This window comes from Vanellus vanellus, assembly GCF_965231255.1.
Source record: "Vanellus vanellus genome assembly, chromosome: 10".
NCBI classification, from domain to species: Eukaryota; Metazoa; Chordata; class Aves; order Charadriiformes; family Charadriidae; genus Vanellus; species Vanellus vanellus.
In genome coordinates this window covers 3,393,209-3,536,661 of record NC_138915.1, presented here as the reverse complement: position 1 = coordinate 3,536,661, position 143,453 = coordinate 3,393,209, and the positions used below count along the sequence as shown (strand labels likewise).

At 40.5% G+C, this 143,453-nt stretch overlaps 4 protein-coding genes across 6 annotated transcripts; 2 read left to right on the top strand and 2 right to left on the bottom strand.

Annotated features, from left to right (window-relative positions):
• Positions 1-8,490: 8,490 nt before the first annotated feature.
• Positions 8,491-11,007, bottom strand: COX7B (cytochrome c oxidase subunit 7B). The gene is made up of 3 exons (XM_082488220.1): positions 10,899-11,007; positions 9,369-9,493; positions 8,491-8,810 (listed from the first exon to the last, which is right to left on the bottom strand). The coding sequence occupies exons 1-3, from the start codon at positions 10,933-10,935 to the stop codon at positions 8,736-8,738; spliced, it is 237 nt and encodes a 78-aa protein (XP_082344346.1). The 5' UTR covers positions 10,936-11,007; the 3' UTR covers positions 8,491-8,735.
• Positions 11,008-12,714: 1,707 nt separating this feature from the next.
• Positions 12,715-25,777, top strand: MAGT1 (magnesium transporter 1). Its single transcript, XM_082488341.1, has 10 exons — positions 12,715-12,816; positions 13,947-14,116; positions 14,964-15,081; positions 16,428-16,568; positions 16,969-17,109; positions 18,153-18,242; positions 20,310-20,373; positions 22,396-22,470; positions 22,922-23,012; positions 24,188-25,777. Exons 1-10 carry the CDS (start codon positions 12,736-12,738, stop codon positions 24,201-24,203), a joined length of 987 nt encoding a protein of 328 aa, XP_082344467.1. The 5' UTR covers positions 12,715-12,735; the 3' UTR covers positions 24,204-25,777.
• Positions 25,778-30,612: 4,835 nt separating this feature from the next.
• ATRX (ATRX chromatin remodeler) lies at positions 30,613-114,328 on the top strand. 3 transcript variants are annotated; one of them, XR_014269523.1, is made up of 36 exons: positions 30,613-30,752; positions 42,341-42,453; positions 44,554-44,609; positions 45,647-45,699; positions 47,192-47,316; positions 48,585-48,704; positions 52,405-52,514; positions 54,694-54,761; positions 55,697-58,608; positions 61,511-61,589; positions 67,677-67,807; positions 68,301-68,480; positions 70,174-70,267; positions 70,802-70,910; positions 71,557-71,736; positions 72,121-72,262; positions 73,446-73,555; positions 78,252-78,398; positions 78,610-78,787; positions 83,958-84,095; positions 85,047-85,222; positions 87,086-87,203; positions 91,020-91,150; positions 91,445-91,533; positions 91,704-91,876; positions 94,103-94,256; positions 94,554-94,657; positions 96,727-96,835; positions 97,492-97,669; positions 98,856-99,050; positions 107,804-107,953; positions 108,732-108,857; positions 109,757-109,852; positions 110,387-110,515; positions 111,357-112,020; positions 113,026-114,328. XR_014269523.1 is itself a non-coding variant. In XM_082488041.1 (35 exons), the coding sequence occupies exons 1-35, from the start codon at positions 30,733-30,735 to the stop codon at positions 111,633-111,635; spliced, it is 7,272 nt and encodes a 2,423-aa protein (XP_082344167.1). In that variant the 5' UTR covers positions 30,613-30,732; the 3' UTR covers positions 111,636-114,328. The 3 variants fall into 3 exon arrangements, 2 of the variants coding, with proteins under 2 accessions (XP_082344167.1, XP_082344168.1); XM_082488041.1 differs by having other exon boundaries at positions 111,357-114,328; XM_082488042.1 differs by lacking the exon at positions 48,585-48,704 and having other exon boundaries at positions 111,357-114,328.
• A 6,485-nt stretch (positions 114,329-120,813) lies between these two features.
• FGF16 (fibroblast growth factor 16) lies at positions 120,814-132,678 on the bottom strand (the record flags this gene model as incomplete). Its single annotated transcript, XM_082488187.1, has 3 exons — positions 120,814-121,272; positions 125,610-125,713; positions 132,153-132,678. The coding sequence occupies 3 exons, from the start codon at positions 132,676-132,678 to the stop codon at positions 121,027-121,029; spliced, it is 876 nt and encodes a 291-aa protein (XP_082344313.1). The 3' UTR covers positions 120,814-121,026.
• Positions 132,679-143,453: the final 10,775 nt, after the last annotated feature.

Below are 143,453 nucleotides of genomic sequence, written 5' to 3'. Positions count from 1 at the left end.
CATTTAATCACATGAAGAAAGCTGTGATTCACTGGTGCGTGAGATGAAACTATAAGGAGAAGCAAACGAGACAGAGACACGAGCTCTTACAACGCTAGAACAAGAGGACAGCATGTAAGCCACAGTGGCACAGGTGATGGTCATGTTTCCCTCCATTTACATCTCATATATTATCCTATGTTGGCAAAAACAAGTGATACTGAAATTAGCCCCAGGAAGCAAATCAAGCTTTTTCCACATCTCATTCAGAAAAGTCTAATTTCTGCTCCTCTGAAGATTACCATTATCATTTTTGCCCATAAAAACAAGCTCGGAAACAAATAATTGAATCCAAATCAAATTAACTTGTAGAAATAATGGCTAATGCAAAGGACTTCTTTTGTTCAATGCGTAACTGTTAAATAACAGAGAGGAAAAGAGGGCAAAAGAAGTTATTTCCAGATATTGTTTTTAACCTTTTGAAAATCTGCATTACGTTTTTCAATGACAGAGAGGTTAGTGACCAGGAAAATTATCCCAGCCAGCTGTTTAATATTTGGCTGCAGTGGAAGCAACAGCAAATTTTGATGATTAACTGAACAGCTAAAGTTAAACATGTTTGTAACTTGTTTTTTTACCCTGGGGACTTATCTTGGAAAACTAAATTACATTAAGTATTAACAACATTTAATAACATTAATTTGCTTGCTCCTTGGTGACATTTCAGAACTGTTCCCTGTTACAGAAGGTTTGAAAGTTTCTGGTTTCGCTTTGAGACATGCTACAAGCCATCTAATACAAGGATGTTTCATCACAGAAACAGGTTTACCTCACTGATGCACAAAACTAAATGCTGAAGCTTAATCAACAAGAAGAAAAGACAGTATAAACCTCTGGATTAGTGACATTTCCAATAGATAAAATACATATTTTTTTTTCCTTTAACTGCATTTTGTGTGAAGAGCCAGGAACACATCGCAAATTTCTGTCAGCCACTAACCTGTGGGTGAATTTAACTATAATTTCTAGGTCAAAAAAGAAAAAAAAACACAACTATGTAAACAATATGAAAGATAGTCTGAGAAGTTGATTTTAAAGATTTATTTTCCTAATGCATCCCCTAAAATCCTCAAACGACCACCTAATTAATCTAAACTGTGGCACGAACCTTTGTATTCTCAAAGGCAATAAGAGTTTTGTTCAAGAACTATGCAGTAAATGACTAGACAAATGAAGAATTAGCACACATTAATGATAAGCATGGCTCACGGACAGGAATGTTCAGCAAGCCATAAAGGAAACCTCGTAGCCATAAGGACTTTGAACACTTAGGAGAGCTACTTTTATAGCTGTATGCACCAACATCAGAACCTTTTTCACCGACACATGCAGAGCCTGAGCAGCACTCCCACAGCTATTAAAATCTGATCTGAACCTTGCGTAGGCATTGAGTATTTACTCTGACTGTGTTGTAGAGCACTAACGTTTCATCCTTCCATCCCAGTCACGGATGAAGTTAGGAAGCATAAGGGCTGCAAGCACAACTCGAGCCTGTTGGTGGCTGCGGGATGGGAATCACAAGCTCGTCCTGCTAAGAACAGAAAAAAAGACAAGTCTACCTGAAGAGTTATTACTTCTCACCTATTCTTACAAGATCTGAGTTATTAGAAACACACAAATATTTGTATGTAAATATTCACACATTACAGAAATATAGAACTGTCACCTGACACACAAGAGAATTCTGAGTCAGCAAAAGAGTATATTTTAAGCAAACTTCATATGGTAGGTCCTTCCTCAGGCTCATCTGCATGCTCAGGGGTACAAGATATTTTTAAAAACACTATAAAGCTACCCAAGAAAATACATGCTTTCATGTCATCATCCTGAAATACGATCCTTACTGGTTACCTCTTCCATAAGGAATGCTCAGTCTGTACAGAGCAAACAGAGACATAATTGTAACTCCACAGTCAGGGAGCAATGAATATTCCCATGAGGCTGAAGTACACATAAAGTCTCAAAAAGTCCTTTACTTACAGCATTTTTTGTGACCACAACCAGAAACATCCAACTAACTAAAATGACACACAATAGTCTATCACAGACGGAGTCAATCTGTCCTCTAGTAAGGTTTGGATAAAAGTGAATTTCAAAGCGTTTCAGGTACATGATCAACTTGACCTGCCCTGACAACTGCACTATTACTGTATTCTGAAGAAAAAAAAAAAAAAAAAAAAGGTAAGGAAATAATTTGGCTGTGAGCTGCTATCTAAAATAATCAAAGGCTGGTAAGATGTTGCCTTGGATGATAGTTGGGGTACAGCTGTACACCGGGCTGAGGAAGTCTGCTCAGCTCCTGGCTGTCTTGCCTGTTCCTTGGTTTAAGAGATTCAAGCTACGGTTCAGTAACATCCATGATTACAAGAAACAAGGATAGAGCAATAAAGTCTTTAAGTCATACATCAAATGAACAGCAACCACAGATGTAATATGGTGAACCAGCACTATTAAAATGATTATGGTAGTCACCAGCACTGCTATCGGATGCCCACCAATGCATTAAAAAAATTAACTCCTTATATATGTAAAAATAACAGTATTACTTTTTTTTAAACATCTACTATTATTATAGTTTGTTGTGGGCAAAGTATTTCCTCCATTTTCTCGGTTTGTTTCCTTGCTCTTCTGCTGTTCATTTCACGTATAATCACTTCCACCATTTTTTACACAGCCTCATGTTTTCCTACTTCAAAGGTAGAATGTGGAAAGAGGAACAGGAACTATTAGAGTTATTCTGCCTTAGTGGCCTAATTAACTAAATAAAGCTTGTAAAATGACTTTAAATATGATGGACGGTATTTACAGAAGCAGAACAAAATCCTGACTGCAGTAATTCAGGACCACTTAAAAAGCATGTTAGAATCCTATTATGTGAATAGAATGTCCTATTTATGTTTCAAGGGTATGCTTCATACAGGCACAATCTTTCCTTTAAAACAAAACACATCATCTGCTATTTGTGTTTGGATTTAAATAATAAATCAAAAGCAATTAAGCTTCAATAATTCCACTACCCCAAGAAGGTTTTTTTTGTTGGTGATTTTTTTTTTTAAAGACTGCTCTCATAGGACCAACTGATCAGGGCCCCGTGGCATTAGGCACTGTATAAACACAGCAGAGAAAATCCTTTCCTGGAAGAGACTGTAATTCAAAAACACAAAAAGCATAAAGGCATTACAAAAACAGAATTTTATTTTATTTTTTACCCCTCAAGGCCCCAAAGTACTAGGACTGAATCCAGGACTTCCACATAGAATTTATCTGTTGGATCAAACTGTCTCTTCTCTTTGTTCTCTGACTTATAATTAAGAAACACCACTGGATCTGTAAGATATATGCGTCGTTAACAGCTCTCTGTTGGGGGGGAAGACAACAACAAGCATTTTTATTTGCTTTGTTGCAAGTTGCTAATAGTTGTCTAAAAAATAAGATGTGTCCAAATCTAAAGACAGAAAACGAGCCGTTTGTAAGCAATACTGTCTCTTCATAACAGTTACATTATATTATTGGCATTGCATTGAGAAACAGCACACTCACAATCTCAGTTTTCTGTACAGCCTTACTGAAATTCCTGAAGACCAAATTGTCTGCATTTCCAGTGCTCCTGGTACTTTAAAGAGATCTTGTTCTCAAAAGAAAGTATAGGGTTAATACATAGTGACTGTAAGCGTACACACATTCCTCCCCTAACAAAATGCCCAGGACAATGAGTTAAATTCAAAAGCTAATACATGCTTACATCTGAGACAGTATTCTACCTTGTTATATTCTATTTAATTTCTAACGCTCTGCCTCCCTTATGACTGCTTCCTGGTAGAAATACTTTGGCTGAAACTTAAAAGACATATTTTTGTCATAATTTCCTCCTTCTGAGAACTTTAAATTAAGAAAAATTCATGACCAAGCAGCCTGAAAAATATTTTTTACACCAATAAATTATGACTAGATGCACAGAAGAGATGTACAAATATTGACAATTTAATTCCAGTTCTCCTTATATGTCTTAGTATTTTACCAAGTTCACATGAAAATGGATGTAGAAGTCAAAAGATCTGCATGAGGCTGTGTAGCAATCTGTGTAAACTACAGCAATGGCTTGAACTTGAAACACCGTTTCCTCACTCTTGCCATCCATCACTATATATATCTGTTTGTTTTCTCCCCCCATTTTTTAAAATTCTTATATATACATATACATAAAAAATAAAGCATATATGCATGTATGCGTTTATATATGCACTAGCTCAATAGAGACCTTGCTGTACAAGGAACAGTTGTGGTTCTGGCAGGATGCAGCTGAAACAATCAAGAAATCTAAAACTTCTGTAATATCTAAAAACCTTTCTAGGTGACAACATATATTTTATAAGATGACACTGAAGATCTCAATTCTTACCACTGACTGCAAGGCAAATGACTTCTGATAGATAACTTGCAATTCAAAGTTATCATGGACATACTCTTTTAAGTAAGATGCTAATTAAGTTGTGGATCACACATTGGTTTAGAGAAGAATAATCATTTTATTCCTAACCAATGCATTGCTCCATCCAGAAAACACCTTCATCATCAAATAGTAAAGAATTTTAGGATTTGACGATGCAAACAAATAGCAGCCCTCCCCCATTTAATCTAACAGCTATGTATTTAGAATACAAGAAACCAAAAGGCTTCAATTCAACCATCTAAAGTGGCTTCTTCTTACAAAGTGCCTTGAACAAACTTTGTAAAAGTTTATTCTATTCTCTACTGTACTATTTACTGCTTAATACCTTTAGAAACTCCCATTTTCTATTCTCTTGCATTACTTTCACCTGTGTTTTGCAGTACACAATCCAGCAGAACTTCCTTGTTTGTATATTAAGACCATCAGTGAAGCAGCAGAGCCCTGGAAATACTCTGGCTCTGCAATAGCACAGAACGGAACACAGTAGGCCATGTGTGGAGGAGCTATGCTCAGTGAGAGCACAGGAGGTGTACAAAGGATAATTAAAACCAAAAGAATATTTGGGAATAGACATAAGTCCTATTTGGGAATAGACATAAGTCCTATTTGGGAATAGACATAAGTCCTTGTATGTTTTTTTCAGGTACAATTTTAGGCTTAACGCTTGGGTTGCCTGAGTGCAAGTTAAAATCTAAACGTTTAATTTGCTTGAAGAAAGTCAACTAGTGTTTCTATTAAGTGAATGAAGCAACAGAAGGAGAAATAATTTCTGCTGCCAACAGCAATTGCTTCCTATGGAAAGGAAAATTAAACAATGGTCAGGCACAAGGTGACTGAGAAACACAGAGTCATCTCTCTCAACTATTTTTTTTAATGTGTTTAGAGCAGTCTTCGTAAGTAAAATATCTGAAGCAAGATAAGGGTTGATGAAGTCAAAGTTAACTAGTTCACAACCTCACATTATGAAAAAAAAAAAGAGAAAAAGAAAAAAAGAAAAAATGAGCAATCCGAAGAGGAAGTTAGAACACCGGTAAAAACCCAGACTCTTACCTCACACCCCAAAAAGCGCTTTAGTGTTTCTAGTATCCGAGCTAACCCAGGCATCGCAGTGTGACAGAGCATCGTGCACTACAAACACGCTTTGTACCTGCTTTAGGTCCACACAGCTACATAATGGGGAAGCACACAATGTTTCTGGCTGAGCGTACAACTTCAGTTTTCACCAAAGTTTTCTATATATAATTATATTGAATTTATGGCTGCTGAAACTAAAAGAGATCAAAGCTAGGCAAAAATCACACAAACGCCAGAAACATTTAACTACAGCCTTTGGACTTTATTCAATTTCTAAATGGCCGAGTCCTATGTTATAACCTGCTTTATTGATGGCAGCAGAAAGATAAATTACTGATTATTTTAAGTGGAAAAAAAGTACCTGTCCCTAAAACTCTGCAAAGACATATGAAAAAGAGCAAAGGACAGCATGAAAGGAAAAAGCTGTATCATCTCATCCTTGGGCTTACAGCAGTGCTGGAGAATGGATTGCAGGAGATCTGGTCCAATACAAAAGAACGGGGTTTTATTACCCTTATCAGCAAGTTACATTTCAAAGTATGACTAGATACATGAGGCCTAATCATCGAGGGAGAAACTGTACATCTACAATAAATATCTGTCACAGACAGCTATATGATACCCTAAATAGGTTGTAATTCATGTTGCTCAAGATTTTAACAAGTCTTGCTTGGTCAGCAGACCTGAAACTGCTCTGAGGGACTTGATTTCTACAGAAGCTGGATGAAAAAGAAAGCACACCTTGAAAACATTCTACTTCACTTCTAACAAGAGTTTTATAATACTTAAGACAAATTCTTAGCAAATCCTTTTACTTGTTCATGTCCTTCCACTACCTCTTCAAGTCAGATTTTCAGAGAACGTGAATGTTCCCCTGGAAGAATCCAGCAAGTATTAGGACAGAATATAATTTATAAACCCTTGTTATATGAGCATACTAAGGCCAATTAGGGCTCCTCATTTGTGACCTTAGTCACAAAATTCAAGGCAGAACAATGCGGAACACACTATACAAGAGAAAATAAGAAGAATAAACCAGTAAGTGACACGTAATGCTAGCTTTTACTTTCCCAGTTCGCCACCTGCAAAGGAAAAAAGGTTCAGGCTTTTTCTCTACAACAAAATACACTATCATTTTCAATTTCTAATCAAATTGCATTTGTGCTCACACAGTGAGTGCATCGGAATACACACAACTAACTTCCACATTGCCAAACAGAAAAAAAATTATTTCTTGGTCTATTTACATGCACAAATACAATTCAACAAGTTTTTAAGTACAGAAATGCAATCTTTGATGACCACATAGATTTTAAGGAATTTTTCACTAGTAATAATTACAAGCAATATCCAGAGCATGGATATAGAAAGGCAATAGTTAAGCTGAGTTTGCTCTTGCTCATTTTAGGGAGATTTTACCCCAAAGTATTGTAAACAAATATTTGCCCTTTTCTAGAATGTTGACACTATGTTTTTAATGAAAACATTGGAAAAATGTACTTGTGCACACAGTACTGCTGTCACAAGGCAAAACGCTAAGTAAGATGTTTCAGAGGTACCAGTTAAGCAGCTCAGGTTTGAAAAAAAAAGCACCTTGGAGAAGAGGCTCAGTGACTCGCGCATTCAAATTCATCGCAAGCCTTTCTCTGAGGATGGCCAACGCCAGAAGAGGTACTTTTCCAAGCCCATCAGTGAGCGCACACTTACTGTACACCAAGAAGCAACAAGATCTCAAGCGTGGACGTCCATTGATAAGAACAGCCTATCGTGCTTCCTTCCAGCTCCCCGTTTGACGCTACCCAACCTGCTGGCACAGGCTGCGTCCCCAAGAAGCCACAGGAGCGCTGATGCGACTCCCTGCCAGCAGCGTTCGCCCGGCACTGGGACAGAACCCGAAGGCAGGAGCGGCTTGCACAGAGCGAGGCGGCGGAGCAGGAAATACCGTTCTGGGTTCAGAGCCGTGGTTTGGATTCGCGGTTTGGATCCGCAGCCCTCGTCAGGTCGGTCTGTTGCCGAAACGCCGAGTCACCCCCCGCCTCACCCGCCGCTCGCCCCCCCCCCCCCGAGCCCACGCCAGCTCCCCCGGCACGGGCCGCACGCCGCGGGTCCCCTCAGAGCCAGGGGACGGGGGGCCTCACCACACTCCGCCGCCCCTCCGAAGCGACAAACACCAGCGGGGTGCTGGAGAGACCCGCGGCCGAGCCCAAGCTGCTGTTTTCAGGCTTGGACCCCCCGCCGGCCCTGAGGGACTGCGCGTTCCCGCGCTGCGCCTCAGGCAGGGACGCGGCGGGACCTCCCCCCCCCCCCCCCGCCGCGCTGAGGGGACACGTAGCGCGGCGCCGGGTTTGCCCCCACCAGTCCAGGCCGCCATGAGAAGGGCCCGGGCCGCACTCACCAGAGGCTGTGGGCGGCGGAGGCGACCTCTCCCCAGCCCGGGGTCGCGCCTGGCACTTTGCCCCATGCAACCGGGCGGCTCGGCTCGGCTCGGCTCGGCCCCGTCCCGTCCCGTCCCGCCCCGCCCCGCCCGGCCGGGCGCGCGCCGTCACGTGATCAGGGGGCGCTCGTCCCCGCCCGCTCACGTGACACGAGCGGGGGCTGCGCCGCAGGACACGTGACAGCGGTTCCAGGAAACAAAACTTCATTAGCAAAAATCGCATTTTTCTCAGCATTACTGAAGCGCCGCGCTGGGATAGTGCCGGCGCCGAGGGAACGTCTCTGGCTCGAAAACCGATTTAAGCTGTTCACAACTCTCAAAGGCCTCAAGGAGGAGCAACTTATTTGCAAAGTGATTCAATATGTAAAAATACTGCAGAAAAAAAAAAGAGGATCTCATTACATGAGCAGCACAAATCAGGGGTAAGTGACTGGGAATGCACACGAGGTTCATTTAAGCACATATATCTGGCTAAACAGATGATGACACCATGTTTTGGATCCGCAGAGGAACTACTGGGGCTACCTACAACAGGATTTAATTATTTTGAATTTTTACACTTTCTTACACTTCAGCCGACACAGAGCACAGAGGAAACCTAGAAGAGCCAGACAGGTTTCTAGGTATGTTTATTAGACCAGGAATGCCACTGTACAAGTGGTAATCAGGGAACAAATGCCATTAAATGATTATTTTTTTCAGTGAAAGTTTAGACCTGTTTATTATAAACAAAGGCTGTTACTCCCTCCATTCTTTTGGAGTGATTCTGCCAACAGGTGACAAGCCCCACTCCATTCCAGCTTGTGTAAACACCTGTAGGAGGATAAAAATCAAAATTATTAACTCTGAAATCAAAGAAACCTTCCGATAGATGGCCATTTCTATTGCTTTCAGTTTCGATGTCTTGTATTAGAACGTGACATCTCAGTCATCTTCTAATGAAACAAGTGGAATATATTTATATTGAATAATATTTAAATACTTCCATATTCTATTTCAAAATATCTAGCTTCAGAACAAAGAATCTGGAATGTAAAACCCAATCACCATACTGTTATTTTCATCTATAAATTCTTCTGCTAAAACCTCTACCTGTATAGCTTAGAAATCCCAAGTAAGGTAGAGAACACTTGTGTTTCTACTCATTTTAAATTCAAGCAACAGACTTACACAGATATTTGTGTAACAACTCAAAATCAAGATATGAACTAACAAAACTTTCATCTCTATCACATTACTATTTCCCTTATATAAAAAGCTTCTAAATTCTGACCACGTACGTTATTTCAAAGTGAGCCCTTGTGAAACTTAATAGCTTCCAAGTTTACAGCTATAGTCACAACAGAGTGGTGAAAAAAAAGGACAACTTACATATCCCCAGACAGCAGTAAAAGCTGCAGCTCCACCAAGGAGTACCAGGTTTCCATATTTATCATGGAAGTTAGGCTCATGTTTGCGATGAGCTTGTCTTACTGCAGTATGCTGAATGCCACGAGCTAATGAATGTTAAAGAGCATTAGAAGTACAGAAATCAACTAAAATACACATTCAAACCATTCACAATCCTCATCTCCCACCAACAGACAAACAGTAAAAGACTTTATGAAAAGCTTAAAAAATTGGATCTTTTGGACTTAAGAGCTCTGGAATAATTCCAAAACATAGCATATACAGAGAGCCTGGCATTTTGTTTCAGCTCTTCCACTTTCTCTCTAGAAAGTTACTCCTGAAGTCCAATTCCAGTAACAAAATCATCTAAGTTACCTTTTTCATTAATATGTTTTCTTTGAGCCATCAAGTACACTTTATTACTATTTCTCTAATAAAATATTTTGTTTAGTACTTAAAAGTTACAGAGATCTATTTGTAAATATCTATATTGTCAGTATGTGTATGTAATACAAACATTTTCAGGATAAAGTTCACAATCAAATTAAGGGGTCAAAGACAACGGGTAACCCCTTTCTCATTCCTTCAAGATTTTTGAAGGGAGGGGAGGGAGGTGAAGAAGGAAGTGGAAATAACTGTGGGCCTTCACATGAGGTAAGTAATAGAGAATAAAATACAGGAGGATATCTTCAGATGACAGAATGTATGATGTACATTATAAATGTACGCTATAAAAGGTACACTTATTAAGGAGAAAACAGGCTGAAGAATCAAAGCACCAGCTTCAAATCAGTAATTGTTTACTAGTTGTGTACAAAGTATTTAATAAGACAGCAATCTGTGCATAAAGATATACATTACAAAATATAATCTTTTAGTTTCAGGTCAATTGTTCACATTTACCCAAACATGACTAGAAAAGATGACGGCAATACCCATAATGCTACTACTACATCCCTAGCATGTTCTGAGACTGCATTAGTGGGGTTTTTTTAAATAGAAAAAAAGAAGCTTGAATAGCTACCAAGAGAAACACTGCTAAGCACGTTTATTTTAGGTGCACGCACCTCAGGGCAAGCACATCATGAACTAGGACCAGATCTGAGAGGACCAGGTTAAGCACTGGGGAGCCAATCACTGAAAAGGTAACTTCAGCCTTGAGCTTGAAGGCTGGTCATTGACTACACCTTGCCACCTCAGGTTACAAGACTTTAGTTACTATCAAGGATGAAAAGCACCAAGGAAGGGAACCCAAGGTCAGCTCAAGTAAAAGCAACTAGGAAATAAAAGAGGGAAAAAAAAAAAAAAGATAGAAAAAAAACCTCAAACACAAAACCAGCAAAGGACGACGAGAGAGCCGCCCGCAGCCCCTTAGCTGCCCTCACGACTGTTCAGGGACAGTCCTCACGGGGAAGGCACCTCACCGCGGGGAGACCCCCCCTGACGAAACCACCTACTCCCGAGAAACACCCCCAGCACTTCTGTTCTCCAGAGAGCCTCCTCCTTGCTTACCGGTGCGGTTCAGAGCAGCCCTAGCCACAGGGAACATGCTGACAAGCGGTGTACGACCCTGCGGCCGGCGGGACGCTGGTACCCTTGGCGAGCGGTGAAAAACAAAATGGCCGCGCCGGAAGTGGTCGAGGCGCCGCGCTACCGAGCGGGGCCCTGTGGGTAACGGGGACGCGCAGCGGCTGGGGAAAAGCGGTTCCTCGCTACGGCGGAGCCAGAGCGGGGGAAGCTCCGTAGCCGGGAGAGAAGGACAGTGGATCCCCTCCCATTTACAGGCTCGGGAGCACTCCGACGAAGGCTGCGGGGTGCGGGAAGGCGGGCACGGCAGTGAGCAAAGCGCTAAGAAGCTCCAGGCGAGAGTTGTGTTTGCAGTGTCAGGATGGCCGAGTGGTCTAAGGCGCCAGACTCAAGGCGTTCCGCGCCTTCCCGTGGCGGGTTGGGTGTTCTGGTCTCCGTATGGAGGCGTGGGTTCGAATCCCACTTCTGACACCACTTTTTTTTTCTTCCTGTGAGAATTTAAATTCATACAACAGCCGAAGAGCTACAGCCAGAAATTTTATTGCAAATAGAAACTGCAGCAAGGCCCGTGGGAGCAGGAATAACTTCTATAGTGGACTATCCTAGTTTGGTCCTGTAACTATCCCGGAATAGAGAAATAAAAAACACAAAGCACAAGTAAAAACACATTTCTATGGCAATTACACTCGAGAGCCTGTAACCCATTACCCACCAGCTGAGGACACCGATTGCATTTACGATTTTAATAGCCTTTTTAAAACACAACGCACCAATATACTTCCACGTATAAAATCATAAAACAGTTTGGAAGGGACATTAAATGATCATCTTGTTCCAACCCCCCTGCCCTGGGCAGGGACACCTCCCACCAGACCAGGTTGCTCCAAGCCCCGTCCAACCTGGCCTTGAACACCTCCAGGGATGGGGCAGCCACAGCTCCTCCGGGCAACCTGCGCCAGGGGCTCACCGCCCTCAAGAGGGAAAATTTTCTTCCTAATACGTAGTCTAAATCTCCCCTCTTCCAGTTTAAAACCATTCCCCCTCATCCTACGGCTCCCCTCCCTGACCAAGAGTCCCTCCCCAGCTTTCCTGTAGCCCCTTTAGGGACTGGAAGGGGGTCTAAGGTCTCCTCAGAGCGTCCTCTTCTCCAGGCTGAACAACCCCAGCTCTCTCAACCTGTCTCCGCAGCAGAGGAGCTCCAGCCCTCGCAGCATCTTCGCGGCCCTTGCTTCGAATAAAATTAAGCAAGTGTATGCCTTTGGTGGAGCTACCGATTAAGTTCCTTGGAGTTTTACTTCACATCCCCTTTTTGGTTTCTTGGCGCTCACCGACGTGAAGCCTGGGCCCCTGCCCCAGTGCCGCCCCGGGACCCCAGGCACACTGCGGTTGTGCAGCAGTTTGCAATGTTTGAAGAGCCGCAGGCGCTGAGGAAAGCCCGGGTGTATCCTCAAGGTGAGGGGGGGGCTGCGGCAGAGCAGCCACAGCACCCCACCGAGGGCAAGCGGCGAAGAGCCCTCCGCTCGCGCTCGCGCTCGCCCTCCCCCCCCCCCCGCGGTCGGTGCTGCCGCCACCTCCCGGGGGTCCCGGTCCGCCTCAGCGTGACACGCCCCTCCCTCCCTTAGGGCTACGCCAATCGAACGGCTCCAGCTTGCCTCGCTCCTATAGGCTAGAGGCAGCCCGTGCCGGAGGCAGGTTCAACGAATCGGAGGCCGGCGGCTAGTCGCGGGCCGGTGTCGCCGCCAATAGAAAGTGGGCGGGCGGGGCCGCACCGCCGGTGGGTCGGCGTCCGCCAATAGGCGCGAGGGGGCAGAGTGGGGTGGTCATGGCGGCGCTGCCGGTGCTGGCGGTGTTGGTGCTGCTGGCCTGGGGCGGGCTGCCTGCCGCCGGGCAGAAGCGGAAGGAGGTGAGGTGCCGCCGGGAGCCCCGCCGGGCCTGGGGCTCGGCAGATCGTGCGTTGGGCCACCTGGTCCCACCCTGAGTGGCCCGCGGGCCTCCTCAGCCTGAGGCTCGGCCGCCCACGGCGGCACCGGTCAGGCCCTGAGGGGAAGCCCGCGGGCGCGCCGGGGGCCGAGCGGAGCAGTTGTCGTTTTAGATTCATGCAGTTCTAATTTTTCTTTTATTTGCGAGCGTGTTTTAATCCCAGGTTCTTCCGCTCTTGTAAAAAGCACCGTAAGAGTGTTGTCTTCGTGCTGTGTGGGGTGTGGAGGGGGAGGGCGAGTGGACCGGCTGTCTTTGGTTGTAATCACAAAAGTATCACTTATTTCCAGACATTTGACTTCTAGGGCTTGAAAAGATCCCTCTGCATATACTTGTATCTGAAGTCAAAGACGACTAGTTTATTATTTACTCTAATACCTGAAGAAGGGTGTTAACTAATAAGGAGTAGAGAATAGTTTTTGAGAAATGTTACATCTGGGGGTTTGCTGCTTACCTAATACTTCTTTGTATAATGTTATAGATTTGGTTGGCTCATTTTTAAAGAGAGCTTTGTGTTGAGCGCTCCTGAGTTCTCCAAGTATGTACTGAATCAATTTTTTTCCCAGCAACGCTGAAAATTAGATGTTGAGCTCACTTCCATAGTGCTTCCATTGCTACCGTTAGTTCCACTTCCACCAAGTTTTGAAATATGAAACAGAACGTGACACTTAATATTGAATAAATGCTGAGGAGTGATTTGGGGCAGTTTGTATATCTGAAACAAATCTTACAATTAACAACGTGAAAAAGTACTAGTGAGCTGACAGTCTTCACCAGCATGTGTAATGCCAAGTGCTTAAAGGCAAAGTGCTTAAAGCATGTGTATTACTAAGTGGGTAAAGTAAATGAATAATATTAATATGGCTGTCAAAAGGATTTGTGAATGCCTTCAATAATCTTAATGAAGTATCACATCATGTGGCTGGTGTTCTTATGAAATACAGTGCAGCTGTTTATTACATCAAATCTAAAAACCTTCAAGATTGTACTGTGAGATTAGAAAAAAAAAAAAAACAAAACAAAACACCAAACCAGTTTCTCTGACTTTATTTTCAGATGGTGTTATCGGAAAAAGTGAACCAACTAATGGAGTGGGCTAGTAAAAGATCTGTTATTCGAATGAATGGAGACAAATTTCGACGCCTTGTGAAGGCACCACCCAGAAATTACTCGGTGATTGTGATGTTCACTGCTCTTCAGCCTCACAGACAGTGTGTTGTGTGCAAGTACGGGCTTAATTTAGTCCTAAATGAGAAGTTGGAAGTCATTATATGCTTTATAGGAAATTAAATTTAAGAACAGAATAAAACTTTCATATTCATGGGAGGAATATACTAGGGCACATTATAGTAGGATTATCTTTGAAATTAAATGTGTGGGAATATGTGTGTAATATGTATGTGAGAAAACAGCATAGTCCTTAATTATTTATCTCCCTCATAAAATAATCATAGCTTTGTGGAAACAATATTCACACTGATAGGCTTCTGGAGAAAGAGAGAGTGTAAACTCAACTTTCCTGGCATGAGCTGCTGAAGAAATGTTTGTAGAATTACTGCTGGCCATGCAGTCTAAAAGTTGCTGTTAATTTAATATGTTGATTGTCACTTATTTATTCATAATTATAACATGCTGGATCTTTAACCATATCGCAGCTTTATTGTATTAATCTGGAGGTGGCAGAGGTCTGTAAAGGTGATTTTTTTTATCTACTGACTTGGTTGAAATTAGTTGGTTTTCCATCCTCTGACATGGAAAAGAGGGCACACCTGTGCTCATTTTGGTGCTCAGTGGACTAGCAAATCATGAGCTGCTGGGTCCCATTTCAAATTTCAATTAGAATTGACCACTGCTTGTGCTCATGGACTCAACAAAACTTGCCCTTGCGGGTGCCAAATGCTTCACTTGATTTAGATGAGTGTCTGGCATTAAACTTTAACACTAGAAAATGAATGTAGGGGTGTGTGGGGTGCAAGCTATAACGGGGTGGGTGGCTACAGTTCCCTCGGCTGTTTTATAACTTGTGTTCTGGACAAATATATGATACAGCATCTCATTTTGTGTGTTTTACAGGCAAGCTGATGAGGAATACCAGATTCTGGCAAACTCCTGGCGATATTCCAGTGCATTTACCAATAAGATATTTTTTGCTATGGTAGATTTTGATGAAGGCTCAGATGTATTTCAGATGGTAATGTCTGTCTGTTTCTCTTCTAATATTATTTTTAACTCGGGTTTTGGAGACTGAGGGCAAGAAGGCAAAGGTGTGTACAAAATGTAGTGTTACAATGATTAAAGAAATAATTGACAGGTTAAAAGCTGCCAGTCTCAGAAGAAATGAGGAGAAGAGCAGAGGGCAGTAGCATGTTTGCAGTAATATTAACAGAACTGAAAAATCTGGAATAGGCACTAGGAGTGAACTGACTTCTCTGACTGTTTTTTCTGACTTTGTCTCCTATAATAACTTACAGTGTAATTCTTAATGGAAATCTTCTATGATACATGAAGAGGCAAGATAGAAAGCACCAATGTTAGGAACAGCTATTACAATTTTTAGATTACTAGAGAATGATTGATTAGGCTTTCAGTATGGCTTAACTTCTTTTCAAGTACCCAGTCATTTTGCTCTTCTATTAAAATTATGTAACGAGCTTTTGTTAAAATGTATGAGAACATTCCATGTACACTTGCAATTGTAGATAACATTAAAAGTTCGTTACAGTTTTGCAAATCTTAACTTTTTTTTTTTTAATAGGTAGTCATCTCTATTTAAAAGCTACACAATTTAGGCAATGGTATTTTATTAAATGGAAGCCTTTGGACTGGAGAAGTGGAAAAGAATGTCTTTTATTATTCTTAAATTTTCCCGTAGTGTTACATCAAAATTCATTCGTCAAGCTATGGCCTTTATAGATTACTGTATGTATTCCTATTTTGCAGATTTTTCTCCCAAAAGTAGTATTTAGAGAAGAAACAGATTCAAAAAAACTGAAATGCTATGGGAAAAACAGATTAGGAAAAAAAGTAGAACTACATTTTGTGAACGTCTGCATTTATTTGCATATTATAATATCCTCTTAGCTGCTCCGAATCTTTAGAATCGGTAGCTATAGATCTTGAGTGCTAACAAAGAAACATCGATCACTTTAGAAAGCATGCTCAATTGTGCTTCTTTTTTAAAAAAAAAAAAAAAAGAAGCCTACTCATAAGTAACAATTCATTTCTAAGACAGCCAGAACAGCTAGTGACAGAGCTAAAAAAAATTTATTCCTCAATACTAAAAGGAGAAAACAGCATGGAACACAAAGGGTAATTGCAGGAGTATATCAGTTACTTCTATGAAATACAGAAATGCAAACTACTGTGTGCTGTCTTTACTTTTTGGTTTTTAAGTCATTGTCAATGAAATTTATTTATTCAATAGCTACTTTTACTGATTGATTTAGTGACGATGTTGCAAGATACAAATGGAATAGAATTGTGTTACTAAATAGACCTTTCATGGTGCTGTATCTTCTGTGCATTTTCTAAATACAGCTAAACATGAATTCTGCTCCAACCTTCATTAACTTTCCTGCTAAAGGGAAGCCTAAACGGGGTGACACATACGAACTTCAGGTGCGCGGCTTTGCAGCTGAACAGCTTGCTCGTTGGGTGGCTGACAGAACTGATGTCAATGTAAGTATGTACAGACTTTCCCCATCACCACCTCTGTGGCACTCCATCACTATGGAATTCCAGCTGTGAAATGTCAGTTGTGTTCTGTGGCTAACGATCTACTCTCAATACTCTAAATAGTTCTTGTCTACAAAATCTAGTTTGGGCGCATGACTACATCTTTAATTTCCTTACATCCTGTGTTTTAATATTTTGTGTAATTCTGTATTTGATAAGATGGTAAAACTCATCTCCATCCTTCTCCCTCTTCTGTTCCTATGGAAGAAAAACAGTCTTTAAATTATTACGTAGGGTAAAGGTGTATAAAACTGAAGTTACAGTAACGGGAGAAGAAGCAATACTTCCCAAATCAGATTTATAATGCTATTGAGGGAAAATAACTTAAATATCCTCTGTTTAGATCCGTGTGATAAGGCCACCAAACTATGCTGGACCCTTGATGTTAGGACTGCTGCTGGCTGTCGTTGGAGGCCTTGTATATTTGCGTGGAAGCAATCTGGATTTTCTGTATAACAAAACTGGCTGGGCATTTGCTGCTTTGGTGAGTAGTTATAACTCTTGTCTGCCTGTTGTCATGAGTTTTGTAGCAATTCAAATCTTTAAAAGCTTCTGTATTTAAAAATGCTTATTCCTGGTAGAGGGAAATGAGGTACATTTAGTTTTACTTTTTGGTAGTGTAATAATCTGTTGTGGTTTAGGTCGAACTGGCCATTGGGCAAGTGACAGACACTCCCCCCTACCCCTCCTCAAAGAGAGAGGCAGAGGAGGGAAAAAGAGACTTAGGAGTTTAGAAAGAACTAAACCACTTTAGTGAAATATTAGTAATAAAATAAAAAATAAAATAATGAAATATATATACAAAATTGTATCAAGATCCCAGGATGACAGTCACATCACCGGCTGGCACTGGGAAAGTCCCAGACTGGGCTCAGTGAAGGATGGGAACTGGGTTCTGGATCCGGAATCAGGATTGGGTTCAAAGGCAGACGAACAGACAGAGTCCGCTTCGGACGCAGCCCTTGAAGAAAGAGTGCTGACCCTTTGATGCCTCAGCTTTTATACTGACCATGAGGCAGATGGGATGATGGAATACCCTGTTGGTCAGTTTTGGGTCCTCTGTCCTGTCCGCTTCTCCCTCTACACTTTTCCGCTTCCGACCCTCCAATGGGGCAAATAACAAAGTTGGCTGCCCTTGGGTGTTAGAGCAATAGGTATAAGTAAGAGCCTCTCTGCACACCATGCCTGGGCATCAGCTACAAACATGGGTCTTATCGCTCTGAGAGCAAACAGTGTCTGCATAATGTGCTGTTAACTTCAGTACTTAGTAGAAGAGGCCCAGCTAAAAAGTAAAATTAGTGAACAAAATCGGTCCTGTTTTACCTCAAACCAAGACAATAATATTATTTGATCTCGGTCTTTTCAGCTCAGTTAATGCTTTATTAGATGCCTTATATACATATAAAATGTAGGGCAATGGATAGCCTAAGATTGTATTCCAGACTGGTACGTTTTGGTATGAAGTGAAAAGAAATTGGGTAAAAATTAAAATTCCTTATTAAATGGTGTTTATTCTTTCCTTTTCAGTGTTTTGTGTTAGCGATGACATCAGGGCAGATGTGGAACCACATTAGAGGTCCGCCCTACGCTCACAAGAATCCCCATACAGGACAAGTGGTAAGTTTTTTCTTTGTTTTATTTTCTACGTTTCTGTTGTATTTTTACAGAGTGAGGCTGATACTAAAATAGGCAAGTCAGAGTGCAAATTCTACTCTTGGCTTCTTTCTTTGTAAGTCAGTGAGACTAACCTCTCCTGCAGTGAGCAAGGCAAATTAGAGAGCTGTTGATTAGCTCGGAGAGGATATGCCTTGTCTTACAATATGCCTGTAAAAGAGGGGTTTTGTTTTGTGGGAAGCAGGAGTGTTAGAGCTCCAATCAAGATGTAGATTTTCTTCCAATTAGCTTTATCCTCTTCTTGGCTTAAATAGAAGAAACTGTTTGCAAACTTGTACTAAGAAATCACAAAAATACTGATCTTAATCCAAAACAAAGTGCTCTGTTTTGTAATTGCTGTGAGATAACTTCAACCGTTACCTAGAATTCCATTTGGATAGGAAGGTCATTCCTATATGTTCAATGATTCGTTAATTCTATAAGAATGGTAGCATTAGTTCTGAGATGGTCTAAGGGTAAGGACAAATGTTGCGTAGGGGTTTTCTAGGTGTATTGCTTTCTGTGCTCAGTAATAAACTTTTAAGAGGTAGAATAAGAAATGCAAGTAATGTAAATTAATTTACTATCTAGCAACATGTTCAGTTTCTTGTTAGAAACTGCTCAAAGTGCTTTCCATGCAATAAAGCATTAGACAGCAGTTGTAGGGATGGTACTCTGCTGGAGTGGTTCTGAGGGTAGATTATTTTAAATTACCCGATCTCTTCTGTTTATCTGATATCCTATGCATCTTTTAACCCTTCCTATTTGTTTTCATGTTTTCTTTTCAGCATTTATATACCTGTGACACTTGCTTTCCTCTATCTTGTACGTATATTGTATTTCTAGTGATGAGGAGACATGATAGTTCTAGATTGCTAGCAGCAAAATGAAGGCTTTTATGTTGAGTCTTACCTGCTAAACAGTCCTATTGCAGAGGTGGGCATTTCATGTTTAACCTGGTCTTTTTAGCTTATACAGTCATCTAATGACTTCCATATAAAAACATCTTTCTTTGAGATTCTTGAGGTAGATTAATATCTAGTGACCTTAGACTTCTGGAATGTCATTCTTGGGAAAAATCAGTTTTTACATCACTTGAAATACATTGCTCTGTACATAATACAGAATGAGATACACCGTAAATGTAGTCAGAATGTACAGAGAGCATTGCATGTGCTTACACATCACATTGGCTTTTCTCATGTATTGTGTTCAGGAGGGAATTAATTTGGTGAAATGTCCTTTCTTGCCTGCTTAGGTGTTATCGATTTTTTTTTTTTTTTTTTTTTTTTTTCATACTTAGATACAATGTCACAAGCATAGTGATGTAGAGCTTCCCATAAGGGATTAAAAAATTGTATTCTTGCACAAATTTCAAATTTTCTGTTAACTCAGTTGATTACTATTAATGGAAATAAAACTAAGCCAATTTCATGGGAGGAAGTTCTCATATTTTAAATGTTGTCTTGAAAATGCTTCCTTTAGTTTCTTCTATTTACGTCATTCCTAAGTCTTTTTGAGACTGAAGAATAAAGCTTCAATGGTAGTCGTGTTTCTTTTCCTGGTATGCCATGAAAAAGATTTCAAATGCTTGGTTCTGGAGCCAAGTGAGTAGGGTTCCCGCGCAGATTGAAGAGACTGTCCCTAAGCTGAAGAACAACGTATGTAACCTAAGAATCTAAGGGAATGGATCAGACTCGGATAAGTGGGTGCAGGAGGGCGTAATTGTGGTATTTTGTCCTGCTGAACAGGGAATCTGGACCATGAAGGCTGTAGCTGCGCTTGCACTTCTTATAATCTGAATGGTACTTTGGGCTGATTGTGCATGTTAATAGAAGAAGCGTTTTTGATGCTGACACAGCTCCCTCCTCAAATCAATAGTCAACAGATGAAATTGTTTGTGTTCCACCTTCTGTTCTGTCTCCTGAAAGAGACAGTGCAAAACCCAGTTCCACACTCCATAGCTGTTGTTAATCATGTCAAAGTTGACTCCAGTCTTTTCTAAATTCAATTACTCTTTGTCTCTTGCAGAGCTATATCCATGGAAGCAGCCAAGCCCAATTTGTGGCCGAAACACACATTGTTCTTCTGTTTAGTATCCTTCCTTCTGAGAAGCACGTGGTTGGTGGTGATTTTTCTGTTAGCTTATGCTGCTGCCTTTTCTATGAGTACTTTGTCAAGGCTCGTAACTGTCACCCAGTACTGATGCAGAAGCTTGTAGAGCCTTTCTGTGTTGGCAACTATGCTTTTCCTATGCCAGTGATCTTTAAGTTGAACAGAAAGATGTTTACTGCTTTCTCACCACCTCTTTCCGTGTTTAATGACTGAAATGAATACAGTGTCAAAGATGTGTATCTCTGTGGAATTATAAGATTCTTCAGGATCCTCTGTGCATGTCTCTTATCTTTTCAGTCTGACAGACTTAGTTGTTGCTTTGGTGTTGAGTTCCTTTGTCTGTTACTGATCTTTCTTCTTTTATTTCTTTGCTTACCTTCTTTACTTTTAATCTTACTGCTGGTTTATGCTAACTATTCAGGATTTTTCCGTGCCAGTATTTTGCCATCAAGAACAGCAAGTGGAAACTTGTGGGCTGAGAGCTTTTGCCCTTCTCATTTGTATAAAAATGTTCCTTTGGAGTCATAAGAATACTCTAAAATTCAATGTTCTTATGTTCCCACATGTGTTTGATCCATCATCTGCAGCTTTAGTCCTCTCTAACTCAAGCTGTTCTTCCTTGTCTTGTCACCTGTGTCAGTCTGCATTCTTTTATCTTTTATTCAGGATTTTTTATTTTATTTAATAGTGTCTTTTTTCTGGCAGCTTCACAGTCCCAAATTGTTTACATTTTATAGTACACAAGTATACAGAATAGCAGACTTACTACAGGCACGTTATTTCAGAACTTCATTCAAAGTACCTGTCCTCTTCACTGCTTGACAATGATTGACAAGTCTCTTCTGTTGCAACTCCAGTGTTCTTTAGCAGAGTGACTTCTAATTTCCCCCTTTTCTCCTCTTATCTATTCAAAATCCCAATTTCAGCAAGTGATGCATTGGGATTCTGTGATTAAAATATTATAAAGTAAGCAATTGATGTTTAAATATGCTGGTGTTAAAAGAACTTTACTCTCTTGCTGTGTATTCATTATCAAAGATTTTTTTTTAACATAAAACATCCATTTGGAGGGGAACTTCTCTTTTTTTAAATTATTACTGTGCTTCTGATGCGCTCGGTGAAATTCAACCTAGAAACTTTTTGTTGATGTTTATTTGTGTTATTGCAATCCATTACGTTATGGATCCAATCTACCAGTTGCTGGAGATATTTAAAATGGTAGAAATTGGCAAGGTTCCTGTAGGTAAAGTCTCTTTTCACTTGTGCTGAAGGTAGACCGCATCTGAAATGGAAAGATTTCTTAACGGTCCCATTGCAGTCAATGATAAGTATTTCTCATGTCGGGAGGAGAATCGGGACTGAACATCTATAGTGAAATGGAACGAAATCTTTGGGAATTCTGGCTTTTTTTTTTTTTTTATTGGATCCACTCTTTTGCTTAGCTAGGATTCACTCTTTGCAAATGTCAGGCCTTTTAAGTTGTCTGTGCTTCCTTAATTTTATAAGCTTTATTTTTTTTAAATTAAAGAATTAGAAAAGACTGAAATTTTGCTACTTGAAAGAGATCCTGTTAGATTAAATATCATGTGTGTTTTATTCATTCTATAGCCGAGTAAAATGCAAAAATTGAATTCCTTTCGGGATTTTTCAGTGGAGTAGAACAGTAGTAAGAGGGGACTGAGTTCTCTGGGAAGGAATGCTTTCCCGTGACAAGCTGAGATAATAAAAGCATGTTTTCAGTTTTGTGTCAAGACCTACTATACTTTCCAGTTTATATTTTACACTTTGTATTTATTTTCTCTTAAAAGTTGACAGTATGAATGCTTTTCATTTGCTTTTTTTCCCCAACAGTTGCTGGTTTGTCTGGGGAAGTCTTTTAATTTTTCCACTGAGTTTTAATGCCCCAGGTATGGTGTGGGAGCTGAATTTAGCAGATTAGGAATTAACGTATTATATTGATTCTATTGTATTTTGTTGATTTAGCCTTAAACAGCATTCTTAGATGGTGGTGTTACTTTAGGAATGGTACTCCTCCACGAAGCTGCTACTTCTGACATGGACGTGGGGAAAAGAAAAAGTAAGTGCTAACACTTTTCTCTCTAAGAGAAGGCATATTCAGTAAAGATTTTTGATACACTGTTTAATAGAAATGCTTTTGCACTGTTGGTTTCTGTACATTTCCCACCTCTAAGCAGAATTGAATCGCTTGTTTTTTTGGCAGCATTTGGAGTTGCCTAGCAAACTGCAAGATAAACTCAAAGCCCTTTTGGGAAATGGGGAGATGCTTTGCAGCATTCTGCTAGTAAGGGAGAGGAGACTTAATTTCTCTTAAAGCAATGGTATGAAATTGATTTTACAGTAGGAATTTGAAAGAAAAATGGGGTTATTTATGTTTTCTCGGTGACTATTAGAGGTGTCATCTGACCAAATCTGTAAATATTACAGAATGCTTTTGAAAATCCCAGTCACTGTGGTGTTTTCGGGGACAGCTGTCACACTACCTGAATCTTATTCTGCATCTCTTTCAGTCATGTGTATTGCTGGTATTGGCTTGGTGGTGTTGTTCTTCAGCTGGTTGCTGTCAGTCTTCAGATCTAAATACCATGGCTACCCATACAGGTACGTCTTTCGGGCTGATTCAGTCATTGTTTTCCTGTGCATTGCAACACAGCTACAACGCCATAGACTTTTTTTGAAGGGAGTGGGTAAACACGAAGGGGGGCTTAAAGATTGAGAGTGATACTAGAAGGTTTGTGGGTTTTTTTGGTTTTTTTTTTTTTTTTAATCTGGACTGTATGCTTATGAGTGAATCTGTTCATGCTGACTGGTGTTTCCTTGTTAGGTAATATTAATTTAAACCAGAACAGAGAAATGGGAAAAGTGCCTGATTTCTGAAATCTAATTTGGTGGGAAATACTCTTTTAAAAATGCTCTACTCGCTTTTCAATGAGTGGCAATATTGGTCAATATAATCACCAGAAATAATGGTATCTGGTGGATATCACGATTTTTCAGTCTGGCCAAAGGAAAGAGTCTGATACTCTCCTGTTCATGCCATTACACATTATAAAATATTTCTGTTTTCATAGTGACATCTCAGCCAATTTATATATTGCAAACAAGTGTCTCTACTTTTATTTTCCTCCATATTCATACATCTTGATTATTAATCCTTATTTGTGAGAACAAGGAGGATGGCTGATGCTTAAAGCTGCATACGTTTTGGGATTGCTTCTGTAAAGAGTCTTAACGCTATTAATTGACTGCTTTTTATATATATATATGATCAGTATAGATATCTTGTGTGTTTTTACTAGGTTTTACTCATTTTGAAGGAATAAATACATGTTGAGGGACCAGCTTCTAACCATCTCAGCTTCTGCAAAGAGTTGAATTTGTCTGGAAGGCTAATCCCATAGGCAAATATTAGCCCCTTTCTTTGAGATCTCAGTTCGTATTTAAAAATACCTACATAATAAAACTTGTTATTTCATAAAGACTTTTCTCGAGACCAGAAGAGAGCTGTTTAATAACTGGTCAGCTTTTATTCTGGTCTATGCAATGGTCTTATGTACTTCTGCTAACCTGGATGTAGGTAAGATGTGTTTGTTTTGGCTTTTGAGTTAATAGAAGACTTGCTTTTAAGTGACTTCTCCACAGCTGCTTATGTCATAGTTGCATCAGGCCCAGTTTCTCGTTCTGATTTTCTCGGCATATATGAAAGCTAAGTGGAGTGTTGCACACCTCTGTTTCTTATAAAATTAATAAGAATGCTTGTTATTTTGTACCTGCAGTTTCCTAATGAGTTAAAGGATTCCAGAATCTGTAACACCAGAAAGATGGCGACTCTGAAATTGTGTGTGATGGAATGGAAGAGCTAAAGATGTGTGGTTCGTGCTACCTCTCTTTACACTGAATGAGATAGTTAAACACTGAACCAAAGACGACATGTAGTGCCTTAAATATAACAAGCAATTTGCTCTGAAGGACACAGAGTATTAAAATGCAATCTCTTTTTCATAAGCTTTACATCTTCTTAAACAACTCTACTTCTAGTGAAATTCAGAACTTAACAACGCTTAGAACTACATTTCTGTAGACTAATTAGAAACAGTACTTTGAATTCACTTGGATAATCTGTTTTCCATATGTTTCTTTTTCCCTCAAATATTTATCACTTTATTTCCTGTTTGTGCATAGCAGGTGACAATAGCTTCTCTGTCATGCCTTTCCATGGTTGAGAAAAGACCTTCATGTACCTGGAAATCTCTTCCTTCAGTCTGTGTGCAACCCTTGGAGCATACTCCAAATTCCAGTGTGGAATGTGCATGTCATAGAGCTGTTTCTCATTTTTGAGAAGAGTACTTAATGGCTGTATGATGTGAGAGGTTGTTTCACAGATGAAGGGAGAATTTTCAACAGGTAGAACTGAGTTAGTAATTTGGTTATTCATTAAAAACGTTCTTTGCCAAATGCCGAAACTGCAACATTTAAGTTTTAAACGTTTGCTTGGAGCCGAAAAGAATATTCTTATACTGATCAACAGTCACAGTCTCAAAAAATGCAACCCAAACCTACAAAGGCAACTAGCTATCCGTAGCATGAATTAAAGGTTGATAACTGGCTTTCAAGTTACTGCTCAGAGCTCTGATAAATCAGTAGGTATTAGAATTTTGGTCACTATGTAAGTTCTTGCATTCTCCATTTATTTCCTCCCAAGTTTTTATCCTTAGGGAGGATATGGGAGTGGGCAGAGATAACCAATCCCAGGATAAACGTTGTCACCCCAGGAAAGATTTGTTAGCCTTACAATTGAATGCATGTGCCTTTTACTCTCTCCTTTTGTCCTCTCATCTCACAAAGATACTTTGCCTTAAGGGTTCTTGAGTGGAAGACACTGTGCCTCAGCCCAAACTGTTCTGTAGTTCAGCACCTGTACTACAGGAAATCTTTTCAGCCTGATTCAGAAATACTTCCTTCCACAGGCTGTGGTGGCCTTGGAGGTTACTAGTCAGAGGAAAATACGATGAGACCTTTGTCTTCTGCTCCTGCTGTTCCCCTGTCTCAAGGGGTTTCAGAATTTGGATGCTTTTGATTAAATCTCGGAAAGGACTGTATAATTCCAAGTAGAATGTTATTCTTATGCATTTTTGCTAAATTAACACATATCTCAAGTGCCTTAACTTCACTAATTTACTTGTTTGATGTTTCAACTTGTTGAGATTCATTTTTCTATGCCATACAGAATGACAAGCCTTAGGGGAATGGACAAATTGTGTGCCTGACTGGATTTTGGACAAGTTTCAATAAAATTTTTTTAGTCTAATCCCTGCTCCTGTGTCTTTTGAACTTTAATGTCAAACAAAACAAACAAACCTCTTTTCTTCCACTATTGCTTCAATGTGTTAATAAAAATGTCTGTGTATAGTAAATAACCAGAGTATGGCTGAGTGGACTGGATTAGGAGCATATATGTGTTTATGGGGGAAATTACAGCCCAAAATGTCGATACTAGAGATCTTCTTGTGTAGCCAACTAATAGCATAAAGATTGCATGGTTTTTACTTGGCTTTGACAGCTGTCCTGAGGTGAAAGTCTTGGCTTCCTGGAGTCCTAGACAGATCCACTAATGACGTTCCGGGAGGTGGAATGTAGTTAGCACTATAACTTGCCTGGGACAACTCTGGACTGCTGTACCTGTCACTTATTTTCCCGGCCTGTTGGTACAATGCTTCCAATAAACTTTTAGGTTAGTTGTACTTCAGGCATTAGCGATGCAGGTGAAAGTGGCTTACAGTCTCGTTCTAAAGAAGTAATGTTTCTTCTTAAACTTTCAGACTTGTTTCTAATTTTTCTCATATGCATATTTTATTCTATTCTTCTAAAAAGCATCTAATCATATATTGACTAACTGCATAAAGAGTTGCACATCATGCTGGTGGATGGTGGAGACATGTTGGCTTTCCACTTAAGGTGGTATAGATGGTAAGAGTTTCAGATTTTCCTCTTTCCCTGCTGACATATGAAATGAAGATAACGCTTACTTTTTCCAACAGTTTTTTTGCGTTCTAGGCTGAAACTGAAGTGCGTGGAGGAGGGAACAAGTGTGATAGTGGAGTAAAGGAAGATGGAATGCTTGCAAGGACCTGTAGCAGACTTAGAGAGGATGCAATTCTAGAAAGATTTGACTTGCGCAGCAGTTAAGAGGTAATGGCCAGCTGTAATTGGTACCCAAAGTGATTCTTTGGGACCATTGGCGCGTGCATCTCACTAAGTAGTGAGTCCTGGACCAGTAGAACAAAGGTGGAAGAGGCAATGCATTCAAGAACTGGTATGCTAAAACTGGGAGTTTGATGAGGTCATCTCCTTTAGAAAGTGAGTCATTAAACAGCTCGGAAGTACTCTAAAAGCTCACCTTTTAGAGAACACATTATAATAAAAGGAGGAAGTGGTATATTCTGTAACTGAAAATGGACTGTGTGGTGCCGTTAATGTAGCTGGCCTCAAACATTACTGCTTTTTCTGCTTTTGAAAAGGGGCTGTGGTCTATTTAAAAACTTCTGGGATAATAGCTAGAAATAATTCAGGCAGCTTGCTGATGAGCTAAGACCAAAGCAAGATAGTAAATCTAATTGGATTAATCTAGGTAATGATCTGTGTTATCTGCAATTTACTGGAAGCTCTTGTCTTCACACCATTCTAGTGTTCAGCACAGAATGCACTTCTTAATGGTGGTGCCTCGTAGTCGTTCCTGCAGTTAAGCTGTTAACAGAGACACTTCATACGCACGTGCTCTTCAGGGGCAGAACTGCTTTGTCCTCCAACAAGATGGAAAATGGGCTCAGCTCTGCTTCTGCTGTATATGGCTTGGTGCTTGTGCAAATAACCTTAGTCAGTCCCACGGCTGGTGATGTCTGTGTGGCCGAGTGTACGCACACAATCGCGGGATTAAGATACACATTCAGGCATGAGGGTAAGAGCAAGTTAAACCTTCTGGCAGGCAATGGGATAGCCGTCAAGTGCCTGGGAAATGTCATGAGATGATGGCTGCTTAGAGGCTCTACTAGAAAAATGTGGATGCTCTTATGGTCACAACTATTGGGCATCTAACGATATGTACAGCAGGGTTTATTCGGAGCCTTGTTGAAAAAGCGTACAAGCAAGCATAAGGGGGATTTTTTTTTTTTTTTTTTTTTCTTGGTCTATATTCCTGACAAATCAAAGTAGAAGTTTTGGAAGTACTGAAGAAAGTCAATTGCAATACTTGGAACATCCAAAGAAAATCAGATACCCAAGTTGCTTATGCTTGTTTGGATATGCTGCCCATGACATCGGATAATGCTAGATGGTGGCATCTTGTAGCCAGACTGTCGGGAGAAAAGAATGGTCTTTAGTGTTCCTTTATGGCTTACTAGCAATGGCTGCTGATGGTGTGTTTTAAAAATTATCCAGTTTATAACAGAAAATCACTTCTGTTGAAATTTTAACTTCTTTAAAAATCTGATTTCAAAGTGGTTTCATCTACTATGAGAAATTAATTATTCCAAAGGATTTGGAAAAGTACTGGCACTTTGTTTCTTTATTGGACCTTGTTTACTGCTTTCTCATGCTGAAAAGGTTTAATTATCAAATACAATCCACTACTCGACTGATTGCACACCATCGCTTTGAACTTTATTAAGGGCAATAGAATAACAGCAAAACAAAGAGCAAACCCAGGCTCTTGAGTAAGCAGTCATCTGTTTTCAGTTTTTATCACGCTCTTTGTCTGACAAATAGACAATGTGTTTCATTGCACATAATCTATTCCATTTAAAAGCTCAGTTCTTGACTATTCCTATAAAATGAGTTTAAGCGTAGTGTTTTATTGTTCTAGATTAATTGTGCTACTTTTATCACAGGTAATAATCTGAAAAAGATGTATATGTACTTTGTATTTCTAGGTCAGGAGCACATAAAGTTATTAAAATATTCTCTTGTCAGTTGATAACTATACATGTCTTTCAGCCATTTTTCTTAAAAGTAGGCTAATATCTACTTAAGAAAACTAATTGCTATCATTATGAAAAAAAAAAAAATAATCAGTGCGATGAGATTCCACAGTGGCCCTTGGTTTGTCCTGCAAACTAATCTCTGAATCCTCATTCTCTGTGTATATTGGAGCAGCCTGCGGTGTCTGTTAGGAGAGCGCTGGGGGATGGGGTCCCGTGTGCTGGGGAAACTTCACCGTGTAGGTATGTTAGATGTGCAGAATGGTTCTTTACAGGTGCACTCTGTGTCTGTCCATACGCAGATTTCGCTGTGCTTCTACCGTCTGTTTTTTGATAACCTCACGATAGCATCAGGTTTTGTCTGCTGGAGTAACTGTTGGGAGGTGGGAACAATTCCATTCTTCCTTTACCTTGACTTTTCTCACAATAAAATTTGTTTTTTGTGTGCAACTTTACATATAAGCTGTGAATTAGAGGCAATTAAATGTGTTTTTTTTTAAACTGCTTCTTCCATCTTCCATAGAAATAGTAAAAGAAAAAGTATTATAGAGTAGAAGTAATAACTACATAGATATATTTATTCTAAATCAGTAGGATATTAGTCCATAAAGCGGACTAGATCCCTTGAAGAGGAAAATAAATGGTTTTTGTTCTTGTTTTAATCACACAATTGGAATACTAATGCAAAGCTAAGAATAAGTAATGCTTCCGGTTTAATTCATCTGTCTGGTGGCAAAAAAAATGGAGTTCTTTTTTGCAGGTTTTTTAATGGAATTTGTAGCTGTCAGTTAACATGGGTCTATCTTTTTCCTTCTAAAATTTAGCTAGAAGGCAGGTGATCCTTTGGTCTTTTAAAACTGTAGCATTGAGCATGAGATAGCATTTGTTAACAAAGCTGTTATCTACTGTTTGGTTTTACTAAAATTCAGCAAATACAGGATGCAGTTCTTGGGTAAAATGTTAAATTCTAAAGCAAATTCTGTTTAGACCAGTCTGTAGAGTTTCCCTGTGTGTGCCAAAGTGCGGAAATGCTATGTATTCTATTATCATTGCCTTTTAGAATGAAATAGATATCAAGGAGTAGTTAAGACAGCAGGGCTTTCGTGATTTTTTTTTTTTTATCGTATTTTGCACTTTCCTTTATGAACCCAGGTGAGTTAATACTTTTAGTTTCTGCAGGAAAAGATACTAATTTTTGAAACTGGTTGTGTTTATCATAAGTGAATGATACTTGCGCCACCTCTTTCAGATTTGGTGTGGTACTGGACTTGGTGCTGGTGGTCCCTTCTGCTTTGGTCATGTGGGGAGATGGAAGTCAACACGAAACCCCTCGTCGGTGGAGTTCAGTAGCCTTCTCACGGAAGCGTGGGGCTTCTTTCCTTCTGAACAGGGATGTATTCCAGTCCCTTTCGTACAGATTTTAACATCTGACAGGAAAGCAGAAGCTGCTAGTACAGGCAGGGAAAATTGTCTTGGCGTACTTATGCGAAGCTGCCAACGACGTTTCCTTATCTAATGAATTTTCTGTTTAAAAAAAAAACGTTCCAGCCAAGCTGGGCTTAAGTGATGCTCTCGCTAACAGTGTAACTTGGGTGCTGTTCAACAAGTTCAACCTTGATAACTCTCAGTACAGCTTACATTATTCATATCTTGCTGTCTTTTTATGCTGCACGCGGCAAACGCTCTCCACCAGAGCTCCCTTCTCTGCTCGCATCCTGGTCTGCGCTGCCTTGGGTGGTTGGTCCCCAGGGAGGACGAGGGTTGTTCTGCTGCTATCGTAAAGTTTGGCTGGGATGGCAGTGTTACTGATGCATTTAAATGCTACCAGGAGCTTGATGCTGCTGTCTCTGGGTTGCTGCAGTCCTCGGGGGATGGCAGCATCGGCTGGGCCGGGGTGACACGCGACAGACGCGCACTCTCGCTGTGCCTCTGCTCTGCAATGGCCGCGGCCGTCGGGGCAGGCGTTGGCTGGAGCCCCCTGCTGGGCAAAGGCGTCAATACACTTTGTTTTGAAATGATGTCACGGGACTTGGTGCGTGACGTCAGACCGCGGCCGGTGATGTAACCGTCCCCCCAGCCAATCAGGGCGGGGAAGGTTGGGGCGGTGACGTAAGCGACCCTAGCAACAGGCCCCGTCGGAGCCGCCCAATTAGAAAATCGCTGGGGGCGGCAAGGAGCCAATGGGAGTCGGCGAAGGAGGAAGGCGGCAGGAGGCAGGTCTCCCTCAGCCTCCCTCCGCTAAGATGGCGGCGGAGCTTGCGATGGTGGCAATAACGGCTTTGTCTCCTTCTAGCGCCTGAGCCCGGTTCCGGCCCGGCCGGCCGCACCGAGCAGCGGTCAGCGGAGACATGACCGCAGAGCCCGTGAGGTACGGCCCGGAGCCCGCCCCTGCCGGGGGGAGCGCCGGCCGCTGCTGGCGGGCGGGCGGGCGGCCTCCGCTGCTGCACCGCCCGGCCTGGCCCGCGGCCCCGCGGCGGGGGTGGGGCGGGGACGGACGCGGGGCAGCGGGGCCGGCGCAGGTCGGGATGGCGGCGGGAGGCCGGGTGGGCAGCGCGGGGGCGGGGGGGGGGAGGGGGGAGGCTGGTCGACGGGACGGCGGCGGAGGCGGCGGCCGGGCTCTCTCTTCACCGCGGCCCAGCGCTTCACCAGCGGCGGCACGCAGGCCCCTCCTTCCCCGGGCACGGCGGGGTCGGGCCTGGGCCCGGGCCCGGCGGGCGGATAGGGATGTCCTGTCCCGGTGCGTTCCGTGCCGGCGGGAAGGCCCGGAGGGGCGGGGCTGCCATCGCCCGCCGCCATCGCCCGCCGTGCCCCCGCCGCGGGGATGTGCCCTCCGTTTGTCCGCCCCCGCCCCACGTGTTTGTGCTGTAGTAAAAGTCCTTCCTATCCCGCCCGTTCCCCCCGCGAAGGGTCTGTTTTCGTGCTGGTTTACAAACATCGCCCTCTCCCCTCGAAGAGCCGTCTCCTGCCGCGTTAATTGTTACGAACGGCTCCTGTTTTGCTGCGTAAAGTAAGACAGCTGACAAAAACCCCCAAGTAAAGTCAGGAAAGACGCCATGTTCAACTATTAATCAATAGTTGGCTTTGTGTGCTTTCAGTTTATCGGTATCTCAAGGGGTTTGATGAACAGGCCATCACCCACAAATATTCCGGATGCCTGAGGCACTATGTAAACAATAAAGTATTGTCACTTGGCCCTCACGAATATTGCACATATCTTCAAAATCAAACAGCATTAAGAAAGGAAAGCATCACACTGTCTTAAGTACTGAGCCTTGGATAGTTTTTTTCTGTGGTCATATTTGTGTATCTTCACCATCCAGTCTTAGACTTAGTTTGAGTTGTTCATAATTATCATTCAGTCCCAGCCAGAAGTTGCAGGGATGGTAGTTTTCCTCCTCTTGTGTATGGCTTGATCTTTAAAGCCTTAACATTTCTGAGGAAGTAGTGCATATGTAATCTACTTCTAACAAAAAGAGATTTTAAAAAGATTATCACCATTATTGATGTTGATCACATGTTGGATGCAAGTCATGAGTATTGCAAATATATGTTATTTGGTGCATGACTTCCCAGCAGTTAGCAGTTTGTTCTGCATGTTTTCATCCTTATTTTGTAGGATAGGGATTGCCTGTCTCCCCCCCTTCTCATTCCCGCTTTTTCCCTTCTGTGCTCTTAGCTTCCTCCTTTTTCTTCCCCAGTCCCTGAAAATCAAGGGTAGAGTTTGTTAAGATCTGGCTTACTAATATTTGTTGACTGTTTTACAGTCATAATTAGTATCATATATTCTGAAAAATGCTCTTCCCTTTAGACCACTTTTTATTTTACTATGACTGTTGTATTTTGTCCTCTGTTTTCCCATATTCTGCTTTGTCGTTTTTTGAACCGCTTGTTTCTGGTCTACATTATGAAGTTTTCTGTACTTAACTCTTTTCATATTCTTATGCTGTCATTAGTGCAATAATTAGTGTTACTGCTAAGGGACTGCTTTAGTTCGTGCTTCAGTGGAAGAGGATACAGAAGCTCATATATATTTTGCATGCAACATTTCAGATTACCTGCAGGCAGAAAGGTAAATTGGATTATTTCAGATTATTTGTAATCTTGAAGACCAAAAAGTGGACAAAATAGATTTGAGATTGTATGTAGTCTTGTTGGATCTGTTGCACATAATAAGCAGGCCCTGTCACAAACTACTTTTAATCAGGTGGACATAATAATCTTTTTTTTTTGGTGCTCCAAACTTTTCTTCTGTTCATGGACTCAGTTCTCATTCAGGCTGGTTTTTGGGGTTTCTTTTTTTGGTAATTATCATCCTATAGAGAGCTCATCTTGAACAGTTTTTATTTTACAAGAACAGTTCCCTGCCAGGAACTAGGCGTGACGTCGTAGGGTACCATGGTTTCGGGGTTGTAAGATGATGAACACATTGCATGGGCTTTTTCTTATTTTCTGTCAATTCAAGTTCTACTTAAAATTGGAGTTGGAGAGAATGAGAGGGAAAAGAAAAACATACACAGACACACACACTATCTCTCTTTTGTTCCCACTTCCCACAAGTCCTGTTGGCCTGTCAGCTGCTTGCATTTCTGTCACCCTGCGCAGTCACCCTACACATTCATTTCATCTTCTCTTATCTGTAGTTTTGCTCAAGTAAGACCTGTACAGAAATAAAGCCTTGTTGTTGTTAGAATTCTTTGGAAGATACGCAAACAATAGAATTTTGATAGAAAATATTTTTCCAGTGCTTCTGGAATATAGCCTTACAGTGTTTAAAAGGAAAGTTTGTTGTAAGGAATACTTTTATTTAATATTAAGAACCTAGGAGTCTCCCATGCCCAGGATGAGAAGTTTGGAATGCTGGAAAACACCATGAAAACTGGAGCAACTTACTACGAAACTTTAAAAAAAGTGCTGTGTTTGTAAAGGTTTATAAAGATTTCTCTACAAATTTTGCCAAAAAAACTTTTTTTTTTTTTTTTTTTAAGTGGAGAAATCTGTTCCTACCAATCAGTTCATACGTTGTACAAAATAAGTACAACAACAGAAAAAGAAGACAAGTTTGGAATCTTACTCACTTGTACCGTCTGGTAGTCAATGTTGTGATAGTAGATTTTTTAAGTTGGCAAAATAAACTTCAGATTTTTAATGATTCAGACTTCAAATCTCAGTATGATATTTTGGTAACTTGATCTTAACATTTTTGTTAAAATTTATGCATTTTTGAGTCACTTGAATTTCTTTGTTCTGAGTGATATTACAGGGTTATATGAGGCATGTTGTTTAATGCCACAATATCTATTGGAAATAAGTCAATAGCAATCTTCCATATTCTCTGAAGGTACAGTGTAAGTTGGCTGTCTTTTGCACAGTCATGTGGAATGGCTTTAAGCAGATTCTTTGACTCTTCCCCCAGGAAGAGCAAAACTTTAGGCTGGCTGTCATCTTCTGTGCCAGATGTGCCCCAGAGCCGCTAAGTTTGCACTAATTAAATGAAATTCTCTAAGAGAGGAACTTACTGCAGTGACTTCATTATTCCTGTTTTAGTACAATACTGTATCTGTTAGAGTTTTGTAAACTTTGTGTCAGGGTCTCCATAGTGCTTATCTGAAGGTATCTTCGTTTTCTATGAAATAATTTGGTGTGACAAAGGGGTGTATAATACAAATTCTGCAGTAGGGTGACCTTACTGTTGTGGAAACTTGAAATTTCCAGTACAGCTATAGATGAGCACTCACACTCTCTGCTTGAAGGGAGGAAAAGTTAGTGCTTTTTACATGGATATACCTCCGCAAAAGAAAATATCAAAAATAATACTAAAATGTGCTGTGTTCACCATAAAAACAAATGCCTGCAGTCCATGACAAAGTACGTTTTTAGATTGGATCGCTAGATGTGTCTGTTATAAACCGGAAAGCCTAAGGATACTGTGGAACCTCATGAAATCACATTTTGTATCACCGGAGCTCAGCTTGTGCCTGCAGGTGATTTGGAAACATTAATCAGTTCATGGATAGATCAGTGGCAGGTTCTTCCAGTGGCGAGTTAGGAGGAGAAAGAAGAAATTGTAGAAATTCAGTGGCAAATACAACAAAAGGTTTGAAATTGACTTTAATTGACTTTAAAGTTTTGAAATTGACTTGATGGTAGGTAAAGTGGCCCGATTTCCTAAGGGAAGAGTGTAAAGCTTTCCTAATTTGTTATAACATTGAGCCACCAAGCAGTTATCATTCAAGATGGATGATGGATTGATGGATGTTGGGTTTTTTCCTTTAAAAAAGGAGTGAAACCTTGAAAAAGTCAAGACCTCGATTACACAGGTTGTTAACCAGTGTCAACTTTATTGCTCTTTAGGCAGTTTATTTGCAAGTCTGAAAGCTGCACAGTTGTAGAAATTTCTGTCTTAGTAGGTGCAACTGTAGGTCTTAATAGGTTCAACTGTAGAAGCCTGGTTGGGCAAATGCATCTTATCATGTAAAGCAAAAGCAAAAAAAAGTTAGGCAATAAATTCAGGACTGACAGTGGGGCAAACAGATGACTTTTGTCTTGTAAAATAAAAAGCTGTGCTTCAGATCGGCTACAACTCTTACAAGCCTGTGGCAAACCTCGTTGGGATTATCTGGGAGACTTGAAGGGACATGCTTTAATTCTTAGACAGAGTTTGTGATGAATGATGTCTCACTGAGAGTCTGTGGTGACCTCCAGGAAGCAGAAGGCATATGAAGCAAAAGAGAAGGCAGTCCGAGAGTTAGAGGGGCGTGATGCTGTTCAATGTGGAGCCCTTCTTTCCCTTTAAACAAAGCATCTTTAAGCTTTTTAAATACAACTCTGTGTTTTGTGGAGCTTCCTTTCCTGAATTAATATAGTAAGGTATTCACTTTGCCATGTATTTTGTCTCATAAAGGTGAAAATACTGTATTTAGATTTTCAAGTGGTTGACTTCAGTCACTCTTTTGCAGCTTGCAGATTATTTTGCCAGTGAAGTTATAGACTTCAGTGTGGCGTTCAAATCAACCTAACAATGAGATTGTTTGTCGTATTTTTTTCTTTTATCTTTTTTTTTTTTTAATGCTTACATTAAAGAAACAGGTTAAAAAACAAAGAATTTTTCACTTTTTAGTGAAGCATGGTAACTCTCAGCCAAATCCTGATACGGTTGTTTGGATACCATCTCAACAAAAAGAAATTGTGTAATCTTCCTTGAACAGAGTAAAGGGTCTCTTAGTGACTTTTAACCGTTGCTTTTTCATTCCCCTTGTGTGTCTGGAGGAAAATAATTCTGTTTACTTGTCTGAACCTGTTTTGCTGTACTTAAGCTCCAAAGTTACTTCATCCAGTATCTTCACCTGTACTAGGTATCACTTGATTAGGCCCCTGTAGATTTAAAGTCAGTTCTAAACAACGTAAAAGAGTGATTCTGTGTTAACAAAGTCTTAGCCTTAGAATCTGCAAGTCTGAAGAAATGCTAGATGCCTGCATCTCTTTTCAGTCAGAGCTTCGGTATTCAGGTATTTTCTGACTGTATTTGATTTAATCAGTTTAATGTGGTACAGTTCCATCTAAACACGAGAACTTTTTTACTGTGAGAATGATCAAACACTGCAACAGGTCACCCAGAGAGGATGTGGAGCCTCCATCTGTGGAGGTACTCTGAACCTGACTGGACACATTTCTGGGTGACCTCCTGTAGCTGTCTCTGCTTTTGCTGGGGGGTTGGACTAAGTGATCTCCAGAGGTCCATTCCAACCTCAATGATTCTGGGATTCTTGGTGTTGTTTACTTGGCCAACTCTAATTTTGCTGCTGCGTGATAGTTCAAGCTCACATAGCATATTGCTGCCACTGAAGTTACAGTTCCTTCATCCCCAGCTCAGGCTGTCATCACCTCTGCTTGCAGAAATGTTCGTACCAATGAACAGTGGTCTGGATTAGGGAAATAATCTAGATTTGGTAGAATAAATGGCAACTTTTAATATGAATCAGCTTCTGTGCATAGGTTAAAACAGGAAGTGAGAGTGTAGGTGGTATCAGGGGGATGTGTGTTGGGGCATGAGGGTTTGTGTCCTTTGGCAGTAGAGCTAGTTCGTGCCAACTTGAACAGACTGTGTGAATCCTGATTGTAAAGCCTCACTTGTTTTGGCATAATCAGTATGTCAGTATAAATCAGTTACAAAATATTAATCTGATTTGGTCTATACAATATCATGTTGCTTTTTCCTTGGAAAACCATGGTTGAGTTAAAAAACAACCACTAGGAGGTGCTTTGTTTCTAACACTTTTCCTTCTCATCAGGAAAAACTTCTATGAAGATTTGCAGGTGACAGAATACTGACCTGATTATATCAAGGTTTAGCAAGTATGAAACGAAACTGTACTTTTTTTTTTTTTTTTAAAAAAAAGGATGCCTAGTACAAATTTTGAAATTGTATTTTAAATTAAATTACATAAAATTTAGCTTTATTTACTATAAAATAGTAATTGTAAAAGATAATCGTATTTGTAACTCATTAGACATAGAAATGCTTTGGAAAGTTACGTTTCAGTCTCCTTCGGAACTTCGGGTGCATCCATATTAGCATCTGAATTAAGTGCATTTTTGAAAGAAGCCTGCGGTTTGTCCTTGCTTATTCAGTTCTGTTGATAATGCAGGGGGTGCTTGGAGTGCGCAAACTGGATTCCTTCTGGGTGGAGCTAAGCTGAAAGATGTGCTTCAGCATTCTTGATGTGCTCCAACTGCTAGTGTTTGTTCAGTCTGCAGAACCAGACTACACCTAGTTTGAATTACTGAAATGTATGTAGCGTGGATATTGGGTCATCAGCACCAAACCTTCCTCTGTATTCTGACATAGACATAGTCTTTTCCTTTCCCTTCCTCTTCCCACTGTCTTAATTAAAATGCCCAGACTTTTGCTGTGGGTTGTTGGATTTCTGTCATTCACGTAGGCATACAGTCTGAAGCAGAAGATAGTAGTCTACAGACTGGCAGTCTAAAAGCACATCTGGTTTTATTTTTCTTTATTTTTTTTTCTAAGGCTTGTTTAATATTGTCCGCTTAATACTTGATGTTCTGCACTATTTCATTTCAACTTCAAAAGTGAAAAATAATTGGGACTTAACTTGAAGCAACTGTAAAGATGAATTTAAAAAACTTGTGCTCTTGAACCATTTTAAAAGCTTAAACAGAAAAATTTTAGACAAGTGTTGAACTTAAGGAAGGTGAGTACTTAGGAAAAATTTTGCAAAAGCGTATTTGTCAGCATAGACATAGATGAAAAGATGGAAAGCACGCCTGTTTCATCAACTTTCAGGAGCCACTTGAAATTCAGATGAGGGGCACTTATTTAGACTAAAAGTTGGTTAGTATCCTGTGGAAGAATGAGAAATTTGTTTGTTTAAAGAAAATACAGTTTTAAAACTATTCTTCCAAATGTTGACAATAACTGGGACGTTCCCCACCTACATTTTTGAAGTGTTTGAAGAAAGTAGATAGTAACTGAGTGCTCTAACGAAGTTTTTCCAGTGCAGTTCCAAAGTATAATCCAATGTGACACAGGTTTGCTGCTGAAATGGGCAGTCCTGCTCTTCCCCTGCCCTGGCTATGAATTTTCAGCACCTCACCTGCCGGGAGAGGGAGTGATCACGTGAATGTGTGGCAAGTTGGATCCAAATGAAAACTGTTCCTTAAAATTTTATTTGTCCAAGGTCATTTGACTCACTTTGCAGAAGCATGATCATTAGCCAACACAGGTGATGAAGCAATGTGGTGGGATGACCTTGGCTGGATGCCAGATGCCCTCCAAGCTGCCCCATCGCTCCCCTTCTCAGCTGGACAGGGGAGAAAAAATACAACGAAAGGCTCCTGGGTCAAGATAAGGACAGGCATTTAGCATCACAGGCAGAACAGACTCAACTTGGGGAAAATTAATTTAATTTTGTTGCCAACCAAATCGGAGTAGGGTAATGAGAAATAAAAATAAACCTTAAAACACCTTTCCCCCACCCCTCCCTTCTTCCCAGGCTCAACTTTGCTCCCGATTTCTCCACCTCCTCCTGCCGAGCGGTGTGGGGGTCAGGGAATGGGGGTTGTGGTCAGTTCATCACACGTTGTCTCTGCTGCTCCTTCCTCCTCACGCTCTTCCCCTGCTCCACTGTGGAGTCCCTCCCATGGGAGACAGTCCTCCATGAATTGCTCCAACATGGGTCCCTTCCATGGGGACAGACTGGGTCCCACGTGGGGTCACAAGTCCTGCCAGCAAACCTGCTCCAGCGTGGGCTCTCCACAGGGTCACAGCCTCCCTCAGGCATCCACCTGCTCTACCATGGAGTCCCCCACAGGCTGCAGGTGGATATCTGCTCTACCGTGGACCTCCATGGCCTGCCTCACCATGGTGTCTTCACCATGGGCTGCAGGGGAATTTCTGCTCTGGCACCTGGAGCACCTCCTCCCCCTCATTCTCCACGGACCTTGGTGTCTGCAGAGTTGCTATCCCATACTCTCACTCCTCTCTCCGGGCTGCTGTCGCCCAGCAGTTTCCCCCCCCTCCTTCCTGACTATGTTAACCCAGAGGTTCTACCACTGATGGTCATGGGCTCAGCCTTTGCCAGCAGTGGGTCCCTCTTGGAGCCGGCTGGCACTGGCTCCATCAGACATGGGGGAAGCTGCTGGCATCTTCTCACAGAAGCCACCCCTGTAGACGCCCTGTGACCAAAACCTTGCCATGCAAACCCAATAGAGGTAAACACATACAAGGGGACAGCAGTCAACAAGCAGATTGAATTAAGTATGTCTAGATTAGGACACCACCCATCCTTTCATTTTCTTCTTATCTGGTCTATTGCTTTGTAGAATCATTTAGCCTGATAACGTGGTTTCCCTGTTATGTACCTTTTTTATCCTAGTAAGGGCCAGGCATTTACTGTTTAAGATTAAGCACTTGCTCTGAATTTAGGTAAGAAATGGTATCTTATAAGATAGTTTCCCAAGGTCACAAATCAGGTTCATGGCCAAACCAATAATAGGACACCTTTCCTTTCATTCCTGTTTTAATTAGGCTAAACAGTGTTGAAATAGCTCTAGACTGATGGTGAAGCCATTTACTTAGAACATGCAAACCTGAAAACACTGGTAAATAGCATAGGGATTGTTGCTATATAGTAGAGGGAGACTGCTTGCTTCCCTTAAGGCTTCTGAGACGGTTATAAATGTTTAGGCTCCTATGTTGTTTTTTTTTTTTAAAAATAACATTTTATAGGTTGTGATCAATTTAATAGTGGATGAGTCTATTAATATATTACAAAGAATAAGGATTTTTGCAGTAGAAGCTTTAAAAAAGATTGTAGATAACATATTCTCAATTGTAAATGCCTGACATAAAATCACCTTTGTACAAAAACAGGTAAAGCATTGCCCTAAATTAAAATGTCTTTGTGGTGAAGTATAGTAAGTGTAACACCTTTACTTACATTTGACCTGGTATTCCTTAATACAGGCTTATGGTGCAAAATGCTGAATAATCATGACGAAAAGCAAGTTGAGAAGACATTTTAGTATTAGTTTGTAGATATTTTTTTTGACTGTTGTTTGTTGGCATGAACATTTTGCTCTGCAAATGATAATTTTAGGCTAGTTCAGGTAAGGGTTAATAAATGGTAGTAGATAATGTTCCAAGCGTTAGTCACATGCATACCAGTCTGAATTTGTTTTGTATTGCGAACAATAATATTATAACTCATTTATAGTTCCCATTTTCTTTTCTAAAATGTTGTGACCAAAACAAGTTATTTATAAACTAAATGAGCAGAATTCCACATGTGAGGTTTTTTTGGTTTTACTACAAAAAACGTACTTTTTTGCAGTCTTTTGAAAGGTGCATTAGTTCTTCAGACTGCCTGGAATGGATATAAAACTTCTTTGTGTACTTTAACTATCAAATAATTCTGAACAACTTTTTAACTTTTTTTTTTTCATCTAATGTGAATAAATTGTCATTAAATCTCCTTTCTAAAGAAGAGCATGCAATCTGTTAAAACTGAAGTGCAACATTAGCATCTCCTGTAGTTTTCCAAGCATGCCCTCCATCCATGACGAAAAGGCAAGCCCAAGTTTAGGGACTGACACTTTTGTAGCAGCATGAGTCCAGTAATTAGAGGGAAAGACTTTTAAACAGATTGCAATAAAAATTTTAAGATACACTTGAGAGTAAACCAGGCTTTGTTACACTCTCTTTCAAAGTTGCTCAAGTGAGTGATGGTATGTATGTAGTCTCGAAAGAAAAGTGTCCTTTACTCATGCAGAAAATCTTTCCATTACGAAGTGCTGTTTTGTTTTATTTTGAGTACCTCAGAAGATTAAAACAAATTACAGGTTTGTTGTTGTCCTTTTTTTTAAACGGATGTTTTATGCTGGTTTATATGTGGTTATTTTCACTGGTTTAAATAGTCACTTGCATTAATGTGATGATACCTTTTCAGTCATTGCTCAAGAGAGCGCTCACCTGCATGGCTTTTGTATAAAACTGGTGATTTTTTCTTTTTGTTAGCAGTAACAGTTAAATTGAAAGTCAGAAGCTAATAAATTGATGTGTTCAGAGAAATAGTAGAGATGGTAAAGGTGAGTGGATTGAGCTTCTGATAAGTATTCAAAAGTTCCTACAGCCTGTAAAACAGGGACAGAAAACCTTACTACTTCTTGGGATCAGAAGACTATTCTGGAAGTAATGGGGAGCTAAAAAGTGGATGGAAACTCACATCCTTTAACTGGGCTAACTTGGGAAGGGGGTAGTGTAGTTCAGCAGTTTGAAAACCCATCTGTAGTAGCAGATAAGGTAGGATGACTCAGACCTATCAGCTGGCAGATTTCAGAGGACTGATAGTGTCCCAGAGGGAAGCGGTGACAAACAGCTGAGAGTGGCAGCTTTGGGTACAGTGGGGTCTGAAAGTGTGACTGCCCTCCGCCTCAGGCAGTGCGCTTGCAGCTAGGAAAAGGCACTTGTCTCAGGAAACCCGGAGGAGAAAATCTGAAATAAACAATGTACAATGAGAGGGAATAACATGTAGATTATGAAGCAGTAGAGCTTTTCAACAAAAAAACCCCAACCTGGTCTAGTGGGAGATGTTCCTGCCTCTGGCAGGGGGGTTGGAACTTGATCTTCAAGATCCCCTCCAATGTAAACCATTCTATGAAAAGTGTCAGATAAAGGTGTTGCCTTTTTACTGTCATCTGTATATATACAAGACTGACAATTTCTGGTATCTAAAACTACCTAGTGAAAATTCCCAGCGTAGTATTTTTTATAAATTAATTAAGAATACTCATACAAACAGATCAAGGAATGATCTGATTCTACATGTTTGTTCTTTGACAAAATTAATACAGGATACACAGTGCATATGTACACGGCGGATTTAATAGAAACTTTGCATAGTTATGTAGATCTGTCATACTCAGTGGACCTGTTTGTTTCTAAGGTTGTGGGTGAAATTCTGCTATTATTTCTAGTGTTTTATATCCTCAAAGGTTACATTTTTGGTAATAAAATAAAACTTTTATTATTTTTACCTGTTCAGCTTCTGAGAAAGTAGAATCTTAAATTCATTTTTTGCTATCTTCATGTCATAGCAGCATTACCACTCAGACTTTCTTGAATTTTGTAAATAATTTTAAACAGCAAAAACTATTTTAAATCATAAAACTGATTTAAAATAGGCTTTTTATTATTACTGTTGACAGAGTCCTTAGTGCTTTTTTTGTCAGTAAGGCTGCACCTATTATATTACTCAGGGTTTAACAAAATTGTATGGTTTTTAGTTACTTTGTTCTCTTGCAGAAACAAATGTTTACGCAATAACTGAGTTTGTTTTGTAGGTGTTTATTAATTGAGATTAAACATAATTTCTTTCAAGCTTGCTAAACTAGAGCGAGATATATAGGTAACTTCAAGTTTTACTTGTATTTCAACAGTGAAAGCAAGTTGAATACATTGGTGCAGAAACTTCATGACTTCTTGGCTCATTCATCGGAAGAGTCTGAGGACGCAAACTCTCCTCCGGCATTATCTAAAAACAAAACGATAGGTAAAAAGGCATTTTATCCTTTTATTTTCAATGTATATATGATTCTAAAGTCAAGTAACTTTGTGTTGTTATTTCACTATATCACAGTTCACTGGGGCAATGATGCAAAGTCCTAATGTGATTGGTGGTGATATCTTAACTGTATAATGGGCTTTTGTGTCACAGTTTGGGCTGACCCGGCCATCGGGCGAGCGACAGACACTCACCCCTCAAAGAGAGAGGCAGAGGAGGGAAAAAGAGACATAGGTGTTTAGAAGGAACTAAATTATTTAATGAAATATTAATAATAAAATAAAAAGAAAATACTGAAATATATACAAAACCACATTAAGCTCCCAGGATGACAATCACGTCACTGGCTGGCACTGGGGAAGTCCCAGACTGGGCTCAGTGACGGATGGGAACCGGCTTCTGGATCTGGATTCAGGATCGGGGTCAAAGGCAGACGAACAGACAGAGTCCTCCTCAGATGCCGGCCCTTGAAGAAAGAGTGCTGACCCTTTGATGCCTCAGCTTTCATACTGACCATGAGGCAGATGGGATGATGAAATACCCTGTTGGTCAGTTTTGGGTCCCCTGTCCTGTCCGCTCGTCCCTGCAGGTGGAGGAGCTTTTCCGCTACTGACCCTCCAACGGAGCAACGAACAAAGTTGGCTGCCCTTGGGTGTTAGAGCAGTAGGTATAAGCAAGAGCCTCTCTGCACACCATGCCTGGGCATCAGCTACAAACATGGGTCTTATCGCTCTGAGAGCAAACAGTGTCTGCACAATATGCTGTTAATTTCAGTACTTAGAAGAGGCCCAGCTAAAAAATAAAATTAGTGAACAAAATCAGTCCTGTTTTACATCAAAGTATTGATATAATATTGATACAATATTTCTTTTAGTTCTGAATATTTTCTAAATGTGAAAAAAGCTAATCCAACTGGTAATGTACCTTCTATGAAACAGGAGATGGCAAACGTGTATTTGCTGCGCTTGGGGTTCCTTGTTCACTTTTCCTGAGTGTATATGTGCAGTATCTTGTTTCTTCTGCTGAAGGAAAGCTTTTGCAGTCCTTGTAGTTGTGGAAGAAGTTCTGGAGGTTATATTTTCATAATTATTTGAAAAAGATTTCTACGTGTAATTTGGCAACATTTGAAAACAAAATAATACTTCTGAAAAGCCTTGAGTCCTACACAAAGTCAAATTTGGTATTAGAAATTTTTACTTTACTTTTAGTTAGAAATAGGTAATAAATTTTAAACATTTTGTTTTGATTACAGTCATAAAAAGTGAAAATATTTCATAACAGTACTGAATAAAGTTTGTTTCAAAATTTAACTAGATTAAATCGTGCTTCCTGGTTTAACAAGGACTGGATACAGGTGCAAAAGCTTTCAGTCTCTACTGTTTAATGAACTAAAAGTTGTGCTGAAGTGACAGAGTACAGGAGAATGAGAGTGTGTTGGCTGTGTTATGGAGTTTGTTTTCAAACTTCTGTTGTCCTAAGTAGTACACTTACATGGGTTTTATGGTGTGCAGTTACTATCTTTTAATACATTGTCTTGAGAGAGAGTCTGCTGCCATGTGGTGCTAACCTCCTTGTGTCGGCATCAAACTGAAATGTTAACATAGGAAAAGGAAATTATTCACGTGATACTTCAGCAGAAGTTCCCAAGATCAAGAAATGGGGATTCTTTATCATACCCTGTATCAAATGGGATTTTTGTTTGTGGTTCCATGATCCCAGAATTAATACTGTGTTTTTAATGTCAAGATATGTAAAAGAAAATACTTTAAGTAAGCTCTTAGACATTAAAAGATACACTATATTATTTCTGCATATACAGTTACACTTTCATTTCTTCGGTATTTCTTCACTGATGGGAAGGCTGTCTTTCAGCCTATCAGTGACTTAACTGAAAGTAATTTCTAAATGATGTCTGTAAAATGTATGCCATTCAGCGGACTGTGTTTTGTTGCGCAACAGTTCATCTCTGAAAGTCATGCAGTCATCTTTTTTCATGCTGGTGAAACACAAACAGTGCTATGACATACAATGTGAAGAACTTTTAATATTTCTTGCATTTCAGTGGATTTCTTTCATTTCTGTCCATAGGTAAAAGCAGAGAACCTAAAAATAGTCCAGCTGCAATGGAGAACAATAGAGAAGAGGTAGGAATAAAAATGCTTTTGAGTTTTAGTTGCATGACTCGTGCAGAATGGCTAGTATACAAAATGCTGAGTTCACTTTGTTGCTTTTATAATAAATACTTAAAGTCTATTGTCAGAACCATGCAGTAAATGCCGTCATATCTGCTGAATAGAAACATTAGCTGTAAAATATTAGATTTTAAATGATACTGACTTTGATTTAGGCATATGCAAGCAAACCTGTTCCCTCCCCCCCTATTTCTAAATTATTGAAATACACAAATTTACTTGGACAACTTCATTGTCTTTCTGATGCACACTAATTCCTTGGAAAAATGTCTCTTAACACAGTTTAGAGAGTTAGGTTTACTTACCTGAGGTATGCAATTGCATTTTTGTTACGAAATCCAAGTGTTGTTAATTGATTCTGATTGAGTGTATTGCAAAGTGAGTTTTTCTTTTTAAAGAAATTTGGTTAATATTCTTTTATCCTTATTCTGTTCTTTGGCTTATGCGTAAACAGGCTTTTACTTATTTTTGGTTTAGAAGAATTGGTCTCTACCTTGTATTTACACTTACACTCTGTTACTCAGATAACAGTAGGTACTTAGTTGTCCTTTTAGGCAAATATGCTTCCTTTTTAAAAAAGAAAAAAGATGGAGGTACAGCATCTTTGTTAAACATGAACAAATTTCTTCTATATGATGTGTTACATACATCAAAGACATTTTTCATGTGGTGTGTCTGACTAATACCTACTCTCCTGTTGGAAACATTCTGGTATATATTATCTTAGTACGTAAAGGAAGCACAAGTGCCGGTGTCCTGCCTTAGTTTGCCTTTTTTGCAGTAAATTCAGGTGTTTATTTGATACTTCCCAAACCTAGTTATGATATGCGTGCACAAACCCCACTCCCCCCCCCCCCCCCCCTTTTTTTTTTTTTGTAAGAGCGCTGGTGACTTCTGAGAAGTGTTCTAGTTAATGTAAGAAACTATTTTGGTTGACAGGTCACTTGGTCGCAAATGTGTTGACTTTTTATTTTTTTTCTTGGTTTTAGGGCAGTAGTTCTTCAGAAAGAACCAAATCCGTAGGATCATCACGTTCAAAAAGGTTGGTTTGGAAAATAAAAATAAATAAATTACCTTTTTGTCATGTGAAACTGTAGAAAAGTCCGTGCACTATGCCTGACACTTCTAGTATACACCAGTATAAATCTATTAAGTTAGCATAAAAGAAATGCCTCATAGTGCACTTAAAATTCAAACCATCTTTCGGGGTCAAAGGTTAAGATCATAAAACTCGATTTTTATTAATAAAGGCAACAAGATTATCCTGTATCTTCAGGATAAAGGAGTTTATACAATTGTTCCTTCAGTTTTGCTATTTCCACATGCAGGATTCTTCCCAAAATGTAAATTGAGTCATATGGTAAAAGGGCTTTATGTACCTTACTGTTGGGAGATTGTAGAATGAAAATGTTCCTTTAAGTTTTCCTGTGCAGAAACTGCCATTTGCTGTATCTCGGCTTAATCCTTTTCTGCTTTTTGATTTAAAAAAATACGGAGATACCTGATTACCAGCCAGTTTGAACCTACACATTCAACAACTGTCTTCCTACTGCTCCTTAAAAAGTCTTGTACATCTATCTCTTTTCACTCTCCTTTTTGTCCAAGTTTGTTTATTTTATCATGTCTGCTGGAATTAAGTAATATTCTTCATTCTCCCTTTTCCGTTTGTCTTGATTCCATATTTGCAAGTGTGGTTTTATATTTGGTTTTAATTTCTCCCTTATCTTCTGAATCCAATGTCCTCCTGAACTCTTTTCATTTATATAATTTTTACAGTCTTGCTTTCTTGCTTCCTGTCTATCACTAAAGGTATTTTCCTTCGTGCATTTATCATACCGTGCCTGATGCTGACAAAAACAATACCCTGCAGTAGTTCATGTGTTACCTTCAGACTACTGAAAATGGTGCTCAACGTTCTTTTATTTATTTTTTTTTCTTCTCCCTGCCTTGACATAGTAAATTAATTCATTTCAATGGATTCAATTCTAAGTTATGTTTGTGTGAAATTCTGGCAACTGGTCTATTTATTCAACAGTCAACTTTTTCACTTCCTGCATTTCCTTTATTTCCTTGGAAGCATCTTTTCTGCCAAGCTGCATTTTGTCATTTGATAATATCTGTGTGTTCTCTTTGCACTGCCTGTTAAACTTGGAATGATGTATAAAATTTCTGAGCAGTCACTTGTGTTTCATTCAGGCTTTTTTCTTAAAGGTGTGACTTCCTGTATACCTTCTTAAAAACACATCAAACCTTGATTTTACAAAAAAAATAATAATACAGCAAGCCTGTGAAACAAAAGTAGTTTATCAGTGTATGTTTTTATTTCACATAGGAGGGGAGAATTCCTGCTCCTAACACAAAATTACAAGTTATTGTAGTAACTCAGAGCATCCTACCTCATATTGTCATAAATGAATTGTAAAGGAACATAGGTTTCCCCAATTAATATGTTTTTTTGCCCGCAAAGCACCAGGCTTACCTGTATTGCTATATGTAATATTTGTCATGGTATGGTTTTTTTTCTGTCTATGCAGGAAACCTACAGTTGTAACAAAATACGTTGGATCAGATGATGAACAAACCTTAGATGAAACCGTAAATGAAGATATTTCAAATGAAAACTCGGAAAATGATGTTGATATGAAAAGCTTGCCTAAAGGTAGTTCATGTTTGTCTTTGTTTCTGAATTCAGCAAATTAGCCAAGATTTTGATGCAGCATAAATAATTAACTAGAATGCATGTGTATTAGTAAAATGCCTATCTTAGGTCCTGTTGGCTTTTATATATAAACATACACGTTCATGCACAAAAATACCCCACCCTGTGCACACACATTTAAAAGAGGAAATCAAGCCCCTTCAGTTTTGAGCCCAGCATACTTTAATCTGTGGGTACACCAGGATGTGCTGGTGACTTCGTTTCAGATGTCTACTGACATCTGTATAAAGACAACATGAAACGGGAAAAAAATTACTTCTGTGTTTTTAGGAGTCTCAAACTCTGACACTTGCAAGTCTTATTTATTTTATTGTTCTATCTTTGAGGTTATTAATAATGAGATCAAAAGAAGGAGAACTAAATCTGGGGGGGAAATGCCATTATTGGATCTATTTTTAAGCACCCTTTTAAATTAGTTAATACTATAGGCCTGTATCCCGCTCTTCTTAACTATAGTATGAGTTTGATTAATCTCTTCTATTTCTTACCTGTGAAAGTTACAGGAAGAATTGGAGGGACTGCTACTGTTTACTGCATGAGTAGCAGTATTTAAAGCAGTCACTTCAAAATTATTTTTTCAGAATGTTAGATTATTTCCAGTGTCTTCACAACAAAAGTATTAAAACCGAGCTCTTAAGTAGGAAAGATGGTTTTTCGTTCACATGATGTTGATTAGTACTCTTTAAATAAACAAGTGAATTTCTGAATTTTGTTAAAGACAAAACAGGTTTTATTTATTGCTTTTCTGTGAAATAATTTCAGAGGAGGGAAACTGGGTAGAAGGAGAAAAGAAAAAGAAGACAGTAGTTATTGTAAGGCTTTTGATAGATTTAAGTGTCCTAGCCAAAGTTCTTTATTTATAGCATCACACTGCAAGTTCCTGTACTACGCACACCCAGCAGTTTGACAGTCCTGTTCTGCACATGCCACATCAGGGCAGAGAGAGCAGGATTTGCTCCTCGTAGCCTATTCAGTCTTTGGCTTTTGTCCTACAGCTGCAAAACAGATCTAGTTTGAAGTGTGGGATGATGGTTTTTGGTTTTGTTTTTTTCTGTGAACATCTGTGCATTCAAAACTTTGTTGAGTTTTAGTCAACAGATTGCACTTTCTTTTTTTTTAAGGTACTTTGTTGGATTTTATTTAAACAGGACTTTTGCACTTCATTTGGATGTGTAATGGTTTCCAATTTCTAAATAAAATTATTCTAGGTACAGTGGTTGTACAGCCTGAGCCAGTGCTGAATGAAGACAAAGATGATTTTAAAGGGCCTGAATTTAGAAGCAGAAATACCGTTAAAATGAAACCTGAAGCTCCCAAAAAGCGTGGAGGTAAATACAATTTAAAACATTTATTAAAACGGGTTTAAATTGTTGCTTATGACCACATTTGGTACATCTAAAAATTTTTCATATTTCTAATAAATTATCCTAAAAATACCTCCACTCTTCTGGCTTTTTGTTCATTAAGGATTCTAGCTGGCTGAAATTAGCCTCCATTGCTGCCCCTGCAATGCAGCAGTGAAAGCTAAGATTAGTTCTCATTAAATTTCTTATTTTCAGTAGCTATAGGACGCACCATTAGGTACTCCATATGGACCCTTCTTGCTTCGTATTCAGAACAGTTGTTTGGTTGCAATCAGATGTTACTGGTATTCCTTTTTTAAGGAATTATATTGGAATACCATTGATACAGAAACATTCCCTGACTCACTGAGAAAGCAACCATATTTGAACAGGGACATGTACAGGCATATTACCAGTCAGTGAGCCAAGAAGAAACCTAAAACCTCTAACAATTCAAATACTTTTTTGTTTTGTTTTTTTAATCATGGGAAATTCCCTACCAGGGAATCTAAGGATTACCTTTGAAAAGCTGCTGTGCCAGCTGGTTTTCCGTAGCCGCTGCTAAAACTGAGGAGAAGTTAGGTAGATAGCAGTGATAACAGAAATTCATCCCATTTGTTTCCAAAAAGTAAAGGAGACGGAGGATTATGCCAATACAAAGGCAGGTATTTTCGTTACCGCTACTAGCTATATCTTAGTTCACACCCCTCCAGCAGTACCCAGGATATTCAGACAAACAGCTCTTGTACGCACTATTCATTCTTCCTGTTGTATCATTTGAGATCCTTGCTCTCTTTTAAAGTGCTATTATAATTTACTAAGCACTATTTCTCCATCTGTGGTTGAAGGGGAGTAAAGTGGACTGTGTGGAAATGTCCTTGTGCATACATATGGGCTCATGCATGATTTTAATCACCTTTTGAGAATTGATGTTTTCTCTGAATTATTAATCTTTGAAAGTCAGTTCCGCTCTGTTCATGCAAGATGTCCAAAAAGCCTATAGGAATGCTTTTTCCATTTGCGTTTATAACAATTTTACAAGAGGTCCAACAGAAATCTTCAGGGGTATAGTGTTAAAAAGATGGGACTCTTCTGCTTGAGGTTTGTGGCTTTTGTCTGCATCCTCAAGGTAATTCGTATGACCTGCCCTTCCAGCTTTTTTTCTCCATCCCTAGAGAATTTGCAGGTCTTCCTTTGTGTATCAGGACTGATTACTCATGTACTGGTGCCTGACATAAGAGAATTATTTTGGAAGGGACATTAAGAGTTTGTTTAAGCTATACCTTTGTCCAGGGCAAACTCAGCTATATCTGTGATACTGCTGATAATCTTTGACTTGATTTTAAAGCTATTTAGTACATGCGTTAAGCTCTTGTAAGCTTTCAGGGAAATGGAGATAGGTACTGCCTGCAGCTGTATTGTCCCCATTGCCAGAGCAGGAAAGGTAGCCAGGCAAGGGACGTGACTGCAGCCTCCCTCAAGAGGAGCTGGATTAGGAATGTATCAGAACAGTTTTGTTTTGTGACGTGCACAGAAGAGGTGGTTCAGATCTGTTTATTCTACACCTGCATGCAGCAAGTCTAGTTACATGAAGTGGCACTTACCTTTCTTTTGTTACTAGAATGAGGTGCCTGAGCCTGGGCACGTACAAAGTTAAGCGTTACTGGTTTAAGCAGGTACGCATGTAGTTCCAGCTACTTGAGGTCCTGAATTCTATGCACAGTGCAAGTAAATAAATAATAGCAACGAAATAAAAAATGCCATATATTGTTCTTTGCGGAGTGCATCTTCCCTTTTTTATTAGGAGTTACGTGTCCTGTTTATGTTAGAAGTAGTAGTAGTAATAGACCTCTTGCCTTTCTAGCATCCAGATGCTCTTATCCAAGACTGTAAGAGGCATTGTGTCACTCCTTATTTTCAAGATTTGTGTCTGCAGAATGGTTATGGTTGTATTTTTGATAATAAACTCATAGTTTAGTTGGGATTTTTTTTTTTAAGTAAGTATTTTCTCAGTATTAATGAATTAGTAGTTCAGTTTCTTTGGATCATCGTCATTTGTGGTAGTAACATGGTTTACAAAGGTTTGCCTCATAAATTACCCTCTTTTTTTTCTGGTGCCAACTTGCAGATTTTAGGAAGGAAGCAGTGGTGCTTCCCCTTAGAGATGTAGAGAAGGGGGAAGTGGCTTGGGACTTGACAGTGAATAGTGTGTTCTCCCTCAGTTGGGTGTTACCCTCTGTCATTCTTATACCCATTTAAGGACTGTGATGTTTGACAAAGCCTGGGTAGGCTTCTCTGCTGCTTGGAATAATAGAATGTGGTATCCTTTTGCAAGTAGTACAATGTGATGAATGTATGTATTTGAGGTTTACCAGCAGGTGTTTCAGCTCGTTTTGAGGTCATAAGAGCCCTTTGCAAGTCCACGAGCTCTGCAGTACATGCAATCATGCATACATTGAGGTTGAAAACAACAAATCTTGTATTCAACATTTCAGATGTGCTATTTTCACTGAATTGTGAGGGTGTATTAGTTGTTCTTACTGGCCTGTAAGCTATTTGAGATTGTGCTTCAATAGCAAATTGCTAGTAGCTTGTATTTTATCTTGAAAATGTTCATTCAGTTCCTTAACATTGTGGTGTTGGTGCTTGGTTCTAATTCTGTGGTAGTGACTATTTACCAAAAAAAAAAATATAGTCTGTACTCAGGTTGTAACCATTAAATTAACCATTTGAGTTAATTTCCTTATGCTATTTACCGAACATGACAGTAAAGGACAAGTCACAGTTAAGTGGTCCCATACCAAAGATCCCATATCAAACCTCTGTCTGCTTGATCCCAAATTAAGTTTTTGAAAGTGTATGAACTGAGTGTATGAGCTTTCACAAATGATTTTCCTTTTTCTTGAAAGCATCACTGCTGTTGAAAACAAAACAGTCCCATAGTATTAATTAGTCAGTTTAATAGCCTGGCATGTAGCAAGCCTCCCAACCCCAAGTTCACCACCTCTCGAAGGGAATTGGGGGCTTGACATTAAAGAAACACTTTCTTGTCGGAATAGATACAACAGCAGAGTCGTACACAAAGCATGGGAGCAATCAGCAAGATCGTGAGAACATACCTATTATAGCAAAATTGTAGTTTCGGAAAAACCAACAAATCCTACCATCAAGAAGAGAACAAAAAGTGAAAAAAATATTTTTCAGGCACTATTGTAAGGAGTTCATGCATCTTCTGTAACGGTTTCCCATATTTTTCTTTGAGAAACTAAAACTGTATGCAAAAGAAATACCATAATACAAACATGAATTAAAATGGTATTTTGTGAACAAAGATTAAATGAGGAAGGTTGTACAGAATATCAGGGCTGCTTTGAAAGAGTTTTAGTGATGACTTATTTAGGTGTGTTCTCCTGAGGTGACCAATTAATCCAAATTAAATCTCTCAAAGGAAAAAAATTGTGTCTTGGCCCCAAGTGGACTATAGAAATTAGAGGAAAATTCTTTCAGTCTCTAAACAGCGAGTGGTTACAAAAAGATTTCTCTAATACTGGGTGGTAAAGTAATAAAGGCATATGAAAAACCTAACAGGCCAAAATATTGTAAGAAAATGAAATAGGTATATACAGATTTCTTAAAAAAATAAAAATGAAAACAATTAATATGTGGTTTATAATCCTCTCTATAGAGGAAGGACTACATGGAATTGTAAGCTGTACAGCTTGTGGGCAACAGGTGAACCATTTTCAAAAGGATTCAATCTATAGACATCCTACACTGAAAGTTCTTATTTGTAAGGTATGTGGTAAACAGTTCTACAGTTTGTACTGTTTGGTTTTGTTTGAAATGTCATATCGGTGGGATATTTGTGGGAGTACTTCTTGTTTATTAGCCAATAAACTTGTCAGTCATTAACTGTTACAATTAAGGTAACTAAACGCAAAAAACAAAAGGGCAAAGTAAAGCTTACGAATTTATATTACAACTTACAAATTTATATTCCTATTTTCTTATACCCCAGTTAAATGCATTGTGGTTTCTTTGTAATTTATGTTTACAGTTTTAAGGCTATAATTTTAATGAGTTTTTTTACATTAAATGATCTGACTGAAATTTCTGCCGACTAATAATGCATTATAAGAGCAGATTCAGTTCTGGATCTCCTGGTAAAGCGTTGTATGTAAACGAACGTCAGAATAAGAAGCAGAAAAGTAGCTTCAAAGCCATCTCAGTTTCACTTGTGTACAGTTCCTGGACTGTTTTAATTCATGGCAGCCTCTGTAATGATGATCTCGTCCATAACCCAAAACCAGCATCTGGGTCTTCAGCTACATGGTTTCATGGTGGCTCCAGTTAGGCCCTAAGCTGCCTGCAATGGGAAGAGGTGGAGAGCAGGGGAGGAAGGAAACATCCTTGCCTTCTGTTTTGGACACCTCTTAATTTTCAGAGGGATACAGACATACCTCTCTTGCATATCTCTACAGCTGTAGAGATTCTGTATTTATAAAGATAACTCTAAAGATAAAGATCTGTGTTACAATGCAAAATTTGCAATTCCCTTCTCTTCCCTCCTCCTGCTTCTCGCCCAATTCCCAATTAACGTTACCTATTCAGCTGACATACTGTCTCAGGCACGTCCGTCTAATCTGATGTTCTGGCTCATTTCTTCTATTCATTCTGGCTTGTTTCTTTTGTAAAATATGCTTTAGAAAAATCAGTTTACAAGATGACTGTTTTCAGTCTTCATTGGTTTCCTAACTCTTGTTCCTAGACATGAAAATCCTCAACATGTAGTTGTACATGTTCCTGCGATGCATACAAGTTATCTGGTTCATTTTTGAAAATTGTTTAGGGTGTTGGATTCCATAGCAGTTCTTGACTGTGAGCTCTGCTAGATAATTATATCACATGTGGTTTCCCATAAATTTTCTGTATCTGTACTTAATTGAACACGGCCTTATGTTAATGTGAGAGAGAGGAACGGAAGTCCCTGATCTGCGTACTCCATGTCTTCCATGACTTTCTCTGCCTAGTTCTTTCCTTATTTTTCTCCTGCTTAGCTAAATGGTCCCAGACTTGAGAAGCTGTCTTCCTTTGACTAGAAACGTTCCCCCGAGTGTCTAAACATCAGTTTTTACTGTTTTTTTCCCCTATTCATTAGCGTTTGTTTATTTTAGTTGAGCAGATGTATAACTGTTCCAGATAAAGGGGCATCATCATTTTAAATTCAGGTGCTGAAGCCTCTTCTGGATTCTGAGTTCAGTGATTCACTGGGTAAAAGGACAGAATTTAGCTAATAGCTTGTATTAATCCCTATTCAAAGTAGAGCTTCCAAGTCTGAGAGAACTTTCCTTACTAGCAACTGGAAAAAAACTCCACACATTCAAAATTTGTTTAAAGAATTCAGCAACTGAAGCTGCTGCTACTACTAGTTGAGTTGTGTGTATTTTTTCCTTATCATTACCAGTTTTTCAATGAGAATCCTTTGTTTGCATCTGGCAATTGAAGCCTTGGATGTTAACATCAGGCTAAATGCTGAAGACTTTTTTATTTAAAGCCTTACAAGATGGATAGCTAATGTAAGGAGCATACAGCTGAAAATTGTAATTTATGTAGGATTAGTTGTATCAGGGAAGATGTGGTGTTGATTTACGTAGGAAATAGATGGATAGAAAAAACTTACAGATTTGAACAGAAACATTCAGTTGATGTTTTCAAATATGCAAATATGTAGCCATCAAACAAAAGTTTTCAAATAAACCTTGAGCCATCTAAATAAGAAGTCGTGGTTTAGGACCTGTTGTACCTATGGAAGATGTTTTTTAGTTTAAGACAAATGTAAAAGGATTAGAATGCTGGAGACCTTGCAGCTGCTGCTTTTAGTGGCTTGCTTCTAATACATGCTCAAATCATACAAATTACTGAAGTCCAGTTGAGATTTAATAAAAAATTCCTTGTTCTATCTCTTTCTTTACAGACTTGCTACAAGTATTACATGAGCGATGACATTAGCCGTGATTCAGATGGGATGGATGAACAGTGTAGGTAAGTGTACAAAAAGTGAATTAACACCCACAGGTCTTCTGTTTTGGGTGGGTTTTTTTTCCTTGCGATAATGAAAATATTGGCAGATAAAGACCAGTGCATAAGAGCTTAATCAACAATTGTTTCTCATGAAGAAATGCTCAACCCAAAGGTTTTTGTAAATATTTGATTGTTATTTTAGTAATTAACAGGAAAACATTTTATAAAGAAATCCAGTAGTAAACACTTGTAAGACATCACATTTTTAACTAAATAGCATGCCACCTTACAAATACTTTAAAGGTGGGGTTAGAATCTGACATTCTAAACCTTGTGAGCAACAGAAATTTACTTTTCCAGATGGACTTTTGAAATACTAAAGTACTTCTCTGTCCTTATGTCAAATACCTAAATATGTAATCCAGTCAAAATTGTGCAGTCTGTAATGCTTATGAGCTTACTTGTCAGCTACTTTTCAGGTCTTCATCAAAGACTATGCAATCTAGACACAGATCAAAAAACATATATTTCTTTTTTTAATATGTGCCTGCAGTAGTAATATACCAGTTAAAGCTAGAAAGACTTAAGATAATTTATTTTGCTGTGAAATAAAATAAATAACTGGGTTTTTTTTCCTCAGAAGAAGCATGGAAAATCAAATTTAATTATTTTTTCTCTTATTTAAAATCAGTGCTGAAATTGTGTTTGGATATTGCTGACCATTTCAGCTTTGTGAACTGTTAATCTAATACCTTAATTTTTTGTCTTTCCAATTATCAGTTGAGTGCTTCTCAGTCATGCTTTTAATAATGTTTTCAGTTCTGTTTCAATCTGTTTGTCATCTGAATTTTTAAAATGCAAATTCTTTATCAAATAGTGAAAAACATGTAGACTTCTCAAATTTGTCACCTTGTTGATATGCATATAAAACTTATATTTCTTTTGTTTTGTTTCAGGTGGTGTGCTGAAGGTGGAAATTTGATTTGCTGTGACTTTTGCCATAACGCCTTCTGTAAAAAGTGCATTTTGCGCAACCTGGGTCGAAAGGAGCTATCGACTATACTGGATGAAAATAACCAGTGGCACTGCTATATTTGCCATCCAGAGCCTTTGTTGGACTTGGTCACTGCATGCGACAGTGTCTTTGAAAATTTGGAACAGTTACTGCAACAAAACAAAAAAAAGATCAAAGTTGAAAGTGAAAAAAGTAAAATATATGACCACACAGTCAAGTTTTCTCCAAAGAGAAATAATTCAAATTGTAATGGTGAAGAAAAAAAACTAGATGATTCGTATTCAGGTTCACTAACATATTCTTATAAAGCACTAATGGTGCCAAAAGACTTGCTTAAGAAAACAAAAAAGCTGGTTGAAACTACAGCAAATTTGAATTCTAGCTTTGTAAGCTTTTTGAAAAATGCTGCAGAAAATGTAGAAATGAGCCCAACTTTGCAACTTTGTCAGTTAAAAGCTTTTAAATCTGTGTTGAGTGACATGAAAAAAGCTCATCTGGCACTAGAAGAAGGACTGAACCTGGAGATTCAAGCTTTGAATGTTAAAATCAAAGATAAAAATACCAAAGAGAAAAAAACTGATGTTAGATCAGAAAAAAATGAGGTGAAAAAAGATGAAGGAAAGGAACATGTGGCATTGAAAGGGGATGACGCCATAAAGATGCAGAAGAAAGTATCAGAACGGCCTGGCAGTGAGCCCATGGATCAAAGTGTTCCAACAGTGGAACAAGCAGATAACAAGCGTGCTTCTGGTGAAGATAAAAGGTCTGGCAGAAATGAAGAACCTCAGTATGAACCTAATAGTACAGAGGCTTTAGACATGGATATAGTGTCTATTCCCTCATCTGTTCCTGAAGATATTTTTGAGACTCTAGAATCTGCTATGGAGATCCAGATTACGTCTGATGAGACAGACAATGGAAATACGGGAACAGATCACGAGACTCTAAATTCAAATACAAAACCGAACACTCCCATGAAAGATACCAAAGGTGGTACTAAGTTAAAGTCATCAGCTAAAGGAACAAAAGAGTTGATTGTAAAATTGACTCCTGTTTCGCTTTCAGAGTCTACAGTTAAAGCTGAAGATCAAGACAGCAATCTAGAAAAGGGAAATAAGGATGCTGATGTAGTACCTAAAGCGGAAAACTGTGATTCTGTAAAACAAAATCATACTGCTGGCAGTGAACTTCCCGCGGAGAACGAAACTGTCTCACTTGCAGAAGAATCTGATCTCAGGAGATCACCACGTGTGAAGACCACACCTCTGAGGCGCCAAGCAGACATCAGTCCTTTAACATCAAATTCAGAAGAAGATAGCAATGACACGTGTAATGAAAAACGTAAGAGAAAATCATCAAAACAACCAAGGAGGAAAAATGATAAAAGAAATTCATCTGACAGTACTGCTGATGGTCCTAGCCCTAATAAACTTTCTAAATCAAAAAAGCCATATGTATTAGATCATAGCTCAGATTCTGATGAGATGCCAGCTGTTCTTAAAGAAGTAGCCATGATGAGTCACAGTTCTTCAGATATTGATAGCAATAGTGAAGCACCAACAAATGATAAGACGACTTTAAATTTTCTAAAGAATTCACCAGTAAAGGATGAAAATGGAAAACGAAAACGAAAAAGTTCCAGTTCTGGTTCAGATTTAGATGCTAAAAGAGGCAAATCAGCTAAAAATTCTGCTGCTGCTAAAAAGAAACGCCAAAACTATTCAGATTCTTCAAACTATGATTCTGAGTTAGAAAAAGAAATAAAAATTCTGAGTAAAATTGAGTCTGCCAAAAAAGCTAAGAAAAAATACTCACGGAAAGAAGATAGTTACGATTCCTCTGAAGAAGAGCAGAGGAAAAAAGTAAGTAGTAAGAGAAAGAAAGATTTGAGGAAACAGAGAGAGAAGTCTTCTGAAGATGACGATGCTGAAAAGTCTTCCACAGAGAAGGAGATTAATCATTCTTCTAAAGATAAAAAAATCGGTAAGCGGTCAGCTGCTAAGGAAAGGCTAAACAGAGACTTAAAAGAAAAGACTGCAAAGGGAAAGCACAATGAGTCTTCTGATGTTGAGAAGTCTTTACTGGAGAAAGAGGAGAGTTGTCCTAAAGGTGAAAAGCTAGCTAAAGTTAAGAAGAGCAAGGATTTGAGAAAGAAAAAGGCACAGGAAGATTCTTCTTCAGAGAGTAGTGAGAAATCTGCAAAGAAAGAGCATGATTTTGAGTCTTCAAAAGACAGATTCAAGAATAAAAAAGGATCAGAAAGCACAGTGAAGAAATCTGAAAAGTTGAAAAAGAAAAGTTACAAGAAAGAACAAGATGATTCCTCTTCTGATGTTGAAAAGTCATCTCCAGAGAAAGGAAGCAGCAATTCTTCTGAAAATGACAAAACTAAAAATGAACCAGTGTTTAAAGAAAAGCAAAGGAGGAATTTAAGAGAGAGAGTATCAAAAAGAGTACAGCTTGATTTATCCTCTGGTGCTGAGAAATCGCCCCTAAAAGAGGAGAGTTTTTCTGAAGACGCTGTGCGGAGTAAAAAACAAACTGAAACTAAAGAAAAGAAAAAAATAAGTCACAAAAAGAAAATTTCCAAGAAAGAACAGAATGACTCATTGTCCTCTTCTGATGAGGAATCTTATGAAGACAGTAAGAAAAAGATTAAAAGAGGGCCAGTGAAAGAAAGTAAAAAGAGTAAATTAAAAAAGAAGGTGGCTTTCACTTCCTCTTCCTCATCTGATAAGGAAGAAAATTACGAACAGAATTCAACAGGTGATGGAAGCAGTGATGAGCAGAAAATTATGCCAGTGACCGAAAACTTAATGCTGTCTGCTGGTACAGGATTTTGTCAGTCATCAGGTGTGCAAAAGTTGTTCGTCTACACCTATTATTAATATACTAATAGAGGAAGTTTGTAAGATGGGGTAATATTTAATAATCTAGAAGTGAAAATATTCCTATGTAGGTAATTACACATTTGCAACAGGTTGGGTTTTCTGATACTGATTTGGAAGCACCCATTCCAATTTGTGCAGCTTGTCACTTGTGGAACAAAGAGTGTCGCTGTAAATGGAGAGGCTTGAGAATCTTTGGTCTGAAATTCCAGCAGGGATTTCCTTGCAACATGGCTTTCAAAAGCCTGTTCCTCTCTTTTGGCTGCCCAGGTACTGTTTAGCAGCACCTGGTTTTAAGCAGTAGGTATCTAGTGAACACAGATCTGTCAGCTCATGGTTATGCAGTAGACACGATTCTGAAGACTTGTGGCATTGTAGGATACCTTATAAAAATCAAGTAGATGATCTTTGTGCCTCACAAGACCCGTGTAGCCTTAGAGCAACTGCTGGTGTTTCACAGAAATCTCTCACCACTTACTGTGTTCATAGCAGGTTTAATAGTAATTCTTTTTCTTCCCGAGGTAGAACTACTTCATCAGTGTCTTATATCTTTAGGAAATCAGAAAGAAATTCAGAACTGCTGAATTTGAACACTTGGTTTTAAAGAACTTAAAAAGGAAGGGTGGTTTTCACATCACACAGACAGTACACGTGTTTTTAATAAATGAACTTTCGACTAGAAAAAATGAAATCTATTTGCTATGACAGGTAAATTGTTTCCGATTTGTTTGCTTCTAATGGTGTTTCATAGAACGGTCTGTACCTGACTTTACTATAACTGTTGGCTCAGATACAGTAGTTTGCAAAGCTGCAACTAAACAAAAAATGAACAAAACAGCAATATGTTTATGAAGAAGGGACATTTTGGCTTTCCTGAAAAGCCCTTGTAGGCAGACAGTAACTGCAAAATGAGATTATTGTTATTTGTAATTTCTTTGGAAAAAAAACAAACAACACCTACCCCCCCAACACAAACAAAACATAGCGTTCCTCCTTTTTTCTACCAACTTGATGCTGACCCACTTCGTCCTTAAGTTCTCCTGTAGTTTAGTTTCTGGAGAGTTATTAATCTTTGCAGGTGCAAAGGTTCCTTCTCACAGGTGCTGTGCTGCTTTGGATTTAGAGCCCTGTAAGAAACCAAAATTTGATTAATGGTGTTTTGCATCATTGTAGAGTAACAGTGGAAAAGAAGTTTATTATTCTGCATATTATACAGCCCTGTAATGTTTGTTTTTCAAGGTCCTCTGATGAAGTAAGTTTAGTTGCATCTCTGTGCGTGTAATACTGGGACTTTTAGGGCTTTTCCGTGATCACTGCCAAGACAGTGATTTCCTCAGTGATGCCACTGCTGGGGGACATTGCAAATAATGAATAGTTTACATATGAATGGACTAGTGTCTTCCCACGGCTGTTAAAACACTTCTCAGGGACAAATATGCAGTGACAGTAACCCACATGCAGCAATTCTCAGCAGCACTGGGCCATCACAGAAAAATCCTTTAAAATAAATTGCTCATGTACAGTCTATGTTCATAGACTTGGTGGTGAAAAGGCCCAGGAGGAAAAAGTTGGTTGTAATGTATCAAAAGGTGTCTGAGGCAGTCGCAGTGATTGTTTTATTTGCAAGTCACAAGTGGAAAGACTGGATAATTGTTGGGTGGGAGAGATGGATAACAGTGTACAAATTGGAAAAATGTGATGGTGATGTGGGATGATTGACACTAGAGTTAGACTGGGAGAAGTGGGTTGGCTTAGCCTGGAGAGAGAATACTAAAATTGGCGAGTCTTAATTGCTGTCTTCTAATCACCAAGAGTGATGGACTTTGTGTGATCACGTCTTACATAGTCCTGTAAGACATCTGGCCAGTGGTAGTTTCAGGACAAGCGTATGTTGAACCAACTTGAGCAAGCATCTCGCAGCCTGGTTTTAGTCCACTCCCCGCAGGTAGAAAATGGAAGTAGAAATTATGAATGAGGGGATCTTAGTTCATTAGGATTTTGAGGTCTCTTCCGAAGCTTAATTTTATTAACTAGCAGATTGGACTGATTTATATGCGAGTCAGAAGAAGAAGAAAAAAGAAAGGGGAAAGGCCTGGGAGTATGCTAGAAATAATCTGAGTTCCTCTCAGTTCAACCAGGAGAGTGCAGAGGAGCTTTAAAGGCAGGTATCGTACTGTGCTATTCTTTTTGCTGTGTCCCATGCTGTTGGTTTTGATGTGCTTTCCATATGAGGCAGCATCCGTGTGGTGCAGCTGAGTTTGATATTTGCAGTAAGGATAGCACGTGTAGTTTGTAAAACATGTCTTCACACGTACATTACAAATGTACATGCGTTGTATTTTGATACTGTGAAAACAAAAATAGGCAAGGATTATTGTTCTCGAGTACTTCTTAATGGCAGCAGGGTAGCTCCTAAGTTTGGTAAGTGATTCTGTGATATATTTGTTTGGGCCTGCTTTTCAATTTGCACAAATTCGGTAGTGGAGTATTTGAAATGGAGCTAATAACTTAGGAAACTTAATTTCTGAATCCTAGGTGGAATGTTCAGTCTCTGTATATTTTGGTGTAAAAATCCAGATTTCACAGTATGTAATAAGGAAGGAATTGCAAGTTATGTGTAGTAGCGAGCATAATGTGGATAAAAGTGCTGCTAGATACTTTTATTAATAAAAATAATTACTCTTTTATGTTAGAATAGATAACTGTCTTTTTTGTTTACTAGTAGAAAAGTGGTGGTGTTACCAAGCTACTTTTACGTGGAGATTCTTGGTAGAGACAATAGTTCGTGTGCTGTGTTGTTTATTGCTGATTTTACATGTCTTAAGTGTTCATGTTTTCTGGTTTTTTGTTTCCCCTTCCTCCCCCAGGAGATGAGGGAGAGACTAAATCAAGGGCTGTTCCAATGGAGGAGGAGGAAGATGATGATGATGACGATCCTGAGAATAGGTATGATACCATCCGTAAGGACTTAAAAAAGATTATAACACACCCTAGGCGTGGGCGCAAACCGGCACAACGGAAGAGCAAGCAGGTTGTAAAAACCACGACTGCCTGCCTTGTAAAGACTCACTCACGGGCTTCCTGCAAGTTTGAACAAAGGGCCAGAAAACAGAGGCCAAAATCCAGAAAAGCAAAGAAAGTATTCAGTTAGCTAACACACCTTGCATAGGGTGTGTTATAAATGCACTTCAGCACTGTCCATTTTCTGTTCCCATTGAAAGCGTGAGATTTGTGACAAGTATCTCATTCAGGAAGGTAAAAACCTGCTTCTGATAAATGTGAATTTCAGCTAGTTATGTGACTAGAAGGTAAAAATTTGCATCTGTGCAGTATGCAGTGCTAAAATATTTTCCGATCAAACTTGGTTATTACTGTTACGTAATTTGCTTTTTTTAATTGAAACACCTTTTCTCAATAAAGAGAAAACACAAGTGTGGAGAAAACAGTATTAGATGTTTTCAGCTGTTAATTAAACTGAGTTTTAATCCACTAAAGAATACCTGAAGTGACTAATGTGATAGTTAAGGCCCCGATTCTACAAGCGCTGTGCATAGGCTTAACTGGCATTGGAGAGATTAATTATATATATATCTAAATTTTAAGTCTTTGCATAGGTATTTTCAGAATTGTGGCTTATATGTATTGCTTCAGTTTCAAGTTCAATAAAAATGAATCTATGTAAGATATAGTTAGTTAAGACATGTCATATTTTACCAGTACCATTGTAGTTATCAAAAGTAGCCTGGCTAGAAAATGTAAAAGCTTCATTTCCTAATGAGTGAATGCACAACATGAAGTATTGCTCAATTATGAGCCACAGTTTCTTTTCAGAAGTTACTGTAGTTAGGCTAAAGAGTTGTTCAACAAATTTTTATACAGTATTTCAGAAACTGATTTTTTTCTGCCATATAGCATGTATGGGACCAGCTTCGTAGCTTTGCACAGTTGCTGATGGCATCTTTTTCTGCTTCTGAGCCTTACTAGTTTAGAATATGGTGTCTTTGATTCACAGAGTTGTATGTTTTGATCTGTGGCTGAAGTAAATTTAAAAACACTGTTTTATATCCTTTACGGACCTCAGTTTGGCATCAAAATGTTGCTGCTGATGTAGTTCTTGCTTGTTTTGAGAGTCATCAAATTTAATCAAATAATTTAGCTTTTAAAGAAAGATGCTCTGTAGGGACTTGACAGCACAGGGTCATAAGCAGAACACGTAAACATTGGTAATACAAGACTTTTTTTTAAATGATGCTTTAATTTCAGTCCTGTTTTGATTTTTTTTTTCCTTCTTTTTCATTTGTTTCATAAGTGTTTCTGGTTGATAACTAAGCCAATGCACTTTTGTCAAAGTTCAGTGTTTACCATACAAATCTACTGACAGATCTTAATTATTAGTTTAAGAGCTATATTGAGAAATGAGTTAACCCAATTGATAACAAACAAATCAGTAATATGAATTTGGGATTTAAAAATCAGTTTCTGTACTTTGTTTTTAAGCTGAATCTTTGTTGAAGTTTTTATTTAGGGAATATTTTGAATACATATTTATGAGTTGGGGAGGTATTTTGTGAATAAACAGTTTTGTCGACCTTCAGACATGTTAACTGGTAACTGCAGTCTAATTTTACATTCATCACGCGTTGTACTTGGCACCAAAATCGGATATATAAAATGTAAAAAGATGGAACAAATTTCAATAAGTTAAGAGCTTGTTCTTCTGTTTACTCAACACAAAGTGTTTAAATAGTTTACCTACTATTCAGATAAGTTGCCTATTTTCTTCCAGGCCAAAGAGGGTACGTAGTACCTACTGGGTATTTGTAGTGTGGGAACTCTCATGTTTGCAGGTCTCTAGTTTAGATGTTCTGTTATTTGCATACCTTTGGATGTGCATGACATGAATATTAATAGTCTTGAAATCATCTTTGCCAAAATGCAATATCCAATTGGGTCATCATACGACATATAGTGCTGTATTCTTTCATCTTATGTTGTGTAATTATCTATTATTGGTCCTTCTGATCTTTTAAATGGTACTGTTTAATATGTTTGCAGTAGTTTTGTTTATTAAGAAGTCAATAGTGTATTTAATGCAGAATGCCTTTAAGTATTTGATGGTTGCAATAAATTTTTGTAAAACGTTTTTCTTGTCCAAGCATTTAATTTAATACAACTCTGACAGCTTGAAAATCGGACTGTTTCAGCAAAGACAGCACAGTATTTAGAACAAGGTGTTTGGCAGATTTTACAATTTTTTTTTTTAGACATGTATGACATTTCATCCAAATATTCGTCTCTCATAATAGATTTTAAATGGTTCTAAATTTTGTAGTAATCTACTAAAGGCCCGTTTAATTCGGTAGTGCTCTAGCTGAAAGGATGGTGTCTTTTATTAGCCACATAAAAATGTCATCCCCACCCCCAAAGGCTTGTTTCGGGCAACCTTATTTCTACATATAATTAGTAGGTATTTATGAACACTACGTGTGAGTTGATATAATCCAATTGGTAATAATACATCATGATAATTATATTTAAAATTAATGACTTTTAAATAAGAAAAAAATATTTTTACAGTGGTAGAATTGTCTCACCAAGATTTTTGACAATCTATAAATGAGTCCATCGTATTGGCAGTCTAAAATTCATGAACAAGAATGGTGCAAATTATCATGTGGACTTGACTCCACGTCACGAGGGCTGCACCTACTATTCCTTTTGCTGCAATGTCTGAAGGATAATTTAAAGTAGTCCTATTGGATGACTAAGCAACCCAGGGGTAACTTCCAGTTGGCCTATCTCGTTTTAAGAATGTTTTCTTTCAGCATAAGTTAAAAAATACATAGTAACCAGTTCATTATTGATAAATGTATATTGTTGGTGTCTCTCATACAAAGGTGAGATCTATTTAAATCCTCATATAAAATTATACATATATACTGGTATTTTATTCTAGAGTTGGTTTTATATGTCCTGGTTGAGATTACAGCCCCGTTCCGTAAGGCGCTGTGTAAATACGTGTTGGGAAAATGTCCTTTATACAAATCTCACAATGTGTTTAGATAAGATGGAGCGGGGTTAGGCAATGTGACATGCTCAAGGTCACAGCAGCGCAGTGGCAGAAGTGAATGAAATGCAGGGGCCGTTTGTTTGGCTTTTTTTCTCCTACTACCTGCAGTCCTGTGCTGGGGGTCATACTGCAGTACCGGGGTATGTGCTGGGGTCTTACTCTGTGCTTCTTAATTAGATTTGTTTAGAGTCTTCAATTATTGCATCTGCTTGCCCAAGAATATATTTTGTGTCCTTGACCTGAGTAAATATTACGGTATCTTTTGATTTTCATGGGTTTCTCCGGAAGAATGTGAGCGAGGGAGTTTTCACACGATCATAGCTTCTTTTTCTTGGTACTTGCAGTTTGATGTTAATGCAAATATTAAAGTGGTAAAGCTTAGAAACCTGGTCGCTTTAAATGGGTTTATATCTTAAATTGAAATGTGATATGTTATCCTGAGCCACATTTAATTTAATTTAAAACCAGTTTCAAGAGTCCAGTACTTAATTTATTCTAATTCATATAAGCCATTTGTTACATCAGTCATTTGTCAGATGCACTTACAAGGCTTAATCTGGTGGGTTCTGATATTGCTTACACTTTTAATTCCTGTCAGATATGTAGTTACATTAAAAATAGGAATCTTTTTAATTCTGAACATTTCAACAGTGTCTTACATTTTTAGCCTGACATGATACCATTAGAACGCGTTGCAGAGAATGTAGCTTTTTTCACTGAACAAACAGTTCCATCTCAGTTTGATTCAAAGTAGTTGAATCTTTATGCTAGCTAAAAAATGTCTCATTTTCTATCTCGGAGTATAAAAACAATAGCTTATTAATCAATATTATTATAAATAATTGATGAGAAACTAGTGAGTTTACCCAATCTGGGTGGTGGTTATGATGATGATTAGTAGGAAAATAACAGCATCTTCTGTTTATGCGTAGTAGATTTTGTGCACGGTATTTTTATGTGAATGGTACGTTTGCTGGTTTCCCCTCTCTCCCCCCTTAAAAATATTTCCTAAAAGAAAAAACAAAAATATATGTCTTCTTTCGTTAAGAACCAAAGTCAACCTTTGTTTAAAAATACGTAAATGAATTTTTAAAGGTGGCTTGTCTGAAAGGTAAGTATTGTTATCCATGTACAAGTTGTGTTAACTTTGCTAATGCAATTGAGGACAATCCAAAATAAGTCAAAGGCAGTATTATTAGGCAGTACGTTCAGGATTGAATTTCAAAATTTTGCAGTTCTTTTTAGTGTTTCTACTTTTTTTCCTCTTCCAAAGCAAAACTTTGGTGATGATACTGTTATTTTTTTAAACAAGAAAAGTAGCCAAACTGCTGTTGTCTGCATTTTCTGGAGTAGGTTTCAAGGTTAATAATTCATGTTAAAATCTTTTAAAGAGACAAGCAGTTTCATTTTTGAAGAAAAAGTTCTTCTGACCATTAAGAGATTGCCTTAATTTCTTGTATAAGGAGCTATTTATTCTTGTTGCCATTATACATGATGTGGCGGGTTTAAAAAAAAAAACAAACACAAAACAACAACACAAAAAAACTAAGTCCCTTTTTGAAATCCTCTGCAAGGACCTAACGCAAAAACATTTGGAAGAGGATGTTATTTATTTATGGACTTAGTAAAGTTTTCTTTGGGTGCACACCGTGATCTGTTGGTATATATGGAATTGCCACGAGCACTGCATTTTAAAGTTTTAAACAGCTATTTCTTTGCAAGCCATTTCTCAGAAAAGGGGGTTGTTTTGGATGCTGATGGATAGACGTTGACTCTCGGAGCAATCTTAAATATTTACTAAACCACTTAACTTCCATCTTTTAATTATAACTGAATATACATTAGTGTTAGAGTCTTTTTGGAAAATACACTACCACTCAAAAACTAGAAAATATTCTATGAAGTGTTGAGAAAGATGCTGTGGGAAATTTCCCTTTGAAAAGTTCCTTTGTTTTAGGGACACGTTACATTCTGAAAAATGAAACACAGATTCTTTAAAACCTGTTCTGTAGTGCTACATAAAAATTACAATTTTCTGATGTATAAGAAGCTGTACTTAAGAGATCACTGTTTCTTTGCCATTTCCAGGTGAAGCCTAGATTGTGGTTCAGTTTCATGGGGTTTGAACTATTATTGTGACTGGTATGAAAGCTTTCTGTTCTGAACTATGTGCATACAGTATCCGTTAGTTCTCCTGAAAGGCAAGACAGACCAGATTTGACCTAGAAAAAAAAAATTCATTTTAAATTGACGACCATGGAATGAAAACTATGATTTTTCTGATATTTATATGAGGAAGGCCTAGTTTCATTCTTTCAGGATTTTTTTCCCCTGGAAGTACAAGTTCTCAGATAAGTCCACTATTTTCCTATGCTTTTCTCTTACCATTTTATATTTTGCCTTGGATTAAGTGATACATTAAGTGATACACTGTTTTTAAAACTATTACTATTTACATATACACTAGTCACGTAGATCAGTGCCTCAGGAAATTAGTCTCATTGATTTAAATCAAGTAAGCACGATAATAATTTTGGGGGGGAATGATTTGAGTATTAGGATTTGGGCTGCAGCATCTTCACGTTCTTGTTACCATTAGTTCATATAGGCGCCTGTCCCAGAACTGACGAGAGTCCATCCAAATAGACCATTAATAAAATGAAATGTTTAAGTTTGTACATTTGGTAGCTATCTCCAGTCTTGCTGTAACGCATGAAACTTCTTTTTTAAGAAGCATTCTAGAGATTTGCTTTCTTAAAGGCAAGTTAACACATTAACGTTTTAACATGAGAGATTTTTGCTGATATATTATCCTGTCTTACCACAATGACTTTTCATCGTGTCATTTTTTTGTTCAGCTTTCAACCCCTTTTTTGAAGTTCTGAATAGTATAGGATTACACTTATCGTTCATAGATTTACTTGAACAATGGAATAAATACTTTTTTCTGTTTTACTTCAAAGAATTGCCAAGAAAATGCTTTTAGAAGAAATCAAAGCCAATCTTTCCTCTGATGAGGATGCATCTTCAGATGATGAATCGGATGAAGGGAAAAAGAAAACTGGAAAGCAAAATGAAAACACAGCAGATGATGGTGAGCACCAAAAAGCATCTGGGAAAAAGTGGTGCTGTAGCGCCTGTCATAATTTTAAAGGTCACTTGAGAAAATTATAATTATTAAAGTTTCTTCAGTTTTCAACAAAAAAAAGTCAATGATTTTGATAGGTAATTGCCAAATAGAGGCCAGTGTACATGAATGATCATGAGGATTATCATCTCTTTTACTCTTCTGTAAGTGCATTTTTTTGTTCATAGTCTGGTTTTTGTAGCCAATTCAGAAGTCCTAGGGATTTGTGAGGAATAACCTATACAGAACAGTAAGACGTGCAAATGCACGGGAGAGATTTGACTAACATATGCAGTCATTGGAACAGACATTCCAAGTGTTCAGGCAGTGTAGAAAACTTAAAATTTGAGGGAACCAACGCTATATTGGAAAAGCACAGAATTTAGCCTAAATTAATTCAGATTTTAATTCTTAAAAAATGACCAGTGTGAATGTTGTACTCGCCTCTTATCTCTGACAGAAGAGAATGAAAAGGAAGATAATTCTGAATCAGACTCGGAGGAAGAGGAATCAAAGAAGCCCAGATACAGACACAGGCTGCTGAGGCATAAGCTGACAGTGAGTGATGGAGAATCTGGTGAAGAAAAAAAGGTGAAACGGAAAGACAAAAAAGAAGGCAAGCGCAGAAATAGAAGGAAAGGTACATAATCCAAACGTTTTTTGTCACTTGCTTCTATAAAATCAAGTCCAAAGCATGTTGGAGTGGAGATCCGAAACTATGTAATTTTAAAATCTCTGTATAAATTTCCTTGTGTATTAAATCCAGAATTCTCTTACCTGTGTTTGATAAATAGTTTAATTTAAAATGTTGAATACAGCTGCAGCTCTCTCCACTTACTGTATCCTCTGCATTGGATTAATCTTGTTGAGTCTTACATTAATCTTAAATAACAGAGGCAAGCCCAGTATGTCCAGTTTGTGAAAGTCGATCTTGTCCTTTATGCAATTTCTGTCTTTGACTTGGACTGTTAGTTGGCCCTTGTGCATCAGAAATTTCTCCGCCCTAGGATTTAAATGTTGCAAGCTGTAGCTGGACACCAGATGGCACTGTGAAATGAGGCTTGACTTGGATTTTACATTTTCATTGTTGCACGCAAGAACAAAGGATCTGTCAGCCCCTTGCATTTAATCATTTTGTGCAGAGGAGGAGAGCGATAATACTGATAAGTGCTTACTGCCGCCTTGGTCCGTGTGGGTTTTGATGGTGTTTCACGGCCAGTGGTAGTAAGGGTGTGCAGTACTTTCCTCTTCTTAGGGTTGCGCTAATGCCGCTCCTCTGTCATGGTGTTCCCCAGGCTAAAAGATGCAATGCAATTTGTTATCGTTATCCTTCATGAAAAACGCTCATTTTTATCTGAATGTATATTTGCGCTTTTCCTTCCTTATGGAGTTATAACTGCACCAACAACCATTTCTTTCAAGAAAATTAATTGTAAATTACAGGGGTGGTGTGCAAGTAAGATGCAGCCAGGCTAATTCTCAGCGTTCTTCAGCATCTTTTGAGTTCGATAGTCTCAAGTAGAACAATATACTTTATTTCAGCTTGCTGTTTTTCAGCCCTATGTTACTAATATTACATTTCCCTATATACGTAGGGAATACATATACATACATTTCCCTATATGCATATCCTTAAACTTTCCACTGTGTTCAAGGTCAAACTGAAATTATAAGGGTGCTAAATGGCATGCTGGTCTTAACTGCCTGTAAATGCCAGTGATAGCTCCTAAAAGTCCTTACGTAAGTATTACCTAATGCTGCTAGGTTAGGTGGACTTTCAGTTGTCTTTTGAGTCAGTTTTAAACTTGCGTTACCTGAAGAAACCTCAAGGCGTAAATGCAGCAATATAATTGTATGTGTTGTTAGTAAATAAGGGTTGTTTGCACGAATTGTGAAGTATGATTTGTGTAAAAGATTTGCAACAAAAGCTTCTGTTTAACTAAAAATCGTCTTTTGTTTTCTGAAGTTCTGTACTGTTCCTCATTGTGTTCTCTCCTCCTCACCCACTGTCTTTGAAATGTGACTCTTTCTAGTATAACGCTTTCTGTCATTTGCTTATAAACTATACTTAGGTGTATTCTGCATAAAGACCTCAAGTCTTGATGGTATAATGTGCCATCTATCAGGACTCAGTGTTAGTGTTGAGCTTTTCCACTCTGTACCCCTTGTATTCCTGATGCTTCTTATTGGGATGTTTAATGGGTCCCATACTGTCCAAAATGAACTTTTACATTGCTCATTGATCGTAAACAGTTTCTTGTATAATTAGTAGTTGTGTAATGTTGCTAACTTTGCAATAATATTCAACATGAAATCATAATTTATTTTTAAAGTGAGCAGCGATGATTCAAATGACTCCGAGTTTCATGAGTCTGCAGTTAGTGAAGAAGTCAGTGAGTCTGAAGATGACCAACGTCCAAGAACGAGGTATAAATAAAACTTAACTGTGCTTATCCTGTGTTTGGTTTTTGGTTTTTAATAGTGCAGTTTAGGCAGTGAGATGGTAAAAGTTGAAGACTTTGGGTCAGTCCTTAAAACCTTTTCCGAGACTTGTCTATAATTTGGTATCTGCTAATTAACTTCACAGCAAATGTGAGAATTTTGAATCTGTACCACATTATGTGGTACACAGCAATTTGATGACAAAAAAAGAAGAACAAAAAATGAGTATTTTTATGCCAAATGTGTCAGTGTCAATTGAGGAATGGTGGATTGCAGTAGAAAACTAATGCTTAACAATTCTGCAATTCTTCAGGGTTGTCTGGAATAGACTGTTGCTATGTGTGTCCAGTGGGTTGAGGGGGAGGAAGGAATTTGGAAGTAAACCCCTGATGGCACAAAAGGAGTATATGTTCTATTAATTAGCAATGTGGTTCATGTACTTTTTTAATCACTGTTTTCCAGTGAGGCAATGAATTATTATTGTTAGTCAGTAATACTGCCTTTTTTTCTTCTTTATAGGTCTGCCAAGAAAGCTGAGGCAGAAGAAAACCAGCGTAGTTACAAACAGAAAAAGAAACGAAGGCGTATAAAGGTTCAAGAGGATTCTTCAAGTGAGAACAACAATAAGGTACTATATTGTGTTTTGAATTAATAAATGGGAAAAGGAGTTCCTGCCTCTTCTGCCAACTGCTTTGGGACTTCGGTATCTCAAACAGCTCTGTACAAAGTACAGTAAAAAATTATAATTTTTCTCAATGTTAATTCAGTGCTAAAATTTGTAAAATGGCACCATTATGGAGAAACAACATTGCTTTTAACTAAAACCATTTGCTGTCTAGATCTTGATAAAAATGCACGATATCTTTTCAGTAAATGAAATTTTTAAACTAAATGTAGAACACGACACAAATAATAGTTTAAGGCTTTCCTAGTATTATGGTTTCTTTTCCTATGGTGGAGTAGGTGATAGCTGATCTGATCTAGCACCATTAGAACAGAAAAACAGTTCTTTGTTAATAGGCATTAGTTACTATCAAATGATAACAGTCTGCCTTTGCATAACTGGGCTTATCTTTAATATCTCAGAATACGTTATAGTTAACGGGGCGCTTCTTTTGTCATGCTGGCTAACTTGATTTTTTAAAAGTATCTTTTTCCTTATGAGCTGAACTCCACTGTGTATATAAAAATTTTGGGGAGCTTGTCTAAAAATGAAGGCCTTGATGCTCAGTGCCATAATTTTCTTGCTAATACTTAATTTTAATTTGTAATAGAGTAATTCTGAGGATGAGGACAATGATGATTCAAAATCTCCTGGAAAGGGCAGGAAGAAAATAAGGAAGATTATTAAAGATGATAAGCTTAGAACAGAAACACAAAATGCACTTAAAGAGGAAGAAGAAAGAAGAAAACGTATAGCAGAAAGAGAACGGGAGAGAGAGAAATTGAGAGAGGTATGTTCTGTTTTCTTTGCAAAATGCTAGGAAGTTAAATTGTTGATGTTTAAGGTGACATATTTCTACCTCAGTTTAATTTGATAAGTAATTTTAAAACTACCTACATGTAGCCTTGTAAGCCACAAGTTCTATTTGTAGTTTCCTGCAGGTTAACAATGGTAAGTTTTATTTAAGACTACTGAGATCTTTGGAAAGCTGTTTCAATCGCCTGCTGCTTTACTTTCCATGGGGAAAAGCACTCCCCCAAAGTTGTGATGCGTAGTAAAGAATGTAAGGTTTCTCTTTACTAAATAAATTATGACTTCTAAAGGTAGTGTTTTTCAAATGCTTGGTATTATTCTATTGTGAAGTATTCCGATGATGCCCCGTTTCTGCTTATAGGTGATAGAGATAGAAGATGCTTCACCTCTGAAATGTCCCATTACAACTAAGCTGGTTTTAGATGAAGATGAAGAAACCAAAGAACCATTAGTGCAGGTTCACAGGAGTATCGTTACCAGACTGAAACCACACCAAGTAGATGGTAAGGAAGGAGAATTTTAATTATTTTTTTTTTCCCTTCCCCTGTCACAGCACCTTATGCAACCTGAATTAGAATCATAAGAAAAACTCCGTAGCAGGCAAATGCAAGAGTGTCAGGTTTAATGCTTTATTTTTGGGACATGAATAACAGTAAATGAGATCAGCAATACATAGTTTCATTTCACAAGCAAAGAACCTTAAAATGTAAATTTGGAATGATCCTCAGAGTCATCTAATTCTCCACACTGAGGCAGAATCAAATGTAAGTTTACTTATTCTGTTGAGGAATTAGTATATTCACTTTTTGCAGCTTTCAGTGAAGATTTTAAAATCTCCTAGTATTTTCCTGGCTTTCTCAACACAATTTTTTTTTCTAATACCTGACACAATTGCAAATCAAGCCAACTTTTTTCTGTGTTCTGTCTCTAGTGAAGGAGAAAAGGGACAATAACCAATCATAATTTTCTTCACAGCCCATTATGTTATTTTAAATTTTCCTCAAAGTTCATAATCTACAACCTCTCCGTTTTAGTAAGAAACTTCTGGAGTTGCTTTAACTCCTAAAGGGAGGTGCCCTGAACCAGTCACAGCAGTCAAGTTGAAGCCTCATCTGTGCCGAGTAAAGCATAGTAGAATACAAATCCCCAGTAAATGCATTGCAAAGAACAAAAAAATCACCTAGCAGACCCTCACGTTGTTAATGTGCTTCGTTATGTAGCGTGTATTTCCTTGCCCTTTTCAGCTGTCGCAGTTCTTGCTTGATTTTTTTTCCTCTTAAGCATAGAACTTCACATCTGATCTGTCTCAGCAGAATTTCTTCTAGTTGGTTTCAGATAATTTTGCTAGTCTACCAAGATCATTTTACTCTTTTCATGAAGTCCTTGCCGCTTTTTGTTCTGTCTCGTCTTTTCTTCCTGTCCCCGAGATCGCAGTCATCTGCAGTCTGCATAGTAATATTTTCTAACCCAGTTGCCCCATCTTCAGTGAAAACTGTGAATATAATGAAGTTCAAGGCAGAGATCATCCCACCTACAACCCCGCTGGACAGAAATGAATCAATAATTATCCTACGCACTGCTTATCTAAGAGTTACCATGATCTTACAGCAATCACACCTATCTCTTACCAGGTTAACTTTAATAAAATGAATCTTTAATAAGAAAATTTTCACTCATTTTCTTCAGGTGTTCAGTTCATGTGGGATTGCTGTTGTGAATCTGTGAAAAAAACAAAGACATCTCCTGGTTCTGGATGCATTCTCGCTCACTGTATGGGTCTGGGGAAAACGTTACAGGTAAGAAACAAAAGTCGTCTTGTTTTCTGGTCTGTAGCTTGCTCTCAAAAGCTGATACAGCAAAACCCAATTTTAATGACTTTCAGAACATAGTAAAACTGTTTCCTAGGCAGTGGCTCGCTGAGGGTCACTGGAGGAAAACGTTTGGTAAAGAGGTCTTGAGAAAGAAGTTGTGTTTCGTAGTATACAGCTGTGAAAGTTCTGATACACACTTGGGCTTTCTCTGCTTTTAAAATATCTAAAATTAGATTAGATAATCATTGATATTCATGTGAAAAGGTCATATTTAATTCTCAGTGATGTGTAACTCCCTTGCAATTCAGAACAAGAAATACAGCTAGTAGGAGACAGGCTTTTGGAACCTGTCTTTCTAAGACAGTTTAATAATCTTAAGCAAATTGTGGTTTTTACTGTCTTCCTCATTCATGTGTTGCTCCTTAAATTATTTATCTTCCTCAGTGTTTTTTCGGTTTATTTGTCGCACTGATAAAATAGAGGTTTATCAGGGGTTTTTGTTTGTTTTGGGGTTTTATGCCAGACTTTTAGTGTCTAAAGTCAGATGCTTTGTGTTTTAATATAAACAATGTTTTGCTACAATTCAGACTCTTCTGGGTTGAGGGACAGGGAACTTTTGTTTCTTATTTCAGCAATTGCATATGTACGTTCATATTTTTGGGTCGTTGTGCATCACAGACAGTTAAGACCAGCAGCTTTCGTTGCCTTGGCAGTTAGCTATAGGGCATAGTTTCAGCCCCTTTTTCACTTCTTTTTTTCTTGTCTTTGCCTTTACGATTCTTTGCTTCCTGAGATCTTCAGGTTCAAGCCTTCATTGTCACTTCAGCGCATGTTCCTTCTCCTTTACACTGCTGAAGACTGCTTTGTAAAAATCATTAAAACAGAATCTTGTAGCATTTCTTAAAAAAAAACATTTCCCAATTTCTTTGGTCTGATACAAGTGGTTGTTCTGCCATGTTAGAAGTTGCACAGTGAACAACTTACCATTTCTATTAGCCTTTAAAATCTGAAGCTCAATCCCTATCTTAAAATGTTTCTTCTGAAACTGATCACCCAAGCAGTGGCTGTAAAACAGTGCAACAAACTCTTTTTGTTGGGCCTCTTATAATCATTGCAGGCCTTGGGAGAAGCTTATGCCCTTCACCTGCAAGAGGTAGAAGATCAAAAACAGTTTTCTTGAATTCCCTGCATCTCAGTACTCATGCTAGGACCTGTTCAGGGTAGCCGGGAGTGTTGAATTCCTTCTGTGTTTGCTTGTTTCCGAGTATCGATCAGTCTTCATAGATTTTGGGGATTGCGTTTAGCCAGATGTAGCATCTCCACAAATCCTACGAGCAAAGAACTGGGGCGAGTTGTCCATCTAGCTGTGCTGCTGCCCTGTCTGTTCCCAAGAATTCCTTTAGCAGAAGTAATTTGACAGAAGAATCTTTCCCTCTGATTCTGGGAAAGATAAATGGAAATTTTTGAGAACACTGAAGAAGAAGGGATGGTAACAACCTTGTCTGTGCTTGAAAAGGCCCTTGGAAAAGCAGAGCCGCTTTGGTCTCCCTGTCATTGACCTTCATTGGTGCTATGTTTCCTCTTTTCCGAAGGAGGGAGAGATTCCTGTATCTTTATCAGGAGAACTGGCCAGTGAAATGAATTGCTGTGAATTTTTGTGATCTCTGGCTCGAGCTGGGTCATTATAAATCTTAACTTGCAGCTTCTGCAGACGTTGGAATTGATTAGAACTGATCTCAACTTGGGATCAGTCGGGGTCTTCCTGTGCCAGAAGCTGTTCTTAGCTTAGCTATAAGGTCACTTGACAGGAGATCTGCTTAGTACACTGGTGAGTTTGGGACCAGCAAGCTTAGATCACGTTAGCAGCCAGCACTCGTGCAGCACTTCATTCTAAATTCTTTCTTCACAAGCTCCAAATATGGATGCACTTTTCTGATTCCCTGGAGTGCAGTATCTTTAGCGTGGTGATGATGGTTCTCAAAGAGGTTATTTTCTTCCTACAGTGAGGATGGGATCCTCAAAGCGTCTGTGAGGAAATGCCATTTCACCATCCTCTTCCATCTTGGTCTGTTGTGGTAGAAGCTTCCCCATTGGATTGGGAAGCCCTATCACCTGGCCTGAAGGCTCAAGATCTGTTCATGCGTAGAGAGGTCAGTATCTCAACGTCCTGGAATTCCAAGCTCTATGAAAGATGTCTCAACATTTTTCTGCCATAGCTGGACTCATAGTGTTCCAGTGACAAGAGCCAGCTTTATGACCTTGCGAGTCACTTAGCAAAGAAGATGCTGTAAGATCCCGTTGACAAGCAGTTGGTCTTTGACACCTCTATGTTTGGAATGAGGTACTTCTGTAGTGTGTAACTTTGTAGTGGTCACATCTGCCTTGCGAGGTGGTGTTTGGCATAGTCAGCACAGATATAGCAGATGTATCTATACAGATAGAGAGCAGACTTGACTTGGCTTGAAGTCTTTCATTACTATTTTTAGAGATTTGAAATGTGCTCCAAGAGAAGATCTTCAGAGAGAATCCAGCAGGAGGTATCTGTTATTCTTTGCTAGCGTTAGCTATGCCTTACTGGGTCAGATGGCTTCCTTATTCTTGTGTCTTCCCTCTAAACCGTTGCTACCCAGGATTTTTCAGAAAAGGAAGTTACATGAGAAATACCTAATCCTGCTCTCCTCTGACCTGATTCAGACAAGTTTTATTTAGGACTTTCTGATCCTAAGAATCTTCTTTCTTCACCTGTGAATTGCAGGGTATGGTCATGGAGCGCTTAGGCTGGCGTAGCGTCTTCAGGTTCTTTAGATCCCCTGCAAAGAACAGGCTCAAAAGAATCAAGGGAAGCTTGGATTTTGTGTCTGTTTTTTTTTGTTTGGAGGTTTTTGTGGGGTTGCGGGTTTTTTTTTTGAGTAACACAGAGCTGTAGATGATCAGAGGGACTGTGATCATTCGCTGTGTGTACTATGGAGGTAAAGCAACCTGCAGTCTTGGTTGGTTGGGGTGCGCGGCATCTGGACAGTATGCTTTTTAGAACTCCAGCTGCACTGTGTATAGCTTTGCTTGTGTTTATGGAAGTTGGGGTGACACACAGTATTTTGACAATCTACAGTCTTGCAGAAGAGGACTTTCATACGTACTTTGAAAATCACCTTTGAAGAGTATATTTGTTTACATGCGTAATTCTAGCTTAGGTGTTAGGGTTCTTCAGGAGTTAATTACCTCTTTTACTGGAGATGAGCAATGTTTTGCAGAACTGTTGTGCTTTAACGTAGCAGTGCAGTCTAGGTGACTTGTACGCTTCTACTTAACGTACTACATACTTTAGTTTGATGAAATATTTCACAGCAGGTTTTTTTGTATGTGATCCACACGTGTTCATGACATGCGTTTTGGCTGTAACTTCCTGATAATCAAAGAAAGCCATTGTTACAAATATATATCAGGTATTTTTATGGCTAGTGTTTGTAGCTTAGGTAGTTGGGTTTTGCCTTATGTGGTCATTTGCCAGTTCTTCTACTGTGCTCTGTAACGCTGTTTGTGATTTCGCTCTTAGAAGAGCTAAATTAGCAATAAGTTTTAGCAGACTTTGCAGACTGCAGAGAAGAATGTGGGTAAAGGATCAGGGAAATAAGGCAATTAGGGGCTTGCTGCTTGTCCAGGACATAGGACTTTTGTGATTAGTCTTCGTGGGTACTTCCTGCAGATGAGCATGAGATGCTTTTGTCCTGATCACAAAACCACTAGTAATTCATTTTGTATTGCAGCATCTAAAACCAGTTTGTTGCCCAGTGCTCCCAGCATAGTCATGCAGTTTCAAATTGCTTTGAACAATGTATTAAATCAGAGTTGCCAGATACCAAGATTTGATCTGAAAAGAGCTTTCTGGATGTTGTATGGTTATGTGGATTAGAGTGCAGTCTTCAGCGTTAAAAGTCTAGTGAGAGAGCTGGAGCTGCCGTGGGATCGCTGACTCTTCAGCTCCCAGGTTTTTACAGGTTACCTCTAGTCCTATATTTATTTGCTACCGCTCAAAAACAGGTGGCCCAGCAGAAACACTGAGTGACATCAAAAGATCTAAGTTTTTTTCCCAGGCCTCAAGGAGGTGTTACCATCTGCAACATATAGCCAGTCTGGCTAAGGGGGGAATACTTGGAAAGCATTTCAATAACCTGCTTCAGAGCTCTTTTCAGAGAATTTGCCAATATGATGAAAAAATGTGGAAAACATTGATTTAAGACTGAAGTTCACTTTCCAGAAACTTGATAGGTTTATGAAGTCCACAGAGGTGATCTTACTTAATGTTTGGGGCGAGTATTGGGAGAACACTTAAAAATGACCTAATAGAAATGTTTAGATTATGAAAAGGATTGGTGAAATGTCAAGGGAGGGTTCCTTATATTTGAAATCGTTCAGCTATCTGGTGCAATTCAAAACTGCATGTGTATCTCAGTATGTGAAGGACGTATGCAGCCATGTAACACCGAGTAATAAGTGTATGACTTCAAAATACATGTGTATTACATTTTAAGCAGCGAGTTGTTTAACAAACAGAAAAAGAATGTTTTTGAACAAGAATTTGTTGGTAAGTTCTATATGTGAATGTATACTTATGTCTGTCTTTCCTAGTGTTTAATACTCAGTGGTTTATTTGGCATTTTTTGTGTGTTTTTTCCTCTTGTAGGTAGTAAGTTTTCTTCACACAGTCTTGCTGTGTGACAAGCTGGATTTTCGGACGGCTCTGGTAGTGTGTCCACTGAACACTGCCTTGAACTGGTTGAATGAGTTTGAAAAATGGCAAGAAGGTTTAGAAGATGACGAAAAACTAGAGGTATAAGGCTTAAAAAGACTTCTAAAAATGAAATAACTGAATGGTTTACATAATTAGGAAGCTCCACCACTCAAAGTACAGGCTAAGGAATGCAGTTTAAGTATGTGAAAAATCTGCTTGCATTAATACACCTTGGGTATTTAAAAGTTACACTGGTATGTCAGTATTTGAAATGAAATTCAGGCATATTTTTCCCCCTTTTAAATTAAAGGTCTGTGAACTAGCAACTGTGAAACGCCCTCAAGAGAGAAGCTATATGCTCCAGCGTTGGCAAGATGAAGGAGGTGTGATGATAATAGGCTATGAGATGTATCGTAATCTTGCACAAGGCAGGAACGTGAAGAGTAGAAAACTTAAAGAAATATTTAATAAAGCTTTAGTTGATCCAGGTAAGTGAAAATTAATACAAGTACACATTATATATATTGTACTTACTGGTTTATGTATTATGAGCTAAGTAATCTTGCAAATGGAATCTGTTGGGCAAATAATTTTAAACAGTAATGTTAGTAAGATTTATCACATTTTCTTTGGCTTTTTCTGTTAGAGAAATGGTTGTTCAGAAACTATCCCATCTGCTTTTGTAAATAGACTTCTGTAACAGTCTTTTCTATTAGATCGAATACAGAAGTGACTGCAGGAACATATACTTGAAACTTTTCCTAATAGGTACCTTTTCTGCTAGCATTGCTTTCTTTGCAAGGTAATTTGAAGTGACTCTGTTGGGAACTTAAAGTTATTTTAATCTGCTAATTTGTTATAACCACAAGCTGAGTTATCCTTGATAGAAATCTACTGTGAAGGGAGGAACTACACATGAAAAATAGTAGAGAATGTACCTGAGAAGTGTGAACAAACAAGTGTTAATTAAGTGCTAATACACTGATTGCTGGTAAAGCCCTTAAATAATTCATTTTTTCAGTCTAAGAAACAGATGTCTGGTTTAAGCTCAGCTGAACTGAGCAAATTTATGTAAGCACTTGAAAATATTCCAAGTTGATACAACCAATCTATCAGGTGGTCACCAAAAAGAACCAAAAATTTTAGGATTAGCAAGTTTCACCAAAATAGCAAAATTTTCCTACAAATTCTGAACTGACAACTGATATGTGAAAACAACTCATGGTTATGCAGTATGTTTTAAAGATTGTTTTTAAAAGGTAACTTTGATATTTCTCTTCGAATTGAGAATGCTGAAAGAGTAGGTAAATTATGTCTTTGATTCTGGAGATAGGTTTTCTTGGGCTTAGTTATTTGGCTGGACTTCAGGTTTCTTGACAGAGTGTGGTTGATTTTTGTTTGTTGGGGTTTTTTTTTCCCCCCTTCTGATCGATTGGTCTGGTTGATAATTGTACTCGGTGAGCTTGATTTTGTGAAGTTTCAAATAATAGTAGGGCTGTGAATTTTGTTCTAACAGACAAAGGGATTCTTCTAATGGGAAAAAATAACTTTCTGATTATTGGCATTGGCCAGTTGGAATTGGCATCTCCAGCTCTGCAGAAGGCTTGTTTGAGCAGCTAAAACATTAATTAATTTTCTGCCAGTTTGACTCTCTAAATCACATAATTGCTGTGGAGTCAGGGAAACTCCAGTACAGTAGCTTATGAACTATTTTTGTGATTGTGTTAAATCCACACACGTTATTTAAACAATAAAGAAAATACACGTCTTGCCAGTGGGTTTTCTGACTCCTTCTATTAATGCTGCAGTGACTAAAAACAAGTTTAAAAAAAGGGAGGGGTGGGGAACCCTGTGCTGCTGCTCTTACTCTGTATGTGATTTGTTCAGGATATTGCATTTGTTGAGGATGTTGCCAGGGAAGTCACAGCTAGAGAAGAAAAGGTGTGAACTGCCGTCTTGAAGGTAGTGGTGAGGGGACAGCAGCCTGACAGAACAGCTTTGTATTCAGTTGGTCATGTTATGGTGCAATAATGAAATAAAATTTTATACACGCTTACAGGGATTAATTTTTATGTTGGGTTTTTTTTTTTTTCCTTGTGGAACGTGTAAGGGAGGCTAAACATAAGGGTTGTTACCTTGTGTCTTTATGGTAATATTGTCCCTTCCTTCATGGGTTTGTATTTATGTAACTTCAAAAATCGTGGACTTTGGCGTGAGGTGGCATGTTGGGCGTGCAGTTTTATGGAGGAGACACATCACTTGTGTCATGTTCCCTGTCCCATCTCTTGGTTTTTTACATTCTGCTTATAGTTGTGGTTGTGGTCTACTTCCAAACCTCTTTAGACAGCTTAGGACAACATGATAGAGCAGTGTTTGTGATGAGGTCATTGACTTTGGTAGATTTAATCAAGTTCAGAAACTGCAGCCTTGTAGGTTTTGAGTTGTTTCATATGAACATGGAACCCTTGTTTTATTCTCTTCTTGGTCTAGCTGGTTGGTAGGATGGAATCGGACTGTTAGCAAAACTAGCCTTGAAATAACTCCATAATTATTTTTATGTAGCTTCGTCTCTATTTTAACAAAAAGACAGAAGTCTTCATTGTTGTTATCCATTAGTTCTTGGAGACATTTGGATCGGCTGAATTGATGAGAAGTATCTTGCAATGACCATGATTTGTTTCTTGCTGTCTTTGTGAATCACAGCATCGGCAATATAGCGTGCTGCCAGTAAATGAGTTATGAAGCTATGTGCTGGCTTACTGCTGTGACTGTAAATAGGAAAACCTTTGCCTCTGGGAGCGTTTTTAATTTAAAAAGTTGCAAATTTGGTATTTGAGCGATAATTTAATGATACGTGTCTGGTTACAATGAATACTGCTGGGGTAGACGTATTCTATAGTAGACGCTTGTATTGCACTGCATACTACGAAAGAGGGGACCAGAGAGGGAAGGTTTAGCCAAAGTTTATGGGTGGAGAAGTAGTGTGAGAAGTGATTTCACTAATTAACTAGCTCTGCTATGTAAAATAATAGCAGGATTATATATGCATGCAGAGCAACAAATGGTTTCCCATAATGCTTTGTGCAATTGATGAAATGCTGTTTGGGTTATTGATAGCTGTTGTGCTTTGCTTGCAGCATTTCAATAACTTCATATTTTTTTACTTTTTGTTACTAATAAAAATTCCAGTGCTGTTTAACTTGGAAACTGCTCTTTAATTGGCAGTTGTATGAAGCAGACCTAAGTTGTTGTCGACTTTGGAGGAGAACAACTGTGTGTATATCTATATATCTGTCGCTGAGTATGTTTCATGTATATCAATATATTAAAGTGCAAGTACAGCGAAAAGGATAAGAAGATGAAGACGGTGATCTTTGAGGAAAGACTGAAGGAGTAAGGCTTTTTAGCCTAGAAAAAAGACAATTAAACTGACAGATTTCCACTGTGTAAGAACTGATTACTGAAAGGACTGTTATCAGTTATTTTTTACATCAGTTGGGAGAAAGGAGAGGGCAGCATTTATTCTGATTTGTAGCAGAGATCATTTAAATTAGGTATTATTGCACAGTGTTTTAGAAAAGGAGAGAGGTCATGGAGTTTCCTACTTTGATTGGGGAGGATATGTGCCTGTCTCATAACTCTTATCTCAGATGAAGAAAATGGATTAAATGATCCCTTGAGGTCCCTTTAAGTTTTACATTCCTGTGTAATATTTTGAGAAATGTTCTGTCCATAATGAATTACATTCATGGTTTTTAAGAACAAGGAAAAACCCAACAATTTTATGAAAATCCCTGCCTCTGAACTGTAGCCCAGATGTTAGCTTAAGATACCAATGCTCCGTGCCTGCCAAACAAACCACGAATAATTTTACTAAGATACTTTTTTTCATATTTTTACTATCATTCACTTACTCTAAACAACAGCTTTTGAGGTGGGTTTTTTGTTTTGTTTTGTTTTGTTTTTTTAATTAACCACTTCATGTTAATGAGTCACAGTCTTTACTGAAACTGATTTCTGGATTATTTGCACAATTTTGATTGCTATCTGTCATTAAGACTTCATTATCCTTCTTCTCTAATGTAGTGCACGGACAGCTTGCTTTCAAGATCCTTGCTCTTCAGGAAGTAGTAGTGTGAAGACTAGAGAAAGGGTCTGTCACCATTAGGAGATGTTTGCATTGAAGGAAGGCTTTGTGCATAGCCGCTCTGTTTTGCATGCTGTCAAAACTGGGGAAGGTACAAAAGTCGTCAGATAATACGGAGAAATGTTTCTGTGGCAGGTGTGAAAATTCAGAAATAAGAAGGCTTGGACAAGTCTCAGTGTGTTTGGAATTCATACAAAGATTTTCATAACTGTCTTATAGACTTGGTTAAATTGACTTTTTTTCTGTTTGGAAAAAATATCTTCTTGATTCCTTTTCTGTTAGCTTGTGAGATTCATGTCACTTTTTGACACTTAAAATGGCATGATTAAGATGGCACTGACATTAAATCACGCGAGTGGTCAGAGGTGTAATTGATTCTCTGTTGTTGATCACTGTCCTGGAGTTAATTTTCTTCTTTACAAGAGAGCTTAAAGTTAGTCTGAGAAAAACTGTTCTCAGTAAGTTATAAAAGATGAGACTGTCCATGCTGGTAAGTACTCCTTTGCCACCTCAAGTGTCAGCTTTTTAGAGCTGAGTAGATGAACCCAGCTGATGGCTTTGTATAGCATTTTTCAAAGGAGCATAAACTTGACTTCGGCTGACTACGTGGTTGATAGTCCTGGAATTGAGGTCAGGTTTGGATCTGGTAAAACATTCATTCGAAGTTACTAGTTGGATCCTAGAATATCTTCTCCTTTCAAGGAAGGCGCTTCCAGAGATTGCTCCAAATCGGAAAACCGTTAGGGTGTGTAAATTTGTTCTGCCAAGTTTGATATTATTTATTTTAAACCCCAAATTGTAACACTTAATAATTCTATTAGAGTTGCTTTGCATACCATGGAAATGTATTGTGGTGTGGTTATGATATTGCTTGAGCAACGCACCTAAAATAGCAGTCTAGAATCCTCAGATTTATTTCCTGGAAGAAAGCTGAGGATATTTCTGTAGCGACTTTCAGCTACAAGGTGGCAATTCACTTGTCTGTAATTCAAATCAGATTTGATTGTGTCTTATCTTAGATAAAACTTGTGATTGCTCTGTTTACCCGTATTGATACTGACCTGTTGCCTTAATGAGAAATCCCTGGTTATCTGACTTTTGTTTTTCTTTGGAATTGACCGCGCACCAGTAGATGGCAGCCTAAGCTGGATTTAGGGAACGGGTTTATGATGTTTTGACTGGGTGAATGGATACATAGACATGCACACGCAAGCTACATGGATAGATAATTTTTAGAGGAATATATATTGCAAAGCTGTATTTAATGCTTCCCATGAAGACTTTACAAGCAACAGCCTGTAGTTTACCAGAACGGCTACTGGGAATGCTTGTGCAAAAGCTGACAAGAACCTTAACGGTGCTAAAAAAAACCCACCTGTCGTGCACGCACACATACAAACACAAAATTTAAAAATACCTTAATAACATCAGTAGAAATTTTGGATTCTTTAGGCTGCTGGTTTCTTTGTGGTTATAAAAGATGGAAAAGAGCTAATGTTCTTTCTTTCTAGGCCCCGACTTTGTTGTTTGTGATGAAGGGCACATACTGAAAAACGAAGCATCTGCTGTTTCTAAGGCAATGAATTCAATTCGATCTAGGAGAAGAATAATCCTTACAGGAACACCACTGCAAAATAATCTTATAGAATGTGAGTAGTTGTCTGGTTTAATAATTGTTTATTTCCTTGAATATATTTTTGCCTTTCAGTAACATACAGATTTAGTTTGATTAGAAGAAAAGAATGTGATATGGTGAAGCTGTTTGCTAGGTTTCTATACCTAAAAAACCCCTAACAATCTGGTTTTGCGTTTTGCATTTTAAATCATTGTCTCAAGATGTGGCTCCACGATGGCTTAAGCCAAATTTAAATGAAGCTGTGGGGAATCTGGCCTCTCCTCCATCCCTTTTCCTTGGCGTGGCTTTACGTACCTCTGATTCCTGAGGGAGCCTGCATGAGGAGTATCAGAAGATTAACAATGCAGAAGCAAATAGCATTCTGACAGTTCCTTGACCTGGCTAACCAAAGGATCAGATGAGTCTCAGCACGTCAAAAGGGGAAGGGAGAGAATGTTCAGAGGGGAAATGGGTGAACCTGGTCTTGCAGCAGCATCAGTTTAAATTGTTTTAAACCATTGTAGAGCAGTGTTCTTAGGGAACTTACTGAACAGTGATTTATATTGATGTCTTGGAAATTTCATTCTAAACTAGCTTGTAACATTTGCTCCTGTTTGTTAATATGCTGTAATGTTTTTTCCTGTTGATATGTATGCTTTTGAATCTATTTAAAAACCTCTGCAAATATGATTTTGTTATGTGATTGTTTTGGAGTACAGCAGCTTTCAAACTTTGGGTAATAAACACAATGAGGTAGTTTTAAATCTGACATTAAATTTAGAAGTTACCTCTGTGCCAATTTAAATTGACACAAGTATGTGTCAATTTAAGAGTCTCTTTCTCAGAAAATGTGGGGTGGTTTTGGTTTTTTTTGCTCAACAGAAAGTTCATAGTTTTAGATATGACACATTTATTTTCTGTTAGAATTAATCCCAGTACTGTACTTTCCATTTTGAACAACTCAAGTCTGATCTTTTTGTCCTAGATCACTGCATGGTTAACTTTATTAAGGAGAATTTGCTTGGTTCAATTAAGGAATTCCGAAATCGATTTATAAATCCTATTCAGAACGGTCAGTGTGCAGACTCTACTCTGGTAGATGTCAGAGTAATGAAGAAGCGTGCACATATTCTCTATGAGATGTTAGCTGGATGCGTTCAGGTAAGAACAGTTTTACTACGACAAATGACTTGTATTAGCTGCAGGGAGGGGGAGGAATTATTTCATCTCGTCCTGATAAAAGCGCTCAAAGGCCTGTAAATTCACTATTTGAGAGGTCCATTGAATCCAGCTATTACTTTCTGACTTCAATATTTTCGCTAATCTCTTGTTGTGGTTTAACCCCAGCTGGCAACTAAGCACCACACAGCCACTCATCCCCCCTTCCCCCCCCAGCAGGATGGAGGGAAGGTAATTGGAAGGGTGAAAGTGAGAAAACTTGTGGGTTGATGTAAGAAAAGTTTAATAGTTGGAATATAATAATAATGATGATGATAAGGAAAATAACAAAGACAGAAATAAAACCCAAGAAAGACAAGTGATGCAAATGAAAACAATTGCTCACCAGCAGGTCAGCTGTCCTGGCTGTGTCCCCTCCCAACTCCTTGTGCCCCCCCAGCCTACTCGCTGGTGGGGCGGTGTGAGGAGCAGAAAAGGCCCTGACTCTGTGTAAGCGCTGCTCAGCAATAAGGAAAACATCCCTCTGTTATCAACACTGTTTCCAGCACAGATCCAAAACGTAGCCCCATACCAGCTACTGTGGAGAAAATTAACTCTACTCCAGCCAAAGCCAGCGCATCTCTCTGCATTATTTATTGTGACTAGAAAAACTTACAAAAATATCGTAGCTTTTATCTGAATGCCAACGTGTCCTAAGCAGGACATACACATATATTGGAGAATACAGCTGTTTTCCTGCTAAGAGACTAGGAAATTATATGGTAGAGTAGGACATCAGTTGCTTTGAAATATTCCCTTTTAATTCCATATACACATGTAAAGAATATACATTTTGAAAACTGCCTTAAAAACTTCACTGAAAGTTGGTGGTCCATAGTTTGTCACTCGGTTCCGAATTCCTGTTTTTTCTGATTTGTGAGAATCAGAACAATGAGGAAGAGGAGAAAAGGAAGGTTAATCACATCCGGATGAATTTTCTTGCAGCGCCCTGCAGAGAGCAGGTCCTGGCCATAGAGAGCAGCTCTATCCCTTTTGGTCATTCCAGCTGCTACATAATTTCCTTAGAAGAAGACAGCTCTGTTCCTAAGGGATGTTCTCACGAGAGCTTTTTGCTGCACTTCTAGATAAGGGCAAGGACCGTGCAGGTGGGGCAGTTGATGGTAGCGAGTGAGCGGGAGCTGCCTTCAGGCTCCTCCGGTGCCCTGAGCTGGCTGAGGTTATCCTGCAGGCAGGGGGTTGTGCAGCACAGCGCAGGCACGGTAGCTCTGATGAAGGGCACTCAACTCCTAAACATGCGATGGTCTCTCGGACTGTCCACCAGTTAGGTGGAGAGAAGTAGACTAGCGTAAGAGTCAAAAAAAGGAAGTAAATTTTGCATTGCCCCAAGCAAGTGTTCAGAAACTATGTAGTCTAAAACAGAAAACGGTTAACCTGAGTGTGAGTTGAGTTCGTCTGTGATACAAACGTCGTTATTAGCTGCTTGACTTACCCACGCTTTCACAAAAAAGGGGTTTAATATTTAAAAGAAACCCCACAAAAGTAGTTACCAGAGCAGCTACTGAAGTTGCAGTCAACTTTGCAAGGACTTGGAAGTGGGACGTGGGGTTAACGTGTCATATACTTTTGGCTAAACAACTGCATTTACGAGGTAAGATGGGCGTTCGCAGACAGTGCCTGTAATTGGATTGTATTTAGTGGGCTGTGTTTTTCCCTTTGTGGTTGGAAAGCATCTGAATCCTTGTAATTTATGCGTGGTGCGTTGTTGTTTAAGATGCCAGAAGTTCTTAAGCTCTCAGTAGTCGTTTTCATGTTTATATGACTAAAGTACTGCTTGTAAAATTACAGAGGAAAGATTACACGGCATTAACAAAGTTCCTCCCACCAAAATATGAGTATGTTCTAGAAGTTCGAATGACACCTATTCAGTGCAAGCTCTACCAATACTACTTGGATCATTTGACAGGTATGTGCCTGCAGTTCTCTCAGGTAACAAGACTGATGGTCATTTAATAAGGGGCTTTTTACTATAGTTGGTAGATTCGGGGGGGGGGGGTTGTTATATGTATTATTGGCTCTACAGATCTATTTTTCTGCTTCCTGTAAGATTTACCTTAGCTCTGAAACTTGAATTATAGCAAAACATTTGGTTGCACTTAAAAATATTCTTTTAAGGAGTAGTAGTATTTGCACCTCTTAACAGTAGTCCACCTTCAGGTTTTGGCTCATCTCTTCTTCCTTTTCTGATCATAAGACGTAGTTGATTTAATGTCTCACTCGTCCAAGAAACAAGATACTGACTGTAAGACTGGAGGGAGAGAATGCGAAATTGAGATGTACTGGTGTAAGTGCACTGCCAACTTGCAGTTTCCTTGTGCCGTTACGCTAGCTGAAGCTGTTATTTCTCAAATACTGGCTCTTTTGTGGAACTATCTCTTCTTTTGTTCTCAAAGCCCACAAGTCTGGTTTTCACAATGACCGTGCTTTCCATCAGCTTTCAGTGGGGTCTTGACTGGTCTGTCTTGGGGACTTGCATCTTCCTAATAAGACGTAAATTTGTTTAATTGAAAAGGCATATAAGGAAAAAACCAACAAACCTCAAAATAAGTTACTTTGGGCTGGTGTGCTGTTCGCTTATATTAGAGTTAAGCCACTGCAGCTCGTAATTTTAGTATATCAAGGTATTGGAATATCAACACTTCTGACGGATACACGCGCCCACAGCACACGCGCTGCTAGCGTGGTAATCTCAAGTAACTCTCAGTGAGATTTTCTGCACTGCTGTGCTTCGTGCAGCCAGATTCCTCACCAGAAGTTTTTGGGTTCTGGAGCAATTCTGTTTTTTTAAAATACTGTTTATAATAATTGATTTATTGATCAGGGGTTCAGTTCCATAATCAAGAATGTTTAAGGCACTGCTGATAGGATTTTGTCTGAAGCTTGAAGTGTGTATTCACTTTTGCAGCAATTACAAAATGTACTACAGTCTGTTGTGCCACTTTTTTTTTTTTTTTTTTTTTTCCCTTGCTAAGCCATCTCTCTAAAATTGCCTGTTTGTTGCTGATGGATTTTTTTTTTAAACTATATTGTTCTATTCTGGTTACTCTCTGAAGTTTAATTACAAGAAAAAATAATTGTATCTCAAATTAAGCTGTGATTTATAGCAGTATGAAATTCACTGTGTTGTCTTAATGACTTTAGATTCTGGGTAGCGCGGTTTGCCATCTCCTAGATAAACTGCCAGCTAGATTTCATTTCCACGGTTCTGTTGCCTGTTGCCTCGATTTGGTTAAGTTATGGAAAGAAAAAGTTTTGAAGGACCAGTGAAAGTAATTTCACTTCTACTGATACCTCCAGAAATAACTGGATGCGTCAATGCCAACTGCTTCCTTTGTCCTTTTGCTCTAAACAGTAAAAACTTTGTGTTTTATTTTAAAAAATACAAAATAACCGAACCCAAAACAAACAACCCCCTCCTTGTCTTACATTAGTAGTACTTCAAAACATTATATAAACAAGCCCAAACCTTCATGTGTGGTGCTGATCCCTAATTAGTTCTGTACTGCAGTCTGTTCAGTGTTGGCTCTTCTTTATAGAAATGTTCTGAAAAGCAGGTTATTTGTGTTCTCTTTATTCCTGCATCGTGCTAAATGCCTTCCAAAAGCTGGCAGCTTAAAAATTATAAGCATTAGCTATTTACTTTACAGGCGTGCAGCTAAATGATTTAGATTAAATCTTTGTAGCTCTTCATAGGAACTTCTCAATCCCAGCAGTGAGGGTAGTTTGGTAGGTTATCTTTGGCCTGTTTCCAACGCAGAGCGGGGCTGGTTTTGTCATTTCAGACTCTGCCGACGCTGCCTTTGTCATTTCAGACTCTGCCGACGCTGGCTTTGTTGGCCTGCCACGCTTTTAGATGGCGGCATAAATCTTTTACAGATCACTGATTAGCGTAAGGAACTTGTGCCGTGTGTTCACAACTGGTCTTCTCTGACTCTTTACGGAAGTCTTTACGTACAGTGACTTTGAATACTTCCTTGTTTAACACAGCGGGCAGCAGATAAGAGGAATTAGCCCCCAGTCCAGTGTCTGGTGAATTAAGGGAAAGGTTTGCTCTGGCGAAAAGTCTGTTACAGTGAGCTTCAAATTTGCTACATTGTTGGAGCCATTAATTTATATGTCTAACTGTAAGAAAACGCACTGCCTTGGCAGGTCGTTTAATTAGTCTGCCTAGACTTTAAGGGCTCAACAAAATTATTTGAGTTTAGCCGAATTTGCATTTGTCAAAAGGGATTGTGCTGTTTCATGACCTACCAGCCCTTTGTGGGCTGCTTGAACTCCCTGAAGTAGTAGAAGGCGTTATCTACTTTTTCTGTCTTCATCTTGGGTTAGTGTCCTGCCGGCTCGGTCAGCTCAGTCAGTGCCAGAGGTGATACAACAAAGAAGGGAAACAAGAGGAAGGAAAGACAAGTGGCCCTTTTAGAGGGGGAAAAAGCTGTCAAAGCTAACCGTGGCTCATCGTCGGAGTTAATCTCGGTGCTGGTTGCTGATGCCCACATTAATTCTTTGCATTACTTTGTATTTCAAAAGAAGACAATGCGCTTCTGATTTTCATTAAATAAAAAAGAGAGTCTTTGCTACTGAAGATAAATGTAGAAGGCAAATTGCTGCACTCGTCTGCAAATTTTTAAAATTACGTTTTTCTGTGCGCTGTAATGGGCATAAACTAAAATACACATTTTACATGCCATTTTACCAAGTGTTCCCTTAATTTAACGCAAATGATACAGGTTTTCTTTCACTTCTGTAACACAGAAAATTAAAAAGTCTGTAGGACTTGTTAACTTGAAAGGTGTTAACAGCGAGCTTCTCGGTGATGTTAGCTCAGGTTTAGGGAAGTCAAATCTAAGAATTTCTGTCATCCTTAGAATTCCATTTCCCTAAGTTATAGGAGAGCACAAATGGGAAGATACTCGAAGCTATTGTATGATTCAAACCTAGAAAGAACTTGCTCTGTTAAAATATTTATACTCTGTAGATGTTTACTGGGATTGTCTTGTGCATCGTGCAAAAGCACGGAATAAGCTTTGTGCCTGTTTTGCCATAGACATTTGATGATTGTGATGTGGTAAATACTATTTTCTTGCAGGTATACCATACCTTAAATTATGCATATAATAAATGGGAAAAACAATCTGTTTCAAGAACCTAAAGTAATTGTGCTGCTTAATGAGAAATCGAGACTACAAAAAAGAAATTTAGCTCTCTGAAATCACTGTACTGCTTTGCACTAATTTGTGCTTGGACAATGAAAAAACAGTCTGGGCTTTTTTTAGATTCTTTATTGTAACAGAATACTGCGGCATTACAAGCCATTAATAAATAAAGGTAGCTCAAAATAGTAAGCCAAATTAGCTGAAACCTAAATGCAAATTCTGTTTTGTGTTTTCTACCTTGGGTTGCTTTTACAAAACCTAAATAGACATGACTGTCCTTTTAAGAGGATTTGGATGCAATCCTACAGTGGGGAGAAATGTGCTTTTATGTAATAATGTAATCATGTTTCTCATTATCAAGAAGAAGGGGAAAATCTAATTTTGACAACTTTAACTAGGACAAAAATGCCTGTGACTCGGTAATTTGACCTCTTTTACAAGAGATGTTACAATATGATGTGCATCTGGAAAGAACACCCAGTCCTGCGCTAACAGGTTGTTCAAAGGGGGAACAGTACGTGGCAAACTTATTTCAAGGTTTCGTTCTAAAACCTGAACTTTATTGTCAGGTGTAGGTAGTGGCAATGAAGGTGGAAGAGGCAAAGCTGGAGCTAAACTATTCCAGGATTTCCAGATGTTGAGCAGAATCTGGACTCACCCTTGGTGTTTGCAGCTGGACTATATTAGCAAAGAAAATAAGGTAAATTAGATATATCAAAATACTTTCTATTGAGAACTTTCCAAATAAGCCTTGCCAAATGCTAGGTAAAGTTTCGTCAAATTAATGGAAATCTTTGTTGCTGTGGGGTAGTTTGGCTGCTGGTTTTGTCATATTTTTGTTTCTGGGTATGTTGTCATTCTTAAAACATTTTGCAAGGCCAACCCTTTGTAGAACTTACCATTGTTTAAATGAAGAATAAGCAGATGGCTAAAGGTTTAATAAAAGCTTCTAGATGAGCATACTTAATAAAATTTCTGTTTTTTCTCTTTTGAGGGCTATTTTGATGAAGACAGTCTGGATGAGTTCATAGCTTCGGATTCCGATGAAACTTCAATGAGCTTAAGTTCTGATGATTATGCAAAGTAATTGAGCTTTTATTTGTTGTTTTTCATTGGATTTATTTCCCTACTAGAACTTACGTGATTTCTATAAAAGTGAATGTTTATTCTTTTATTTTATATATTTGTTAGAATATGTTCTCTAACAGTAGAATTTTTAAAAAATAATGGAGTATACTATGTTACCTTTCCAGGAAAAAAAAATCCAAGGGAAAAAAAGTGAAGAAAGAGTGTAGCTCAAGTGGAAGTGGCAGTGATAATGATGTTGAAGTCATTAAAGTCTGGAATTCAAGATCTCGTGGAGGTGGAGAAGGAAATGCAGAAGAACTTGTAAACAACCCTCCATCTGTTACAAAATCAGATGAAGGTGAGTGTAATATATAAGGAAAGAAAATACAAGACAGCTTCATTTTGCAAAAGGCGATTTGAGAGGGCTGTCAGGAATTCTGTTTTGTTGCAGAATGGCAAATTCCTTAATTCCATGAACTGCTTCTATGCTTACAGTTCCCACTACTTGTAATAATGTACTCATCCTGGAAAAACAATGGGCATCAATTCAGAACTCAGGGGTCTTGTGGCAGGCCACCTGCACGGTTAATTTTTTTAATTCATAAGTACAAAACAATACAAAGTTAGCAGAGGATCTCTACTGCTTTTCATGTCTTTTAAACATATCAGGGAAAGATTAATGGAAGGATTAAGAAATATGCGTTTCATTCATTGTTGCACCTGCAATTTGAAATGGCTGTTGAGCAAGCAGATAGAATGCAGCAGGAATATCAGACCTTTTTAAAGGTCATTATTCGAACTACTTATATCTGTACGTTTCATTTTTGGATTTTCCTTTACTACTCTAGCTTATGTCTTGTATCTAGTGTCATAGAGCTAATTTTCCGATTGCATCATTTATTGTGTGTCTAATCACTTCCTAATTTATTGTGTGTCTAATCACTGTCTAATCACCTAAATAAATGATTTTTTGGGGACAGTTAAGGTGAGAAATATTTTTTTTGTCCCCATCCCAATGACAAGCATATTGTAAACGTGTAAGGGGAACAGTGCAAGTGTGTGTGTGCAAAAAGTATAACGCATACAGATTAAATGTATTAAAATAATTACTTGCATTATAGGTAGGATGAGCTTCTGTCTCGGTATTGTTTAAATGTTTACCTCTCTCATCAGCCTTGTTCAATTTCAGGTAGGTACCGAATTTCTAAACAAACGTTTGGTGCTGCACCAGATGAGGTTTGTGGGCAGACTGGCTGTCTCATTGCCGCTGTTGGGGACCCTTCTGCAAAGTTTAGGGGTGAAGACAGTAAATAGATAGGTGGTGCGTGTAGGATTTTCGCACAGCACATCTAGGTCTCTTATTTGGTTAACTTGTTCTTTCTTTGTTCCAGTATTGAAAAAATACATTCTTTAAAAGCTTGTATGAAGGAAGGCCTAAATGTGAGTTCTGTCAGTTCTGTCGTGCACCTGAAATTGACTGGTGTGTCAGGATTGATTGGCATTGCATAGTCTGAAAATGTAAATGTTTTGAATTGTTCATGAGATAGAAAGAAATTGAGTAGTGTAAATCAGGATAATTCATGGTTCTTGTCTGCCTTTCTGATTCTAATGCTGAATACGTGCTTTCTCCTGGTTGAATTCAGAATAAACATAAAGGAGTATTGTTAAAGATAGGCATGGTCTGCATCTGACACTTTCGAGTGGAAGATACAGACCCCAACAGACTTGTTTTGCTAAGTGCATAGTTATTGTGGTGTATTTTTCCAATGAATAACTGAATTTCATAATTCGTTCTAACTAACTTGTAAGATAGTGATGTATTAGAAATAGGATTGTTCCCATGTGTGTATTTTACAGGTTTGGTTAGTGTAATAGTGTGTTAGCAGATGAGAAGACAAGAAACTTCCTTAAAGAACTTTGCAAAAAGGCAGAATGTGATGGTGGAAGGGGGGGTGGGGGGTGTTGGCTTTTTTCCTGTATGCTAGTGTTGTCTTCCAGATCAGCTTGGGAGAAAAAGATACTAAATCTAGTTTTTCACACCTAGCAGAAGTGAGGGGAGATGGTTTACCGGTTTTATCTTAAACACCTGTACTATTGTAACATTTGGAAACTTTCTTCCAGAGAGTTCATCTTGATAGATGAACTAGGTAACCCAAAAGACCACTCTTTCTTTTTCTAGCAATTTCAGATGTTTGTTTGGGATTCAAAATAATTTTCTTTATAGAAAGCTTCTTTTCAATGGCTGTTGTGTTTATGGATGAGTTTTCAAAGATGCGTACTCGTTGGAAGCAAAGCTGTCGGTAAATACTCTTACGGAAAAGATGATGATGGTAGAACCATTTGTCCAAATATCCTGCAACACAAAAAGGGGATTTGCAACTCTTACTGATGACTTGTGCTATTGATAACTGCTAATCTGGTAATTGCTAGTAGTGCAAACTTATTTTTTTCTCTGCTTATTTAACTCTTGTCATACAGTTAAGCCTAAGAACAAGGAAACAATTCTGTAGTTCAGACGTTTCAAAGCATTTAAATGGAGACCATGCCTTTATCTTTTAAATTTTTTTTACTTTGTTTTTTATAGGCAAAGCTACATCCTCTTCCAATCCTGGTAGCCCAGCACCAGATTGGTATAAAGATTTTGTCACTGATGCAGATGCTGAAGTGTTGGAACATTCTGGGAAAATGGTGCTTCTCTTTGAAATTCTTAGAATGGCAGAGGAGCTTGGAGACAAAGTGTAAGTCAGTTCTAGAAATATTTTTAATGACCTTATAAATATGTTGGTCTGACGGTGTTCTTCATTCAGTCTTCGTAATGCTGTCGCTCAGTTTTCTGAAGCAAATATGCATGCTACATTCACTTTTATCAGTCAGTTTTCTCCTGCTTGCACGTACTCCACCAGAGTCTTTCTCTGTCTAGAAAGGCTGTTTTTTTCAAAGGTGGTATCAGAGTGAGGAGGGAAGAAAAATAAAGGAGTATAATAATTTAAGTAACCTCAAAAGTGAATTTTGTGTTTCCCTTTTTCTGTTTTCAGCCTAGTGTTTAGCCAGTCCCTCATATCTCTGGATTTAATAGAAGATTTTCTGGAGCTGGCCAACAGGGAGAAAACTGACAAAGAGAAGTCTCCTATTTATAAAGGTGAGTGTCACCTTGAACTATTGCAAAGCTAATAACTCTTTTTGCAAGTCTCTATTCAGTCCAAAGGGAATGGATTTGAAATAATTGTTTTCATTAGAAGTATTGCATGCTCTGTACTATTCCTGAAGTTGGCAGGATTATTGGTCTCCTCTGCAGGTGGTCTCTGCTATCCCATTATGGTCTCCTGCTTCTGATTTCATTCTGTATCATCCATGCTTAATATAGCCTAAGCAGATTAAATGTTCATCATCTGAAAGGAGAGAAGGCATTTTGCTAAATTCTGTACAAAAGCGATGTTACATGCTGATGTGTGGCAAAGTCTGACCCTTCCTACTGGGAGAGAGATAATGAAGGAAAATTAGACTACATTAAAACAGCGTGTAGCACATGCAAAATGTGAATTTAGGCTTTATATGTACTGCAGTAGATTGTTTTGTGGATTTCATAAGGGAGCAAAGTATTGAATCAATCATCTTTGCGATGCTCCAATGGTGAGGAATTTCTTACTAGCCAGACATGTCCTCTGCATAGGATGTTTCTTCTGTTTACTCTCTGAGATCCTCCCAGAGCTCCTGATGGTGCAGTTCACCTTCATGTGAAGTTTCCGTTTCCAGTATATGTTGATTGAAGAATTCCTTTGAATCTGCCATTCCTTTCAAATATCTTATTTCTAAGTGTAAACATGTTGAACAGTTGCATAAGAGAAATGTGGCTTAGTGATACCAACACCATAGTTAGATAAGGATCTCCCATATCTCTCTGTTTTATTGTTTCTGGCTGTTGCTTCCTGAGCTTCCTAACATTTGTCATCTTCAGATGTTACGAGTTGTCTGTATTGTATGGAGTTTGTGCCTTTGGTCTGAGATCATGTTTTAAGGGGTGGGGTTTTTTTCATTTGTGGTAGTTCTTTTGGTAGCAATTAGACTACGTATCATAGCAAGATTCACCATATGGAGACCTTCCTGACATAACTCAACAGTCTGTTTCTCATAATTGATTGTATTGAGCAGTGCTGTTTCCTAAAAATGCTATTTTCATTATAGTTGATGGCACAGTGGGGTTCGTTTTGTGTACATGTACCTTGAAAATGAAAGGTTACTTGTGAATTGGGGAGAGAAGAAACTCTTCTATCAGCTGTAATTATTATTTTTTTCCCCATCTGGCAATAAGTAGCCATAACTCACAAGATAATTAAACTCAGAGATTTTCCTGAATTTCGGTTCCAAAATGACTAGACCTTGACTTTTGAAATCTCCTTTTAAGCATTTACTTATGAATGCTATTTGTATGGGAGAGACTGGCTTACACTAATTGTGTAACTACACAGATCAATTAGAAAAGTACAATTAGTACTATAACGCATAAAGATTAGACATAATTGCTTTTTAAAATCAACCTGGGCTCCAAGTTTAAGGCATACCTCTACAAATGTGTATATACGACTAGAAATAGAGAAAAATAAGAGGAACTACCCCAAAAAAGCTCAGGTCTTTTCAAATAATTCAATTAAAATTTCACCTTGGAACATAATTTGATTATAAATTCATATCTTTAAATTCCAATGTATATAAAAGTGCTTTGAGGAGTTTCATTTAATATCAGTTGATCTTTTTGTAAAAAATACCAAAATCTTGAGAGGAATGGATAGTGATAGATGCTGGATACAAGGTAAAATGTTATTCACAACACTGATTTTATTCTAGTTTTGAATCATCTTAGACAAAATTGTGTTAGGGTTTGTGGAAGCTGTTGCAGGCTTGTGGGTGGGTGATCATTGTCATCACAAATGCAATTGCTATTATTTTCTTTCCTGTTACATATTTTATATTTTGCTGTGTGAGCCTCACTATATAATTTTCAAGGCGTGCCTGTGGCAAGCACCTATATCCTCCAAAAACGTTCTCTGTCTTGAATAACCTATGGTCTTCTCCTATTGTTTTAAAATGTCAGAAAATTATATATTTTATGTTCCATGTTTGTTCTTTTACTATTTAGAGAGTTATGTATATCTAGTATTATCAGTCTCTTACAAAATCAGCATTTTAATAATTTGACTATTACACTTACAGGAGAAGGAAAATGGTTCAGAAACATTGATTACTATCGCTTAGATGGTTCAACTACAGCTCAGTCAAGAAAGAAATGGGCTGAAGAATTTAATGATGAAACTAATGTGAGGTGAGATCTCTTCTGATATATATGCTTCATTTTCCCTCTTCTTTCCTTTGTTACTTATATTAGCTTAATGACTTCTTCAGGCTAGGCAGATAAACACCACAATGTTGTCAGGTGCAGAACTAGCACAAAAAAAATGTGCACCAACAATAGGTTTGTGGCTTCCTGACATTGCTGCCATTTGTACTGATCAATACTTGTTCAGTGTTTCCTTGTTGTTTTCGTTCTCGTTTAGAAAAAAAAAAAATTCTTGTTGGTGAAAAAATGCAGACACGACAAAGCGACAGTGTCATTCTGGAGTTATCCTGAAAGTTTGCTATCTGGGAAACAGTTTAATAGCACGGAATATGCCTGTTTAAAATTATGGTTTAATTTGATATAACTAATTTTATTAGAGTTTGAAAATGCAAATCCAAAAATTTTTTCTTACCCACCAGTTTTTGTTAACAGTGGGTTTGCAGAAGGCCCTGATCTGTATTTCTGGGAGTGTATGTTTTGCTAAAAGTGTTGTCCTTGTAAAATCTGCATCTGGTTTAGGCTTAATACAGTATTTTAATGAAGTTTTTGAGTTATTTCAGTGTGTGAACAACTCCATAGTAACATGGGAACAATAGGTTTTTTCCAAAATACTAAAATTTTGCAACTTTTCTCTGTTCCAGAGGCCGCTTGTTTATTATATCCACTAAAGCAGGTTCCCTCGGAATTAATCTTGTGGCTGCTAATAGAGTAATCATCTTTGATGCTTCTTGGAACCCGTCATATGACATCCAGAGTATTTTCAGGGTTTACCGCTTTGGGCAGAACAAACCTGTGTTTGTGTACAGGTTTTTGGCTCAGGTAGGTTTCTGTCTCATATTTTTGCAATATTCTGGTCCTGCAATCAAATTTGTAAACTGTAACTATTTGGACTTGTGTTGAAGTCTGTAGTGGTCCACGCTGATCGGGTCATCTTCTGGCCCTAATCTCATAGCGGTATTTGGCCACTGGAAAACCTCTCGAAGGAAAGATTGGTAAAATAAATAACAACTGAAATTATTTCCTGTTAAGCCCACCTTGTCTGACACTTTGTGTAACACAAATTCTGGAGTTCCAGCAGCGATTCGCGCATCCGGGCTCAGAAAGTGTTCTCGGCAGAATTTTTTGTAAAAAGGCAGCCAGTCATGATTTGAAAACTTGTATCACACCCTACAGATATTACAGATATGTGTTAAATCTTGATGGTCACCAATCTGGCTTGTTTAAAGTATAATGCCATTATTTCTGTTAGGAAGTATCTTACTTCATCTTCTAGTGCTTCAGGTGTTACAGACTGAAGACCTTTTCCCAGTAAGAGTACTTAACTCTTGATCAAGTCACTATTTACTTGCCAACTTAAATAGATTACTTCTTGTAACACGTTACTGTCAGACATGGGATTTTTCTTCACACTTCAGTCTATTTTTGTACTTTTCTATGTGCAGTTTTGAACTGTTGATATCCTTTTTAAATTACGATGTTCAGAACAGGCTGTGCTGTTCTCATACTTCTCATAGTCATCATCTTTTAAAAAAAAAAATTCCTTTTTTCATTAAGGATCTAATTTTTTCATACACAGCTGTGATGAATTAGACTTGACTGCTTCCCTTCCCCTCTACTCTCCACTCCACGATAGGGTATCTGTTTTCCTTTTCACAGGCTGCTCAAAGCAGCGCAATAAGGTACATACTGTGGAAATTGCCATTTTTTTGTCATAATCCTTCTTTAGGGAATTGAAACAAAAACGCATCTTTTCAAAACACTACTGAAAAAATACATTTCTTACTCTGGTCGATAGCTAGATGACATCTGTCACATACGCAATTCATATTACTTCGTGTTTGCTTCGAGGAGGGTTTTGTTTTGTTTTTTTTTTACGGGCTCAAAGAAACAAGGAAAATAGAGCACTGTTATGTTGTTATTCTAGCTCTTTTATATTTACTAATTGTTTTGCTGTACAACAAGAAGGTCCGGTATTTGTACAGAAGTGAGTGTCTTTGTTTTTTAGGGAACGATGGAAGATAAGATCTATGATCGTCAGGTAACAAAGCAGTCGTTGTCTTTCCGGGTTGTCGACCAACAGCAAGTTGAACGTCATTTTACTATGAATGAACTTACCGAGCTCTACACTTTTGAGCCAGATTTGCTGGATGATCCTAATTCAGAAAAGAAAAAGAAGAGGGATACACCAATGTTGCCAAAAGTAAGTTGATGCACATCACTAGGAACTATATGCTGTAGAAATAATTTACATCTGTTTAAGGACGTGGGGTGTTTGATCTTGGAAGGAGAAGAGCGCTGCGTTTCCACATTAGAGCAATATGTTTCACTTCAAATGGAGGTGAATAGCAGGTAATGCAGTAGAGCATGTAATTAATATAATGGGTGGTGTAATGAGGTAGGTAATGAGTTTTCCTTCGCTGTAATTGACAGTATAAGAAAAGATCTTCAGTTAAAAGACAAAAAATTTAAATCAGAACAAACAAAAATACTTCTTCACACAATTTGAGTGAATAGAAGTTTAACTGCAGGAAACTGTGGAAGCCAGGATTCAAATTCACATCTGAGTGGGTGCTGGTGACACCTGGCATTACCTCCATTTGTGATAACGAATCTGTGAGGTGACACTGTACTTACTCACAGTCTGGTTTGTATCTCCCTAGCTGAGACTTCATTAGAGTCACATGAACCCACGCTCTCCTTTGCCGAGCCTTTTTGGCTGTTAGTTCCTTGTTTAACTCTTCTTGTAGGGACCATTAATATAGGGGAAAAGTTGCACTTCTTTACTGTTTAAGTGAGGAAAGTTGGGCAAGCTAAGAGTTCGTAATCTATTGTTGGTGTTGCCAGTACTAGTAGAGGCCAGTAACATTTTTGTAGACAATCATTTACACCATTTGCACAACTGAGTGAGAATGCTGATATTGTGTACTCTGAGATAATATGAAGTAGTGATGTCAGACCTTTTTCTGACTTGGTGCTAAATGAACTTTTAAGATCCCAATGGTTTGTTTTCACTAAATCTATTTGTAATGGATGTGGCATGTGTAGTGGTGGTCCATTGTCACTGCTCTATGCAGTGGTGGTTCACTGTCCTATGCGATACTCAGGGAACAGAAAAATTTACTAACTGAATTTAGAAATAAAAACTATAACTTTTACAGTGAGGCAGGAGTAAACTTCGGGGGAAAGGATAACTGGTTTAACTGGTTCAGTTATTTAATTCTTTTTTCCGAGTCAGTTTGTATTTAAGACCAGGCTAAGGTTTTGTACTTTGACTAATTTATGTTCTTCGTGTATGTGGTTTGCTGAAGACTAATTCATCGTTAAGCTGTTGTGCAGTTATCTTTGCTCCTTACCAGGTGAATAGCTAGTGAACAGTAACACGCAAATGTGTGGCCCGTGGTTAGTTAACCGGTTAAACTTTTGAGTTACTGCTGTGTTTAGGTCATTACACAGTCTGAGTGTGGGGAGAGAGGTTTTCCAGTTTGTAAATCTATTAATTTCCAAGGAAAAATGGTATGTTTTCCGTTCTGGACTATCTGTAGACCATTGTAATATAATAAATCGTGGTCAGGCATCACAGTGGCATTCTTAATAGTTAAGCCATTCTCTGAAACAGTCTATTAGACCACCTACAGCGTCGGTGCAGCTGCCAGGGGGATTTGGGAAGTGTGAGCCCTGTAAGTGTTAGTCACTGTTACACATGCATTTTAAAACCCTTGAAAACAAACCTTAATGACTGTATCTAAGCTCTTTATTACAGTGTTTCTCGCTGTAAGCAGTAAATTGTAGATAACTGAAAATTTTATTCTACATTTTTACTATGTTGTACGTTTTTATTTTGGCAAATTCTTTTTTTTTGCCTCCTAAATCGTCTTCCTTTAGGTTGTAATTAATAGTATTTATTTTATCTTTTTTACATTCTTAGTTATTTTATGCCATATACATATATGCTTCCACAAACTCATAGCTGATGCATCACCACTTGCTGCTGCTGCTACTTATTTTTTAGAAAAATAAAAACAGGTGAAAAACCTATGAAGCAACTGAGTGTGTTTACTCAAAGACTTCATCAGTCCAGTACAAGAATTATATTCTGAAAGTTACTTGGTTTCTTTTACAATAATAAATCAATTAATGAATGAAGTATAATGTAAAAGAAAAAAGTTTATAAACTCCAAACTTACTTTATCATTCAGTTTTAAATATAAAGTTCCATATTAATTCCTTTCCAACCATCGGTGTAAGGTTCGTGCAAGTCAAGTTGAATACAAGCTTTTAACCAAGGCCCTGCCTATAAGTAGAGCAAATCTACGTACTGGAATTCTCTTTGTTTTTTTTCATGGTTTTAGAAAATGGTATTGAATGGAATTTCGTCCTTTTAAAGATGTGCATCTTAGTATGTACTGTGTGCAAATTTCTAATCCCTTTTTTTAATTTGTTGGTTGAAAAGGCTATAAATAATCAGGTAGATTCATATTATTTTAGCAGTTTCTGTAGTTATTTGTTGAAAGCAGGGCTTTGCATTGCTGATAGCCTCACAGAATGTGGGGAGCAAGCCGTTAACCCCCAAATATGCTTTCCCTTTCTTTGTCCGCCTGAATTAGCCTTGGTAGCGTGGAAGTCGCTGAGTTCCCTCGGCTCCTGTGGAAGTTGGGAGTTGGAAGCCGCAGGTATGAAGTGTCGTAGGGAGCACGTAACTCCGGGGGCACGCGTTCCTCTGGTGGGCAGAGCAGCCTGCGGCATGCACGGTAGCCCGTTCTGTTCATGTGTCCTTGGTACAAGTATTTAAAAGATGGGTAGATGTGGTGCTGAGGGACATGGTTTAATGGTGGTTTTGGTAGTGTTAGGTTGATGGTTGGACTTTATGATCTTAAAGGTCCCTTCCAACCTAGACCATTCTATGATTCTATGAACCTGTTGGAGTGGGTCCAGAGGAGGGCCACAAAAACGATGAGAGGATGGAACATCTCTCCCATGAGGGAGGACAGGCTGAGAGAGTTGAGGTTGTTCAGCCTGGAGAAGAGAAGGCTCCGGGGAGACAAGCCTTATTGTGGCATTTCAGTACTTAAAGGGGGCTTATAAGAAAGATGGGGCCAGACTTTTTAGCAGGACCTGTTGCGACAGGACAAGGGGTGATGGTTTTAAACTGAGGGAGGGTAGATTTAGACTAGATGTAAGGAAGACATTTTTTACGCTGAGGGTGGTGAGATGCTGGCCCAGGCTGCCCAGAGAGGTGGGAGATGCCCCATCCCTGGAGGTGTTCAAGGCCAGGTTGGACGAGGCTCTGAGCAACCTGCTCTAGTGGAAGATGTCTCTGCCTATGGCAGTGGGGTTGGACTAGATGGCCTTCAAACTATTCTATGATTCAAAGCTGTCATATATGCCTGAGTGGCCAGTTGCCGTGATTGAGTCCTGGGTAGTTCAGCCAGGGAAGTGCCCAGCGAATAGTCACCTTTCGGGCGAGTTCTCTGCTGAGCCGGCATTGACCTGCCTTGCCTGGATGAACAGTGCTTTGCGCCAAGCTAGTAAACTGTCACAAAGGAATTTAAATCGGAGAATTTGGTTTCATTTAGTACTTATGTTTACTATTTTGATGATCCTGCTTATTTTTTTTAATTATTTTGGGCTGCATTTGTCTTCCCTGTGAAGCTCAGCTGGTTGGGATGTTTTGCTTTCATTTAATCCACAATCAGGTTCTTGCTTTGCACACAAAACTGAGCTAGTCCCGCAGTTGCAGTGACTCCTTCCTTGATTCCTGTGATCTGTTTAATTGAATTGTGGCTCGTGCCTTATTTATAATATCGTAAGTTTAACTTTTATGTTTTATTTCCTATTCTGTCTCTTTTTGGTCTATCCAATTCTCTGAAATCCTACGTAAACAATCAAAAGCAAGTATCGGCTGTAGGAAACACTGCAGTGGATGTTATTCTCTAAGTTGTGTAAGGTTATTCATTCAGAAGGTTAACTATTCCTTCTTTCAGTGTAATTTTAGCAGAGATGCATGATATAAACTTCGTAACAGTTAAATGAATTTAACAACACACTCATAGCATTTTTTAAAAAAAAGTTGATTACAAAGACTATTGCTATGCTTATGAAAACATTTTATTGTAACATTGACTAATTACGCAGCTTTTGGCGATTAAAATTTTCATTAAGGTGGTGTTGCCTGATGTCCTGATGCTTTGTTCATGGTAAGTTCAGCACACCCAACCTCATCTCTGCAGCTCTTGGAAACAAAGAACACGAAAACTTTACCTGTATCACTCTTCCATCATGGACTGTCTGCCCCTTCCTTCCAAAGACTGAGCTGTTCCCTCGTAATTACCAGCGGAGAAAAATAGGCATTTAGGCTAAAAGAAGGCTTTAGTTCTGCCTTTTACAGGTTTTGTGTGTAATTGTCTCTCTTTGTCTTCAGACCTCTTTTACCTCCTCAAAGCGGAGTAGTCCGTGGAACAATGATCTCCGCGTGTAATTTTACTGTTGTGCAGGCAGTGAGGTAAGGGATTACCTTTGTAATCCTTAGCACTGGTGTGAAATGCACAGTAAAATCATGTAAATATACAAAAAGTGTCCAGCGGAGGTACACTAGGCTCAGAAAGAACGGATTCCTCAGAAGAGGGGTACAAAGACATTTGAAAATACGCATTTTAGAATTGACCCCTTCCGAGCATGCTTTTCAGAGGGAATTCTGAATAGGGATTTGAAACGTTTTCCGTCTTTTTCTCCAGCCATCTAAGTGTGAATGTGGAAAAACCTGGAGGGGTAATAGGTTTTCCACTGGATGTCTGCGAAGTCAGAGAACTTCATGACTGCAGTGACACCCCACCATAGGAGGGGTCTTTAGGTACGCAGCCAGGCGTCGTGTGTGTTGAGGAGGAGTGATTCAGAGCTGAGCTTTAGGGTTCTTCTTCTAACTCCGAGTGTTATCACTCTCTTCAACTTCTTTGATCTAAGAAAAAAATAAGGTTTTTGTAATTCTTTTGCTTTTAATGGGTTAGAAGAATTCATTCTATATTGTTTTAAAAGTCAGGAGGAAGGACGTTATATGAGTGAAGAAACAAATACTACTTGATTTTTTAAAATATATCCTTGAGAATTTTGGTTTTGCAATAATCCAAGTTCCAGTCAAAGACCAGTTTTCTTAGAAAGCGTTGTAGAGGAGGGGGGAAGATGGTGAATGTTGCTATTTTATATAAAAAAATCCCAGAGCAAATGTGCAGTATGTAGTTTTCCTGGACACTTATCAAAGTTTCATGTCAAGTTTTAATTTTTACAGCAGTTTTCTGCCCTTTGTGGTGTGAATGAGACCTTTGGGTTGCCGAGGAGTGCTGAGGAACCAGCGTGTGCGGTTCTCGGGGGAAAACGCATCTCGCGCTAAAACTGTAACTTCATAGTGCCGTTCTTTGCCCTTACCCCTCTGAAACTGCTTCTGTGTCTTGAGCAATGTAAATACGTGGGTTTAGCGGAATATTTTTACTATGAATCTTGTTCACATGAATTATTAAGTTAGTCTTAACTTCCAGTGCTTGGTGTCATTCATCTGCTATCCCTGCAGAGCTGGAAAGGACTACTTTAGAAATTCAGCCCCAAAAAGGTGTAACAGGTGTCTTAAGACTGAGTAATCGGTATAAAGTATAGAAATAATTACTGTATATAGGCCATGAGCTTTATGCAAACATGGTGACTCATTACCTAACACAGACTAAAGGCGTAAGCTGGTTTTGTTGTTATTTCTGTAGAGGAGCAATTCCAAAGGAAAAGTTGGTGTAAAGTGAGAAAATTCTGGTTAATGTATTAGGATTGTATTTCGGGTGTTCCATTTTATTTTGCCCTCAATTTAAGAGTGGATCTGGAGTCTTTTTTTTAAATCAACGTGATTTATGACCGAGCTATTGTTTTGGGTTGGTTTTTTTTTAAAGTAGGTTCTCACAGACTCTTAACGCTCGGCTCCCGAAGGATTGTATACTGGGGTAGACTTGGCTGATGTGTAGCTAACGGGAAAAAGGTTTTTCACCACAAATGCTGATGCCGGACTCGGTGATAAGTGCAGTACTTGTGGCTTTCCTCGGCCAGTGCGGTGTGTGTTTCGGAGCAATCTAAGCAAGGTGGGAGCTGGACAGAGATGAAGGGGGGGACACTGCGTGTCCCTCGGAGCGGGTGCTGTTGCCCCCCCCGTTCCTTGCTCATTCTTCCCCAGATCAGCGTGTGCAGTGGATGGGAGTCGCACTCACATTTTTATGTGAAATGAAAACTTGGCTCAGTCGAGGTCATATAATGCAGATTGGAAAAGCAGATTAAAATAATAGTTCGGATTCAGTTGGATATAGTATATCATTATTTTATACTACCGCAGGACATAGCCAGGGCATGTGTTTTACTGTAGTTCCATACTAGGGGACAATTTGATGAATTTTGGAAGGCTGTTGATCTCAGAATCAGAAGAATTTGCTGCTTATTTAAATTTATTTTTATTTTTAACCTTGGTATTAAATATTCAATTGGTTGAGGAAAAACTTGTTTATGAATTACAACATAACTCGCATTCCTTCATGGAAGATTTCCTTTCTAATACATTTATCTCTCCATAGTGTTTAATTTCCATCAGGATTTTAAAAAGACAAACCTTTTTTTAAAATTCAAAACCTTTTTATTATCTCTTCACTTTTTCATTCATCACCAGGATTTCATCTTAAGGCTTATAAACCAATTGACAATCATCATTTGATCAATAAGCTAAACAAATAAAAAGGAATGCTTATTCTGATGATTTTTTTTGTGTCTGAGGGGATTTTATTATTTTTTTCATTGTAAAATTAAACAAACTAAATATCAGTACGTTCCATATCCCAGATTTCAAGCTCCATCGTTAAAGTTAATGCAAAATAAAGTTTAAACAAAGAAAAGCAAACACACAGTTGGATGTAATTTAAACCACATTTTGAAGACTGCGTTGGCTAAGTGAGTGTGGATTATATTCCAGTATTGTTTTCAATAATAGTGTTACCATGGAAATTAATGCATATGCATGTCCAGGAACCCTCCACACACTGATGTACAGCTACGGTATGCTGAGAGCGCTTTAATTGTGTTAGCTTACTTTTGTAATACCTTCTCGACTTCTTCGCACACTTCCTCTAGATGTTTTCGTCATATCCTATTAGTGCATCCCTCTTCTCCCTCTGCCTTCTCTCCCACCACCCCAAAAATACCATTATTTGTTCTCGCGCCTCATTAGTTATGCAGATATTACATTGAATATTTTGTTGAGGAGCTGGCGAAGAGAGCATTGGTTCGAATTTAGGGAGACCAGATAGCGCAAGGATGAAACGAAGACTAGCTTATATTATAGGTTAACATAATTGAGTTTTAAACACGCTGAAACAAACAACTTTCTGTAGCTGCTGTGACAAAACCACTGGTCAGGACTTCCACATGCGGTTCCCAGTGTTGCAAAAATCTGTTTGCACGTGGGTATGAGCCATTCTTTCCAATCATTGTTCTATCTAGATTGTAAAACGTCAGTTAATCAGGGTTTCTATTCCTGTTTGTGCAAATGCCGCGCAGAATAAGGGCATGATGTGGAGTGGGTCTGTAGGTGCTCTTGTAATTCTACTGCAAAAAGTATATTCAGTATATTCACTGTAATGCATTTCAGGAGTGGTCCAAAAGTTCAGTGAGATAAAGGTTTTGCATTATGAATCTTAGACTGAACGCTGAAGTATGTTGGAGCTTTGTTAAGCCGGCAAGCTCATCAGTGATACAAGTGCATTTAAAAAAACCCACGTTCAACAGTTATCTCCAAACGGGGACTCCTGCGGTGCAGCGTGAGCAGTTTTGAATAGTCTTACAGAGCGTGTTTTTCTTCATCCTTTGCTGCATGACCTTTATTTTAACTAAAGAGAAAAACTGTGGAGACTGGAATGTCATCTCAGGGAGAATGAGAATTGCAAAAACCGTTTCTACCTACCTTGAAATACCCCTTTTTCATTCATTTTCTCTTTTTATATCACTTTTTAATTGAGATAATAATCTATCATAACGTGGCATCTATAGTTCAGATAAGGGCAGCAGCAACTTAATATTTTGGTTAGCAGCTAGTTCACTTTTGCTTTATCTAGGAAATATTCAACGTGCTGGTACCTCGGCATTTCAGAAAACACTACTGGGATTTATGTATAATTTTTTGTATTGGAAATCTTAGACTGAGTGCTGAGGTATATTGGACCCTTCTTTATATATATATATATATATATATAAAAATACAGATAGATGTATATAAAATGTTAGTATGCCTATGAAAAAAACCTTCACAATAGTTTGCCATTGTAAAGGACATTGTAAATATTCTGGTTGAAATTAAAAGTGATTAAGCATTAGGGATATTGTGGAATATAGGGGTCTAAATTGCAACCTGCTGATCAAATCTGGTTCATAGAGTGATTTGACCTTTTGTAGTCCACATGGGTGGGGGACTGTTTATCTCCACGCGTATCTTAACAGCTTTAAGAAAGCAGCCTTTTCTGTTGGATGCTGATGGACAGTTGAAGTGCTACGTAGTGTTTTAAATGCAGTAGAGGTGCTCCTTATATATTCTAGATGGAGGTTATTGATAGGTCCTCTCAGGTGTCCAGCCTGAGCAAAGGCAAAATCACTGAGCACATTCCATTCTTTTTAGGTTCTTAAACTGCATTTGTTGTTGTGGAATCTGAGTGCATTCCTGTGGTTCGTTAAGTGATTGGACTGTCATCTCTGTAACAGATTGTTAGTCCATTACCCTCCTTCTGAGGAAGATGGTACTTTTCAATTACTGTTTAATTTTGTTTCGCTGTGAAGTGCTCTGAGCTGCTGTTTGTGAAGTTGGGTGAACGCATTAAGTTAGGCACACACAAAGAGTAAATATGGTAGAGCTACCGAGTGACTTCTCATTTTATCATCTCTTAATTTGAACAGGATACAATTCTGGCAGAATTGCTTCAAATCAATAAAGAGTATATAGTTGGGTATCACGAACATGATTCACTCCTGGACCATAAGGAGGAAGAGGAACTCACTGAAGAAGAAAGGAAGGCAGCATGGGCAGAATATGAAGCAGAAAAGAAGGTAAAGTTATCTATATCAGGTTTACATATATGAAAATAACTTTTCCAGATTTAACTAGCACTTACCTTTTCAGTTTGTTTTGTGCTTATGCTTGTGCTTTTTTTTGTATTTGCTTGTGCTTTTTTTTGTATTGTTCCCCATGTCTTGTTTATTTGGCATTTAAGCAGCTGGTAGAATGAAGAAAATTGTAAATTGGCTACAGGTTTGGGATTTTTTTTACTGTAAAAAGAATATGATAACTTGGTGTAACTGGAGTCTAATAGCAGAAAATTCCTGGAAAGGCCCAGTTTGGTATTCAGATCTGATCACTAATCTGAAAGTACAAAAAGTGGATGTATAAATTACCACTGGTATCTTGAGCCAACAACTGACAAATGAAACGGAGAAGGTTTTGTGAGGGTGAAGAAATAGGAAGATACAATACAATAAGCACTGAAATTGGCCTATGGGAAATCCATGTTGGAGATGAGCTTTAGATTCCTGCTAATAAATTATGCATTTCACTTCTTCAGAATTTTATTACAGTCAGGTCAAACTCAACATTAAGTAGTGAGCTTGCAATATAAAAAAAGCATCTTAAGCAAGTTAAGATACACTGATAAGCTTTGTTCATTTTTTTCTTAGGATACCAAATAATTACAATTAAGCTAAACTCCCGTATTACTTAAAACTAGAACTTAGGTTCCTCTGTGATTAAAATGTCCTTTGGAATTGACGTTTGGAAAGGATCTTATTATAGAAGAGTTATTCAAATGTAAGTGCATTTTGTGTTTTTAAGGGCTTGACTATGCGTTTCAACATGCCAACTGGGACCAACATGCTTCCCACAAATTTCAACTCTCAAACACCCTATATTCCTTTCAATTTGGGTGCGCTGTCAGCCATGAGTAATCAACAGCTGGAGGTAAGTAGCAATCCAAGTCATGTAACGTGTCTGTGTTGCTGTAAGCATGCATGTATTTTTCTGTCGTAAATAATGGTTAATGTCATTCTTTAATTTATGTCATTGTATCCTATTTTTAATAGTTTTTTTTGTGTGAGTAGCTATATTGAACTCTAACTTGTATGTGTATAAACCTATACCTGTGTAGTATCTCAGGATTCTGGAAGATTAACTGCATTCTTTGCAGGCATTAATGACCACATTTAGCTTTCTACCTCCATCTCTCTTCCTTCCGACAAGGAATGGGAGAGAGGAACGCCTGCTCTGTTCGTCAGTTATCCCAGGTCTTGGTTTGCCATCTTGGCTGAAGGAGCTGAGGGCATTTCTCCCTAATAAGATGCCAGGCTGCAAAGGGCAGGAGTCGAAGCACAGTCGTCTTAACGATACCTACCAGTGTCTGGTGAGGAGCCTGTGCTAAAGAACCTCTAACAAAGTGTGCAAATCAGGGGGACCTGTGTCAAATATACCTGAGGAATATACACCAGTATTATGCGAAAATAGATAATTTAGCATAATTGATAATGTTTTGACCAGGTAGAATGAGTTGAGACTGAAATGTCATCAAAGTCACTATCACAGAAAACTTGCCTGGGTATGATCTGAAAGCCTTTGGGTACAAAACCAGGTCTTTAAATACTGTCCACTGGACCAGTTGGCAGATTTATACATGCTGTCCAGTTGCTCTAGGCTGAAATTCAGTGGTGTGGAAGCTTAGACTCATTGGCTTGTGCGAACTGAGAGAAAAAAGTAATTAAAGTCTAGGTACGCAAGGCAAAGATGAAGAGAACTTATAAAAGGTTGGCAAAGAAATGTATTCTGTGTGTCTGCGCTTTATAATTAATTTTCCGGTGTTTTCTCAGGACCTTATTAATCAAGGAAGAGAGAAGGTTGTGGAAGCCACCAACAGTGTAACTGCAGCAAGAATTCAGCCCCTTGAAGACATCATTTCAACCATAGTGAGTGAAATGGATAACTGTAGGTTTAGATCAGGAGATGGGAAAACGTTAAACGGTCATTCAGCTAATTAATTGCATTATTCAGGAATACAATTTCCAGTTTGTATTCACCTTTATCCCTGCAGCTTGCAGTGACCCTTAATGGTAGCTAGAGGACATAAAGCCTTAGAAGAGTAGCAGTATAGATCCATAGTTCTTTGCCATGCTCTGAAAATGCTGATTTTATGCAAATAAGAATAATTATGCACAAATAAGATATATTTCCTATATCTTGTCCTTATCTATCTATCTAGGGCTGCCACATTTCTCACTTGCTCCTAGTAATCTAGAGGTGTATTACCTTAATTAGCAGTTAGGAGAACTAATAACTCATAGTCCTGATTCTGGTGAAGTGTAATTTTGCACTTAATGGAAATTGGGCTGTGTTTTAACTCTCGATGCAACTCTGAACCTAACGCCAGACCTCGGTTACCGCTATGCTTTTGTTAAAATGACTAGTGTCAAGCAGGTTTTGGTTTTTTTTCTCCTTTTCAGTGGAAAGAAAATGTGACACTCACGGAGAGCCAAGTACAGGCACTGGCACTAAGCAGACAGGCAAGCCAGGAGCTTGATGTCAAGCGCCGAGAAGCCATCTATAACGATGTCCTTACTAAACAACAGATGGTAAAATATCTAATATGTACTTGATCAACTGTCCGTGTTTGAACTGGGATGATGAGTGTGGACTTTGCGTGCGTTCATAAAAGAGGAGTATATGTTTGGGTACATAAATAGGCGCTTACTTGAGTGTGTGTTTCAGTGGGTCGGGTGTTTGCTGGCACTGTGTGACAGCGTGCGTGACGTAACATCAGGAGATGGTGACTTCTGCAGTGTGTTGGATTGCATCGCTCAGCCTCATCGAAGGAGACTCCATGAGAAGTTCATTTGAAAAAAAACAAACACTCACCCGATTTATCTGTTGAAGTTTGCTTGAAGGTCATGAGGCTTAGAGGGAAATCTGATTCCCAGAGCTCAGAAAGCAACTTAAAAAACACACATCTTAGAAAGTATTGGTAATGTTTTTTTAGCTTAGAATTCTTTTGCAAAATCTGAAAGTTGCCCAGATTACGTCAATGAGAAGAGTTTTCTCTTAAGCAAACAAACATTTAGTGACAGTCGCATGCAGGACTTTCAAAGGGATGATAAATGGTACCTGGCAAATAATGTTGTAACTTATACCTGGGAATAATTTCACAGTATTAGGTAAGTTGCTACGGCACTGTGCACTAATGCTGCATGCAATACAATAGGCGAGTCATTAGGAGAACGTAGCCCTAAACGGTGTTACTAAATGGTTTCTACAGTAATCAGCTTGTGAATACCATCCCATTAGTGATGGTGATAACAATGGTGCTTTTTTCCTTCGGCCATGCTATCCCTAACAAATTGATTTTAACTCTGAACTTGATACTTGCGGCATCGAGACGGGTCATGCGGTTGTAACAGCTCTGCTTTCCCTCCGCAGTTAATCAGTTGTGTTCAGAGGATACTTATGAACCGAAGACTCCAGCAGCAGTACAATCAGCAGCAACAGCAGCAGATGTCTTACCAGCAAGCAGCAATGAGTCATCTCATGATGCCAAAGCCTCCCAATTTAATCATGAATCCTTCCAACTACCAACAGATAGATATGAGAGGAATGTATCAGTCAGTGTCCGGTGGTATGCAGCCACCGCCGTTACAACGAGCACCACCCCCAATGAGAGGCAAAAATCCAGGGCCTTCCCAAGGGAAATCAATGTGATTTTGCACTAAAAGCCTAAAGGATTGTTAAAATCAGAGAAAGAACTTTTTATTTTTTTAGGAATCAATGGCTTAACAGAACTCAACTGTAAAAAAAAAAAAAAAAAAAAGGTAATAAATAGTTTGGTTGGTCCCCTTAAACGCCACGTTCCATATTAGCGTTTCAGCTTTGTTTAAATAGGACATAATGTTTTTCCCTGTTGTCAGTGATGTTGCCTAGAATCTTCTTACATATGTTGAGTACAGGAGATAACAAGTTGTTTTCAGTGAAAACAAGTCCTCCCGTAACAGTAGCATCTCCACAGGTTTCCTGTCTAAACTCCTATGCTTGCTTTTAGTAGCTGCGAAGCTGTCATCGGATTTGCGAAGCTTAGGAAGGACTGCAGGTCTGTATGTTTCAGTATACCATATGTGAATTGTAAACAGCTGAGTTCTTGATTAGAGTTGATTCCTCAAATTATGGAATACTTTTCCGCTTACCCATTTCTTTATATTAGTGGGAATACTATAACAGAAATAGTCTAGTTTCCTTTTGACTGAGGTCTGGACTCGTACTATATCGTCTATGCCGAATGGAACATAGGAACTGAAAATACTCTTTGAAACAGAATTGAGTGCAATATTCTTGAATACTACTGCTCGGAAACTTTTGAGTCATGCAGTTATATAGAAACTGTGTATACAGCCTTAAATAGCGACTTGGGGAAGATGATTGTTCTTCCCCAGTCTTCTGCCATTTTTTATTTTCAGTTTTCTGTGATGGAATAACAAAGGGCGATCTTGAAGAGTTGGAGATGTTTTTCCTTCACGCGCTAATTTACTCTTTGCGGAGTCCAATACAAAGCACATTTCTGTTAACTCCTTAATGCTGGTGCTACTGTCTCTTCCCATTGCCGGCAATGGGAGACGGGCTAAGAAAATGAAATTCCTGGTATTTTGGGGGTTAAAATAGTGATGGTGGCCAGGGTGAAACCCTGTTACGGAAACAACTTTAAAATGGCAGAACCATTGCTGATTCAAAATCGATACAAAGAAAGCGCTGCGGCAACTTCCAGAGCTGCCAGAACAGTGAAATAACTTTTCCTCTATTAGTTAAAAGGTTTGGTTATGCACTCCTCCCCCTTCCCTTTCATTTGTGTGAAAACAGAATTTTAGTAGTCAAAGAGCTTGATTTTGTTGTTGTTGGGGTTTTTTTATGTAAACCAGAGATAAATTTCTGGTTTATTATATATCATTAGCACTCTCTTTAGCCACCCTTTTTGTGCTTGTGAAGATCTAATTAAATACAAATAGGACTTCTATTTGAATATAGTTTGGTTGATTCTTCCCCCTGCCCTCCTCCCTCCCCCCCAAATAAAAAAAAGTTTATAATCTGGGGGTAAAACTGACAGGAACACTTGAGGCAATGGTGTGTCGACGACAGAGGACTCTGGAGAAATGAGCGGATGGAGATGTTTGCTGCGGATGGAGATGTTTGCTCCGCATGTCGCTGGGACTCTTCTGACTTCCTGACATGAACTAAAATTGTTTTGGTTTCTGGAAAGTTTCTTGCAGGAGTTTGAGTTCTTGCCCTGAATGGACAAGTGGTTTTTGCATCTAAATATGCGAATCTTACGCGATATTTCATTTTATGATTGAAACTCGGTTGGTGTTCCGAACGAAGTTTGCTTGATCTATTGCAAAACCAGCTAACAAGTTGCTGTCTTGGACTCTTTTATTACAAGATACCACAAAAGAACCTCAGTATGTTCTCGTGCTTTGCCAGCTCTACAGTTCAATTTAATTTGGGGGGGAGGGGAGCAAAAAAAAAAAAGAGAAGAAACAAAATGTGAGGCTTTGAGACAAACATTTGAAGGCAAACGTACTCTGGGCAACTCTCACCGATATTCCTATGTGTCGCGAATAAGAGAAGTACTTTCTACCAAACCTGGGAATGTTCAACGGAGTTTTACAGTAACTCAAAGACTTAAATGTGGAAGTTTTAGGCAACATTTGAAGGCACATTTTTTTTCATTCTGGACAAAACTATGGATAAAAGAAGACTAAACGCATAAGAAGAAATCGGAGATAAGCATTGAAGTAAAACTTGGACCACTTTGCATACATGTTTCTCACTTGACATTTTAGCTGCATAACAATGTGCTTTGAGTATAACATCAAGCTTTAACAAATATTTAAAGACAGAACATACGTCAATAAGATAATAAAAGGCTCATTTTTATATTTGTTTTAGATGTTTTAACTAGATGAAATGGCTTAAGACGACGAATAAAAATGTTGCTTGTAAGACAGTTTTGCCTGCTAAATTCTCCACATTTTGTAACCTGTTTATTCCTTTGGATGTAAAGCGTTTTTGCTTAGTATTGTGATATTGTATATGTTTTGTCCCAGTTGTATAGTAATGTTTCGGTCCATCAACCAGCTTTGGCTGCTGAAATCATACAGCTGTGAAGACTTGCCTTTGTTTCTATTAGATGGCTTTTCAGTTCTGTATTAAATATCTTAAGTACTATAGAAAAGGTGTCACCTCTTCCTATAAGGCTGTTTTGTAATATATATAAGGACTGGAAATGTGTTTTTAAAAAGAAGAAGCATTCAAGTATGACGATATACTATCTGTGTTTTCACCATTCAAAGTGCTGTTTAGTAGTTGAAACTTAAACTATTTAATATCTCATTTAATAAAGTGACCAAAATACATCAACGTGCCTTGTGCTACATTCGCAATACAGCGCTGGCTCCGCAGGGGCGCAGGCTGAGAACGCGGCTTTGGAGAACTGCGCTGCTGCGCCGGGAGTTTGGGCTCTCGGGTATTTTTTCTGCAGTGCGGTGCCTGTTACTGCATGTAGCCGTGCATTTCCTTTAGGGAAAACAGTTGTGGTCCAGCTTTGCAAATTCTGTGAACGAACAGTAGCTTCTGCAGCCAGTCTGGATGTTAAAAATGAAGAGTGAGTTATTACCCAGCAATGGTAAATGGTGAAGAGTGAGGCGAAGTTCTACCTGGGCAAATTAGAATAACCCACTTGCATATCTTAACCTTATAATTGTACTTTTCTCTTTCTTAGTTATTTAATCCTGCCTGTTGGGCAAAAAAAAAAACTTTCCTACACACAAAGAACGTGTGACCATTGTATTTTAAATCTGCCCCTGTGCTCGTTCCCTTTACTTGAACCTTTTCTGTGGCTCCTGGCCGGAGCCGCAGCCGCCTTACGGCCGGGGACAGGTCCGCTCGGGGTGGCGCAGCTGCTCCTGCCAGCGGCTGAGAAAGGGCAGATGCCGCGGAAATCGTGTCTGCTGTGAAAATAATCAGATGGCGCTATAAGGGGCAGTGTGGCCAATGTGGTTTTAAATATCCCTCTAACTTTTAACTTGATTATGACAGAGGGCAGGGGGAGGCCCCTGCGCGCGGCAGAGGCTGGATATTGGCTGTCGTGTCGGGCTGGGGAGTGTTCTGGGACGAGTCCCCCGTACAAAACAGGCCGGCAAGGTGCTCTGGTGCTCAACAGCGGCTTTTCGATGTGTCACATGCGAACTGCTTACCCTATGGGTTTTTTTTTTGTCTTTACCTTAAAAGCAGAACCGCTCCGGGCAGTGTAAAAGTAAATTCATCAGTTCAAGCAAAGTTTTGGAGTTGGATGAATTTTCAGCATTTAAGGAAAGACAAATGTCCTAAACATTCCCAGCTGGAGATGTTTGGCAAAATGCTGGTGTTGCAGCATCAGCCACGTAAGCACGCAGCATCTGACCTGCCCTTCCCAGACCTGCTCGGGTGTTGCAGTACCCTCACGTGCACCTTCGGTGCCGTAGAACGTACCCGGGAGATGTGCCATAGCATAGGGCAGTGGCAGGACTCCCCCCGGCGTGTTTTCGGGAGAGCTGTGCTGCTGTGAATGGTTGAGAGCAGCAAACCGTGGCTTCAGAGATGGTTTGGGTATCAGCGGTGTCCACAAGTGGTCCTCCGGCAACGGCGGGCCAGGCGCTCTGCAGCTCCGGGTCTGGAGAAGCTCCGGGTCTGCCATGTGCGTGTGGGAGGAGTGGTTCCTCCTTCACTCCCGCACCTGCAGCCACTGCGCTGCAGACATGCAAAAAGCCATTTTTTCACCCCATTGCAGCTCCTGAACCTGCTGTGCCCGGAGAGGAGGTGGCTTGGAGGGAGGTGGTGACCGAAAAGGGGTGTTGGGAAGGGGCTGAGGCCCGAAGTGGGGACGCTGTCCGGGAGAAGGGCAGGGGCTCTGGGGGACGACGAGCCCGGGGGAGGTGGGTCACCCCCTGGGGCTGTGCTCCGCCGCTTCCCAGGGCTGCTCTCAAACGCCACCTGGGCTTTGTGTTTAATGACCGGCGCACACGAAAACTATTTGAGATGCTGAATGTGAAACGGTAATTGATACCTGGGGCATTAATCAAAGCTTAATCCAGTGACCACAGCTGCTTTTATAATGAAACTGCACAAAGCGCGTTTCTCATTTCTGTGGATTCCTGCTGGTGGCCGTCAGCAGCAGCGCAGGCGGCCATGTGGTGATGTGCCACGCGTGGTCACGGGCTTCTTGGTGCTCAGTACAGTGAGGGTGGAGCCCGAGACTCCTCGGTGGAGTTGGCTTTGCAGGTCTCTTACTCAAACCCAGTCAGCACAGGTATAAGACTGTCCCCTTGGTATTTTCCATTATAAGAATTTAACGCTTCCGAAGCGGTTACTTGCTTTGGAAAAAAATAATCAAATCTTATGGTCCCTATTGTGTGACTTAGTCTTCTTGGTTTAAGCTCCTCTCTACAATTCCCCTTCACGCTGCCCTAGTAGCTGCTGGCGGTCTGTGGACCACAGGCTCCGGTGCTGTGTCCTGCTGTTTGTTCTCACCTCCTGACCGCAGGTGTGTTTTGTCTTTACCTCCAAAGCAGGACGAGGGGCTGCGTTTGTAGAGCTTCAGCCGCAGAAAGCGCTTTTCTGCAGCACTGCCCACTGCGTCCTCCCCCCGGTCCAGGAGCTGAGCTCTGCGCCTGTGGGTCTCACCATTCTCTGCCATCCACGGCTGCCCCGGGTGTCTGCAGCACCCGGAGAAGCAGCAGGTCGCCCCTACCTTGCATGTCTGCCCATTAATTACCGTCAGCACAAGTCCCCACTATGTTCTTTCCCATCCAAGTGGTTTTCCAACAAGGCTTCACCACTGTTTTGTTCTCCAAAGAGCAGAGAAGTAATTTACCCACATCTGCTGGTTAATAAATGGTACTGAGCTACCGGGTAACCCGAATATCACCCTCAGTGTATTGTATGTCCTGTGGCTTAGGGGGAGCGCTCAGTAACCTCGCGTTATTTCCTCGCAGCACCTTGGTCATTATAAAGCTTTCTGAATAGAGCTGAAGCCGGACTTTGCCCTGCAGACCGCTCCCCCCGCCAGGATAGTTGGTGTTTCAGCCAAACCCCCAAGTATGAGTTGACTCCAACCGTTGGGTTGCAGTAGAGGACGTCGTCCTTTGGCTAAGGTACCCAGGATCATCTTCTCCCACCAGCACCATCCCAAGGGGTGCGGATCTCTTTTGTCTCACCATCAACAAGAATTTCAGCCCTTCTCCTTTGGGGATGCTCCATCCCCAGGTGCCCTTTTGGGAATATCTCAGCCACGGGGAGGCAGCTGCAATGCATCTCTGGACGTACTGCCAGGTGGGGCAGCACCCAACCAGAAGGACACCTCCCCTGCCTCTCGGCGCTGAGTTTCTGGACTCCCTCTCCAGTTCTGGGCTCTCCATCACATTCTCTGGTGTCTCTGCTCCTTCTCCTGACAGACAAACGGGATAACGTTTCCCTTCCAACGTGCCCACCCCTCTCGGGTGGAAGGAGAAGGGTTGAAAGCAATGCCTTTTGTCCTGTTTACTGGGCTGTTTTCAGACCCATGGCTTTTTGCGTGCAAAACAGCACTGCAGGGTGAAGGGCACAGCGGGGTTTCTGTGGGACGGTGGCTTTTGCCTTCGCTTTGGGAGAAGTTTTTCCGTTGTCTGTTGTAACTTTGAAGCACATGGAAATGATGTGAGCTGAGATCCCAAACATATGTTGACGTTTCCTTTTGCTAATTTAGGAGAGGGTCTCTCAGGTTGAAGCATTGCAAACATATTTTCCTCTAAAACTGTCCCAGCAGGCACAGGGGAGCCCCTGGAGCGTGTCCACCACCACCGGAGCAGACACCTCCTGGCCGAGGCCCCATACGCTGCCCTGGCTGCAGGGTCCATCTGCTGGCCCCGTAAAAGCCTCGGAGTCACAGGAGTGGTCGGCGTCTCCAGTCAGCTTTTGCCAGGCAGAGCGGCAGCTGGAGGGGTAACGGCTGGAGAAGGGGACAGTCCGCTCCACCGCGGGGACTGGCCGGAAAGGGGAGAGTGTCCATGTGAAAACACCCACTGCGCATCGCTGACGGCTCCCCGTCATGCACAAAGTGCAGCCAAAGCCTGCAGGGGTTGAACTCTGCTGTTACTAAGCTCCGGTCAGCCAGATTACTCGTATCTTTAAGTATTTTGTTGAACCAGAACCGAACCCTGTAAGTTCCTGCTGAAAGCCACCGTTCGGGTGGGATTTAGCAATGCTGAATCCCCCCTTTAGAGAACGTCCCACACGGCAGATGACACCGACCTTTACAAAGGGGTTTCCAGTAAATTCTTTGTGGATTTTGTTGTTTGCCAAGTAGAGGTTTTTTTGAACCCAGATCCTGAAAAGGTGTTTCACAACATCCCTCGCACCTGCGCGTCCCTTCGCAGCGGGAGGCTCTGCTGAGGCAGCTCTTCAATCCGGGTATCGGACGAACGAGTCCATCACGTTGCCCCCACGGGCCAAACCAGCTCCCTTTCGAGTTGGTGAAAAATCTACTTGGCATTGCTGAGATCAGGTTTTGACCTTCATTTTGAAGAGGAGGAGCAGGATCTTAACTGCTAGATTCACCTTCAACAGAAAGCCCTGGCTGGAGGGAGGCTGGATCATCCTGGGGAGGACAGCGAAGCTCGAGGTCTGAGGGATTTCCCTTCGCACGGGAGAAGGTCAAAAGTACACTTTAGGACACTTCTCGGGAGCGATGGTGCTCCCGGCACGGCAGCTGAGGATGAGATGTTTCAGCAGTGACTCAGAGGAAGAAGGTAAATAACCACTTTTTATTTCAAACACGGGATTAAATTCCTTCATGTCTGGATCATTCAAGGTAAAGCTCCTGTAATCTCCTCGTTGTGATCGTCTGGTGGCTCTGGACCCGCTGTGGCTGGCGCGGGAGCAGCTGGGACAGTGAAGGGACATGGGAGGTGGCAAAGGGCAAGAGCCAGCCGGGAGCAGGGCCGGGCACCGGGGCTGCCGCTCTGTTACCAGCATGGCTCAAGAAGCTGGTGTGGGTCGTCCCTTAGGTCAATGAAAGGGCCCTGGGAACTCATGGACTGAAGCTGAAGGAGCTGAGATTTCACCTCGACTGCTTTGCAAGGGGGAGGCTGAGACACAAGACTGCGAAAACTGCAATTGTGATAAGGAAAACCCGACTGGAAGTCACTGCATCTGTATTCATACCTATTTTTGCACACTATGGAGGACCACATTTCATACCAAGCTCTCATCCGTGCTGCAAAGTGCCTGCTCCCACCGAGTGCTAAACTCCCTCTCTGCTGACCACAGGGGACAAAAAATAAACCGGGATCGTTCCTGGAAGCTTCCCCGGCAGTTTTGCGCCGTCCCGAGCCAGCAGCAAGGGCAGACGTGTGGCACAAGTGTCACCGAGGGCCTGTGCTGGCTGCTGGCGTGAGCTGCAGAGCAAAGCCTCCACCGTGAGCCTCACCGGCCCGGCCAGCCTGACCGGAGAAGGGCCACGGCTCTCCGGCACAGCGCCGGCAGCGGGCGCAAATGCAGGGCATGAAGGTCTAACCACTGCTGGAAGGGATGAAGGATGATCCTCATCCATGGTAATTGCTAAAATATGAGGGGTTTTTTAAACTGTTTTTGTTGCTTTCTACTTCTTCACTGCTTTTCCATGATGCTTCAGGTAAGTCTCGTGTGAGATGTGGTAGGTTTATTGCAGGACTGATGGGTCCATCCAAACACTCAGCAGATGCTCCGAATATTTCTCCGCTTGATTTCCGGCAGGACAGTTAAACCACAGCGGCTGTGTCACCTGCCAAAGCATCTCAGCTGCCGACGACTTGCGCCGAGAGCTGCGCCGGTGCTTCTCGAGGGGCCGCGGAGGCGAGGGAGAGCACAAGGACGCCGACCTGCCCGCAAGGTCCCTCCCTTCTCAGCGACAGTGCCGCACATTCTGGGACAATCCCATCTGACGGCCACGACAGCCGAGCCGTGCCTGGTGCTTTGCGTGGCCTGAGGATCGATTTTGCCCGTATCCGAGTAAAGGAGAGGGGTGGGTTCGTGGTTCTTGGAAACTGTGGTTCATCAGACGCCCAGCCAGGCAGCTCAGTAGGGTGCCGCTTCCAAGGGTCCATTCCAGGGGTAATTTGATGTCATCCTGGTACAAGAGTTTGGGGTTTAGGTAATTTATCTTTCCCATACGAAGCCTTTTTAGAGATGGTCTTAATAGTCATATTGATGGGGAAATACTGGGTTACTTGTTAAAGAGTGCCAAAAAAAAGGGCTAGCAAGAAATCTACAATATAAAGACAATTTTATTGCCGATAAGCTCTTAAAACTCTTTTTTTTTTTTCCTGTTTCAGTAGGACCTTATTCTTCCTGATGAAAATCCGGTCATAGCATCTCTCATTAAAAATAAAATTATTTTGAAATAAATAAATATATAAAATAAATATCATATACATTTTATAAATAGTTTTGTCCTTATGCACAGCATCCATGCTTACATCTGAATAATGTTCCTCGCCCCATTCCCACCCCAACAGCAGGAAAAAACCCCCACGCGTCAGGACCAGTCCATGTAGCATCATCATCCACGTAGCAAACTCCCGGGCTGCTTAGGCAGGGTACCACTCGAAAGGCTTTTTCTTTGCAGGTGACCATCCCGAGCTTAGCAGCAGCATCCGCAGCAGTTCTGTGGTCTTTTGTTTTCTTTCCTTCTCTTCATTTTTAGTATTTATTTTTTTTTCCCCACCCCGGTGATCAGGTTTGCTCGCCTGCTTGTTCCTTTAAGCAACCGTAACATTGAACATTCGGCCTCTCTTGTAGCAACCGCGTAAAGAAAGTGAATGAAAACGAAAGATTATATGTAGGGTTCCCTCCCTTCCCCTACCCCCACCCCCATAAATAACCCAGGTTCGATATACGCTGGAAACAAGGAGGAACAGCAGTGTCTGAATTCAATGTAAGCGCTTTCCTATGTCATCTACGCTTACAGGAATGATGGAATGACTATTAATATAGTGCTCTGGGAAAAAGCTTGGGAGCCCAAGTATGTACACTGACGGGGCAGCTGCAGGGAACATCACCTGTAGTGGAAGAGGTCTCTGTACATCGCAGGTATTTTGGCAGGGTCCACAGGCCGGGGTAAAAAATGAGTAAATTTCTGATGTCTCTTAGTCCTGTACCCCTCTCGGGGGGAGCCGTCCTTGTTCAGAGCCACGTAGTAATGCCTCTCCGAGTCGGGATGCTTGTAGAGGGTTGAGGCGTATGTGTTGTACCAGTTCTCTTCAAACTGCTCTCGGAAAACACACTCCCGCGTGAGCTTCTTCTGCGGTGGGGCGGAGGCGGCAGGGGGAAGAAAAAGACATTTGTGTCAAAAATTAAGAAAAAGAAGTCTTTTCCTCCTTCCTTCACTTTATTTTCCTGTAATTTTCCCAGCTACTACCTCCTCCTGCCTCCCTTGAGGATGGGGGCTGCGCTGCCGGGGATGTTTCCCCTGGGTGAGAGCTGGAAACGGGCACAAGCTGTACAAGCCGGGACCCAAAATCCTCCGAAGTTGGAGGAGGAGGGAGACGAAAGGAGGAGGAGAAAGCGGGTGTGCATTGTGCAAAGATGCCCCATAAAAAAAATAAAATAAACCAGGGCTGGGGCAAAACTCTTAAACCTGACAGGCAGATCTCCGCGACGGGGGTGTGAGTGTGGAGCTTGCCGGGGTGGCCGTGCCGTGTCCTCTGCGGAGGGTTGCCCACCCGCAGCCGCGTCCCCCCGTAGCAGCCCGTGCAGCCCCACCGCGCTCTGCGGTGAGACGCAGCCCCGGGGGGAGAAGCGGGCACCGCGGCTGGAGGGTTTAAGCAGAAGCGAGCGCCGCTTTGAAAGTTCAAGGCACAGAAGGGTATATACACCGCGCCGGGCGAATGAAAGCATTCCTCGGGCCTTTCATCTTCTGAAGCACCCGATAGCTGTGATGTGAGGCCATAACAAGAGCCGGGGAGGTCTGGATGGGGAGCAGCGCTGCGGGGATGTCTAACCCCGGGGAAGATTTATGGCGGCAATAGGTGATGTGAGGCACGTGTGGCAGCCCATGGCTGGTGCACCCCGCGCTGGGCAGGGGGGACGGATGGCACCGGTGTCACCGTGGCCACAACCAGCCTTTCCCTCCAACCCTTACAGCCGGGGGCTGTCGGCAGCGGCCACTTGATGATGGCTTTTTAGTTCATGCCCGTCGCTCCTTCCCTCTTCCTCCCATATCCCCCGTGCCACCTACAGGGACATGCCCGGCCGCAGCGAGGAGCGGGACTGTCCCTCTGCCCCGTGAGGATGTGGGTGGCTTTGCCAGCGCCACTGTGCTGTGTCACAGAAGGACCCACCATCCCGTCCCATCCTGTCCCACAGGGGGGCTGCCAGGGGGGGACGTGGGCAAGGATGAAAGGCAGTCTGCAAACGTAGGATGCTACAGTATTACAAACACCATACCTACACCGTAAACTATTCGGGGGGTGTGTGGGTGGGGATGTGTCTTGTCTTGGGCGTTCAGAGTGCTAAGCAAATGTTATTGCCTGCAGTAGATGTTTTGTAATATGATCCAGGAGCTCACCTGCGCTCAGAACCTGTTTTGAATGTTTTGCTGTTAATTAAATGAACCCCGAGGTGAGTCGTGAGCCCTCCAAAAGCTTACACCACAGCCCCTGCCATCTGAGACCCGGGGAACCGGCAACCAGGGGATTGCCTTCCCAGATCCATCAATAAATAAAGGCTTTTTTTTCTTCCCCTAGGATGCCATCTGCTCAAAATATGTTGGAAACTGCTGACGGGCTGAACTCGTGCGCTGCTGCTGAGTCCCAGTTTACCTGCTCTTCACTGGGCTGGTGGGAGGCACGGGGTTTGTGTAAAGGAGTCTGGGGTGACTCTGCAAGGTGCCATTTCTTTCTTTCCAAGCCCTGGGATCTCCTCAATGAGCCCGATGCCGCACAGGCAGCGTGCGAAGGTGCTGCCTGCAACTTTTGCTGCTCTAAGTATTAGTTGCACTTCCGAAATCGAAGGAAAGTTTAAGAGAAACGTTGGCACAAGGTTAACGGGGACAGGCAGAAAAGCTGTCTGTCCCGAGGGGACTCCACGTGTCGCTGCGGGACTGGCTGGCTCTGCCTCTATCAACACACAGATCAGGCAAAATTGGCACAGAGTGAAATAATAAACTTGCTGAAAATTCAAAAATACCGCTGTACTGTAATCTCCTAAAATACCATTGTAATGCTAATGCTGTTGTCGGGCGCTGTTTTATGGACCTTTAATTAAGAATACTGTAGTGGCTTTTGATTTCGAAAAGCCATCATTGTACAACCCACGTCTCCCAGATTTTAGAACTCCAGGGTTATTTGGGGACCTGGTTCGTGACTTCTGCACAGTTTGGATCGGTGGTTTGACTGTGTCCCTGCAGCGCCCGGTCAGTGTATTGTCTGGTGTATGAGATGCAGCGACAGAGAGAAAATGCCCATGATTACATCTTCAGGTCTAATCTGTTTGCAGATGAAGTGTTGTAAAAAGTTATCCTATTTTTTTTTCTGCGCCGTAACATGAACACAGGCCCTAGAATTTAATTAACCCATCATGAAACTGTTGATTTACAATCAGAGCTGCGGGGTTTGAGAGCACAGAAGGAAATCCACAGGCTTGTGTCCTCCTTTTCAGCAGGCGCAAGTTAAAAGCTGCGACGCCGGGAGCTGCTGAGCAGCCTCAGGGTCTGACAGGAGAGACGCTGCTGGGTGGGTAGAGGCTCCAGCCCTGCTTTCTGAAGTGGGCTTGAAGATAACTTTTTTGTGTTTTGATTTTACTTTTTCTCTGTCTCACAGATTTGTAATTTAACAGCTGTCTCTGCATTTAACTTTTGCTTAGGGTAGATGTTATTACAGAAATACAGTGGAAAAAGAACAGTTATCGGCACATGGTAGTACTTGATTATCTCATCTAAACATCAGTAACTGCATCTTAACTAGTCAAAGAGTCTGTGGCAGTCTCAGGTGGGAATGGGAGAAGAAAAGATGATGGAAAGTCACAGGTTACTGTTACTGTTTGCTAAGCAAAGGTTTTCTGGAAGCTTCTCTATACGCAGACTACATGAGTTTACATTTCTACACTACGAGATTGATCTGATTTGGATAAAGGAAGTAAGTGCCCTTCTGCTTTGGTTTAAAACTGGTTTATTTTATTTCATTCTAAATTTACTGTGATACATCCTTAGAAATCAGTATCCTCACACAGGGCAGTTCTGTGATCTAGAAAGAGGCATTTAAAAAAATCACAGGTGATGGGTTGAATTAAAGGCAATGGGGCATCTGAAGAAAAAGCACCAATGAAGTGCAGCAGCTACAGAAAAGGAAACTTAAAAACGGCTATCTAGAATGCAATTAATTTTTCAAAATAGAAGTGATTCTTCTATCTAAATAGAAACAACTATTTTATATTAAGTTGAGTTAAAACAATTCAGAGCACCTCTGCCCGGTTGTTAAGGCCTGACATTTTGACTGCAAGTCTTAACACTTAATTAAATAGGAAGAAGCTGAGGAGAGCTCGGGTCTCTTCAGGTTCATGGAGACTTTACCCGTGATGCCAAAGCTCTTCACAGCTCCCCTCCCCCGCAGTCCTGGCTGAGCTTTGCAGAAGCCTTCGCTCCATGTGTGGGTGTTTCATCCGGCAAACCCCTGACATACGCCCTCTTTTTGGGGCTGCCTCATCAGAGCACCTGCCTGTGATCAAAGGGGTTTACAGGGTGGAACGGGTTCAGTAACGTTGGGCAGAAAAGCAGCGAGGTGGACCAGAGCTGGTCCCGGCTGCGGCAGTGCAACCCGCGAGCCCCGGCTCTAAGAGCACGGCCCAAACCAAGGGAGCAGAGGACAAACTTGCAAGCTGCCACTAGAAATCTGAGCCTGGACTGGAAATGGGGTGTCTTCTGCTCTCTCTGTCCTACAGCAGCACAGGATGAGGCAGAATCTGCTATAGGTGATGTTAGGAAGAATTTATAGGTATTTGGGAGTTTGCGTGGAGTGAAAAACTAACACAGAGTTTACACTTGGTTTTTGGCAAAACATAGCAAATTTTAGTCTGAAAAGGGCATTTCTAGAAAATTATGAGCAACCCCTCTAAAGTCCTAAAAGGAGTTGTAGAGAATGTTATAAAAAAATAACATTCAGACCACAACTTCAGCTGCTGTTAAAGAGCTACGATAGAAATGTAAACTCTGCAGATAGGTGCAGGTCCTGATCACGTGGAGAATAAAATTGATGTGTTACTCAGGCAATGAAAACACACAAGCACTCCCTGGTTTTCTGCTAAATTTCCCTTCTGCTTTTAGTTGACTGTTGCCACCCCATTTCTGAAAGGCAAAGGCTCGATAAGCCCCAGAGCTCCCCAGGCAGTGCCCCAAGCGGTAGCCGGGGAATGGGCACCACCATGGGCTCTCGCCACACGACTGTGCCCTCCCTGCACAGCCCTATTTCATATGTATCGTTTATGTTATAACAACAGCAGCATCACGGCTAGGACGGAGGTATATGGCAGCCCAAGGAATTCGGAAGCCTGTGACAGACCGCTCGTGACACCGATGAGTCCCCGCAGCCTGTATTGCTGTGTGTGTTATACAGTGTCGTAATGAGCACAAAACCTTACACTTACCGACCCATAGAGCTCGCCTCTCTCATTCATGCCGAGGTAGAGTCCCGAGTCCACCCCACGGATGCTCACCAGCCCCACTGCCAGGCTAATAAACTCCAAAATCCCTAAAACAGAAAAGAAGTCCAAATCACACAGAGGATAAAACCCACACGAGGCGCCAGTGACAAACGTGAACCAGCCCTTCCCAACCTTTGCAGAGCTTCCTACAGACCCCGTTTTCCTTATTTATAACAACACAGTTCTTAAATTTATAGTCCCATATGTGTGCAATCTTCCGATTTCCACCCTAGGCTTCTTCCCAGTGTTGCGAATTTGACTTGCCCAGGAGGAATTACTCATTTCTTATTTCTAATGAGAAAAGGTTTGCTAGGTTTTGTTGTTTTGATTTTGAAGGGTTTTTTTTCCTCATTATCACCAAGAAGGAAGATATAGAAACTTGTGCCTGGCCCACTAGAAATTTCAGGTGGCTTTTACCGCACCAGGTTTTATTTTTCACCAAAAGGAGAGTGATTTTTGTCAACATGGGGCTTCTGGTTTGAGATGATGGTCCTACATGTTTTAAAGTGATGAGTTCAGTAAAAATAGGTAGAAAGCACTAGAAGAGATGTCTGTGAGGGCAGTCTTCGTCCTGGTGCTCCAGTGGGGTACTTGCCACCCCCACATGGTACATACATGCAAGCTACAGGGATAAAATCCAACTTCAGATATACACAGGTAGAAATGCATCTTCCTCTGCGGCCTGCGGAGCTGGGGAGCTGCTGGTCCTTCCTCTGTCACCCCCTGCCACCGCTACTGCCACACACCCCGTCCTGTCCCATATGTCCTGCTGCCTGCCCCAGCCTCTTCCCAGTCCCAGCCATCCCCGGTTCTGCAAGAGCAACCCTTTTAGATGTGGGCTTCAGCCTACAACGATGGTGTCGGACACTTGAAATAACGAGGGGCGGCCTCATTTTCTCTGGCAAAGAAATTAGCGGGGTCTGCCGCGCTGCCTGCTGCACCTCCGCTGCCGGTAACGGAGATGGCAGCTGTTTTGATGGAGGGTAGACTTGTAACAGGAGAACGCTTGGTGAAGCACTTAAAAACAAACAGCCCCCAAGTAGGTGCGTTTTTAACTGGGTTGAACAAAGCCAACATCACAAGTGGTGGAGACCTTCAAACTTCACAGGAAAACGTCCTCAAGGCGATAGTGGGGCTGTGTTAGACTCTGGATATCACACGTTCCCCTAGCTAGAGGCCATGGGCAGTCTTTGCCCGTGTCCAGTGCTGAATTAATTAGCTTGGAGGTGGCAGTAGAGGAAGGAAGAGGGTTTTCACCATCCCATCTAACGACTGGACAAGACGTCTCCATTGACAGGAGGACAAAGTTGCTCTAACCTTTAGCGTGGCTCCAGGTCTCTTAATATAGCTCCCAAAACGTCCAGTCCTGAGCAATTGCCGCTCTGATCAGGTTACCACCCAGAGCTCCTCTTAAAAGTATGCCTTGAGTCTAAAATCACCGCGTGACGAGCGGCCACCTGAGCCGGCTGACTTCAGCGGCAGTCGCAGCTCCCGGTCACCCCTCAGCTTGGGGCATGTGTCTTCTGCTCGGCCAGGCGGGGAGATGCGATAACTCAGATAACAGACAGTAACTGCATCACCGCCTAAATATAGGACAAACCAGACGGCGATGGACACCTCTGTCCCCCTTTGCTCATCCCAGGCTCATCAGTCAGATGCTGGCAACTAAGCTGGGTGCAAGAATTAGTCTTCCTAACTTATATCAGACTTTTTGTCCTCCTTTTGCCCTGCCTACTCTGGGGGTCATGCGTCAAATCCAGCCCTCCCTGCAGCCAGCGGGTGCTGCAGGGATGGGGGAGATGAGATATGGACTTGGGAGCTGCAATTCTTCGAAACAAACAGGGAAGCAAATGACAGCAAACATGCTTTATGGACCAGTGCAGATATTTTCCAGGCAGAAATATGCCCAGCTACACGCCCCGGCTTGGGGACACATATTGCCTTCAGAAAAGCCAGGAGCAGGCAGAGAACGCATCCTTCCCAAGCCAGACAGGCAAACCAGGACCCTATTTTGGCTGTGCTCACTCCCACACAGTTATTGTGGTTTCTTATCTGAAAAGAAGCACAAACGGGGAGGGAAGAGGTGCAGGATGAGGGGTGGGGTGGTCATTTGCCTCCACTACCCACCAGTTCTGGCACGTGGAAGGAGTTACCGAACTGCTGTGTGCTTCCATTTTCCCATCTGCAGGAAGAAATGACAACCACTGTTTGAAAAGAAGGGAGTGAAGGAAGATTGGCAACAACGAGGGAGAGTGTAAAAAGTAATATGGGGGAAAGGAGTACAGAGATACCCAGAAACGGGGGAGTCTTTCCCAGGCTGGAGACAAGTTGGATATTCAAGTGAAAAATATCTGATAACTGGAGAGCAGTAGATGGACCTTCCTATAGGTACAAACACAGTCCTCAGCACCAGCTTTTTTTTTTTTTTTTAATTTGTTTTCTGTCACCCCTGGGAAGCAGGGAAATGCTACTTGTCCCGTTTAGAAACCAAGGAATGTCTAAGGCAGGGAAACTGAGAGCTTTTCTTGAGTCTCCAAGACCTGGTAAGGAGTAACCTAGGAGTAGCGTTAGAGTCTTCCCTCTCTGAGCGGGTGGGTGAGACACCCCTCGCCTGGTGCAGATGGGGTGAATACTTGCTGGTTTTGCAAACAAAATTTCTTCAAGGTGTGCCTGTGACGATCTCTTCTGACAATGTCCCTTGCAATATTCCCCTTTTCTGATCTCTGAGTGGCACTTAGAGACGTGCACGGAAGAAGACTATGTTGAAATAACATTAAGAACGTAACTTAAACCCACAAAAGTCAGGAGACAGAGTGAAAGCTGAAAAAATGTGGGCGGATATCCATCCTGTCCTTAACTCACTCCAATTGCTAGACAAAATTGCAGCTTCGTACATCTGATCTCCAGCAGCACAGGGAGCGGCCACTGGGGCCGGCTCAAGAATTTTCTTTCCAGTTGTAGCGGTGTGTTTTTGTGGTAGAACATGCTTTTTATTTCCTTTTCCTTTTTTCTTTTTTCTTTCCCTGGGACTCGCCTCTTTTTTCTTGCTTTGATTATTCCTTCTGGTTTTTCCTTAAGCCTTTCTAGATAATATTTGGAGAGATTTGATTAAGACTCTGACTGGATTCATTTACCACCAAAGCACTGAATAATCTCCCAAGCTTTGCTGCGGCCGGACCCGCACGCTCTCGCCTTACTATAAACCATCCCTCAAAGCCCAATTCAGCTCCTTGCACCTGTCTCTTCTTACATGACTGTATTCAAGAGCAGGGGCACAGAAACATCAGATGTTGTATTAATGGCTACAAACGTAAAGCTTCGGCTAAAAACCTCAACAACTGTTCAGCAACAGGTGCGCTACGGTCTGAATGTCAAAATCTACAGCAAAACTTTCTCCGGAGGTTTCATCAGCTTCTCCAGGAGACTGTGTTACAGATCCATTAGCAGGTTCGTAGCCGAGAAGAGCTTCGTTTGCTGCCTTCATTAGTCTGCAGTGCAAACTCAGGGCCTTTTTCTCTCCTTGCTTGCAGTTAAGAGTAGCACCCTTGGTGTCACTTGTTTAATGCTGCTGTAAAACAGGCATGAGGCAGGAAAGGAGCAATTCCCCCTGGCGAGGATCTTCCTGGCGAATTTATCTTGGTTTCATTCTCAGAAGGATTCTTATAGGGGCGCTAATGCCAGTCCAGATTTTGACCATCCTTTATTTCTTTGTACAGGAAGGTTCTTAGCAGATGCAGTGAGAACAGATACATTTTCGAAAACACTTTATTCTTTCTGGGATGACTTAGGCAGAGCTGCCAGTTCAGAGAGTGAATTTGGGCACTTCTCTAGTGTGAGAATGAGCTTTCTTCCTATGATCCTGGAGGGCTTCACCAAATTTTGCATTAAGCCTCCTCTAGGAAAAATAAGCTGCGCCCCCATTGTTCTTGCATGAATCTGTATTTTCACAAGCATAAAATATCGCATTCCGGGAGACAGGTGTGATTTAGGAACACTTCAGTCCTTGACAGATGAGAGGGAATAGTTACCATCATTGCTCAGGCAGTGTGGGTAGATGCTGCTGCTACGTCCTCTGTGCCTTATGGGCACATCCCCTGAATGCTGTGGTGCAAAAGAATCCCTCCCTCAGCCCTCACCCTTAGGACCCCGGTACTCTGTTCTGTATCACCAGGGCTTTGGCTCTTTATTTTCCTCTCTGGAAGACTTGGATGTCTTGCACATCGGGTAACTTTTGGGATGTCTGAGCATGGGAGGGTGCAGACACTTTCCGTCTTTTCCTGAACCCCTTCCAGTACTAGGAGACAGGGATGCAAAGTCCGGTTCCACCCTACATCCCATCTGCAGCTGGATACGTGCCTCTGCTGCGGTGTCGCAGCCATCCATGGAGTGCATTAATTATCTGCTCGTGATATCAGGCAGCACCTTCCAGCCGCGTGGGCCTGATCCACCAAACCACCATACTGGATTTGTAACTAGTTCCCCAGATTTATGGCAGCTTTAAACTGCTACCCTGAAACCCACCTCTACCTCTGTATCCCTCACCACAGTTTTGTAGCTCCCCAGAACTGCTCAGGCTGCCTATTTCTGTAATAAGTTACTGTCTTCTGACTGCTGCATGCAAAATTTAGGAATGCATTGATACATGACATCCTAATACGAACCATACCAGTAACACTGGAATTTAAATATTCATGGCTACTGAATGCAGATGGTGAATACCGCGTGCCAATACGTTATTGCTTTGAGTCTCTGCTGAAGCGAGGTTCAGTCCAACTTTATCTGAACACAAGGATTCCAGTCTAATCCTTTGGGGCTTTGTCTTGCAATTACAACAAATAACTATTTATTTTACACTGCCTCTGGGAAAACCCTGAAGCAGAAAACTATAATATTTTATATCTGAAGTCTGGTCTAGTTTACGTAGCTGGATGCTGACTGCTAAAACACTTAGGGAATGCCAATGTTTCGATTTATTGAACGCACTGTGTGACTTCAGCTTAAGCGTGCAAAATTAATGAAAAGTTTTAGCCCGTTTAATGCATTTTTCCAAAGTTTGTTTGGACATACACTTATTTTACTCAGTCTTCATAAAAAATGGAACCAAGGCAAATGCTGCCATTTGAAACTGGCTGTTTACTTGTACAAAGATAAGTAAAAAGAACTGATAGAAATACTACGTGGCAGATTGAACTAAAATCAAACAGATGCAATTGCTTTCAGTTTCTTTTAACGTGGAAGCCCATCGTGTATTGCAGCATGAGAGGTTAAAAGATGTGTGTCTTTTGGGAGGCAATTAAAGAACGCTTTGCCCACAAGCCTATTACTACCTGACTCTGACCCGCAGGTTATGACTTTCCTGTTGATTTAGGCAGGGACATGCTATGCACGCACCTGGTGTTTATGGAAAGTGCAGTACGGAGATAAGCTTCTCCAATTGTTCCAAAAACCTGCCTTAAACTACCAACAACAGCAGCAGCAGCAGCAGCATTCCTCAAGTATCAGAAAGGACCCGTTGCAAACAAGTAAAGGCAAAAAAAAAATTCCTTACACCGAGGAGCTAAATCACTTGAAAACTATAAAAAGTCTTGCAAGCACTTCTTGCAACCTGTTGACAACATAGCTGAGATCACTGGCATGGGACTTGTTGATAGCTTACACAGACACCTGCACTAGATGCTGAAGTAGCGGGAATTTTTCTTAGCTGTGCTCAAACTGACTGTACTTCTTCGCCTGTGGCTTGGGATGCATTTTTTGAAGATTACATATAGTCTCATTAGAGATCCCTGCTCTTGTGTGACACTGATACAGGCGCTGCAGTCTTCCAGCTGCATCCCGGGCAGAAAGGTAAATCCACGGCGCTCCGCCTATTGTTCCATCTTCTCTTTTCTTTCTGAGGTCCCCTAAGCGTTTCTCCCCCCTCCAGCTTCCCCTTTCCTTTCCAACTACCTCCCCAAACTGAGCTTCTCACACCCATCCAGCCAACCGCTCCCTGCCCGCTTTGGGGAAGACACTCTTCTAATGAAATTCATGCAAGTAAAAGAAATCCGCTCACAAATATCTGCAGAGGCCAAAAAAGAGAAAAGGGCGGCGGGGGGGAGGGGAGGGGGGTGCGGGTGTATGAAAAAGGTAGGCATTTCTTTTTCCAGCGTGCTCTCTCCTTTCTTTTGCCGCCCTCACCGCTAACTTCAGAGGCAGTCCTAGCGCTGGTCACCCCCACAAACACACTTTTTAAAAAAAAAAAAAAAATTTTTTTTTTTTTTTTCTCCTGCTAAGGCACGTTTTTTTGTGCACCTGCAGAAGGGCTGAGCGCCGGGAGAGTAGGAAATTGGAAATAAAAACTCCCGCATTGCTGGGGAGTGAGCGCATTTGTTTAGGAGTCTAATTATATCCGTCCCGGGATGATTTATATTAGCGGGGTAACGAGTTCTGTACGCGGGGGCACCTGCTCCCCCGGGGCCGGCCGGGCACCCCCCCAGCACCCCTTACCGAAGCGGCTGTGGTCCTGCCGGGTGCCGTGCACCGTGCCGTTGGGGAAGATCTCCAGGTGGAAGCCGGTGCGGCAGTAGAGCTGCCGCCGCCTCAGGATGCCCTTGAGGTGCGCGAAGTCGGTGGGGGAGCCCCGCTGCAGCCGCCCCTCGATCTGCCCCAGCCGCTCGTTGAGGAAGCCGGGGGAGTCGGCGAGGGGCAGCCCGCCGCCGCCGGCCAGCGCCGGGGGGAAGCCGTGCAGGTCGGGGTCCAGCGCCCCTAAGAAGCCGCCCACCTCGGCCATGGCGGAGCGGAGCGGACCCTCAGAGCGCGGGCTGCGGCCGCCCGGCCCCGCGCTGCTGCTGCTGCTGCTGCTGCCGCTGCTGCCGCTGCTGCCGCCGCCGGCCCCGGCCCGGCCCCGCGCTCCCCGCGCCTCCCATGGCTGGATGTGTCCCGCCGTCGGATGCAAACTGCACTTTATATACGTACACACTCCCCTTACATTGACATATTGGATATTTAAATGCAAGCCACACCTCACTGGCATCCCCTTTGGCTATTGCTCCCCCCCCCCGATCCATTTGGCTTTTTTTTTTTCCTTTCAAAAAAAAAAAAAAAGAAAAAAAGCTTCACTCCCTCTTTTATTATGAAAAAAAAATGGCAGGAAAAAGCTACACATCGCAGTGAGGCATAACCGCTCTTGGCAGGTCCCCGCCAAGCCGCCGATGAAATCATGGAGCCCCCGCACGCACCCGGGGATGCGGCGCTGCCGCTCCCGCCCCAGCCCCCCCCCCGCACCGCCGGCAGCCTCCGATCCTCCTCGGCGGCCGCCTGTGTTCCCCTCCCCCCCCTTTTCCCCGGGAACCGGCACGGAGGCGGCCAGCCGGGCCCGGCCGGGTCTGTCAGGGCCGGGCCAGGTCTGTCAGGGCCGCCGCCGCCTCAGCCCCAGCCGTGCCCCCCCCCACCCCCAAAGGGACATGGTGGAAAAAATAACACGTGAAGAGAGGGCTCGAGACGCGTTTTTCAGATGAATGTGTGAAAAAAAAAATAAAAATTGAAAGCGATCTCTTTGAAAAGCGATCCCGCGGGCTTTACGGACGGGTTTACAGGCGGCGGGAGGTGAGCGAGTGAAGGCGACGCGGCGCTGCCCGGCCCCGCCGCGGGCTCCCTCCCCACCTTCCCCATGTTGGAAACAGGTGTTTCCGCGCTCTCCCCAGCCCGCCGACACCGTATCTGTAACGGCAGCTGCCGGCCGCGCTGCAGACAGACGGAGTCAGGCTCGGGGAGACGGGCGGGGGTGGGCACACAAACACCGACAGACCCAGGAGGGGGAGAGCGCGGGAAGCGCCCGGGCCCCCGCCGCCGCCCCCGCCGCTCCCCGGCCCCCTGCCCGCCAGGCGGCGCTGCTGCTCGCGCCACGGCCGCCGCGTCTGCCCTGCCGGCCCGGGGCGCTGGGGACCGGGGTGGACGCCGCTTGGTCACTTCCCGCCGACGAGAGGGGGCTGAGGAGGCCCCGGGAGACTATGGAGGCGGGATGGGCTTTCCATGTCCCTCAAGTAAGGTGTCGCCCACGCTCTCCTTCGTGCCCCGCCACGGGCCGGAGAGAAGCGCAGACAAACCCCCCCCAAAACTGCCCCCGAACCACCAGCGCGCTCTGCTGCTGGAGACGCCCCCTCAGGCTCCTCCGGGGAGGCATCAGCGGCCGGAGCTGAGGTACCGGTCGTACCCCCCTCAGCGGGTCTCCCCCGTGATGTATCCCCACAGTGGGTCTCGTCTCAGCAGGGTCTCTTCCTCAGTGGATAACCCCTCAGCGGGTCTAACCCCTCTGCACCCCCCTCCCTCCTCCCCCCATGGCGGGTATCCCCTCAGCGGGTCTATCCCGCTTCAGCAGGTTTTCCCTCAGCATGTCTCTCCCCTCAGCAGGTCTCTTCCCTGAACAAGTCTTCTCTCAACATGTCTCTCCCCTCGGAGAGTCTGCCCCATGGTGGGTATCCCCTCAGCAGGTCTCCCGCCTCAGAGTCTGCCCCATGGCGGGTATCCCCTCAGTAGGTCTCTCCCCTCAGAGACTCTGCCCCAGGGCGGGTATCCCCTCAGTAGGTCTCTCCCCTCAGAGACTCTGCCCCAGGGCAGGTATCCCCTCAGCAGGTCTCCCTTCAGAGAGTCTCTCCTCCACAGTAGATACCCCCTCAGTGGGTCTCTCCCCTCAGGAGGTCTCTCTCCACATCCACCCCGGAGGGAGGGTTAAAAGGGCCTGGGCATGCAGCCTCCTCTCTCCACAGGCCCAGGCAGGGCTCTGTTGTGAAGATATGAAGGAAATTTTGATACGACGATGTGGAACACCCATACATGCGTCTGCAGTGGGTGAAGAATCTGGTTTTTAAATGGGGGGTAGGAGTGGTTTTTCCTGTCAGAGCTGTGGCTGTAAAAGGGGTGCATTTCATGCAGAACTTGACACATGAAGCCTAACCCTATGGTTTTTTATAGAAATATAGTCTACTCTGGAGGTAGTAAAATCTACAGAAGTGTGTTTGTTGGCTATTTGCTTATCATGTATGGTTATGTGGAGATAGCACTGTCTGAGGAGTTCAAACACCCCACTGCAAAGATTATTATTTTATTTACATAGTATCTATATGAAGACTCAGGTGTGATGAGGTAACTGAGGGAAATAAACTGTGCCTTAGTGAAAATGACCGAGGTCCAAGATGGGGGGACAGACACGATGATGGGACACCCCAAACCTGGAATTACTATTAAGGACATAATCCTGTAAATGCTGTGAATTTAATGCGTGGCATTCATATAATGTGAATGATCCCATTACAATCAAATGCTCTCTTCTGTGAAGACTGGTTTTGCTGAAGTAAGTGTGAGTTTTGCCTCTGGATTCGTAGCCATCACCTTAATTCTGAACATGTCTGAAGGTTGATCCCAGGAGTATTAAGAAGAGAGAGGGAAAAACAGTTTCCGCATCAAAGGACTAACCAAACTCCGCAGAGGCTTCTGCTACTGACTTCAATAGCCTCTGGATCTGTTACAATATCCTTAAACCCAAATCCATACAAGCACTTAGAGGAACACTTAGGATACTGAAAAAGGTAACAGAGTTCAATTACATTACTGTAAAATCCAAGATAAAGTAAAAAAACACAAACCTGCGTGCTTAAATAATGTATAACAAAAGCAGCGAAATCCGCCATCCACGCTGACATTCCTCCCTTAACTCTCATGATTATGGTCAGCTTTTGAAGTGTTCGCAATACTTTTATTAAGAAATTGTACAGGCTGGTACTGCATGCTCTATTTAGGCACTACAGGACGCGGAATAGGTAGCATTCTCTTTTTTTTTTTTTTTTTTTTCTTTAATTTCCTGGTTTATTTATGTTTTTACTCATCTGAGGGAAAAAGCGGATTTGTATCCTGTATTGTCTGAAGAGAAAAAGAGCATGTATTTTAAATACTGAAAGCTAGAATTACTCCTTCAAAAGAAGAAACATGTTTAGTGATTTTTTCATATGTATTGTGTAGAATACAGTTCTGCACTCAGTAATTTCTTGAAAGAGGACAGAAACTTGTATACAATTTATGTCACAGAATATAATGCGTTACAGAATTAATCTTCTGCTCTGCTTTGTTCCAGTTCATGCAGTTCCCCCAGCTTTATTCTTTGATTACAGCTTGTATTGTCTACCTTGGGAACTGAAATGGTTACTGCCAAACTGCTCTGCCTTTCAATTTACAGAAGAATTAGCAACGATATTTGTGCTTGATTGCCAAAATGGACCTTGCATACCCCTTCCTGTATACTGCAGCAGTGTATGTTTAGCAAGGTAGTAAAAATATTTATGGCATTTTTTTGCAAAATGATTACTATTTACAGAGAACAGACACATTCGATATCTGACTATAAAAATCAAAGTAAGAGCGGGACTGGGGTCAAAGCAGTAAATTAATTAGAAAAGAGTAAGATAAATAAATGCAATGAACAAATCTAGATACTGCATATCCTCTGCCCAGGGCAATTCCATTTGGCAAAGAAAGATCAAGACAGCTGAAAAAAATTTGAAGTAGCAATGTCCATGAACGAAAAATCAGACGTGAAGAATACCTGAGGATGAAGAAACAACAGAGCCTTGATCTTTAATAAATAATATTTCTGCTTCCTTAGCACTTCCCAAGTCAGGATCTCAAAACAATTTATGTACACTAATGAATTAAGACTCACAACCAAGGTCACTCTGCGTCTCCTTTTCCCCAGACAGTCTCTGTCTTTTTCCACTAAGAGATGTTGTTCAAAGGATATTGATGGCTTTCTGTATTTGTTTGAGATTTGGGATGCATAGCAGCCCTGCTGGAGCAGTAGCTCTCACCAAGCTTCTGTATATCCAGAAACCAGACACGTCCACCCTGCATGTGTGGGGAGCCCTTCTGCCTTTTGTTGTGTGGCGACCATCTGTGCCGCACATGCAAGGAATGTCTGAGGTTTCCTGGCAGATAAATAGGGCAACCTCCTTTGTGAGGGGGTGAATAAACAAATTTTCTTAAGGGGAGCAGAGAATGGTTTATTGGTTTTTATCTGTGATTGTTTTTACTTAAGCTAGCATTATTATTATCTTTTGTAGTACTACTTCCAGGCCCTAGACCCTGTTTGTGCTGGATACTGCGTTAAGAAGTGTGTAACAAACAGAGTCCTTGACCTGAGAAATCTCGCTGCTCTGTCTTGTGGAAGGATTTCTAATGGAAGGCAACATGAATGAGGTGACAGAATTTCAGTCAATGTATAGAAGTATGTCTATATTTTTGTGTCAAGTTTAGAATTGGTGGAAGAATGAAGGTAAGGGTCTAAAGATAAAGCTCCAGCCTTGCCCACCTGAGTCTTGGGAGCAAGTGCCTAAATAAATAATGTAATTTTCAAAAGAGGAAGTACCCACCTTTTCCAGTTATTGCTTATTTTGGTGTCAAACATGGATCTGCTGGTTTTAGTAATCCCAGTATGGATTAACAAGTAGGAAGCAGAATTGTTCTGGCTCACCTCTGACTCACAAAAACACCCATTTGAAGAGAGTTGCTGTACGTAAGATCAAGCTATGGACAAGCATGCGCAAACAAACATTGGACCTTTGTTGACCCTCACGTAAGCAGTTTTGCCTTGGTTCTGTCCCATTTGAAAATTGCAGGTACTTATTCTCCCTGAAAAATTACACCTTTCCTTGGCATGGCTAAGCACAGGTTTGAATCCTGACACAAATTATTCACGCTAATACATCTCCAAGTACTGGATGCTAAATGAGGAATGGAGAAGGCTTCTTTATTGGAGTAAAGTGGTGCATAATGCCCTCGTCTCCATTTGTAACTTTTTTTCTTGGGATTTGGGCTAGAATTACAGAACTACTGAGTCATTAGGCCTTTGGTATTTGGCCAAGTGTACCAATTACCTGTGTAATTCTACCCCTCAGTATTTTACTCACCAATGCAACTTGCCATGTGGCTACTGATTGATGCACAATTTTTCTCTCCACAGTGTTTGTATCTTGCCTGTACCTTTTGTGTTGTAGTTTATGCTGTAATTTCATGCCAAGACAGCAGCATTTCCTTCCCAGCTGTTGAGCTAAGGGGCACGATAGAAGTTAGAATAAGGGTATCCTGCTAAAATCCCTTCATTGTTGTCTTCTTTTTTGTTTTTCAACCATGGTTTGGGAAACAATTAAGAAAAGGATGGTAAGTAAATGTAGTCATCTGATTCATAGGCTCATAGCTGCTAAGGGGTGGTGGGGTGCTGAGTTAGCAGTGACTCACTTCCTTCTCCGTTTTCACTGATGGAGAAGGAGAAGATAAGGAGGTCATTCAAGTTGCAAAGCATGTTCAGGATGATGGAGTCTGTAAGGAACAACATCTTAAAGAACTGTTTCACTCTATTGCTGAAGTCTTACCATGACTTCAAATTCTATCCTGGACCTAGGGCATGACTAGGAGTTTTAATCTGTGTTTTAAAGCACCTGTGCGGCGTGGCCAAATTCAACAAACTCGATAGGAAGTTACTTCAGTAGTTCTCCAGAGTTTCTTAAGCTAAGAAGCTCTCAGTCACCAGGATGTAAGTCATTGTGTGGCTTACAGCTGAAATTTGGAGCTAGTTCTTTCTACTGGATGTGTCGCTATTTCTGTAGTTAGGTGATAAAAAGGAGGATAGTATCGTAACTCCTCTCTGGAAAGCAGAGACTCAGAACATACCTACGGAAACACAAAAGCCAATTCTAGTCCTACTCGAATAAAAAATGCTGTCATTTATTATGTTACTCTTCGAAGTGTGCACCTTTTCACTATAGCAGACTTTTACAGAATTATCCATGACCATGGAGGGGTATGAGTTTATATCTGCATCGGTTGGTATTGGTCAAATAGAAAAAAGAGTCACAGGCCCATATCCTGCCTCTTGATAATGACTAATAACTTGTGTATGGAAAACAGGACGAGTATAGAGTGATACTTCCTTTGGTAAACCCTCCCAGTGGTTTCTGGTTTAGAGACTTTCCTGAGCTGGAGGCTGCAGCAGTATCATTGTTTTTGATATTCCTTGATGGACCTTTTTCCTTGATAGACCTTTTTCCATAAAATTGTCTAATCATTTTTTTGAAACCCACTTGTATTTTTGGCTGCCATAACATCCCGTGGCAATGAGTTCCACAACATCATTAGGTATTGTGTGAAAATGAACTTCCTTTTGTTTGCTTTTGAACCCGCTTGCTGCCTGCCAGTTTGAGTTGGTGCCCTATTTTTTCTGTTAAGTCTACTTTAAAATAATCATTGCTGTTTACCTTTTCCATGCTGTAACAGCTTGTCTGGAACTTAATTGTTATTATCCTTGTTTTCCAGGTTGAAAGGCTCTGGCTTTCTTAAATTTTCCCTATGCTAAGGCTTTCCAACGTCTCTTGGTGCACCGTTGTTCTTGCCTTTCTGTAGCTTTGTAATTCCACAGGTATTGGAGCTGCATTCAGTATTGAAGAGATGGGCATACTATGGATTTACACAGGGGAATAATGCCGTTTTCTGCTTTGTTCTCATTCTTCTCCTAACAATTCCTAACAGAACGGTTTTTCCCAACTGCTGACACTGTGCTGATATTTTCAGAGAACTATCCACTTCTCCAGGATTTCTTTCATAACTTGTAATAGCCGATTTAAAGCACAGCGAGAACACCTTTTTCCTCATACATTATTTTTCATTTATGAACTTTGAATTAGATTTACTATTTTAACACCCACTCACTGAATAAATTTTAGGTTTAATTTTTGAGAATGGCTTTGTATCGTCAGTCACCTAACTACAGCATTTCCAGATCATTTATGGAACATGAAACAGCAGTAGTCACATCACAGACCCTATTTAGAGGCTGCTAGGGAGCTCCGTACGTCACTGATGTTGAACATCTATTTCTCTTGGTTATGTTCTTTTCACCAGTTATGTCACTTATTCTCACTTTCACTCATCTTGCAGTAAGCCTAGTTAGTGAGCTAGATTTAGAGTCATAGAATCATAGAATCATTTAGGTTGGTAAAGACCCCCAAGATCATCAGGTTCAACAATTTCATGCCATAGTTCATACCATAGTTAATAGTCTGGCAGTTTCCCATGTGGTACCTGTGGGGATTATCAGTTAATCCTCATATAATTTTCTTATTTTCATCTGTGCTGCTGCCTTAAATTCATTCTTCTTGCAAAAAGGCTGTAGGCTTCTCTATTAAAAGATTCATTGAGCTTTCTTACTATCGCCTTATCACCTGGGAGCGTTTTTTAAATACCTCAGTCAACTCTTGGTGCTGCGAACTGTTCAGACTGAGGCACCAATTTACACATTGGAACAGAGTTCTGTATTTTTCTGTAGTCAAATTGCTTTGGGATTTTTTGCCGAGTATCTGATATGACATAATGACACAGGTTGTCTCACTGGAGAACTAAAACTGAAATATATTAGTGTGTGAGGTGGAGTTAGGAAGTCTGAGCTCAAAGTTATATTCTAGAAGTGGGTGATTAGATGGGACATCCTAAAATAAAGAACAGAGGGGCAGAAAAGGGAAAAATAAAATAAATTAAAAAAACTTCCTAATTTTGCTAAAAGGCTACAGTTTTGGCATTTCTGATGACTGAAGCTTTTCAGCTTAACTGCTAATGGTTCACGTGAGTAACATTAGTCAAGTTCGTTTATATAGCACTGGGTTAATTTGTATAGTATGCTTATAAGGATACATATAAAAATGTTTAAAAATGTAAATAACCTGATTTGCTAATTTTTCTGTAATTATTCTTCTCTGTATATAAATTCTGTATACCTTTCTAGGTTTGTTCTTTTCTCTAATGAATCAGTTAATTAAAATACAGCATTATTCTCCTGTTATCAAAAACGCAGCCAGGTACTTTGCAAACTTGACTAGATAAATGTTAATTGTATGAGAATTCCATGATCTAGCAACCAGCTGCCCTACAAATCATGTTGCTTCATCACTGTATCTCTGTGGAGAGAGGAACTAACTGGTTATGAAAACCACTGTAAAGGCATATTTTTGATAAGTTCTGCAAGCAGCCAAAGGACAGGGAGGACACATTCAAGAGAGCTCAGTCTTGTTGCATCTGATTGACACCCACTGAAATGTGCATTAACCTCCTTCAGGATGAGATGTGTTTCTTTTCAGGACAGCTACTTCAGTTTCATAACATGAGTTTCATTAAAATCTCTCATGAGAAATCAGGAGTTAACAGAATCCAGTTTCTATAGCATTAACCTTACACAAATGCAGTATATAGTAATCACAGTTCAGGTAGATTGAGTTTCATGTGAGATCTCAGAATGTTTATTTTACAGTATCCTTTGCTGTGTTTGTATATATAGCATTGCTGTTGCCTTTCTCCAGATGGGAACATGCAGGAATGCAAAAGGCAGGTGGTTTGCTCAAGGACATGAGAATCTGTCTTCAGTGCAGTTAACTGGTGCCTTACTAGCACTTGTGTTAGCTATGCTTTGGTCTGAGTAGTCACCTGGATTGTGTTGCATTCCCTTTGTGAGCTGCAAGCATTCCTTAACACCATGTCTTGCAAGAAAGTTACCCTAAGGGTGTGTAGGGCCCTGAGCAACAAGCACAGAGTGAGCTGGCTGCAAAGCCTTTTTTGTCCAGGGATCCTACAAGTGAAAGACAACTGCATTGTGTGGTTCTTTGTGCTGAGGAAGGATGAGCCTCACTTATGTTTTCTTTCTCAGTTAATTGTGATAGGATTTATCTGTTCCAGGTATGGGCAGTGGGGAAAGCACAAAGGTTGCATCTGCATCCTTCCTGAGAAGAGGTTCCAACATCAAAAACCAAAGTCTTGTTTTGGTGTTGAGTGCTGGTGGTTCTGGTCCTGGGTGGTATAGCTCTGTCTGAAGCATCACCAGCCGCAGAGTTTTGCCTATGGATGGGAAGCAGAATTCAGGTTGACACTAAGAGCCGGTGGTGGCTGTAGTGAGAACAGAAAAGCAGAGCTGAGCATAGCTGAGACTAGACCTCAGAAGTCTGGATTCTCAAACCTCTGCTTTAAAACCAGGGGGTATTTATGGCCTTGATAAAATTAGGGAAGAAAGATGAGGAGCATCTTCTCATGCAGTAGTCTAAAAATGTTGGGAAATTCTGTTACTGAGGTTTTCTAAAAGATTAGAAACTCCTCGGACATGTCCCTCAGCAATAAATGTGTCAAAATGTGAACATTAAAATATCTTTCTCAGAAACTGGGAAGCATTAGTGCGTCCATCGCTTTGAAGACCTTGCTGATGCTGGGGCTATGGTTTAATGTAGTTGGAGTCTGGTTCTTTCATTAGAGAAAACAGAATCAAATGCAAAAATGAAAATAAAATAACACCTCTGCAGCTTTCTTTGTAAACAAATCAGAAACCTTAAGGCCAGGGTAAGAACACAGTGGCTACCAACTGGAATAACTCAGCTTAGGCTTGATAGAAGGAAACGATAGGTCTCAAGTATATGCTACCTCGCAGGAAGATTGTAATGAATTCCAGCCAGCTTCAGGAGAAAAACAAAACCTATTGATTTTATTCCAAGGGAAGAAAGGGGAAAAGAACAGATGTACAGAGTCTTCTGTCCACTTACTGCAATCTGCAGTGCTGACTTAGAAACAGATAATGGCTTAGCCGCCTTCTTGTGCTTCCTTCTGTAGAAATGCCCTGGCTTAGACACCAAAAAGATTCAATTTGGGGTAGTAGAGAGGAGAGGGAACAAGGACCTCACACAAGAACTGACCTAAACTCTGAGGAGGTTTGTATAATCTAATTTACAATAAAATGGTATTTACAATGTTATCAGACAAAGCTTAGCAGTGTTAAGTTAAACAGCATATAATGTGATTAGTGGGGGAGTCATGCCCATGATGTCATACACATTCTCTGAACTCTTGGAATGGGCAGATAATGTCCCAGGCATTTATTCTCTTGTGACACATAAGCAAAGCTCTGTAAAGATTTGGGGGATGGGAAGGAAATGTGCATGTACACATTCTCTACAGTGCGCATGCGTGCACTCAGCTACAGTGGAGCTGACAACACTACGCCTCTCCCTTTGGCGCAGAACTCAACCTGTGGTTGCACCCTGCTAGCATAGTGCTGTGTAGTGGTTGAAATAGGCCTTTGGGAATAGTTTAGAAGCTCTAAGTTCTATTCTTGACTCTGCCACAGACTTGGGTTTTGACCGCTAAATCTTCTTTGCCTCTGGTAACTCCATTTTTAACTAGTAAGGTAGTCATCCGTATCTTTAAAGTGCCCTGAGTGAAGAGCTGTATGTAGATGGAAACCACTGGCATTCTGTTCATTATGCAGAACAAATACAGCTAGACCACAAAGAGCTTTGCTGCAGATAACAGCAAGCAATTTCACAGTTAGTAATGGCCCATTCATAGAAAATTAAATCTTTATCTGTCTCTCTGAGGCATGCAAAATGGTATTAAAAATTTTGGCTAGTCTAATTAACCTGGTAAGCAATGCAAATCTCAGCTATAGGTTCAAATAAAAGATAATCTAGATGAATTTATTTTAAAGCATGTTTTGGTTTAAAAAAGGCCTTACTAAAAGCTTCTGAAGCAGGCAAAGCTCCCCTTAAACTTTAAAATTATTGTCGTGGTTGTGAAAGGACAGATTCTGGAGTAATTCCATTAAAGAAAAGTATTTTACTCCCCATGTCCTCCAGGGACAGTGATCTTAGAATCTAGCCCATATTACTTTGTGCATGTTGATGTTTAATACAAATACAAAGATTGCATAAACGTTCTTTCTGTCATGGTGTGCAGGCAGTA

Bases quoted from the DNA above. Each gene is read 5' to 3' on its own strand.
- COX7B (XM_082488220.1), bottom strand. From the start codon at position 10,935: ATGTTCCCTGTGGCTAGGGCTGCTCTGAACCGCACCG. The intron at 9,494-10,898 runs GTAAGCAAGGAG...AACATTCATTAG, and splicing joins GGCTGCTCTGAACCGCACCG to CTCGTGGCATTCAGCATACT. The intron at 8,811-9,368 runs GTAAGTTGTCCT...ATCCTCCTACAG, and splicing joins TTACTGCTGTCTGGGGATAT to GTGTTTACACAAGCTGGAAT.
- MAGT1 (XM_082488341.1), top strand. From the start codon at position 12,736: ATGGCGGCGCTGCCGGTGCTGGCGGTGTTGGTGCTGCTGGCCTGGGGC. The intron at 15,082-16,427 runs GTAATGTCTGTC...TTCTAAATACAG, and splicing joins GCTCAGATGTATTTCAGATG to CTAAACATGAATTCTGCTCC. The intron at 20,374-22,395 runs GTATCCTTCCTT...CAGCATTCTTAG, and splicing joins ACACATTGTTCTTCTGTTTA to ATGGTGGTGTTACTTTAGGA.
- ATRX (XM_082488041.1), top strand. From the start codon at position 30,733: ATGACCGCAGAGCCCGTGAG. The intron at 87,204-91,019 runs GTATGTGCCTGC...CTTTATTGTCAG, and splicing joins CTACTTGGATCATTTGACAG to GTGTAGGTAGTGGCAATGAA. The intron at 96,836-97,491 runs GTGAGATCTCTT...TCTCTGTTCCAG, and splicing joins AATGATGAAACTAATGTGAG to AGGCCGCTTGTTTATTATAT.